Source organism: Desmodus rotundus, chromosome X, assembly GCF_022682495.2.
Source record: "Desmodus rotundus isolate HL8 chromosome X, HLdesRot8A.1, whole genome shotgun sequence".
Classification (NCBI taxonomy): domain Eukaryota; kingdom Metazoa; phylum Chordata; class Mammalia; order Chiroptera; family Phyllostomidae; genus Desmodus; species Desmodus rotundus.
Window position 1 is genome coordinate 52,821,112 of NC_071400.1, and position 144,179 is coordinate 52,965,290.

The window sequence follows — 144,179 nt, forward strand, 5'->3', positions numbered from 1 at the left end:
TATGGAAGTTCCTCAGAATACTAAAAATGGAAGTGCCCTTTGACCCAGCAATTCCGCTGCTGGGATTATACCCTAAGAACCCTGAAACACCAATCCAAAAGAACCTGTGCACCCCAATGGTCATAGCAGCACTATTTACAATAGCCAAGTACCGGAAGCAACCTAAGTGCCCATCAGCAAACGAGTGGATCCAAAAACTATGGTATATTTACACAATGGAATTCTACACAGCAGAGAGATAGAAGGAGCTTATCCCCTTTGCAACAGCATGGATGGAACTGGAGAGCATTATGCTAAGTGAAATAAGCCAGACGGTGAGGGACAAATACCATATGATCTCACCTTTAACTGGAATATAATAAATAGAAAAAAAAAGGAAACCAAATATAACCAGAGACATTGAAGTTAAGAACAATCTAACAATGGACAGGGGGGAGTGGGGAGGGGACAGTGAGGAGAGGGGATTACAGGAACTACTATAAAGGACACATGGACAAAATCAAGGGGGAGGGTGGAGGTGGGGGAGGGGGGATTTGGCTGGGATGCGTTGGAGGGATGGGGAGAAAAGGCACACAACTGTAATTGAATAACAATAAAAAATTTTTAAAAACAAAGATTCACTTCTAGCCTAGCTCAGTAATTTGGAGCTCAGTAGGTAAAGGTCTACCACAGCAAGTTTTCAAATGGCCTTCTTTGGGGACTCACAGGGCAGGGTATTCCACAAATTTGCAAACTATGACACACTTTGCCAAAATATTTAAACTGCATGAGGAATTGGTTCATCACTTCTGTCTATTTTAAACATTAAGGTTTAGAGAGATATAGTTGGAAAAAGTGTTATGTTGCTAAACACACACACACACACACCACCCAAGCCATTCACTGAACACACTATTATTTAAACTCATTTGTGCTCTTGCATGTAATACTTCTGCCTAGTTTAACCACAGCTCTTCTCAGTAGATTGTCACCCAACAATTTCAGACAAAAAAATTTGCTTTCTTTTCTAAATAGTATTTTTGTATTTACCGTTATTATAATGCTTCTGATGTTATATCATTACTATATTATTACTTGTACTGGCAATTCAACTTTTGAAATTTCACTTGAGTATGTCTTCTCCATTCTCTCTACCAATACTTTATTTCAGTTTGCCATCATCTCTCATGTGAATGATTGTTCCTTTTTTACCCTTTTCTATCTACTTTTCCATACTGCCACCAAGGTGACCCATCTAAGATGCTATTGCCCTAAGTGATAATATTGTCCCTATTTTATTCCTCAGGCTTCTTTGATCTTGCCCCTACGTTGAGTCACAAACTTTTCTGATAGCTTCTCAGGTATAATCCACAACCAGTCCCCATAGCTGAGGGTAAGGAGACACTGAAGAAAAAAGCAGACCACTCCAGACTGGTACATGGCAGGTTTAATAAGTAAGGGAACTTAGGAGGTTTGTCTTGGACAGACGCAAGATGAGCAGTTTTTTTCGTTCGCTGGCCAAATTTTAAAAGTGTATGTATTTGTATATTGGGTTGGCCAAAAAGTACGCTTGTTTTTTTTCTGTATGATGGCTCTAGTAGTGCTTAGTTGTCTTTAGCTTTATTCAAAACAATTTTGCTAGATTGTATTGTGACAGGTGTCATATCAGCATGCATTCAAAAAACTTACCAAATTAGTGAATTTTTGTGCAGCTATTTTAATATTGAAGAAACTACACAACATTTTTGGCATATTATTCTTTATTATTTCAAGAAAGGTAAAAATGCAGCTGAAATGCATGAAAAGACTTGTGCAGTGTATGGAGAGGGCGTGTGACTGATCAAATGTGTCAAAAGTACTTTGTGAAGTTTCTTGGTACTATTGACACTTTGGCCAAATAATTCTTTGCTGTGAGGCTGTCTTATGCACTGACAGATGTTTAGCAGCACCCCTGGCCTCTACCCACTAGAAGCCAATAGCAGGAGATAGCTAACATACTCAAAATATCCAAATCAATAAAGTTATTTGTGAAAGTGAAAAATGTGTCTTTATTTTATGGAAAAAACTAAATAGGCTTTGTGGATTAAAAAGTCTATATATATTATATTAATATATAATGTTATAATATATATTAATATATAATATTATAATATATAATATTATAATATATAATATGTGTTAATATATTATATATAATAAATAGCATTATATATAATGATATATATAATATTATATATATAATATTTGAGAGAGAGAGAGAGAAGGAAAACATGACACAGACCTTAACTGGGGTCAATCATGTACCCAGGACAACAGTCTCATCACAAAATTTCTATCTCTAGCACAAGAACTGCAAGCTGAGCACACATTCCAAGTATAGGAGGGGGTGGGGAGCCTGCAATTGCTCGGGTCCAGTGGAGGGCCAAACCAGTGGTCGTGTTTTCTTGATGACCTTTCCCACACCCTCACCCTGCCTTTGAATCCTGTATTCCAGTTGTGAGCAATTATTGATTATTCACCTAATAAGCCATGTTATCTCAAGATTTTGTGCCTTGTAAATGCTGCTTCCTCTACCTGAGACAGCTGTTCTTTAGTATTTAGTGAAGTTAGGTTAATTCCTGCAGCACTTTTAGACCTTCACTTAGATGTCACTTCCTCCTGATAGATTTCCTGGCATGAAAGTTCTTTGATTTTTCCAGCTTACCATCTATAGTTCTCCATTTTTATTTACCATATTTCTTAGTAATTGCGTGTTTGTTTCTTCTCTACCATAAGACTCTTTAGGTCTTAAGGGAAGGGATTATGTCTTAATTATCTCTGTATCTCAATTTCAAGTACAATCCCTTATACAAAGTTATTGTTCAGTAAATATGTTTTTGAATGAATGAGGGATGAATATTTGGGAGGAGGACATATGTCTGGCTTAGGGAAGGCTTAGGGTATGTACTTTACTCTGAGCTCTTAGGTCATTCCCAAATAAGAGGCCATGGCACTTCAGAGCATGACATAGGGAGCCAGGGTGTTTCCAGACTATGCTGAGAGTTAGCTTGGTATAATCTACACAAACTTATAGTTATTTGTACTAAAACTAGATTAAATAGAGCTTCAGAGTCTAATAGCTACTGCAATGTACAGTGCAGCAAAATCAGTAGCAGTAAAACAAAGACATTAGGAAAATGAGATTGCTGAAAGGCTAAGGGAAAAGGGAATCTGGGAACTATAGAGACTAAACAGTAGCCACAGCTGTTGACTCTAGGAGACAACAGAACAAGAGGAGGATAAAAAGAGCAATAAAAGGCCATTGAAAGCACACCTGTTACTGTAGGAGACAGGCCTTGGACAGTATCTGGTTACATGCCTAGAACAATTTGCCTTATTTATTTTAAGCTCTGAGCAATCAAGGGATAAAACTGTACTAAGATGGGTCATTGTTCTAATATTTCCTATTGGCAATATCCTTTCTGTATTACAGGGCAAATAAATATATTTATAAATGTATATTTAAATATTTTAATAAATATATATACATTTAAAACAAAAGCAAAGGCAATTTATCTTTAAATATATATACATAAAATATAAATAATAAGAAAAAGAAAATTATTGAGCTACTAATCATCTGACTCAAATGTAATCTCACTGTTAACTTTTTCTAATATCCTATCTTGCCACTAATTATAATTTTGAGAAATCTTATCATCCACATGTTATTATTAAAATATTTTATTTTTAACTTCCCAGATGGCTTATATCCACAGAAATCTAGTTTGATAACCTAAGTACCATATTTTAAAGATTTATGAAAATAAGTAGACCACTTAATAAAGCAGATAATGTGGACAGGCAGCCACAAATATTGATAAAAATGGAAACATTTAGTAAAATATCTGGATTTATTTCTACATGATGATAATAAAATTTCTATTTTTCATGCGAACTTTTCATCATAACCATGTGGACACTGCAAAAACACTTTTTAGTTATTCATTTCTCAGTATAGATGAGATTGTTGCTGTACCAACAAGAATAACAAGCAAAGTTTGATTTATATTAATTCATACTAAGGTAGGCAGTCTTGGCAGGAAGAAGTTTCTTTAAAACTTCTACATTTTTCTCTTTGGTGTGTTTGCTATTAGGTAAACCAAATAATTTTGTAACTGCCACCATCCATAGTTTCCATAGTGTCAGTTCTAGTGGAATTCATTCTTTTATTCATTAATTTGAAAATTAAACTAGGAGTGGAGGGAAATGGTCCTGAAGGATATTCCAAGTAGAATGGCCTGTGCAGAGGATTTGAGGTGGTAAGGAACCTTCATGTTGGAGGATATAATAGAAGGTCAGAATAGTACAAGGACAGTGAGTAAGGACAAGCATTTGGAGTTTACCCTAAGAGCCACAGGAAATCACTGAAAGGTTTTCATGTTCACAAGTGACACAGTCTGATTTATGTGTTTAAAAGGTCACTAGGTGTACAGTGTGCAAAATGGACTGGAGAGTGAGGCAAGGCTAGACCTAGAGGCAGTGAAACCTGTTGGTTTGCCCTAGAGTCCTGGCAATGGAGATGGAGAGAAGTGGACAGACTTGAGGAAGATACCAGAAGTAAAATCAATAGGATTTAGTGATTAATTGATGACAGAAGAGAGTGTAATGTTGACGTTGACTCCTGTTTTTCTGACTTGAGTAATTGGGTGGATTGTGGTGTCCCTAACTGAAATGCAAAGCACTGAAGCACAACAGGAATTTGGGAAAGGTGGTGTAAATATTGAATATACTTTTGTATTGTTGAATTTTTGGTGCCTACTAGATACTACTGTAGACAGATTTAACTTCAGTATAAAAATCTAGAATGGTGTCACTGGCACATAACTGAAACACTGGGAATGAATAAAGTCATCCAAGATGAAAAGACCATACACTGAAGAACTCCAACAAGTTTGGTCAAAAATGGAGGAACCAACAATGATACCACAGGATTGATTAGATAAAAGGAAGAAAAGTGGAAGAGAATGGTGTCACAAAAATCAAGGGGACACTGTTTCAAGAAAAAGGGTGTGACATGCTAAGATGAAGACTGAAAGAATGCCACATGGAAGAGTCTTTCTATTCAGGGTCCCATCATGCCCTCACTCTTCTATTTAAATTGTATATATGGTATAAATACACTGGTAAGGAGGGTCCACTCAATCTACAGGACTAGGGCATATGGCAACAAATTATTCTCCTCTTGAAACAAATATAGCTGATGGATAAATGTCCTCGGTATTTTTCCATGGGCAGTATAATAAACTGTCTTCCTTTCTTAGGAGAATTAGTCTTCCTATTTATGATTTATTAGCACACATATGTGCCAAACACACTTGAACTTAACAAAAAGCACTAGATTTTTTTTCTAAAGGAGAAAAAAAGTACAATGTCAAGGGGAAACAGATAGTATGTCTATAAACATACTATCAAGCAGTCACAGGAGAAAGATCAAAGAGCAGAAAACACTGAAAAATGGTTATGAGATAAAGCTTCCTAAACTTTGTGTATTTCTGGGACTATGAAGCCCTTTGAATGAAGAGTACAAGCTGTACACAAAATTTGAGTTCAATTAGGATCAAATACCAAAGATGATCTTGCTTACTTCAAATGATTTCACTGAATATTGGTTGAAACAGCTTAAACTAAAAAAGAACTAGAAATGTGACTAAGATTCTGACAGATGTGAATGACAGGAAGAACTATGACAATACAGAAGGAAAAAAATTAAAAGAGGCTGAATAGATACAAACTGCTGATCACTTTGACTGAATTTCACCCCAATTATTAATTCAAATAGTAGAGGTATCATTTCAGGAAAACAAATCTCTTTTAATAAAGAAAAATTATACACTGTTTATTTTCTAAGTCCATGCTATTAATAAAAGCTTTTGGAGAGAGAAAGATGGTGGGGGAGGAAAGAAGAGAGAGAGAGAGAGAGAGAGAGAGAGAGAGAGAGAGAGAGAGAGAGAGATTGATACTGAGAAGTTGACTCTGTCTGCCTAATAGTCATTAGATAGAAGAATCAAAAAGGAAACATTGGCAAGACATCAGGCCTCCTGGAATCCATTAAATACAAAGAAGGAAAAAAATATCTAAATGTTGGTTGCAGATCAGCATGCCATATCCAAAGATTTGAAAAGAACTGTTTAAGGGTGAGCAGATCCAGCAATAAAATTTCACAATCAGCACTCATAAAACTAACAAGAACAGAAGTTTGCTAGGTTAGAGAGCAACAGCTGTTACTACATATGTTGAATCCCATTCATTGGTCTTAATCAGAAACAAAGACCTTGGTGGACCATTTATTCCTCATTTCTGATTTTGCCTCAGCATAAGCGTCTTTCTGCAATGCCTCTACTGGTTAGTCACTAGTCACAATTACACAGTTTTGGAAGGTGTGCTCAAAATAAAGAATAGTCTTCCAATCAACTTAACCACAGACTTAGAATAGAAATAAGGGCTAATCTAGGCTGAAAGATAGTCATACTGATAGTCATGTCCCACTCACAGACTTCCTTTGATGGATAAATTCAATAGACAAGAGTTGTGTGTAGAATGATTTGACTTCAAAGTGTAGCCTGCTTTTATGAGAAGTATCAGAGAGGAATTAGAGATCAGATAGGCAAGATGCCAAGGGCAGGGAAGTCAGCTAACACAGAACAGAACAAGTTGGTACAGGAGGCGTAAACAGACAAAAACATTAACTTCTGACCTTTTAGAAAATGAAGACTAGTCATTATTAATAAGACAATAAGCTTTTGAAAAATAAAAAATAATTGTTTATTCTGTAAAAATTTTACAAAATAATTATAAACAAAAAGAAGAAAATAAAAAAATACACAATACTGCCACCAGGGATAGTGACAATTACCTCCTTGGTGTATATCCCATGAGGAGATCCTGTTTTATGCACATACAGTTAAATATATATGCAATTGCTGCACTTTAATCAGTTTTTAATTTTCATATAATGATTTTTATGAACAACTTTTCATTACAATAAATATTTACCCAAAATACTATTTTAATTTCTACATAATAATACATTATAAGGGTGTATCACAATTTATTTTACTAATCTATTATTGAACATGTATACTGTTTTTAGTTTTTAGCTGCAATGAAGAATACTACAGTGAATATTAGTGAACACATTATTTCTTTAAGAATACCAGATTATTAAAAATTACAATGGAGTCATTCATTTAGAAGACTTTCTTCTTAGTTACCAAAATGTTAAATTAATAATACATTCATATATTTTGTATAATTAATAATGCAACTGAAATATACAAAAAAAATACCTTTCTGAGGCAAATACCGTATGATCTCACCTGTAAGTGGAACTTAAAAAAAACAAGCAAGCAAGCAAAATATAACCAGAGACATTGAAATTAAGAACAAAGTGACAGTAACCAGAGGGGAAGTGGGAGGGAATAATGGGAGAAAAGGGGGAAAAGGGAGAAGGGTTTTCAGGAACATATATAAAGGACACATGGACAAAACCAAAGGGGGGTAGGATCAAGGGTGGGGACTGGGGATGGCTGGGATGGAGGGAAGTGGTGGGGGGGAAATGGAGACAACTTTACTTGAACAACAATAAAAAAATGTGAAAAAAAAGAATACCTTTCTGTTGAATACCAAACTATAAAGCCAGAAACCTGAACTTTCCAATATATAGCCACTAGTCACATGTGGCTTGCAATGTGGCCAGTCCAAACTAAGATGTAATATATGTATAAAATACATTGAATAAAAAAATATAATTTAAAATATCTCATTAACAATCTTATATTGATTTTATGCTGAAATAATACTATTCTGGGTATACTGAGTTAAATAAAATGTATTATTAAAGTAAAAAAGAATCCCTTTTTAATATCAAACATGTAAAATGAAACAGCTGCATATCCACATGCAAAAGATTGATGTAACCCTACTTCACACTAGATACTAAAATTCACTCTAAATGGATCAAAGACCTAAATATAAGAGCTAGAACTATTAGAAGCATTTAGAAAAAAACATAGGGATAAAACTTCCTGATCTTGGATTTGGTAATGGTTTCTTAGCTATGACACCAGGAGATCAATGAAAAAAATAAAACCAAAAAGAAATAAAATGGACTTCATCAAAATTAAAAACTTTTCTGTATGAAAGAACAGGATCAAAAGAGTGAAAGTGCAATCCACAGAGGGAAGAAAGTATTTGCAAATCACATATCTGATTAGAATCTATTATCCTGAATATACAAAGACCTCCTATAATACAACAAAAAAAGAAAAACAACATGACTAAAATATGGGCATAGGACTTAAGCCATATGTCTAAAAAAGATATATAAAAGTCCAATAAGTCATGAAAATATGCTTGACATCAGTAACCTTTAGGGAAATGAAAATCAAAACACAACGATATACTACTTCATATCCATTAGGATGGCTACTATAAAACAAAAACAGAAAATAATAAGTGTTGGTGAGGATGTAGAAAAATTGGGACTGTGGTTCATTCTTGGTGGGAACATTAAATGGTGCAGCCACTATGGAAAACAGTTTGGCAGTTTCCCAATGAGGTAAACATAAAATTACCATATAACCCAGAAATCCTGGACCTAGATAAATACCCAGAAGAATTGAGAGCAGGTGTTCAAACAAAAACATGTACGCCTATGTTCATAGAGGCCCTGTTCTCAAAAACCAAAACGTAGATGCAACCCAAACATCAGTGGATGAATGGGCAAACAAAAGTTGTATATCCATACAATGGACTATCATTCAGCCATGAAAAGGAGTGAAGTGCTAATGCACACAGCAATATGTATGAACCTTGAAAATGTTATGCTAAGTGAAAGAAGCCAATCACAAAAGGACGTATATTACATAATTAAATTTAAATAAAATATCAAGAATAAGAAAATCCAAAGAGATAGAACACAGACTGGTGATAGCTAGGGTAGAAGCCATCACCTTGAAGAAGAGGGTATTGTGGAATGACCGCTTAATGAGTAAGGTGTTTCCTTTTTGGGTGATGAAAAATTTCTGGAACTAGATGGTTTTCATGGTTGTACTACTTTGTGAGTATACTTAATGCCACTGAATTGTACATTTTAAAATGGTTTAAATAGTAAATTTTATGGTTTTTATTACAATAAATTTTTAAAAACATAGTTGTAAATATACACAGCAGTATTACTTTTAATATCTGTCATTTAAGACATTTTATCATAACAGAGCTACTATGACTTTAGTAATACTTTATAAGTTAACATCCTATTAAACACCTTATATAGATGTGTTTGAAAAAATAATAAATGTATATGCAAGATAAAGGTATATGATATAACACCAGGCTTGTTCCATATAAGTGTTAGGAACTGCCCTGCCTGGTTTCAGAAGCTGTAATCCCCCATGGCTAAGGTTGAGTGAGAGACTTTGGGACCCCAAGCCACTACGGAGATAAAGCTTATCTCCCTGGCAGGGGGCACCACCTCTGCCCCCTTTACTTCACCCTGCTTGGCCCTGAGCAGATGGCCAGTTAGCCAATGACAGGTAAGATTCCTCAAAGGAGGGATGACCTAAGACAGGCATGGTCAGGATAGGGCCCTCAGGGAAGGACTTGGGGGGCTATAGAAAAAGGGGGTGATGGACCCCCAGCCCTCGGCTTTGACATGGCCTGAGTCCTCATTCTGTCTCGAAGAAGTCTCCTAATCTCTTGGCTGCCTTACTTCCCCTGCCTGACTTAAGCCTGAAACAATGCCTTAAGCCTGAAACAATGCCAGAGGTGGGTGCAGCCCTGTTCTGGAAAGGATGGGTTCCCCAGGGTGATCAGGCCTAAGAAAGAACGCATAAAATCCTATGAAACCTACTTTGCTAATACCCTCAATTTATATGATAAGGGTCCAAGCAGGAAATGAGTTTGTTTCCCCAAAGTTTCATGGCCCTTTGGCTATCTGACCCTGACTCAGAATAAGCCCTCATAGTTCTTTGAATGTTATCTATTGTTTCATCATTTCTGCCTGTCAATGATTGATGAGCATTACATATAAGCCCTGTACTCCTATGGAAATTAAACCAAATAAAAGCCCATGGAGGAACAGGTTCCTGGCCATTCTCCTTTGAGAGATTGGCCACCTTTCCTCCCCAAGCAGATCCTGTCTTGGTAGACTTATTTTCATCCGTGGTGGATGGGGAGCTCTGCGGGCAAAGCTCCCCTACATATAAGGATCTGAGGACTCCTTGTAATAATTTTGCTGGCTCCTGGAAATTTAAGTCCCACAGTTTATGGCTTATTGAGCAAAGGAATGAGTTCACAGAAATTAGAAAGGCAGTGTATTAGTTTGTGTGGCAGTTGTAACAAATTACCACAAATTGGATGCCTTCAAACAATAGGAATTTATCACCTTACAGTTCTGGACAGCAGAAGTCCAAACTCAAGGTGTTAGTAGGGTTGCTCTCTCTATAGGTTCTAAGGGAGGATTCATTTCTTGCCTCTTCCAGCTTGTGGTGATTCCAGAAGTTTTGTGCCTTGTGACCACTAATGTAGCTTCTGTCTCTATGGATTTACCTATTCTGGACATTTCATACAAATGCAATCATACAATCTGTGGTATTATGTGAGTGGCTTCTTTTATTTAGCTATTTTCAAGGTCAGTCCACGTTATAGCATGTATTAGTAATTCATTTCTTTTCATGGACAAATCTCTGCCTCAGTGGTCGCACTGCCTTGTCTTCTGTCTCAAAACTCCCATGTCTCTATCTTATCAAGATAAGGGTGATTGATTGCCTGTAGGGCCCACCAAAATAATCCAGAATAAACTTCTCTCAAAATCCTTAACTTAATCATATTTTCTGCCATATAATATTAATATCCACTGGCCATATAAGGTAATACTCATAGGTTCTTGGGATTAGAACAAGGACATATCTTTTGGGGAGACATTATGGTCTTCCTTTTGGCCCTTCGAAATTCACATCAAACTCAGAGATTAAGGACTGAACACTGGAGGAATATCTATAGTCAGGAGTGGGAAAGAAAGAAGAGCCACCAAACAGGGGAGAGGAGGAGAAGTGGGAAAGGAAGGAGGTGTTTCAAGGCAAAATACTTCCATTTAACTGCCTGTCAAAAATGATCAGACTTTGGATGATGTCTCACTATCATCCAAAACTGTTTTGTGTGAACACAGTTAACATTAGACATCCATGCTTTCAATCAAATAGAATGTCATTTAGTATACTGTTATTGTATTAATGATAAATAATCCTCTGATCACTTAAAGTTGTTCACTACATTTAACAAATTTTCCAATTAAGATCCACATTACCTCATAATTTACTGAAAATGCATGCTGGTTAATATATAGTTATGTATGATTTTTTTTTACTTTCCATCAAAACATATATTGACTTGAGGTGGTGAGCACACAACACAATATACAGATGATATATTATAGAATTGCACAACTGAAAACTATATAAGTTTATTAACCAATGTGACCCCAGTAAATTATATTTATTTATTTATTTATTTATATACACATGAGGCCCGTCTGGAAAAAGTGCAGTCATTGTTAATATAATTAGAACAGTTTGCACAACATTGCTGTAACCTGGCAGCCAAGGAGAGTGGACTGGAATGGACATGTGCAAACAATGATGACTTCACTGTACTAATCAGTGGGGTCGATAGATGCCATTGAGTGAGCATGGGTCTGTGTGGCCGTCACCTTCAGAATGACTAAGTGTATACAGCAACGAATGTGCACCAAATTTTGCATTAAATTTGAACAGCCTTCTGCACAAACTATTCCGATGATTCAGAAGGCTGTAGCTATGGGCACCTGGTGACTAGCAGCTTTATCAGACAATGCACCTGCTCATGAATCACGTCTCATGCAGAGTTTTTTGGTGAAGCATCAACTCACTCAGGTAACTCAGTCCGCCTATAGCCCAGATTTGGTGACCTGTGACTTCTGGCTTTTCCCAAAATGAAAATCACCTTTGAAAAGGAAGAGATTGACTTTAGGAGAAGATGGCCGCGAGTTAGGTGGCAGCGGAGTCCACTTCCTCTCAACACCAGTGAAATACCTAGCTGATCTGAGGAACAGAGCGAACAGACAACGGTATTCCAGCATACATGAAGATCGGAGACCAAAGATTCAGGACATTGAAGGACCTGACGGTAAGAAGAGTGCTTAAGGACAATAAGGTCCCCACACCTGCGCGGGGACCAGGGCAGCTGAAGCCCCGGCCTGGGCGCAGGGTCTGCTGCAGGATTCTTGGGAGAGAGCCAGGCTGAGCTGTGTGAGCAGCAAGGTACATGTTTGGACCAGGGGGGCTTGAATAGGAAAAATTTCCAAAAAGAAAAAGAAAATAAGAGGCACCCAGTGGATAATTAGAGAACTCTCCACAGAAGCCGCGGACTCTGGCACGCCTCCCCCATCATCCCCTGGACAGTGAACGCGGGAAAAGCACCCCAGCGCTAACCTGAAGCCCGGTTGCCCGCACCCAGATTAGCAGAGTGGAAGCCCACACCTGAAACCCCAGCTGCCACCCACACCTGAAACCTCGGGTGGATGTGCACCTGGAGCAGGGGCTAGCTGCCCCATCCACAGGCCCAAATCAGAGGACGCGAGGGCCGCGCGACTCAGGCCCAAAGCGCCTGGATCGGCCGGCCTCGCGATTCAGGCCAGAGCTAGGGACCAGAGAGCCGCGAGCAACCCAGGCCCAAAGCAGCAGATCTGCTGATCAACCCCCTGGTTGCCTGCAAGGGACCACAACTAGAACTCCTACCTAACCGCTGCGCACAGAGCCCTGCAGGGCCTCCTGGCTCCCTAGGACGAAGGCAGAAGACCCAGCAGAGGGGAGCTACGGGGCTAGGGGAGCCTGAATTCCCCGGAAAGACTCGACCCAGTATGGGGCTGAACTACCGCATAGCAGCACCAAGAGCCCCTAGCATCTAAGACAGCAAAGAGCAAGAAGGTGGAGTGTGAGTTGCCCCTAATTGGTGCAACTCAAGGACAGCACAACTGGTGAACTAAAGGCCTAGTGGGGAGCAGAAGGACACTGAGGAACTGGACTGGAGGCTGACCAACAGCGAAGAATGTGGCTCAGGAAGGGAGAAAAGTGAAACCAATCCTTCCAACTACCACCTCCCATTCAACAGATAGGAAGACCAGCAGAACTAACCTGAATGGTTTAAAGCCAGCAGAAGACTTTTTTTTTTTTCTTTCCTCCTTTCCCCCTGAATTCTTTCTTCCTTTCTGTACTTCTTCCTTTTTTTATTCCTTCTTCCATCCATACTTTACCTTTTTTATTCCTTCTTCCTGCCTTCTTTTATTTATTCTTTTGCTTTAATCTTTGTTAAAATTCCTACTTATCTTGCCTCGGATCTTTCTTTATTCCTTCTTCCTTCCTTCCTTTCCTTTTCTATTCCCTTTTGCCCTCCTTCCCTTCTGTTTTTTTTTTCTCTGCCCCCCTTTTTCTCTTTTTCCCACAGGAGAGACAACAAAACCTGGAGTGCTCAAAAGACCAGAGTTACACCGTGTTGCATCCATAAACATCAGCTCCAGACCAGTGAGCACAAGAGATTAAGGAGACACCACCACTGAATCCCACTGACATTCTAACATAGCAGTTCATACCATAAACCCACAGAGTCAAGATTAGATCAACTTAAGAAGCAGAGGTTAACAAGAAGAGACTCACAAACAACGGGAAGACAAAGAAACAATCCCGAAATGAAAGGAAAGGAGGAAGCCTCAGAAAGAATGCTAACTGAAAAAGAGGCAAGTCAACTATCAGATATTAACTTCAAAGCAATGGTTATCAGGAAGCTCACTGAGCTCACTGAGCTCACAGAGAACTACCAGAAACTACAGGGAAACTACAATGAACTCACTGCAAACTATATCAACATGAAAAAGGAAATAGAAATTATCAACAAGGGCCAAGAGGAAATGAAGAATACAATATCTGAATTGAAGATCACAGTAGAAGGAATGAAAAGCAGACTTGATGAAGCAGAGGATCGGATCAGCGAGCTGGAGGACAAAGTAGAAAAAACACGCAGAAAGACCAAAAAAAGGAAAAGAGGCTCAGAAAGAATGAAGAGGCAATAAGGGAAATGCAGGACAACATGAAACGTTATAATGTCCATATAATACGGATACCAAAAGGAGAAGAAGAACAAAGGGGTAGAAAACCTGTTTGAAAAAGTAATGATGGAAAATTTCCCTAAACTGAAGAGAAAAACAGTCGTCCAAATCCAGGAATCACAGACAATCCCAAGCAAGAGGAACTCAAACAGGTACACTACAAGACACATCATAATTACAATGGCAAAATTCCAAGACAAAGAAAGGATCTTAAAGGCAGCAAGGGAGAAAAAGGAAGTAACATACAAGGGAGCCCCAATAAGGTTAGCAACTGACTTCTCAATGGAAATGCTCCAAGCAAGAAGAGAATCACAAAAAATATTCCAAGAAATGAGAACCAGGGGACTGGAACCAAGACTACTTTACCCAGTAAGGCTCTCAATCAAGATAGAAGGCCAAATAAAGAGTTTCCCAGACAAAAGAAGCCTAAAAGAATACACTTCCACCAAACAAGTTCTGCAAGAGATGCTAAAAGGACTGCTTTAAGGAAAGGAAGGAAAAGAGAGAAAGAGAGAGGAACAAAGGTAGGAAAAAATAGCAATGAATAACTACCTATTGATAATAACCTTAAATGTAAATGGATTAAATGCTTAAATCAAAAGACATAGAATAGCTGAATGGATAAGAAATCATGACTCACACAAATGCAGCCTACAAGAGACCGGTCTCAGGACAAAAGACTTACACATACTGAAAGTGAACGGCTAGAAACAAATTTTCCAAGCAAAGGGACAGGAAAGAAAAGCAGGGGTAGCAATACTCATATCAGACAAAAATAGACTTCCAAAGAAGGGCCATAAAGAGAGACCCAGAAGGTCACTTCATAATACTCAAAGGAAGAATCCACCCAGAAGACATAAACATTGTAAATACATATGCACCCAACATAGGAGCACCCAAAAACATAAGGAAAATCTTGCAGGACTTCAAAAAAGATATTGACAGCAACACAATTATAGTAGGGGACTTTAACACCCCACTGTCAAAAATGGACAGGTCTTCCAAACAGAATATCAAGAAGGATATTGTGTCACGTAACACTACCCTAGATGAAATGGACTTAACTGACATATGTAGAGCTTTTCATCCCAAAGAAGCAAAATACACATTCTTTTCAAGTGTACATGGAACTTTTTCAAAGATATACCACATGATAGGACATAAAGCAAGCCTCAACAAATTCAAGAAAATTGAAATCATACCAACCATTCTCTCTGACCACAAGGGACTGAAACTAGAAACCAACCCCAAAGGAAAAAACCCAAAACACTCAAAACCATGGAGACTGAATTGCATGCTATTAAACTATGAATGGGTCAAGAACAAGATTAGGGAAAAAATCAAAAACTTTCTGGAAACAAATGAAAATGAACTCAGAACCACCCAAAACCTATGAGACACAGCAAAGGCAGTCCTGAGAAGGAAGTTCATAGCAATACAGGCCTACCTTAAAAAGATAGAAGCATTTCAAACAAACAACCTAACCCTATGCCTACAAGAACTCCAGGAACAACAACAAAGACAGCCCAGAGCAAGCAGAAGGAAGGAAATAACCAAGATAAGAGCAGAGTTATATGACATAGAGACTAAAAGCAGAATTCTAAGGATCAATGAATCCAGGAGCTGGTTCGTTGAAAAGACAAACAAAATCAACAAGCCTTTAAGTAGGCTCATCAAGAAACAAAAGAGAGAGGATCCAAATAAACACAATTAGAAATGAAGGAAGAGAGATTACAACTGATAGCACAGAAATACAAAGGATTGTAAGAAATTACTACGAAGAACTGTATGCCAAGAAATTTGAAATCCTAGCTGAACTGGACACATTTCTAGAAAAATATAATCTATGAAAACTGAACGAAGAAGAAGCGGAAAACCTGAACAGACCAAAAACAGCAGATGAAATAGAAGCAATCATCAAAAAACTACCAAGACACAAAAGCCATGGACCACATGGTTTCACAGGAGAATTCTACAAAGCATTTAAGGAAGAGCTAACCCCTATCCTTCACAGACTATTCGAAAAAATCCAAAATGATGGAAGACTCCCCAACTCTTTTTATGAAGCCAGCATCATCCTAATCCCAAAACCAGATAAAGACACAACGAAGAAAGAAAACTTCAGGCCAATATCACTGATGAACATAGATGCTAAAATTCTCAACAAAATATTGGCAAACCACATCCAGATATACATTAAATAGATCACCCACCATGACCAGGTGGTATTCATCCCAGGGATGCAAGGATGGTACAATATTCGCAAATCAATAAACATAATACATCACATGAATAACTGCAAAGACAAAAATCACATGATCATATCAATAGATGTGGAAAAAGCATTTGATAAGATACAGCACCCATTCCTGATAAAAACACTGAGCAAAGTGGGAATAAAGGGAGCATTCCTCAACATAATAAAGGCCATATATGAGAGACCTAGAGCCAACCTCACACTCAATGGACAAAAATTTAGAGCATTTCCACTAAGATCAGGAACAGGACAAGGATGCCCTCTCTCACCACTCCTATTCAACCTAGTATTGGAAGTCCTAGCTGCAGCAATCAGACAAGAAAAAGCAATAACAGGCATCAAAATTGGAAAGGAGGAAATGAAACTGTCACTGTTTGCAGATGACATGATGCTGTACATGGAAAATCCTATACACTCCACCAAAACACTACTCCACATAATAAAGTAATTTGGCAAAACAGCCGGATATAAAGTCAATACTCAGAAATCAAAGGCATTCCTGTATACTAACAACGAAACTGCAGAAACAGAAATCGGAAAAAAAAAATCCCATTTGATATAGCAACAAGAAAAATAAAGTACCTAGGAATAAACCTGACCAAGGAAGTAAAAGACCTGTCCTCAGAAAACTACACAACACTGAAGAAAGAAATTAAGGAAGACACAAAAAAATGGAAGCATGTACCATGCTCATGGATTGGAAGAATTAACATCATCAAAATAGCCATACTACCCCAAGCAATTTATAGATTCAATGCAGTCCCTATTAGACTACCCATGACATATTTCACAGATATAGAATGAATATTTCAGAAATTTATATGGAACCATAAACGAACCCTAATACCTGCAGCAATTGTGAGAAAGGAGAACAAAGCAGGAGGGATCACAATACCTGATATCAAACTGTATTACAAGGCCACTATAATGAAAACAGCCTGGTACTGACAAAAAAACAGACACATAGACCAACGCAACAGAACAGTGAGCCCAGAAATAAACTCAAGTCTATACGGTCAATTAATATTCACAAAGGCGGCAGGAGAATAAAATGGAGCAAAAACAGCCTCTTCAACAGATGGTGTTGGGAGATCTGGACAGCTACGTGCAAAAAAATGAAACTCGATCACAACTTACGCCATACATGAAAATAAATTCAAGATGGATAAAAGACTTAAATATAAGTTGTAACACCATAAATGTCCTTGAGGAAAACATTGGCAGGAACATCTCAGACATTCCACGCAGCAACATCCTCACAGACATGTCCCCTAAAGCAAGGGACATAACGGAAATAATAAACAAATGGGACCTAACCAAAATAAAAAGCTTCTGCATGGGTAAAGAAAACAGCACCAAATTACAAAGAGAACCAACAGTATGGGAAAACATATTTGCTAATGATACCTCAGACAAGCGCCTGATCTCTAATATATATAAAGAACTCACACGACTGCACTCCAGGAAGACAAACAACCCAATTAAAAAATGGGCAAAGGACTTGAATAGACACTTCTCCAAGCAAGACATCCAGAGGGCCCATAGACATGTAAAAAGATGGTCAGCATCATAAGCCATCAGAGAGTTGCAAATTAAAACCACAATGAGTTACCATCTCACACCAGTCAGAGTGGCCAGCATAAACAAATCCACGAACAAATGTTGGAGAGGATGCGGAGAAAAGGGAACCCTAGTGCACTGTTGGTGGGAATGCAGACTGGTGAGGCCACTGTGGAAAAGAGTATGGAAGTTCCTCAGAATACTAAAAATGGAACTGCCCTTTGACCCAGCAATTCTGCTGCTGGGATTATACCCTAAGAACCCTGAAACACCAATCCAAAAGAACTTGTGCACCCCAATGTTCATAGCAGCACAATTTACAATAGCCAACTGCTGGAAGCAACCTAAGTGCCCATCAGCAAATGAGTGGATCCAAAAACAATGGTATATTTACACAAAGGAATTCTACGCAGCAGAGAGTAAGAAGGAGCTTATACCCTTTGCAACAGCATGGATGGAACTAGAGAGCATTATGCTAACTGAAATAAGCCAGGCGGTGAGGGACAAATACCATATGATCTCACCTTTAACTGGACCATAATCAAAAGAAGAAAAAAGGAAACAAATATAACCGGAGACATTGAAGTTAAGAACAATCTAACAATAGCTGGGGGGGGAGGGGACAGCGGTAAGAGGGGATTACAGGGAACTACTATGCACAAAGGACACATGCACAAAATCAAGGGGGAGGGTGGAGGTGGGGGAGGGAGGTGGGTTCAGCTGGGGTGGGGTGGAGGAATGGGGAGGAAAGGCATACGACTCTAATTTCATAACAATAAAAAAATTTTTTTAAAAGATAAAAAACCAAAAGAAAATGTTCCATGTACACTTGAAAAGAATGTGTATTTTGCTTCTTTGGGATGAAAAGCTCTATATATGTCAGTTAAGTCCATTTCATCTAGGGTATTGTTAAATGACACAATATCCTTGTTGATATTTTCTTTGGAATATCTGTCCATTTTAGACAGTGGGATGTTAAAGTCCCCTACTATAATTGTGTTGAGGTCCATATCTTTCTTGAAATAATCCAAGATTTTCTTTATGTATTTGGGTGCTCCTATGTTGGGTGCATATATATTTACAATGTTTATGTCTTCTTGGTGGATTCTTCCTTTGAGTATTATGAAGTGACCTTCTGGGTTGCTCTTTATGGCCCTTCTTTGGAAGTCTATTTTGTCAGATATGAGTATTGCTACCCCTGCTTATTTTTCCTGTCCTTTTGCTTGGAAGATTTGTTTCCAGCCCTTCACTTTCAGTCTGTGTTGGTCTTTTGTCCTCAGATGGTTGTCTTGCAGGCAGCATATGTGTGGGTTTTCTTATCCATTCAGCCATTCTATGTCTTTTGATTGGAGCATTTATTCCATTTACATTAAGGTTATTATCGATAGGTAGTTATTCATTGCCATTTTTTCTTGCCTGTGTTCCTCTCTCTTTCTCTTTTCCTTCCTTTCCTTAAAGCAGTCCCTTTAGAATATCTTGCAGAGTTGGTTTGGTGGTGTATTCTTTTATACTTCTTTTGCCTGGGAAGGTCTTTATTTGGCCTTCTGTCTTGATTGAGAGCCTTGCTGGGTAAAGTAGCCTTGGTTGCTGGCCTGTGGTTCTCATTATTTGGAATATTTTTTGCCATTCTCTTCTTGCTTGCAGCGTTTCCATTGAGAAGTCAATTGCTAACCTTATTGGGGCTCCCTTGTATGTTCCTTCCTGTTTCTGCCTTGCTGCCTTTTAGATCCTCTCTTTGTCTTGTAATTTTGTCATTTTAATTATGATGTGTCTTGCAGTGGGCCTCTTTGAGTTCCTCTTGCTTGGGACTCTCTGTGTTTCCTGGATTTGTGTGACTTTTTCTGTCATCAGAATAGGGATATTTTCCATCATTACTTTTTCAAACAGGTTTTCTATCCCTTGCTCTTCTTCTCCTTTTGGTATCCGTATTATATGGACATTATAACGTTTCATGTTGTCCTGCATTTCCCTTAACACCTCTTCATTCTTTCTGAGCTTCTTTTCCTTTTCTTGCTCTTTCTGGGTGTTTTTTTCTACTTTGTCCTCCAGCTCGCTGATCTGATCCTCTGCTTCATCAAGTCTGCTTTTCATTCCTCCTACTGTGCTCTTCAATTCAGAAATTGCATTCTTCATTTCTTCTTGGCCCTTGTTGATAGTTTCTATTTTATTTTTTATGTTGATATAGTTTGCAGTGAGTTCATTGTAGTTTCTCTAAAGTATCTGGTAGTTCCCTGTGAGCTCAGTGAGCTTCCTGATAACCATTGCTTTGAAGTTAATATCTGATAGTTGACTTGCCTCTTTTTCAGTTAGCATTCTTTCTGAGGCTTCCTCCTTTCCTTTCATTTGTGGATTGTTTCTTTGTCTTCCGAATATTTGTGAGATTCTTCTTGTTAGCTTCTGTCTGCGATTGATCTATTCTGACTCCCTGGGTCTATGGTATGAACTTCTACGGTAGAATGCCAATGGGATTCAGTGGTGCTGTCTCCTTAATTTCCTGTGGTCACTGGTCTTGAGCTGACGTTTATGCGTGTAACAAGGTCTAACTCTGGTCTTTTCAGCACTCCAGGTTTTCTTATCTCACCTGTGGCAAAAAGAGGAAGGGGAAGGTTCCACGTATAGGTGAGATCATATGGTATTTGTCCCTCACCACCTGGCCTACTTCAGTTAGCATAATGCTCTCCAATTCCATCCATGCTGTCGCAAAGGGCAGGAGCTCCTTCTTTCTTTCTGCTGCATAGTATTCTATTGTGTAAACATACCATAGATTTTTTTTATCCACACATTTACTGATGGGCACTTTGGTTGCTTCCAGGACTTAGCTATTGTAAATCATGCTGCTATGAACATTAGGGTACATAGGTTCTTTTGAATTGGTGTTTCAGGATTCTTAGGGTATAATCCCAGGAGTGGTATCTCTGGGTCAAAAGGCAGTTCCATTTTTAGTTTTTTGAGGAAATTTCATACTGTTTTTCACGGTGGCTACACCAGTCTGCATCCCAACAGCAGTGCACTAGGGTTCCCTTTTTTCTACATCCTGTCCAACACTTGTTGTTTGTTGATTTGTTTATGGTGGCCATTCTCACCGGTGTGAAGTGGTATCTCATTGTGGTTTTAATTATCATCTCTCTGATGGCTAGTGATGCTGAGCTCCCTTTCATATCTCTGGGCCCTCTGTATGTCCTCCTTGGAGGAGTGTCTGTTCAAGTCCTTTGCCCATTTTTTAATTGGGTTGTTTGTCTTCCTGGAGTGGAGTTCTTTGAGTTCCTTATATATTTTGGAGATCAAACAAACACCTCAAAAATTCATGTGGAACCATAAATGACCCAAAATAGCTGCAGCAATTTTGAGAAGGAAGAACAAAGTGGGAGGGATCACAATACTTGACATAAAACTGTATATACAACGCCACTGTAACCAAAACAGTCTGGTACTCGTTTGCTGATGGGCACTTAGGTTGCTTCCAATACCTGGTATTGTAAATTGTGCTGCTATGAACGTTGGGGTGCATAGGTTCTTTTGGATTGGTGTTTCAGGGTTCCTAGGGTATAATCCCAGCAGTGGAATTGCTGGGTCAAAGGGCAGTTCCATTTTTAGTTTTCTGAGGAAATCCATACTGTTTTCCACAGTGGCTTCACCAGTCTGCATTCCCACCAACAATGTACTAGGTTTCCCTTTTCTCCACATCCTCTCACATTTACACAATGGAATTATACACAGCAGAGGGAAAGAAGGAGCTTAACCCTTTGCAACAGCATGGATGGAACTGGAGAGCATTATGCTAAGTGAGAAAGCCAGGCAGTGAGGGACAAATACCATATGATCTCACCTTTAACTGGAACATAATCAACAAAAGAAAAAAGCAAACAAAATATAACCAGAGACACTGAAATTAAGAACAATGTAACAATAGCCAGAGAGGAGTGGGGAGGGGATAGTGCGGAGAGGGGTTTACAGGAGCTACTATAAAGGACACAAGGACAAAATCAAGAGTGAAGGTAGAGGTGGGGGAGGGAGTTGGGATTGGCTGGGGTGGGGTGGAGGGATGGGGAGAAAATGCAGACAGTTGTAATTGAATAACAATTAAAAAATAAGTCTGGTACTGGCATAAAAACAGACACAGGCCAATGGAATGGAACAGAGAGCCCAGAAGTAAACTCAAGTCTTTATGTCAATTCATATTTGACTAATGTAATCAGGAGCATGAAATGGAGCAAAAACAGCCTCTTCAACAGATGGTGTTGGGATATCTGGACAGCTACATGCAAAAAAAAAAAAAATGAAACCCAATCACCAACTTACACCATACACAAAAATAAATTCAAGGTGGATAAAAGACTTAAATATAAGTCATGACACCATAAAAGTCATAGAGTAGAACACAGGCAGGAAAATCTCAGGTATTCCACACAGCAATATTTTCACTGTAATGTCCCCTAGAGCAAGGAACGTAAAGGAAAAAAAATAAACAAATGGAACCTCATCAAAAAAATACCTGACCTTTTTTATCTGTCTTCTTTCACTGAATGTTTTCAAGGTTCATCCATGTTGTGGCATGTATCAGTACTTCATTTCATTTTTATGACTGAAACATATTGCACTGCATGTATTTGTATTTTAAATTTTTCTATCAATAAATATTTGGGCTGTTGCCACCTTCTGGCTACTGAGTTTGACTCCTAACAGTTCAATGAAGAATGAAAGACAAATATCATATGATCTCACCTTTAATAGGAACCTAATCAACAAAACAAACAAGCAAGCAAAATATAACCAAAGACACTGAAATTGAGAAAAGGCCGACCGTGACCAGAGGGGAGAGAGGAGGGAATTTCAGGTGAACAGGGTGAAGGGTTTATAACACATGGACAATAGCAGGGGGTGGGGTGGGTGGTGGAAATGGGAGGGAGGTGGAGAGGGCTGGGGATTAGGATGGGGTGGGGGGGAAAGGCAGAGAACTGTACTTGAATAACAATAAAATTAGAGGGGGAAAAAATCCAACTCTTACAAAGCTTAATTAAAACTAACTACAGATGATGTGTGGTAGAACTATGTACCTGAAACCTGCATGATTTTGTTAACCAATGTCAGCCCAGTAAATTCAATTAAAAAATCTTACAAAAACTATTCTTATATTAAAAAAAAATCAAAACTCCTGTATATCTTCATCACTTCCACGTTGTAAGCTTAACTGCCCTAAAAAAGGATTTTATCCACTTCATATATCTTGTAGCACTTGGTTCTCTTTCTCGAATTGTGCAGTCTCTCTCTATTTGAAAGCTCAAAGGATAATCTCTCATTTACTCACCTCCACAACAGAAAAATTAATCATTTCCCACAGAATAACTGCGCCTTCACTTTTTCACCCTCCCTGCTGACCAGTTCTTGCCTAAATAGTGTGCCTTTCAATCTGTGCTTTTGCTTTCTTTTTGCTTTTTGCTATTTTCCATCTGTACTTTGCCACCCATGCACTTAACCTTCTGTGAGTGACCTGACACATCCCCTAAAATAGTTTGATATTATAAAATTCAGCTACACCTAAGCATAACTTAAAAACACACAGACACAGTTAAACAGAATTGAATACTAACAATGTTTCAGCTTTGCCCTCCTCTTATCCCCATCTCTGCTCCATCAGAGTTGGCCAGTCTTATGTTCAGCTTTCTGTTTGGTGGTGAAAGAGTACAGTTTATTTATATAAACCAATTCCTATAGATGTTATTTTTCTGACATAACAGAGTACCTTAATCTAAGTAAGCTGTTCATTTTTCCTTAAGAAGAACCAACAGGATTGAGTCATGCTGAGCAACTCAAGTTTGTAGGATCAGATTTCCCCAAAGTGCCCCTCAAATGGCACTACATATGTCAGCAGATGGCTACCCCAGATCTGAGAAGACCTATACTGGTAGCCAATATAAGAGCTGCATCGTTCACATTTCTACTAAAGACAAATTTATTTTTTGATGTTCCTCAGGCATAGATTGCACTAAAGAAATATTGTTGCTAGGGTTCTAAAATTAGAGGAGGTAATGTCGATTATCTCCTTTCACAGTGCTGTTTTACTCTGAGCACATGCTTGCAAACCTGGGTGCAAACTTTTGGGGGAGCAGAAGACCTTGGTCTTTATTATTTTACACAAAACATCAAGATAAGTCATGGTAAAAATAGACTGTCTTATAGTATTGCATACTTAGTTGATATTACATCATCATTTTTTTTTAGTTATCATACAATAAAATTGACTTTTTTGGTGTAAAGTTCTAAGAATTGTAGTATATCTTTTAAATTACAAATAATATACAAAGTGGGGTCTCTGTGTCTTTTCAAGACTTAGTGTCTCTAAAGGGCTTCTTTCAGCCCTGTACACCAGAGATTGAGAGGTTACAAATAAACATGGAAGGTAGAGAAAACTCAAGACATATCTCTACCATTCTTATTATTACATTTAAAAAGTTGCAAATCAATTATTTATCTGTGAGATTCTTTATTTTTGCATCAATTATTTTTAATGCAGATTGATACAACTGCCGACAGAATACAACCTAACAATTGTTTTTTCTAAATTTTATTGTTATTAAATTACAGTTGTATGCCTTTTCTCCCCATCCCTCCACCCAGCCCAGCTGAACCCACCACCCTCCCCCACCTCCACCCTCCCCCTTCATTTTGTCCATATGTCCTTTATAATAGTTCCTGTAATGCCCTCTTCCCTCTGTCCCCAACCCACTCCCCACTGCCCATTGTTAGATTGTTCTTAACTTCAATGTCTCTAGTTGTATTTTGTTTCTTTTTTTCTTCTATTTATTATGTTCCAGTTAAAGGTCAGATCATATGGTATTTGCCCCTCACTGTCTGGATTATTTCACTTATTATTATGCTCTCCAGTTCCATCCATGCTGTTGCAAAGGGGATAAGCTCCTTCTTTCTCTCTGCTGCGTAGAATTCCATTGTGTAATTATACCATAGTTTTTGGATCCACTCATTTCCTGATGGGCACTTAGGTTGCTTCCAGCACTTGGCTATTCTAAATTGCGCTGCTATGAACATTGGGGTGCACAGGTTCTTTTCCATTGGTGTTTCAGGGTTCTTAGGGTATAATCCCAACAGCGGAATTGCTGGGTCAAAGGGCAGTTCCATTTTTAGTATTCTGAGGAACTTCCATACTGTTTTCCACAGTGGCCTCACCAGTCTGCATTCCCACCAACAGTGCACTAGCGTTCCCTTTTCTCCATATCCTCTCCAACATTTGTTTGTGGATTTGTATAGGTTGGACACTCTGACTGGCTTGAGATGATACCTCATTGTGGTTTTAATTTGCATCGTTCTGATGGCTAGTGATGCTGAGCATCTTTTCATATGTCTCTGGGCCCTCTGTATGTCTTCCTTGGAGAAGTGTCTGTTCAAGTCCTTTGCCCATTTTGCAGTTGGGTTGTTTGTCTTCCTGGAGTTCAGTATGTGATTTCTTCATATATTTTGGAGATCAGGCCCTTGTCTGAGGTATCATTGGCAAATATGTTTTCCCATACTGTTGGTTCTCTTTGTAATTTGGTGCCGTTATCTTCAGCCATGCAGAAGCTTTTTATTTTGATGAGGTCCCATTTGTTTATTCTTTCCTTTATGTCCCTTGCTTTAGGGGACATGTCTGTGAGGATGTTGCTGGGTAGAATGTCTGAGATTTTCCTGCCAATGTTTTCCTCTAGGACTTTTATGGTGTTATGACTTCTATTTAAGTCTTTTATCCATCTTGAGTTTATTTTTGTGTATGGCATAAGTTGTGATCAAGTTTCATTTTTTTGCATGTAGCTGTCCAGATCTCCCAACACTATCTGTTGAAGAGGCTGTTTTTGCTCCATTTTTGGCTCCTGTCTCCTTTGTCAAATATTAATTGACCGTAAAGACTTGAGTTTATTTCTGGGCTCTCAGTTCTGTTCCATTGGTCTATGTGCCTCTTTTCATGCCAACAACAGGCTGTTTTGATTACAGTGGCCTTGTGATACAGTTTGATATCAGGTATTATGATCCCTCCTGCTTTGTCCTTCTTTGTCAATATTTCTGCAGCAATTTGGGGTCATTTATGGTTCCATATAAATTTCTGAAATGTTTGTTTTATATCTGTGAAGTATGTCATGGGTACTGTAAAAGGGATTGCATTGAATCCATAGATTGCTTGGGCTAGTATGGCCATTTTGATGATGTTAATTCTTCCAATCCATGAGCACGGTACATGCTTCCATTTGTTTGTGTCTTCCTTAATTTCTTTCTTCAGTGTTGTGTACTTTTCTGAGTACAGGTCTTTTAACACCTTGGTTAGGTTGATTCCTAGGTACTTTATTTTTCTTGTTGCTATATCAAATGGGATTTTTTTCCTGATGTCTGTTTCTGCAGTTTCGTTGTTGGTGTACAGGAATGCCTTTGATTTCTGAGTATTGACTTTGTATCCAGCTGTTTTGCCAAATTCATTTATTAGGTGGAGTAGTTTTTTGGTGGAGTCTATAGGATTTTCCATGTACACTATCATGTCATCTGCAAACACTGACAGTTTCATTTCCTTCTTTCCAATTTGGATGCCTTTTATTGCTTTTTCTTGTCTGATTGCTGTGGCTAGGACTTCCAATACTATGTTGAAAAGGAGTGGTGAGAGAGGGCATCCTTGTCTTCTTCCTGATCTTAGTGGAAAAGCTCTAAGTTTTTGTCCATTTAGCATGATGTTTTCTGCATGTCTCTCATATATGGCCTTTATTATGTTGAGGAATGTTCCCTCTATTCCCATTTGCTGAGTGTTTTTATCAGAAATAGGTGCTGTATCTTATCAAATGCTTTTTCCGCATCAATTGATATGATCATGTGATTTTGGTCTTTGCTGTTGCTGATGTGATGTATTATGTTTATTGATTTGCGAATATTGTACCATCCTTGCATCCCTGGGATGAATCCCACTTGGTCATGGTGGATGATCTTTTTAATGTATTGCTGGATGTGGTTTGCCAATATTTGGTTGAGAATTTTAGCGTCTATGTTCATCAGCGATATTGGCCTGAAGTTTTCTTCTTCATTGTATCTTTATCTGGTTTTGGGATTAGGATGATGGTGGCTTCATAAAACGAGTTTGGGAGTCTTCCCTCAGTTTGGATTTTTTCGAATAGTCTGTGAAGGATAGGGGTTATCTCTTCCTTAAATGCTTTGTAGAATTCTCCTGTGAAACCACCTGGTCCAGGGCTTTTGTGTGTTGGGAATTTTTTGATGACTGTTTCAATTTCGTCTGCTGTTATTGGTCTGTTCAGGTTTTCTGTTTCTTCTTCATACAGTTTTGGAAGATTATATTTTTCTAGAAATGTGTCCATTTCACCTAGTTTTTCAAATTTCTTGGCATACAGTTGTTCGTCGTAATATCTTACAATCCTTTGTATTTCTGTGGTATCAGTTGTAATCTCTCCTCTTTCATTTCTAATTGTGTTTATTTGGGTCCTCTCTCTTTGTTTCTTGATGAGCCTACTTAAAGGCTTGTCGATTTTGTTTAGATTTTCCAAGAACCATCTCCAGAATTCAATTGATCCTTTGAATTGTGCTTTTAGTCTCTAAGTCATTTAACTCTGCTCTGATCTTGGTTATTTCCTTCCTTCTGCTTGCTCTGGGCTGTCTTTGTTGTTGTTCCTCCAGTTCTGGTAGGGTTATGGTTAGGTTGTTTGTTTGAAATGTTTCTATCTTTTTAAGGTAGGCCTGTATTCCTATGAACTTCCCTCTCAGGACTGCCTTTGCTGTGTCCCATAGGTTTTGGGGTGTTTTGAGTTCATTTTCATTTCTTTCCAGAAAGGTTTCGCTTCTTTCCCTAATCACGTTCTTGACCCATTCATTGTTTAATAGCATACTCTTCAGTCTCCATGGTTTTGAGTGTTTTCGGCTTTTTCCTTTGGGGTTGGTTTCTAGTTTCAGTCCCTTGTGGTCAGAGAAATGCTTGGTATGATTTCAATTTTCTTGAATTTGTTGAGGCTTGCTTTATGTCCTATGAAGTGGTATATCTTTGAAACGGTTCCAGGTACACTTGAAAAGAATGTGTATTTTGCTTCTTTGGGATGAAAAGCTCTGTATATATCAGTTAAGTCCATTTCTTCTAGGGTATTGTTAAGTAACACAATATCCTTGTTGATATTTTGTTTGGAAGACCTGTCCATTTTTGACAGTGGGGTGTTGAAGTCCCCGACAATCATTGTGTTACTGTCAATATCTTTCTTGAAGTCCTCCAAGATTTTCTTTATATATTTGGGTGTTCCTATGTTGGGTGCATATGTATTTACAATGTTTATGTCTTCTTGGTGGATTCTTCCTTTGAGTATTATGAACTGACCTTCTGGGTCTCTCTTTATGGCCCTTCTTTGGAAGTCTATTTTGTCTGATATGAGTATTGCTACCCTTGCTTTTTTTTCCTGTCCGTTTGCTTGGAAAATTTGTTTCCAGCCCTTCACTTTCAGTCTGTGTAAGTCTTTTGTCCTGAGATGGGTCTCTTGTAGGCAGCATATGTGTGGGGGTCATGTTTTCTTATCCATTCAGCTATTCTATGTCTTTTGATTGGAGCATTTAATCCATTTACATTTAAGGTTATTATCGATAGGTAGTTATTCATTTCCATTTTTTCCTTCCTGTGTTCCTCTCTCTTTCCCTTTTCCTTCCTTTCCTTAAAGCAGTCTGTTTAGCATCTCTTGCAGAGCTGGTTTGGTGGAAGTTTATTCTTTTAGACTTCTTTTGCCTGGGAAACTCTTTATTTGGCCTTCTATCTTGATTGAGAGCCTTGCTCGGTAAAGTAGTCTTGGTTGCAGGCCTGTGTTTCTCATTACTTGGAATATTTTTTGTGATTCTCTTCTTGCTTGGAGCATTTCCATTGAGAAGTCAGTTGCTAACCTTATTGTGGCTCCCTTGTATGTTACTTCCTGTGTCTCCCTTGCTGCTTTTAAGATTCTCTCTTTGTTCTGGAATTTTCCCATTTTAATTTTGATGTGTCTTGCAGTGGGCCTCTTTGGGTTCCTCTTGCTTGGGACTCTCTGTGTTTCCTGGATTTGGGTGACTTTTTCTCTCTTGAGATTAGGATAATTTTCCCTCATTTCTTTTTCAGACAGGTTTTCTGTCCCTTGCTCTTCTTCTTCTCCTTCTGGTATTCCTATTATACGGATATTGTTACATTTCATGTTGTCCTGCATTTCCCTTAATCCCTCTTCATTCTTTCTGAGCCTCTTTTCCTTTTCTTGCTTTTTCTGGGTGTTTTTTCTACTTTGTCCTCCAGCTCGCTGATCCGATCCTCTGCTTCATCCAGTCTGCTTTTCATTCCTTCTATTGTGTTCTTCAATTCAGAAATTGTATTCTTCATTTCCTCTTGGCCCTTGTTGATAGTTTCTATTTTATTTTTCATGTTGATATAGTTTGCAGTGAGTTCATTGTAGTTTCTGGTCGTTCTCTTTGAGCTCAGGGAGCTCAGTGAGCTTCCTGATAACCATTGCTTTGAACTCAGTGTCTGATAATTGACTTGCCACTTTTGCAGTTAGCATTCTTTCTGAGGCTTCCTCCTGTCCTTTTATTTGGGGATTGTTTCTTTGTCTTTCCATTGTTTGTGAGACTCTTCTTGTTAGCCTCTGCTTCTTAAATTGATCTATTCTGACTCCCTGGGTTTATGGTATGAACTTCTATGGCAGAATGCCAGTGGGATTCAGTGGTGCTGTCTCCTTAATCTCCTGTGTTCACTGGTCTTGAGCTGACATTTATGTGTGTAACACGGTCTAACTCTGGTCTCTTCAGCACTCCAGGTTTTCTTGTCTCACCTGTGGGAAAAAGAGAAAGGGGTCGAAAGAGATAAAAAAAAAGAATAAGGGAAGGAGGGAAAAAGGGAATAGAAAATGATAAGAAGGAAGGAAGAAGGAATAAAGAAAAATCGGAGGCAAGATAAGGAATTTTAACAAAAATTAAAACAAAAGAATAAATAAAAGAAGGCAGGAAGAAGGAATAAAAAAGGTAAAGGATGGATGGAAGAAGGAATAAAAAAAGACAGAAGGACAGAAAGGAAGAAGTAATTCAGGAGGAAAGGAGGAAGGAAAAAAAAAAGTGTTCTGTTGGCTTTATACCGGTCAGGTTAGTTCTACTGGTCTTCCTTTCTGTCGAATGGGAGGGGGTGTTTGGAAGGACTGGTTTCACTTTTCTCCCTTCCTGAGCCACACTCTTCGCTGTTGTTCAGCCTCCCGTCCAGTTCCTCAGTGTCCTTCTGCTCCCCACTAGGCCTTTAGTTCACCAGTTGTGCTGTCCTTGAGTTACCCCAATTAGGTGCAACTCACACTCCACCTTGTTACTCTTTGCTGTCTTAGATGCTAGGGGCTCTATGTGGTGCTATGGGGTGGTTCAGCTCCCTACTGGTTGAGTCTTTCTGGGGAATGCAGTCTCTCCTTGCCCTGCAGCTCCCCTCTGCTGAGTGTTCTGCCTTCGTCCTAGAGAGCCAGTAGGCCCTGCGGGGCTCTGTGCACAGGGGCTAGGTAGTAGTTGTAGGTGTGTTCCCTTGCAGGCAGCCAGGCCCTTGATGAGTTGATCTGCTGCTTTGGACCTGAGTCGCGAGGAGCCAGCGGGTCCTGTTTGGACTGAGTCGGGCGTGGCCGGCAGGGCCAGCCTCTTTGGGCCTGTGGGTGGGGCAGCTAGCCTCTGCTCCCATTGCGCACCCACCAGAGGTTTCAGGTGTGGGCGCCCAGCCGGGGTTTCAGGTGTGGGCCCCAGTCCGCTGATCTGGGTGGGAGCAACCCCGCTTCAGGTGAGCGCCCGGGCTGCTTCTACCTCGTTCACAGTCCAGGGGCTGAGGGGGGAGGGGCACCAGAGTCCTCAGCTGCTTCGGAGAGTTCTCTAATTAGCCGCTGAGTGTCTCTATTTTCTTTGTCTTTTTGAGAAAGTCTTCCTATTCAAGCCCCCCTGGTCCAAACAAGTACCTGGCTGCTCACACAGCTCAGCCTGGCTCTCTCCCAAGAATCCTGCAGCAGACCCTGTGCCCAGGCCGGGGCTTCAGCCGCCCTGGTTCCCGCGCACTTCCCGGGCACCTTATTGTCCTTAAGCACTCATCTTACGGTCAGATCTTTCAATGTCCTCTATCTTTGGTCTCCGATCTTCATATATTCTGGAATACCATTGGCTGTTCGCTCTGCTCCTCAGATCAGCTAGGTGTTTCACTGGTGTTGAGGGGAAGTGGACTCTGCTTCCACTTATCTCGCCGCCATCTTCCTGGAAAAATCGACAATCATATACTTTACAGAGTGATTCCACCTGATAATTCTAGGACCCACCTGGCACTATGCACAGTTATTACAATATTGTTGACTATATTCCTTATGCTGTACTTTATATCCCCATGACTATTTTGTGACTACCAGTTTGTACTTCTTTTTTGATTAGGAAATGTTTATTAATTTAATATTAAGTATTTGAAAGCAAAACATTAAAAGTAAAAATAAATGAATTTATAACAAAATTCATTTTATCCTTATTACAGATGAAAAGAAACCTATATTGATAGTACTAAACTATCCCTGTGTTCATAAATAGTTTAAGAATTGGAAATGATCCTGCTAATTATTCTCATTATAAAGCTTTAGTATTTGTTCACATTTATGTGTGTGTATGTACATACATACATATATATATGTAAAGATTTTATTTATTTATTTTTAGAGAGGAAAAGGGAGGGAGAAAGAGAGGAAGAGAAACATCAGTGTGTGAGAGATACATTGATCGGTTTCCTCTCGCACACCCCAACAGGGGACCTGGCTCACAACCAAGTCATGTGCCCTGACAGGGAATCAAATCAGCAACCTTTCATTTCACAGGCTGGCACTCAATCCACTGAGCCATACCTACCAGGGCATATTTATGTATATTTTTGAAGTTTTATTTTCATGTTTGAATCACAATTGACATTCAATGTTATTTTGCATTAGTTGCAGGTGTACAGCATAGTGGTTAGCCAATCATATATTTTACAAAGTGTTTCCCCTGATATTTAAAGTACCCACATGGCACCATACATAGTTATTACAATATTACTGAGTATATCCCCTATGCTGTACTTTACATCGCCATGACTATTTTGTAACCACCAATCTGTACTTCTCAATCCTTTCACATTTTTTACCCTACCCCCCAACCTCCTCTGCCATTGGGCAACCCTCAGTTTGTTCTCTGTATCAGTGAGACTATTTCTGTTTTGTTTGTTCACTTATTGTGTTCTTTATTTTTTCAATTTCATTTTGTTTTTTATTGTTATTCTATTACAGTTGTCTCAATTTTTTCCCCTTAGCCTTCCTCCATCCAGTCTACCCATCACATCCACAGTCAATCCCCACACCATTGTCCAAGTCCATGGTTCATTCATACATTCATACACTTCTTTGTGTGGTCCCATATAAATTTTGGGTCATTTGTTCCAGTTTTGTGAAGTACTGGTATCTTGAAAGGAATTCTGTTGAACTTACAGATTGATTTGAGTAGTGTGGACATTTTAATGATGTTAATTCTTCCTGTCCATGAACACAGTATGTGCTTCCATTTATTTCTATCCTCTTCAATTTCTTTCTTCAGTATCTCATAATTTTCCAAGTACAAATCTTTTATATCCTTGGTTAAATTTGTTACTAATTATTTTCATGATGCAATTGTAAATTGGATTATTTTCTTAGTTTCCCTTTTGGATAGTTCATTATTGGTATATATAAAAATGCTACTGATTTTTGGATATTTATTTTGTATCCTGCCACTTTACTGAGTTCATTTATCAGTTCTAGTAGGTTTTTTGGTAATATCTTTAGGGTCCTTTATATAAAATATCATATCATCTGCAAGTAATGACAGTTTTATTTCTTCCTTTCCAATTTAGATGCCTTTTATTCCTTCTCCTTTTCTGCTTTTTGTTGCTAAGAATTGCACTACTATTTTAAATAAAATTAGTTAAAGTGGACAAATGTTCTTGTTCCTGATCTAAAAGAAAATGCTTTTAGTTTTTCCCCATTGAGTAAGATGTTAGTTCTGGGTTTGTAATATCTGTTCTTTATTATGTTGAGGCATATTCCTTCACTTCCCACTTTGCTGATAGTTTTTATCATAAGTGGATGCTGTGCTTTCTCAAATGCATTTTATGCATCTTTTATGTAATTGTATGACTATTATCCTTTACTTGGCTTATATGGTGAATCGTGTTAATTGATTTCCTGATATTGAACCAACTTGCAATGCTGGAAGAAATTTCACTTGATCATGGCATATGATAGTTTTAATGTTTGCTAAATTTTGTTTGCTAATTTTTTGTGAGGATTTTTGCATCTATGTTTATCGGGGATATTTCCCTATAACTCTTTTTTGTAGGGTCCTTATTTGGTTTTGAAATAAGGGTAATTCTGCCTTTGTAACTGAGCTTGGGAGTGTTCCCTCCTCTTGAATTTTTTGGAAGAGTTGAGAAGGATAGGTGTTAATTCCCTTTTTTATTTATTTTTTAAAGATTCTATTTATTTGTTTTTAGAGAGATAGGAATAGACAGAGAAAGAGAGAGAGAGAGAGACATCAATGCATGAGAGATACATTGACTGGTTGCCTCTCACACTCCCCTAACTGGGGACCTGGCCCATAACCCAGGCATATGCCCTGACTGGGAATTGAACTGGCAACCCTTTAGTTCACATGCTGGCACTCAATCCACTGAGCCACACCAGCCAGGACATAATTCCCTTTTTTAAATAATATAATTTTTGTAATTTTTCTATTACATCTCTGCCACTAATACCCCTTCCCTCCACAGTCACCACACTTTTGCCCTTGTCCATGAATCTTTTTTCCTTTTTGCTGAATCCCTCTACCACCTAACCTCTCCCCCTCTTAGTTGCCATCCCGCTCTCTATCTATGAGTGTGTCTATTTTGCTTGTTATTTCAGTTTGTTCATTAGATTCTACATATGGGTGAAATCATATGGCATTTATCTTTGACTGGCTTATTTCACTTAGCATAATGTTCTCTCAGTCCACCCATGCTGTCGCAAAGGATAAAATTTTCTTCTTTGTTACACAGCCGAGCAGTATTCCATTCTGTAAATGTCCCATAGATGTTTTATCCACTCATTTACTAATGGACCCTTGGGCTGCTTTCATATCTTGGTGAGTGTAAATAACACTGCAATGAAAATAGGGGTGCTTATGTTCTCTTTAATTAGTGTTTTGAGTTCCTTTGGACAAATTCCCAGAAGTGGAATCACTGGGCCATAAGGCAGTTCCATTTTTAATTTTTTGAGCTATCTCTGTGCTGCTTTCCACAGTGGCTGCACCAATCTGCAGTCCCACCAACAGTGCAAAATGGTTCCCTTTTCTCCATATCTTCGTCAGCACTTGTTATTTGATGATAGCCATTCTGACCCATGCGAGGTGATATCTTATTGTGGTTTTAACTTGCATTTCTCTGATGATTAGTGAAATTGAACATCTTTTCATGTGACTATTGGCCATCTCTATGTCCTCATTGGGGAAGTGTCTATTCAGATTCCTTGCCCAATTTTTGACTATAATGCTTGTTTTTTTAGTGTTGAGTTTGGTAAGTTCTTTACAAATTTTGGATATGAACCCCTTATCAAATGTATCAGCAAATATGTTCTCCCATTCTGTGGGTGTTTTTTTGTTGTTGTTGTTGATGAATTCCTGTGCTGTGCAAAAACTTTTTAGTTTGACGTTCTCTCATTTGTTTATTTTTCTTTTGCTTCCCTTGCCTGAGGAGGTACATCAGATAAAATATTGTTATAAGCAATGCCTGAGATTTTACTGTTTATATTTTCTTCAAAACCTCTTATGGTTTTGGGTCTACCATTTAAGTCTTTAATCCATTTTTAATTTATTGTGCTGGATTTTATCAAATGCATCTATTGATATGGTCATATGGTTTTTATTCTTCATTTTGTTTATGTTGTGTATCACATTTTTGATATGCAAATGTACCAACCTTGCATTCCTGGAATAAATCCTACTTGATCATGATGTATGATCTATTTAATGTATTGTTATAATTCATTTACAAATATTTTGTTGAGGATTTTAGTGTCTATGTTCTTCAGTGATATTGACCTATAATTCTTTTTTTGTAGTGTCTTTATGGGGTTTTGGAATTAGGATTATACTGGCCTCATAAAATGAGCTTGGGAGCCTTCCTTCCTCTTGATATTTTTAAAATATTTTGAGAGGTGTTAATTCTTCTCTGAATGTTTAGTAAAATTCACCTGTGAAGCTGTCTGGTCCAGGGATTTTATTTGTCGGGATTTTTTTATTACTGTTTCAATTTCTGTAGGTGTGATCTGTTTATTGAGATTCTCTGATGAGTCTGGTTAAAAATTCGTCAATCTTGTTTATCTTTTCAAAGAACCAATCTTCAATTCATTAACCATTTTTTTAGACTCTATTTTGTTTTTTCCACTCTAATATTTATTATTTCCTTCTTTTTTACTTACTTTGTTTGTTGTTCTTTTTCAAGTACCTGTAAGTGTGCAGTTAGATTGTTTATTTGAGCTTTATCTTGTTTTCTGAGACAGGCCTGTAATGCTATGAATTTCCCTCTTAGGACTGCTTTCCCTGTGCCCCACAAATTTTGGATTGTTTTGTCCTCATTTTCATTTGTTTCTAGGTATATTTTGATTGCTTCCTTTTTCTCACTTTTGACCCATTCGTTAATAACCTGTTATTTCATTTCCATGTCTTTACGTAATTTTCAGTTTTCTCCTTGTGATTGATTTCTATTTTCATAACATTGTGGTCAGAGAAGATGCTTGACATGATTTCAATCTTCTTAAAGTAATTGAGACTTGTTTTGTGACCTAACATGTGGTCTCTCCTGGAAAACGTTCCACGTGCACTTGAAAAGTGTGTATATTCTGCTGCTTTGGGGTGAAATGGTCTGAAGATATCAATTAAGTCCATTTTATCTAGTGTGCAGTTTAAGGGGGCTGTCTTTGTTGATTTTCTGTCTGGAAGATCTATGCGTTGAAATCAATAGGGTGTTAATATCCCCTACTAAGACTGTATTTCTGTTGATCTGTCCCTTTATGTCAATAAAGAGTTGCTTTACATATTTCGGTGCTCCTATGTTGGATGTGTAAATGTTTACTAGGGTTATATCTTCTGTTTGGATTATTCCTTTTATCATTATGTAGTGTCCTTCTTTGTCTCTAACTATAGCCTTCAGTTTAAAGTCTATTTTGTCAAATCTAAGTATTGCTACCTCAGGTTTTTTTCCTTTCCATTTGCATGAAATATCTTCTTCCACCCCTTTACTTTTAGTCTGTGTGTATGTTTCAATCTGAGGTGGGTCTCTTGGAGGCAGCATATGCATGGGTCTTGTTTTCTTATCCATTCAGCTACCCTCTGTCTTTTGGTTGTAGCATTTAAGCCATTTATATTTGAGGTGATTATTGATAGGTACATATTTATTGCTGTTTTAATTTTTATCTATTTTCCTCTTGCTTTTTCTTTCTTTTTTCCCTTCTTCTTAAAGCAAGCTCTTTAACATTTGTTGAAGTACTGGCTTGGTGTTAGCTGTTTCTTGTGAAAGCTCCTTATTTCTCTTTTTATTTTAAATGATAGCTTTGCTGAGTGAAGTAACCTTGGTTGTACGTCATTGCTTCTCATCACCTTGAATATTTCATGCCAATTCCTTCTGGCCTGAAATGTATTGTTGAGAATTCAGTTGACAGTCTAATGGGAGCTCCCTTGTAGGTAGCTAACTGCATTTCTCTTTCAGCTTTTACCATTCCCTCCTTGTCTTTAAGTTTTGCCACTGTAATTATTGTGTGTCCTGTGTAGGCTTCTTTGGGTTCATCTTGCTTGGGACTCTGCATTCCTGGACTTGTGTGTCTTTTCCTTCACCATACTAGGGAAGTTTTTGGTCATCATTTCTTCAAAAAGGTTCTCAATCCCTTGCTCACTCTCTTCTTGTTCTGGTATTCCCATGAGGTGGATGTTGCTATACTTCATGTTGTTCCAAAAGTTTCTTAAGCTCTCCTTATTTTTTTAAATTCTTTTTTCTTTAAGGGTGTTTTTTTCTACCTTTTTTTTTTTTTTTTTTTTGCAAATCACTGATTCAGTCATCTGTTTATCTAACCAACTCCTTTTTTTCTTCCAGTGCATTATTTATTTCAGATATTGCAATCTTTATATCTGACTCATCCTTTTTATGGTTCCTATATCTTTTTTCATGCTGTTGAGCATCCATATAATCATTGCTCTAAAATCTATATCTGATAAATTGCTTGCCTTCATTTCATCTAGTTCTTCATCTAGAGAATTCTCTTGCTCTTTCGCTTGGGGGCTGTTCCTTTGTCTTCTTATTTTGGCTGCCTCTTTGTATTTGTTTCTGTGTATCCAGTAGATCTGCAAAGACTTGTGTTAGTGTAGGTCAGATGCTGCCTGTGACTTGCCTGGGCAACCTGTCTGAAACTATCAGAGATCCACATCTTGTGGCTCCCTCTGCTGGGCCTGAGTGTGTGCAGAAAGAACCAGGTTGCACACCAAGGCTGGCTTTTACCAGCAACAGACCCAGGGGAGGGCCAACTAAAGTCTCAGAGCTCCCAGACATCAACCTTCACTGTAAGGCTTAATCACCAAGAGAGCCTCCAGTTGTACTCAGCTGCCTGAGTTAAGCTCCAGAGGGTGGGGTGAGAGAGGTTCCTGCAGGTTAGAGCTATTGCTTCCCCTGAGGTGCATGCTTCTAGGAGGGGAGTGTTCTGCCCAAGAAAGATGTCTTCTGCAGTATGGGTAATGTCTCATCACAGGGATCCTTTCCGATGACCCTTCAGCTTTCTCCCCAGAGCCACCAACCCTTGAGTCTCCTCAAGAGTTTCTGTTCCACTCTTCCCTTCCTCTGCTGGAGACCAGGGTAAGTGGATACAAACAAAATATAGTGTGTTGGCCCTTTAAGGAGCTCTCTGCGTCTCTAGGCATCTCTCCCTGGTGAACAGAAACCCTAGTGCTTTTCACAGCTGGTTGTTATTTGGGTTCCATTTCTGGTTCTGGTGCTCTATTCTGGGGAGCCCAGCTTGGGGTTTACACCCTACACTTCCCGGGGGGGACCCCCCAGCTGCTGAAATATTCCTCTGGAACTTCAACTGCCACCTGTGGGAGCCCAGCCAGCTCTCTTGCTCCTCTGCACTTCCTGCCAATCTTGATGTGCTGATATAGTTTCTTCTGTAAGTCCTTGGTTATAAGGCTTCTCTCCAGCTAGCCTTTAGTTGGTTATTCAGGATAACTTTTTGAAATTTAGTTGTAATTCCAGTTTGGTCCTGGGAGGACTTTAGTAGCCTCCACTTACTCCTCTACCATCGTGGGTCTCTGGTAGTTCTTTTTTCAATGTTTGGTACAATTCATCTGTAAAGTTATCTTGTCCAGGACCTCTGTTTGTTGGTTTTTTATAAATTACTGCTTCAATTTCATTGGTTGTAATCAGTCTGTGCAGATTTCGTGGGGTTTCTTTTTTGATTCGGTATTGGAAGAGTGTATGTTTCTAGAAATTTATCCATTTCTTCCGTACTGTCCAATTTTTGCATATAATGTTTTGCAGTGTTTTCTTACAATCATAGTGTTTCTGTGGTGTCAGTTTTCACTTCTCTTTCATTTTTAATTTTATTTATTTGGATCCTCTCTCTCTTTTTCTTAATAAATTTGGTTAAAGATTTATCAATCTTGTTTATCTTTTGATATAGCCAGCTCTTGGTTTCATTGATCATTTGTATTGTTATTTTAAAGTCTATTTCATTTATTTCCACTCTGATCTTTATTATTTCCTTCCTTCCACTCACTTTCAGCTATGTTTGTTGTTTTTACAAGTTTCTTTTGGTGTAAGGTTAGATTGCTTATTTGAGATTTTTTGTTGTTGTTGTTGTTGTTGTTGTTTGAGGCAGGCCTGCATTGTTTTAAATTTCCCTCTTAGGACTGCATTTGGTGTGTCCCATAGATTTTGGTCATTTTGTTTTCATTTTCATTTGTTTCAAGGTATTTTTTTATCTCTTCCTTGATCCTATTGTTTACCCATTTATTTTTTTCACAACATGTTACTTAGCCTCCATGTGTTTCTGTGTTTTTAAGGGTTTTTTTTCCCCATGATTTATTTCTAGTTTCATACCATTGTGGTCAGAGAAGATGCTTAATATGATAATCAATATTCTTAAAGTTATTGAGGCCTTTTCATGTCCTATATGTGATCTATCCTAGAAAATATTTCATGTGCTCTTAAAAAGAATGTATATTGTGATGCATTGGGTGAAATGCTCTAAAAATAACAACTAAATCCATCTGGTTAGTGTGTCTTTTAGGGGAAAGATCTATCCATTGATGTCTTTGGGGTGTTAAAATCACCTACTAGGACTCTAATACTATCAATCTCTCCCTTTCTGACCATCAAGGTTTACTTTATATGTTTAGGTGCTCCTATGTTCAGTACATAAATATTTACAAGGGTTATGTCCTATTTTTGGAATGATCCCTTTATCATTATATAGTGTTCTTCCTTGTGTCTTACTTTAGCCTTTGTTTTAAAGTCTATTTTGTCTCATTTTTGTATTGCTACTACTGCTTTTTTTAAAATTTCCATTTGCATGAAATATCTTTTTCCATCCTTTTACTTTTACTATGCATGTGTCTTTCATTCTGAGGTGTAGATTGCATATATATGGGTCTTATTTCATTATTCATTCAACTATCTTATGTCTTCTGATTGGAGTATTTAAGCCATTTACACTTAAGGTGATTATTCATAGGTATGTATTTATTGCAATTTTCTTCTTTATAACTATGTTCCTTTTTCTCTTTCTTCTTAAATAAGACCCTTTAACATTTCTTGTACTACTTGTTTGATGGTAATGAACTTGTTTAGCTTTTTTATTGTCTGGGAAGCTCTTTATTTCTCCTTTAATTTTAAATTATTGCTTTGCTGTGTAGAGTAGTCTTGGTTGTGGGTTTTCGCTTTTCACCACTTTGCATATTTTGTGCCAACCCATTCTGTCCTGAAATGTTTCTGTTGAGAAATCATCTGACAGTTTTATGGGATCTTCCTCTAGGTAACTCTCTTCCTCTTGCTGTTTTTAAGATTATCTCTTTGTCTTTAAGCTTTGCTATTTTAATTATGATGTGTCTTGGTTTAGGCTTCTTTGGGTTCATCTTGTTTGCCATTGTCTGTGCTTCTTGGAATTAAGTGTCTTTTTCCTTTACGAGGTTAAGGAAGTTTTCAGTCATTATTTCGTCAAATAGGTTTTTAATCCCTATTTGAAGAAATAATGACTCTTCCTCTCCTGGTATGCTTATGATGCAAATGTTGTTATGTTTCATGTTGTCCCAAAGGTCTCTTAAACTGTTCTCATATTTAAAAAAATTTTTTTTTTTTTTTTGCTTCTCTGATTGGGTATTTTCTGCTACATTGCCTTCCAAATTACTGATTCAAACCTCTGCTTCATCTAATGTAATCTTGATTCTATCCAGTGTATTCTTTTTTAATATATTTTTTAAAGATTTTATTGATTTTATTTTTAGACAGAGGGGAAGGAAGGGAGAAAGAGAGGGAGAGAAACATCAATGTGTGGTTACCTCTCACATGCCCCCTACTGGGGACCTGGCCTGCAACACAAGCATGTGCCCTGACTGAGAATCAAACCAGTGATCCTTTGGTTCACAGGCCTGTATTCAATCCACTGAGCCACTCTAGCCAAGGGTCCAGTGTACTCTTTATATAAGATGTTATATTCTTCATTTCTGACTGGTTCTTTTTAATGGTTTCTATTTCTATGCCCTCTTTTATAGATGTAATCTCTTTGTTGAATTTCTCACTGAGTTTGTTCATTTTTCCCCTAAATTCATTGGACATCTTTTTTTTAAAGATTTTATTTATTTTTAGAGACAGGGGAATGGAGGGAGATGGAGAGGGAGAGAGACATCAATGTGCGGTTGCCTCTTGCACACCCCCTACTGGGGACCTGACCTGCAACCCAGGCATGTTCCCTGACTGGGAATTAAACTGGTGATCCTTTGGTTCGTAGGCTGGTGCTCAATTCACTGAGCCACACCAGCCAGGGCTCATTGAATATCTTTGTAACTATTATTTTGAAATTTGTAGCTTGTAGATGCTTACATCCATTTCATTTAGGTTTTTTTCCTTGATATTTCTTGTATTCTTTCATTTAGGGTATGTTTCTTTGTCTGCCCATTTTGCCTGCCTTCTGTGTTTGTTTCTATGTAATAGGTAGATCTGCTATGTCTCCTAGTCTTGATACCTATGCGTCTGGCACCCACAGAGCTTGACAGAATTCCTCACAAGTTTTTCAAGAAAGACTTCAAATTGGGCCTAGGATGGTTGCTGCTGAAAGAACCTTGGGCTATCCGCAAGTTGGGTATTATTGTCTCAGGGAGTCATTACAGTGGAGCTAGTGGAGTTTACCAGGCTCATGAAGAATTATGTTTGGCTGTGTATGGGGAGTACTCAGCATAGGAAAGGTGTCACTTGTTGGCTATGTGGGAGGAGGACTCAACACAGTGACAATGGTGGCTGTCCCTCCAGGCCTCTACCTGAAGTCACACAACTCAGTTTCTCCATGTATGTCTCTGGCACATCCTGACCTTAGCTGGAATTCCTTGAGATTAAAAAAAAAACTTTTAAATATATTTTTGAATTATGGTTTACATATAAGTATCCTGGAGAGTTTGTAAATGAAAACTGCAAGTCAGGCCTAAGTTGATTGGTGCTGAGAGTCTTGGACCATGTGCAAGCTGGGTAAGTCAGGGTCTCAGAGAGTCATCATGGTGGAGCTACTCAAGTTCACCAGGCTAATGGAAAATCAGATTTGGCCCTGCTAGAGGACAACTCAACCAAAAGACAATGGCAGATAGGAGTAAAGTAGAATGAGTAGAACTAATTTCAATGCATATCATTCCAGTTCATAATTTTGCACTTGGGCACACAATACTTTACATTGTTTTGCTCTTTTCAAAGCCCTCTATAATTCATCTAAATAGCTCTTGCACATATTAAGACATGTATTTATTTATTACTTTATATCATAAAAATCACATACAACTATTCTGCTTTTCCATTGAGACCTGAGGGGGAATATTCTACAATGAGTACTTTCACATATGTTTTCCCATTTTATATAATTTAATTATTTTTACAGATGAATCATAGAGAAGATAAAGTTACTTGCCCAAGGTAACCCAACTAGTTAAGAGTGCAGCCAAGCTTCAAAAACAGGTCTGTGCAATTCTGAGGCTATGCTTCTTTTCCATTACCTCACAATGCCTACAGGAAGCTACTTGTAGTTCTTGGCAGGCTTTGTCTTTTTTTTAAACCCAAGCTGTTTCCAAGTAAATCATAGAAGAGTTGAGTAGCATGGTATTCAATTCTTTCTATATATTTTGGAAGTACAAATTTTCAAAAAGAGTTATGGTGGACGCTTTTGTTTAAAAAACATGGTTCTATGATGAGAGTATTTCCAAATAAGGGTGCCTTCCAAAAATTATTTGCTTTCCTAGCAGTCTCCACAAATTCTTTGTGAATGCAGCTACATTTCCCATCTTCCTTGTTTAGCAAAGAATCACACATTAGTAACATTTTTTGAAAGGTGCGGCTTGGTGATATTTTTTTTTTCAGATTTGAAATAGCTAGATTTCCTGGCATCATAATGTCAAATTGTGGTGAAGTCAGCTGGTAATAAGTTGAGCATTTTGAAATTGACTTTTATTGGGTATAGCTTGTGTAACCTTGAATGTAGATATGAGTTAAAGGTAAAAGTTAATGCTTAAATTTTAAGACACAGATATTTAAGCCTTTTCATAAGTATGAGACAAATTCCTTTCTGTCAGAATGTGTTTTATTCCTTGAGCAGAGCAGAAAACATCATAGTGAATCACTGCATTGCGTGATAAAAAAAAAAAAAAGTGTAGTTAGGAGAGTTGACTCTTTAAATTTTTTTATTGACTCTATTGAGATGATATTGGTTAATAAAATTACAAAATTATTTACATTTCAGGTGTACAGTTCTATAACATTATCTGTATATTGTATTGTGGGTTTACCACCCCAAGAAAGGTCTCCTTTCCTCAACATTTATCTCCCCTACTCCCCTTCCCTCTGGCAAGGTGAAGGGATTAAGAGACCCTTAAAATTTTTATAGCATATATAACTCTCAGACCTCAAGCACTGTTGTTCAAAAATATAACTATTTTCTATAACATCTATATTTCAGACTTTGAGCCCCAAGAGTTCATTGATGGAAGACTGGGGGGAAAAGGGTAAATTCAGTCCTTTGTTGGGACTGCCATGCCTGGTTTCAGAAGCTATAACCCTCCATGGCTAAGGCTGAGAAAGAGACCTTGGGATCATAAGCTACTAAGGAGACAAAGCTTATCTTCCTGGCAGGGGCTCCACCTCTGCCCCTTTTTACTTTACCCTGCTTGGCCCTGGGGGGATGACTGGTTAGCCAATGATGGGTAAGATTCCTCAAGGGAAGGACTACCTAAGACTGGCATGGTCAGGAAGGGGCCCTCGGGGAAGGATTTGGGAGGCTATGGAAAAAGGGTGTGATAGACCCTTGACCCTCAGCTTTGACATAGCCTGAGTTCTCATTCTGTCTGCAAGAAGTCTCCCAATCTCTTGGCTGCCTTACTTTCCCTGCCTGACTTAAGCCTGAAACAATGCTGGAAGGGGGTGCAGCCCTGGGCAGGAACAGGCAAGTTCCCTGGGGCAATCAGGCCTAAGAAAGAATGCATGAAATCCTGTGAAACCTGCTTTGCTAAGAATGCCTTCAACTTTCTGATAAGGGTCCAAGCATGAAATGAGTTTGTTTCCCAAAGTTTTATGTCCCCTTAGCTAACTGACCTTGACTCAGAACAAGCCCTCATAGTTCTTTGTATGTTATCTACTGTTTGATTCTTACTGCCTGACAATGATGAGCTTTACCTGTATTCCTGTGCAAATTGAACCCAATAAAAGCCCATTGAGGAACAGGCTCCTGGCCCTTCTCCTTTGAGAGATTGGCCACCTTTCATCCCCAAGCAGATCATGTCTTGATAGATTTATTTCCGTCCATGGCAGCTGGGGGGCCTCTGTGGGTGGAGCCCCTCCACAGTCCTCCTTAGGATCTTCACCTCAAGGTGATCAACAATATTCCTATATATTATGTGGTGCCAAGGTGTTGGGCGGTACTGGCGTGTATAACAGTGATAAGATGACAGGCATATAATTATTAATTGGAGGTCAATATAGATGATTGTTGAGAGGTCCACTCTCCTGGCTGACTTGATCCCTTCAAATCAGAACTCTCAGGTTACTTTTCCACTGCTATTGGGGCTCAAGAATCTTTGCCAAAATCTGCATACAGATCTGCCTGCCAGGGAGCACCTCAGAACTATTGCTTTCTAAGGTCTTGATGTGTCCCTGCTATAACTGCTATGAAATGAAGTAAAACATCCCTGATACTCTTCAGAAATCTCATGTTTTGGCTCCACCCCTCTCCCTCAGTTTGGAAGAATTCACTTCTAGTGTGAGGAAAAGCCTTCTCTCTTTCTATATTTTAAAAGTTCTCTATCCCTGTGGAATTTCTTCTTCTATGCGCTTTGGCTTTTTGAATCACTGAATTTTCAAGCTACTTCTGTGTTTTGCTGAGGGAGTCTACCTTTCTTCATACCCAAGGCAATGAGAACAGAGTCAGCTACCCACTTGAATGGAGGGGAGAGGAAGGGAGAAATATACTGAGAATAAGTTAATTAAAACCTCAAATTATTATCCAGCCATCTTATTCATTAGAGCCACTAAATTGCTTTTCTGTAAACTTTTCTCATGAGTTAATGAACTTTGATTTAAGCAGGGATGTCCAAACTTTTGGTGTTTCTGGGCCACACTGGAAGAAGAAGAGTTGTCTTTGGCCACATGTTATACACATTGCAACATGTAATAACAAAAACATCTAGTAATATTTTAAACAAATTTATGATTTTGTGTTGGGCCACATTCACAACCATCCTAGGTTGCATGCAGCCTGCAGGTTGCAGGTAGGACACCCCTGATTTAGAGCATGCAAATAACTGATATAGTGACTTTCATAAAAATCAGTTTAACCCTATAAAAGCCAAGTTATTAAAAGCCCCACAATGAGAAGTGGGGTCATGATGCTGAAGAAAAGGATGCTCATGTGAGAATTTCACTTTTTCTCATTGTAAAGCAACTTCATGGAAGCTGCCTCTGTTCATCAACCTCAGCAACTGGGCTGTCCTCTGTCTTGACTCTCCTCAAGCTCCCTCTTCCTATTACTCCCTCCTGACAGTTCTGCAGCTCTAGGGAGCAACCAGGCCTCCTGAGCTAGCTGTTTGCTTGAGGTCTACAGTGATACTAAGGGCCATGTCTACAGGGAGCTACAGAATTAACCATTTTCTGATGGACTTGGGGTATTCTAATTATCATTGATACTGAGTACAGAACAGTTAATTGGATCAAAATATAATAAATAATTTTCAGATACAAAATAAGTGCAATGTACTTATGTCCTGGACATGTACATGGCCAGACATGTACTGGATAGAGTGTGGCTCAGAAGTAGACTCAGGAAGGTTAAAGGGCTTGTCTCAGTTTATACGATAAGTCAGTGAATGAAAGAATGTGATTAAAATCCAACTCTGTGGGCTATTTTAAGTGCAGAGTTGTGATGATATTCAAATACATTGCAAAAGACTCATTAGCTGCATGGTAACTCTAATAAAACAGTAGCATTGATTGATAAGACAGTAGAGTATCATAATTTTCAACATGGGCTCTAAAGCCAGACTGCCTGAATTCCTAAGCTAGTTCCAGTTCCATCACTTATAAATTGTGAACCTTGGGCCTTGTTACTTTTCTTCTCTGTGTCTCAGTTTTCTCTTCTATAAGATGGGATGATAATAGCATCTACCTCATGTGGTTGTTATGAAGCTTGAATGAACTAATAATTTATGTAAGGCACTTAGGATAGTGCTTGGCTCCTAGTAGATATGATATGTTAATTGTTATTATGAAATTATCATTACTTTGGGGAAATAGCTCTGTGACATATTCAGAGAGGATAAATGTGGAGATTAATGGACATCAAAACAAAGTCTGTATTACCTAGGAGCTGAGGCAATGACTTATTCACTTGTTAACAAGCCAGGGAAACCATGGATTCATTAAACACTGTAACTAATTTTAATAGTAGTGTGTTTGAAAGATGTAATGTGGTTAAAAAACTTCATTTTTAATAATATGTTATTATAATTTGGGGGCTTATCACTTTATAATGTGATAAGAAGAGATTAAAATGAGGGAAACATAAAATACTCAACATAACTAGCAACTGAAAAATAAAAATTAAATCAACAATAAAATACCATTATTCCTCTATTGTCAATGACTAAAAAACATCTACTGGTTCATGAATGTGTTTTGAAATGTTATTCTAATATATTGCTGCTGTTTGGAGAGTTAACTTGAAAACATAGCCCAGAAAAAACGTATTTATTAAAATGTTGAAAACTTGTTTTCCTTTTTGATGATATCTTAAGAAAAAAAGATATAATAAAAATTAATAAGGGTTCATATAGATTCTATTATATATTTAAATTAAAAATTGGAAGTAACCTAAAATTTCAACAATTGAATGGTGAAATAATGATATTCCTATACAAAGACATATTATGCAATCATTAAAAGTCATGCTTTCACACAAAAAATACCCCAATCCAATTAAAAAATTGTCAGAGGACCTGAATAGACATTTCTCCAAAGAGGACATACAGAAGGCCAACAGAATTATGAAAAGATACTCGACACCACTAAGCATCAGATAAATACAAATTAAAGCTACAGTGAACTATCACCTCACACATGTCAGAATGGCTATCGTCAGCAAATTCACAAATAAGTGTAGGTGAGGATGTGGAGAAAACTGAACTCTTGTGCACTATTGGTGGGATTGTAAATTGGTGCAGCCACTATGGAAAACAGTATGGAGATTCCTCAAAAATTAAAAATAGAATTACTATATGACCCTGCAATCTTACTTTTGGATATTTATCTAAAGAAATCCAAATAGTAATTTGAAAAGATATATGTACCCTTATGTTCATTGTAGCATTTTTTACAATAGTCAAGATCTGGAGGCAACCCACGTGTCCATCAATAGATGAATGGATAAAGACATGGTACAGGTGGCCTAGCCAATGTGGAGGCATAGGTTGATATGCTTTGCTTCCTCACACAACCAAAAGGAAGAATAATAACCAATTTAAAAACAAAACGCAACCAGAACTGTCAGAAAATCAAACTGTATGGAAGTCCGAAAACCAAAGAGTTAAACAAACATTCACGCAGACTGGTAGGAGGGGCAGAGACAGGCTGCCGGGGTGACAAGGACTCTGTCTGGCAGACCAGAGTGGGTGAGGTGGTGGCTGGTGGACCAGGGTATCCCACATTCACCTGTAGACAAGCCGAGAGGAACAACTGAGGAGTGAGACAGACCATGCAACTCAGGGTTTTAGCACAAGGAAATAAAGCCTCAAAACCTCTGACTGTAAATCCTGTGGGGGTTGTTGTGATGGAAGAAATCCTCAATCTTGCAGGAGAGTCTGTTGGAATGCTCCATGGGATCCTACAAGGTACACCACCCACCTACTAGGGAATCAGCACCTGAAAGGGCACAGTCCACTTGTGGGAAACAAGGGAAGTAACTGAAAGTGGGGTGAGAGCCACACATGTGGCATTGTTCCCTCACTGATCCCTCCCCCACAGACAGCCCCACAACGCAGTGAAGTGGGTTGCCCCACACTGGTGTATACCTAAGGCTCTGCCCCTTACAATGTAACAGCTGCTCTGAGACAAAGAAATATATCCCAAATGAAAGAAGAGATTAAAAACTCCAGAAAAAGAACTAAGTGATGAGGAGCTAGCCAACCTATCAGATGCAGAGTTCAAAACACTGCTCACAGAAATGATTGAGAATGGTCACAAAATAGAGGAAGAAGTGAAGGCTATGAAAAGTGAAATAAAGAAAAATATACAGGGAACCAACAGTGAAGGGAAGGAAACCGGGACTCAATCAAAGATTTGAAACAGAAGGAAGAAATAAACATTCAACTAGAACAATATGAAGAAACAAGAATTAAAAAATATGAGGAGAGGCTTAGGAATCCTCTGGGACAACTTTAAAAGTTCCAAAATCCGAATCCTAGGGGTGCCAGAAGAAGAGGAAGACCAAGAAACTGATAACTTATTTGAAAACATAATGAAGGAAAACTTCCCCAATCTGTGAAGGAACTAGACATGCAAGTCTAAGAAGCTCAGAGAGTCCTAAAGAAATTGAACCCGTTTGGGTCCCAGACAGAAGCCTCCCCAGGAGACAGTCTGAAAATCTCAGTTCTGTGTGTCACCTGCCTTACTGCCAAACCAAGCAGGACAGGGCCCAAACTTTTATCCCTATGCTGCACTTCTACCTCTCCACATGGCTGGTCTCCTCAGGGCAGGATCGAAATTTCCAGCTTGGTGCAGCACAAAACCAAATACAGCAGGACAGCCCAAAATTCCCATCCTTGCATATCTCCCCTGTGCCTGCAAACTCAGCAGCAGGAGTGGTTCAACAGGTGGAAGGCAGGCCACTGACTGTGTGCTTGAGATGGAGGAGACTGGTCCTCTTTCCCAAGCCACTCAATTGTCACTATATGAGTCTCTGCTTAAATACTCCCCAGAAAACAGAAGACCCCTTAACGTCACTGCTTGCTTTAGCCAGTAGAGCACTCTGAAGGACCCAAGTGCAGCAGCATGGCCTTTTCAGCAGTTGAAGCCTGTATTGTGAACTCTCCAGGCTGATGCTGTAACAATAGGAGTGCTCTACACTGGGAAGGTACACTCTGAGTGTCCTAGGTGCAATGAATCCTCGCTATGCCCATTTCCAGATGCAACACAGACTCTTCTTCCCATCTCTGTTGCTGCGGGTTGGGGATGCCTCTTGTGAGGTTAAGACCCCTCACTCCTAGTGGTAGGAGTTTTGCAGCCATGGTATCTAGAGTTTCTCAGCTGTTGTCACACCTGCATGTGGGGCTTTCCCACTTTGCATCTCAACCCCTCTTACCAGTCTCTATGTGGCATCTTCTGTATGCCTTGGTTATAATATTTCATATCATGTAGGTTTCAGTTGATTGTACAGGTTGATTGCTTGGCAATTCAGCTGTAAAACCAGTTTGGGGATAGGAGCAAATGGATGCAGCTTCCATATACTTTGCAGCCATCTTGGAATCAATATCTTTATTAAATTTATTAGGGTGACATTGGTTAATATGATCATATAAATGTACTCTTGAGACCTATATAATTGACTATTAAAACTATATATTTTAAAGTTATTTTCTAATGATTGCTCTTAGGCAGTCATTACAATATCCATCCTATTAGAATGTACTTCAGATGTGTACGAATGTAATTCCACAATTGGGGAGAGCCTTTAATTTGCTTACATGTTTGAAAGATAGCTCTTCTGCATACAAAATATTTTGTTGGCTTGCTGGCTTTCAGCACTTTAAATATATTGTCACACTGCCTTCTAAACTTTACTATTTCTTTTTTTATTTTTAAATATTTTTTATTATTTTATTATTTTATTTTTAATTTTGTATTGTCATTCAATTACAGTTGTGTGCCTTTTCTCCCCATCCCTCCACCCCACCCCAGCTGAACCGCCCTCCCGCCCCCACCTCCACCCTCCCCCTTGATTTTGTCCATGTGTCCTTTATAGTAGTTCCTGTAATGCCTTAGCCTCACTGTCCCCTCCCCACTCCCACCTGACCATTGTTAGATTGTACTTAACTTCAATGTCTCTGCTTATATTTTGTTTGCTTTTTTCTATTATTGGTTATGTTCCAGTTAAAGGTGAGATGATATGATATTTCTCCCTCAATGCCTGACTTATTTCACTTAGCATAATGCTCTCCAGTTCCATCCATGCCATTGCAAAGGGTATAAGCTCCTTCTTTCTCTCTACTGCATAGAATTCCATTGTGTAAATGTACAATTGCTTTTTGATCCACTCATTTGCTCATGGGCACTTAGGTTGCTTCCAGTATTTGGCTATTGTAAACTGTGCTGCTATGAACATTGGGGTGCATACGTCCTTTTGGATTGCTGATTCAGGGTTATTAGAGTATAATCCTAGCAGTCGAATTGCTGGGTCAAAAGGCAGTTCCATTTTTAGTTCTCTAAGGAAATTCCATACTGTTTTCCACAGTGGCCTCACCAGTCTGCATTCCCACCAACAGTGCACTAGGGTTCCCTTTTCTCCTCATCCTCTCCAACATTTGTTTGTTGATTTGTTTATGTTGGCCACTCTGACTGGTGTGAGATGCTATCTCATTGTGGTTTTAATTTGCATCTCTCTGATGGCTAGTGATGCTGAGCATCTTTTCATATGTCTCTGGGCCCTCTGTATGTCTTCCTTGGAGAAGTGTCTGTTCAAGTCCTCTGCCCATTTTTTCATTGGGTTGTTTGTCTTCCTGAAATGGAGTCGTGTGAGTTCTTTATATATTTTGGAGATCAGTCCCTTGTCTGAGGTATCATTGGCAAATATGTTTTCCCATACTGTTGGTTCTCTTTTCATTTTAATGCTGTTTTCTTTAGCCATACAGAAGATTTTTATTTTGATGAGGTCCCACTTGTTTATTCCTTCCATTATGTCCCTTGCTTTAGGGGACATGTCTGTGAGGATGTTGGTGTGTGGAATGTCTGAGATTTTCCTGCCAATGTTTTCCACTAGAACTTCTATGGTGCTACAACTTATATTTAAGTTTTTTATCCACCTTAAATTAATTTTTGTGTATGGCATAAGTTGATGATCGAGTTATATTTTTTTGAGTGTAGCTGTCCAGATCTCCCAACACCATTTGTTGCAGAGGCTATTTTTGCTCCATTTTATGGTCCTGCAACCATTGTCAAATATTAATTGACCATGCAGACTTGAGTTTATTTCTGGGCTGTCTGTTCTGGTCCATTGGTCTATATGCCTGTTTTTATGCCAGTACCAGGCTGTTTTGATGACAGTGGCCTTGTAATACAGTTTGATATCAGGTATTGTGATGCCTCCTGCTTTGTTCTTCTTTCTCAAAATTGCAGCAGCTATTCAGGGTCATTTATGGTTCCATATAAATTTCTAAAATATTTGTTCTATATCTGGGAAATATGTCATGGGTACTCTGATAGGGATGGCATTGTATCTATAAATTGCTTTGGGTAATATGGCCATTTTGATGATGTTAATTCATCCAGTCCATGAGCATGGTACATGCTTCCATTTGTTTGTGTCTTCCTTAATTTCTTTCTTTCGTGTTGTGTAGTTTTCTGAGTACAGGTCTTTTACCTCCTTGGTTAGGTTTATTCCTAGGTACTTTATTTTTCTTGTTCCCATATCAAATGGGATTTTTTTCCTGATTTCTTTTTCTGCTGTTTCATTGTTGGTGTATAGGAATGCCTTAGATTTCTGTGTATTGACTTTGTATCCAGCTGTTTTGCCAAATTCATTAATCAGGTCAAGTAGTTTTTTGGTGGAGACTATAGGATTTTCCATGTACACTATCATGTCATCTGCAAACAGTGACAGTTTCATTTCCTCCTTTCCAATTTGGATGCCTTTTATAGCTTTTTCTTGTTTGATTATTGTCGCTAGGACTTCCAGTACTATGTTGAATAGGAGTGGTGAGAAAGGGCATCTTTGTCTTCTTCCGGATCTTAGTGGGAAAGCTCTAAGTTTTTGTTCATTGAGTATGATGTTGGCTGTAGGTCACTCATATATGGCCTTTATTATGTTGAGGAATGCTCCCTCTATTCCCACTTTGCTGTGTGTTTTTATCATAAATGGGTGCTGTACCTTATGAAATGCTTTTCTGGCGTCTATTGATATGATCATGTGATTTTTCTCTTTGCTTTTGTTTATGTGGTGTATTATGTTTATTGATTTGCGAATATTGTACCATCCTTGCATCCTGGGGATGAATCCCACTCCATCACGGTGTATGATCTTTTTAATTCATTGCTGGATACGGTTTGCCAATATTTTGTTGAGGATTTTAGCGTCTATGTTTATCAGCGATATTGACCTGAAGTTTTCTTTCTTTGTTATGTTGTTATCTGGTTTTGGGATTGGGATTATGTTGGCTTCATAAAACGAGTTTGGGAGTCTTCCATCTTATTCAATTTTTTGGAATAATCTGTGGAAAATGGGGGTTAGCTCTCCCTTAAATGCTCTGTAGAATTCCCCTGGGAAACCATCTGGTCCAGGGCTTTTTTGTTTCGGAAGCTTTTGATTACTGTTTCAATTTCGTCTGCTGTTATTGGTCTGTTCAGGTTTTCTGCTTCTTCCTCATTGAGTTTTGGAAGGTTATATTTTTCCAGAAATTTGTCCATTTCATCTACATTTTCACATTTCTTGGCATACAGTTCTTCGAAGTAATTTCTTACAATCCTTTGTATTTCTGTGGTATGAGTTCTAATGTCTCCTTTTTTGTTTCTGATTGTGTTTATTTGCATCCTCTCTCGTTTTTACTTGATGAGCCTGCTTAAAGGCTTGTCGATTTTGTTTAGATTTTCAAAGAACCACTTCCTGGATTCATTGATCCTTACAATTGTGCTTTTAGAATCTATGAAATTTAATTCTGCTCTGATCTTGGTTATGTCCTTCCTTGTACTTGTTCTGATTGTCTTTCTTGCTGTTCCTCTAATTCTTCTAGTTGTAGGGTTAGGTTGTTTATTTGAGATGTTTCTATTCTTTTTCTGTAGGTCTGTATCGCTATGAACTTCCACCTCAGGAATGCCTTTGCTGTGTCTCATTGGTTTGGGATTGCTTTGAGTTCATTTTTGTTTGTTTCCAAAAACTTTTTGATTCTGTCCCTAACCTCATTCTTCACCCATTCATTGTTTAATAGCATGCTATTCAATCTCCATGTTCTGTGGTGTTGTGGAGTTTTTTCCTTGAGATTCGTTTGTAGTTTCAGTCCCTTGTAGTTTGAGAAAATGCTTGATATGATTTTAATTTTGTTGAACTTGTTGACGCTTTTTTCATGTCCTATCCTGTGGTCTATGTTTGAAAATGTTCCCTGTGCATTTGAAAAGAATGTGTATTTTGCTTCTTTGGGATGAAAGGCTCTATATATACAATTAAGTCCATTTCATCTAGGGCATTGTTAAGTGACATGATATATTTGTTGATATTTTGTTTGCAAGATCTGTTCATCTTTGACAATGGGCTATTAAAATCCCTTAGTAAAATTGTGTTGCTGTCAATATCTCTGTTGAAGTCCTCCAAGATTTTCTTTATGTATTTGGGAACTCCTATGTTGGGTGCATATATATTTACAATGTTTATGTCTTCTTCCTTTGTGTAATATGAAGTGACCTTCTGGGTATGTCTTTATGGCCCTTCTTTTGAACTCTCTTTTCTCCAATATGACTATTGCTACCCCTGCTTTTTTTTTTTTACCTGTCCATTTTCTTGGAAAATTTGTTTCCAGCACTTCACTTTCAGTCTGTGTAGGTCTTTCATCCTGAGTTAGGTCTCTTGTAGTCAGCATATGTGTGGGTCATGCTTTCTTATCCATTCAGCTATTCTATGTCTTTGGATTGGAATTTTTATTCCATTTACATTTAAGGTTATTCTTGATAGGTAGTAATTAATTGCTGATTTTTTTGTACCTATGTTCCTCTCTTTATCTCTCTTTTCCTTCCTTTCCATAAAGCAGTCCCTTTAGCATTTCTTGCAGAGCTGGTTTGATGGAGGTGTATTCTTTTAGACTTCTCTGTCTGTGAAACTTCTTATTTGGTCTATGTTAATTGAGAACCTTGCTGGGTAAAGTAGCCTTGGTTGCAGTCCTCTGGTTCTCATTACTTGGAATATTTTTTGCAATTCTCTTCTGGCTTGGAGCGTTTCCATTGAGAAGTCAGTTGCTAACCTTATTGGGGCTACCTTGTATGTTACTTCCTATTTCTCCCTTACTGCCTTTAAGATCCTTTCTTTGTCCTGGAATTTTGCCATTTTAATTATGATGTGTCTTGCAGTGGGCCTCTTTAGGTTCCTCTTGATAGGGACTCTCTGTGTTTCCTGGATTTGTGTGACTTTTTCTCTCATCAAATTAGGGAAGTTTTTTTAAAATATATTTATTGATTATGCTATTACAGTTGTCCCCTTTCCCCTCCCTCACTCCACTCCATCCTTCCCCCCCCCTCCCTCCCACATTCCCCCCCTATAGTTCATGTCCATGGGTCATACTTATAAGTTCTTTGGCTTCTACATTTCCTACACTATTCTTACCTTCCCCCTGTCTATTTCCACCTATCATCTATGCTACTTATTCTCTGTACCTTTCCCCCCCTCTTCCCCTCCCACTCCCCTATTGAAAACCCTCCATGTGATCTCCATCTCTATGGTTCTGTTCCTGTTCTAGTTGTTTACCTAGTTTGCTCTTGTTTTTGTTTTAGGTGTGGTCGTTAATAACTGTGAGTTTGCTGTCATTTTTACTGTTCCTATTTTTGATCTTCTTTTTCTTAGGTAAGTCCCTTTAACATTTCATATAATAAGGGCTTGGTGATGATGGACATCTTTAACTTGACCTTATCTGAGAAGCACTTTATCTGCCCTTCCATTCTAAGTGATAGCTTTGCTGGATACAGTAATCTTGGATGTAGGTCCTTGCATTTAATCTTGGGTAATGTAATTATGATGTGCCTTGGTGTGTTCCTCCTTGGGTCCAGCTTCTTTGGGACTCTCTGAGCTTCCTGGACTTCCTGGAAGTCTAGTTCCTTTGCCAGATCAGGGAAGTTCTCCTTCATTATTTGTTCAAGTAAGTTTTCAATTTTTTGTTCTTCCTCTTCTCCTTCTGCCACCCTTATAATTCGGATGTTGGAATGTTTCAAGATGTCCTGGAGGTTCCTAAGCCTCCTCTCACTTTTCCGAATTCTTGTTTCTCCATCCTTTTCTGGTTGGATGTTTGTTTCTTCCTTCTGGTCCACACCATTGATTTGAGTCCCAGTTTCCTTCGCATCACTATTGGTTCCCTGTACATTTTCCTTTGTTTCTCTTAGCATAAGCTTCATTTTTTCATCTGGTTTTCAAACAAATTCAACCAATTCTGTGAGCGTCTTGATAACCAGTGTTTTAAACTGTGCATCCGATAGGTTGGTATCTCTTCCTCACTTACTTGTATTTTTTCTGGAGCTTTGAAGTGTTCTGTAATTTGGGCCATTTTTTTTTTTTTTTTGTCTTGGTGCGTCTGTTACTTAAAGGGGTGGAGCCTCAGGTGTTCACCGGGGCGGGGGTAACACTGTTTTTGCTGCACTGTGACACTGTACGTGGGGGAGGGGCCGAGAGGGAACAATGGCGCCTGCTCCTCTCTCCACTGGATTTCAGTCTTTCACTCCGCTACCCACAATCAAACTGGGCTCCTCTGGTGCTGGTTCCCGAGTGGGTGGGCTTGTGCCCGCCCTAGGCCCCTGTGGGTCTCTCCAAGGACCTCTCCTGTGAGGCTGGGATTCTCTCCTACTGCCGCCCAAACCCCCACGGGCATTTTCAATCACAGTTTTGAGGCTTTATTCCCCTGCGCTGGAGCCCTGGGTTGCATGGTCTGCTTTGCTCCCCGCCGTTTGTCTGGTTTATCTGTGCGCGAATGTGGGGCCCCGAGGTGCTACCCGCCTCTCTGCCTGCCCCGTTCTCCGCCACTCTTAGTCTGGCCCTCTGGGTTTATCTGCGTGAATGTGGGGCCGCAGGGTCTGCCAGTGGTCAGACTGCCTGCCCCGTTCGTCCCACACTCTGCCAGTCTCAGTCCCGCCAAGGCAATGCGAGTCCTGTCCGCCCCGGCTGCCCGTCTCCGCCCCTCCTACGGGTCTGGATGAATGTTTATTTTTTATTTCCTTGGTGTGGGACTTCCTTACCGTTCAATTTTCTGTCAGTTCTGGTTGTGCAAGGAGGCGCAGTGTGTCTACCTACGCTGCCATCTTGGTTCTCCCCAAGGAAGTTGTCCATCATTACTTTCTCAAACATGTTTTCTCTCCCTTGCTCTTCTTTTTCTCCTTCTGGTATCCCTATTATACGGATATTATTTCGTTGCATGTTGTCCTGTATTTCCCTTAACCCCTCTTCATTCATTCTGAGACTCTTCATTCTCTTGCTCCTTCTTGGTGTTTTTTTCTACTTTGTGTTATAGTTCGCTGATAGGATCCTCTGCTTCATCAAGTCTGCTTTTGATTCCTTCTACTGTGTTCTTCAGTAGAAATTGTATTCTTCATCTCCTCTTGGCCCTTGTTGATAGTTTCTATTTTCTTTTTCATATTGATATAGTTTTCAGTCAGTTCATTGTAGTTTCCCTGTAGTTTTTGATAATTCTGTGTGAGCTCATTATGTTTCCTTATAAACAATTCTTTGAACTCAATATGTGATAGTTGACTTGCCTCTTTTTCAGTTAGGATTGTTTGTGAGACTTCCCCCTTTCCTTTCATTTGAGGATCACATCTTTGTCTTCCCATTGTTTGTGAGACTCTTCCTTTTAGCCTCTTCTTCTTAAGTTGCTCTCTTCTGTCCCCCTGGGTTTATAGTGTGAACTGCTGTGGTAGAATACCTGTGAGATTCAGTGGTACAGTCTCCTTGATCTCCCGATCTTACTGATCTTGGGCTGTGGTTTATGTTGGCTCCCTGTATGTGTTTAGTTTTTGGTTCTTGTTGAGACTTTCTTTGGTTGGTCTTTCCCACCAGCTGGTTATCTGCGGTCAGTCAGTTCCCCACATCTTGTTTTCTGTTTTGCAAGTGTGGGCAGGTTGTGTTGGAGCTTGTTCTTCTGTATGTGCAAGGTTTTGAGACTTCTGTCTTGCTCTTGTTCAGTTGTTTGTTCTTATTATTTTCTTCACTATTTAGTTGTATTTCCAGATAGGTCCTAGGTTGAGTTAGTGTGAAAAATATAGAATGCTTCATGAATGTACGTGTCATCCTTGTGTAGCGGCCTTGCTAATCTTCTCTGTATCATTCCAATTTTAGTATATGTGCTGCCGAAGCGAGCACCCTTTACTATTTCTGCTGACCAGTCAGTTGTTAATGTTTTTGTGGTTCTGTTGCATGTGATGAATCATTTTTCCACTGCTTTTTTTAAAGATTTTTTTTTTTAATTTTTGGTTCTTTTCATTGTGACTATGTTGTCTCTGGGTGTACATTTCTGCATTTATCCTGCTTAGAGTTCCTTAAACATATTGGATGGCTAAATTAGTGGTTTTCAGCAGATTTGATACTTTTTTCAGCTATTATTCTTTTGAGTAATTTTTGATTCAAGTATAAACCTACCTTCACTACCTCATAATCAGGTCTTAATATTGATTGTTGTGTTTTTTTACTGACAAGATAGAAACAGAGTCATGGATACATGGAACAGACTGACAGCTGTCAGTGGGAGGTGGAATAAGGACTAATTGAAAGAAGGTAAATGGATTTTCCAAAGAACATATGAATCCTCTGCATGACCCATAGACACAGACAACAGTTGTGGTGGCCAGAAGGAAGGTGGTATGGGGGCTAGGTAAAGGTGGGCAAAGGCCTAGGGAGAGTGATGGGCATGTCTGCAATAGTGTCAGCAATAACAATAAAGCTGAAAAACACAACCAAAAAAATTGGACCCAAGAGGAACACACCAAGACACATCATAATTAAGTTATCCAAGATTAAAGATAAGGAGAGGATCTTAAAAGCAGCAAGAGAAGAGGACAGTTACCTACAAAGGAGTTCCCATAAGACTATTAACAGAATCTCAAAAGAAACCTTTCAGGCAAAAAAGGGCTTGAAAGAAGTATTTGAAGTCATGAAAGGCAAGGACCTACATCCAAGATTACTCTATCCAGAAAAGCTATCCTTTAGAATGGAAGGGCAGATAAAGTGCTTCCCAGATAAGGTCAATTTGAAGGAGTTCATCATCACCAAGCCTTATATGAAAGGTTAAAGGGACTTAGCTAAGAAAAGAAGAAGATAAAAACTATGAACAGTAAAATGACAACAAAATCAGAACTATAAACAACTGAACCTCAAAAAAACAAAAACAGGAAGAAAATGGAAGTGAGATAGGTGGGAGTGGAGTCCACTTCCCCTCGGCACCAGTGAAACTTCTAGCTGATCTGAGGAACAGAGTGAACAGCCAATGGTATTCCAGCATATATGAAGATCAGAGAGCAAAGATAGAGGACATTGAAAGATCAGACAGTAAGAAGAGTATTTAAGGACAATAAGGTCCCTGGGACCAGCACAGGGACCAGGGCAGCTGAAAAAACCTGGCTGGGGCACAGGTCTTCTGCAGGATTCTTGAGAGAGAGCCAGGCTGGGCTGTGTGAGAGGCCAGGTGCTTGTCTGGACCAGAGGGGCTTGAATAGGAGGAATTTCGTGAAAAGAAAAAGATAAAATAGAGGCACTCAGCGGCTGTTTAGAGAATTCTCCACAGCAGCCATGGCCTCTTTCACCCCTACCCCCTCAGCCCCTGGACTATGAACACTGGATAAGCAACCCCAGCACACACCTGAATCCCAGTTGGCGCATGTTGGGAACTGCCCTGCCTGTTTTCAAAAGCTGTAACCCCCCATGGTTAAGGCTTAGTCAGAGTTGGGAACATAAGCCACTAAGGAGACAAAGCTTATCTCCCTGGCAGGTGTGCCATCTCTGCCCACTTCACCCTGCTTGGCCCTGAGCTTGACCAGTTAGCCAAATATGGGTAAGATTCCTCAAGGGAGGAGCAACCTAAGACTGGCTCTGGTCACCAGGAATAAGCTCGCAGGGAAGGACTCGAGGTACTATAGAAAAAGGGGGTGATGGACCCTCACCCCTAGGCTTCGAAATAGCCTGAGTCCTCATTCTGTCTGCAAGAAGTCTCCTAATCTCTTGTCTGCCTTACTCCCTTGCCTGACTTAAGCCTGAAACAATGACAGAGGGCAGTGCAGTCCTGTGCTGGGAGGGGCGGATTCCCTGGGGAATCAGACCTAAGAGCAAATACATACATTCCTGTGAAACCTACTTAATTAGTACCCTCAGCTTAAAAGATAAGATTCCAGACCTGAGATGAGTCTGGCACCTAAAGTTTTATAGCCCTCTAACTAAATGTCTGTAACTCAGAATAAACCCTCAAATTTCTCTGTAAATTATGTATTGTTTAACCCTTACTGGCTGACAATGATTGATGAGCTTTATCTGTATTCCTGTGTGAATGAACCTAATAAAAGCCCATGGGAAAAAAGGCTCAGGGCCCTTCTCCTTTGAGAGATTGGCCACCTCTCCTCCCCAAGAAGATCATGTCTTAGTAGACTTATTCTTCATCCATGGCGGACAGGGGCTGCAATAATGCGCCCCGACAGGTGCACACATGGATCAGAGGCCTGGGTGCACAAACTGAAACCCCGGGTGGGTATGCACACTGATCAGCACCCTGGGCACCCACACCTGAAACTCCGGGTTGGTGCGCACTCTGATCAGCAGCCCAGCTGCCCAGGCACACGGGCCCAACGCCTGGGATTAGTGGGGACGAAGATCAGCGACCTGGACGCCTGGGCACACAGGCACAAAACCACCGGGTGGGTGCATACCCTGATCACTGGCCTGGGTGCCCACACCTGAAGCCCAGGCAGTGCGAACCCTGATCAGTGCCCTGGGTGCACACACCTGAAACCTCTGGTGAGTGTGAACGCTGATCAACGGCCTGGCTGCCCACGGGCGACCATGCCTGAAGCACCAGGGGCAGAACACCTCTGACCTAGCCCATGCACACAGAGCCCTGCAGGCCCTACTCGCTCTCTAGGAGGAAGGCAGAATGCTCAGCAGACGGGAGCTGTAGGGCTAGGGGAGACTGCACTCCCTGAAAAGACTTAACCCAGTAAGGGGCTAAAATACCCTCAAGGAACACCAGGAGCCCCTAGCATCTAGGACAGCAAAGAGCAAGAAGGTGGAGTGTGAGTTGCCCCTAATTGGTGCACATCAAGGACAGCACAACTGGTGGACTACAGGCCTAGGGGGGAGTAAAAAGACCCTGAGGAACTGGACTGGAGGGTGGACAACAGCAGAGAGAGTGTAGCTGAGAAAGGGAGAAAAGTGAAACCAATCCCTCCACATACCCCCTCCCGTTTCACAGAAAGGAAGACAAGCAGAACTGACCTCACCAGTTTAAAGCCAGGAGAAGACTTTCCTTTTCCCTTTTTTTTTCTCTTTTTTTTCTTTCTATTTTCAAACAGGTGAGACAATAAAACCTGAAGCTCTGAAAAGACCAGTGTTAGACCTTGTTATACGCATAAACGACAGTCCAAGAACAGTGAGCTCAGGAGATTAAGGAGAGAGCACCACTGAATCCCACTGACATTCTACAATAAAAGTCATACTATAAACCCAAGGAGGCAAAACAGATCAATTTAAGAAGCAGAAGCTAACAAGAAGAGTCTCACAAACAATGGGAAGACAAAGAAACAATCCCCAAATGAAAGGAAAGGAGGAAGCCTCAGAAAGAATGCTAACTGAAAAAGAGGAGAGTCAGCTATCAGATATTGAGTTCAAAGAATTGGTTGTCAGGAAACTCACTGAGCTCACAGAGAACTACCAGAAACTAAAGGGAAACTACAGTGAACTCACTGCGAACTGTATCAACATGAAAAAGGAAATAGAAACTGTCAAGAAGGGCCAAGAGGAAATGAAGAATACAATTTCTGAATTGAAGAACACAGTAGAAGGGATCAAAAGCAGACTTCATGAAGCAGAGGATCAGATCAGCGAGCTGGAGGACAAAGTAGAAAAAAACACCCAGAATGAGCAAGAAAAGGAAAAGAGGCTCAGAAAGAATGAAGAGGGATTAAGGGAAATGCGGGACAACATGAAAGGAAATAATATCTATATAATAGGGATACCAGGGGGAAGAAGAAGAGCAGGGGAGAGAAAACCTGTTTGAAAAAGAAATGAGGGAAAATTATCCTAATCGCGTGAGAGAAAAAGTCACCCAAATCCAGGATACACAGAGAGTCCCAAACACGAGGATCACAAAAAGGCCCACTGCAAGACAAGTCATAATTAAAATGGCAAAATTCCAGGACAAAGAAAGGATCTTAAAGGCAGCAAGGGAGAAAAGGGAAGTAACATACAAGGGAGCCCCAATAAGGATAGCAACTGACTTCTCAAAGGAAACGCTCAGAGCCACAAGAGAATGGCAAAAAATATTCCAAGTAATGAGAACCAGAGGACTGCAACCAAGGCTACTTTACCCAGCAAGGCTCTCAATCAAGATAGAAGGCCAAATAAAGAGCTTCCCAGAAAAAAGAAGTCTAAAAGAATACACCTCCACCAAACCAGCTCTGCAAGAGATCTGAAAGGGACTGCTTTAAGGAAAGGAAGGAAAACAGAGAGAGGAACACAGGTAGGAAAAAATGGAAATGAATAACTACCTATCAAGAATAACCTGAAATGTAAATGGATTACATGCTCCAATCAAAAGACATAGAAAAGCTGAATGGATAAGAAAATATGAACCACACATATGCTGCCTACAACAGACCCACCTCAGGACAAAAGACCAACACAGACTGAAAGTGAAGTGCTGGAAACAAATTTTCCAAGCAAATGGACAGGGAAAAAAAAAAAAAGCAGGGGTAGCAATATTCATATCAGACAAATTAGACTTCAAAAAAAGGGCCATAAAGAGAGACCCAGAAGGTCACTTCATAATACCCAAAGGCAGAATCCACCAAGAAGACATAAACATTGTAAATAAATATGCACCCAACATAGGAACACCCAAATGCATAAAGAAAATTTGGAGGACTTCAAGAAAGATATTGACAGCAACACAATTATAATAGGGGACTTTAACACCCCACTGTCAAAAATGGTCAGGTCTTCCAAACAAAATATCAAAAAGGATATTGTGTCACTGAATAATACCCTAGATGAAATGAACTTAACTAATATATAGAGAGCTTTTCACCCTCAAAAAGCAAAATACACATTCTTTCCAAGTGTACATAGAACATTTTTAAAGATAGGCCACATGATAGGACACAAAGCAAGCCTCAACAAATTCAAGAAAATGGAAATCATACCAAGCATTCTCTCAGACTACTAGGGACTGAAACTAAAAACCAACCCCAAAGGAGAAATCCCAAAACACTAAAAATCATGGAGATTGAATAGCATTCTTTCAAACATTGAATGGGTCAAGAACGACATTAGGGAAGAAATCAAAAACTTTCTGGAAACAAATGAAAACGAACTCACAACAACGCAATACTAATGGGACACAGCTAAGGCAGTCCTGAGAGGGAAGTTCATAGCAATACAGGCCTACCTTAAAAAGATAGAAACATTTCAAACAAACAAACTAACCCTTCACCTACAAGAACTAGAAGAACAACAACAAAGACAGCCCAGAGAAAGTAGAAGGGAGGAAATAACCAAGATCAGAGCAGAGTTAAATGACATAGAGACTAAAAGCACAATCCTAAGGATCAATGAATCCAGGAGCTGGTTCTTTGAAAAGATAAACAAAATAGACAAGCCTTTAAGTAGGCTCATCAAGAAAAACAGAGAATATTCAAATCAACACAATTAGAAATGAACTAATAGAGATTACAACTGATACCACAGAAATACAAAGGATCGTAAGATATTACGACGAACAACTGTATGCCAAGAAATTTGAAAACCTAGGTGAAATGGACACATTTCCAGAAAAATATAATCTTCCAAAACTGAATGAAGAAGAAGCAGAAAACCTGAACAGACCAATCAGAGCAAACGAAATTGAAGCAGTCATCAAAAAACTCCCAACACACAAAAGCCCTGGACCAGATGATTTCCCAAGAGAGTTCTACAAAGCATTTAAGGAAGAGCTAACCCTTATCCTTCACAGACTATTCGAAAAAATCCAAACTGATGGAAGACTCCCCAACAATTTTTATGAAACCAGCATCATCCTAATCCCAAAACCAGATAAAGACACAATGAAAAAGAAAACTTCGGGCCAATATCGCTAATGAACATAGACCCTAAAATTCTCAAAAAAAATATTGGCAAATCACATCCAGCAATACATTAAAAATTTCATACACCATGACCAAGTGGGATTCATCGCAGGGATGCAAGGATGGTACAATATTCGCAAATCAATAAACATAACACATCACCTCAACAACAGCAAATACAAAAATCACATGATCATATCAATAGATGCGGGAAAAGCATTTGATAAGATACAGCAACCATTTCTGATAAAAACAGTCAGCAGAGTGGGAATAGAGGGAGCATTCCTCAACATAATAAAGGCCATATATGAGAGACCTACAGCAAACATCATACTCAATGGACAAAAACTTAGAGCTTTTCCACTATGATCAGGAACAAGACTAGGATGCCCTCTCTCACCACTCCTATTTAACATAGTATAGGAAGACCTAGCTACAGCAATCAGACAAGAAAAAGAAATAAAAGTTATCCAAATTGGAAAGGAGGAAATGAAACTGTCACTGTTTGCAGATGACATGATACTGCACATGGAAAATCCTGTAGACTCCACCAAAAATCTACTCGACCTAATAAAAGAATTTGGCAAAACACCTGGATACAAAGTGAATACACAGAAATCTAAGGCATTCCTGTACACCAACAATGAAACAGCAGAAACAGAAATCAGGGAAAAAATCCCAGTTAATATAGCAACAAGAAAAATAAAGTACCTAGGAATAAACCTAACCACGGAGGTAGAAGACCTGTACTCAGAAAACTACACAACACTGAAGAAAGAAATTAAAGAAGACACAAACAAATGGAAGCATGTACCATGCTTATGGATTGGAAGAATTAACATCATCAAAATGGCCATACTGCCCAAAGCGATTTATAGATTCAGTGCAATCCCTACTAAAGTACCCATGACATACTCCACAGATATAGAACAAATATTTCATACATTCATGTGGAACCATCAATGACCCCGAATAGCTGCAGCAATTTTGAGAAAGAAGAACAAAGCAGGAGGGATCACAATACCTGTCATGAAACTGTAATACAAGGCCACTGTAATCAAAACAGCCTGGTACTGGCATAAAAACAGGCACATAGACCAATGGAACAGAATAGAGAGCCCAGAAATAAACCCAAGTCTTTACGGTCAATGAATATTTGACAAATGGGACACCAGCATTAAATGGAGCAAAAACAGCCTCTTCAACAGATGGTGTGGGGAGATCTGGACAGCTACGTGCAAAAAAATGAAACTCGATCACCAACTTACACCATACACAAAAATAAATTCGAGGTGGGTAAAAGACTTAAATGTAAGTGTAGCACCATAGAAGTCCTAGAGGAAAACATTGGCAGGAAAATCTCAGACATTCCCCGCAGCAACATCCTCACAGACACGTCCCCTAAAGCAAGAGACACAGAAGACAGAATAAACTAATGGGACCTCATCAAAATAAAAAGCTTCTGCATGGCTAAAGAAAACAGCATTAAAATACAAAGAGAACCAGCAATATGGGAAAACATATTTGCCAATGATACACCAAACAAGGGCCTGATCTCCAAAATATATAAAGAACTCACACGACTCCACTCCCGGAAGTCAAACACCCAGTGAAAAAATGGGCAAAGGACTTAAACAGATACTTCTCCAAGGAAGACATACAGAGGGCCCATAGACATATGAAAAGATACTCAGCATCACTAGCCGTCAGAGAGATGCAAATTAAAACCAGAATGAGGTACCACCTCACACCAGTCAGAGTGGCCAACATAAACAAATCCACAAACAAATGTTGGAGAGGATGCAGAGAAAAGGGAACCCTAGTGCACTGTTGGTGGGATAGCAGACTGGTGAGGCCACTGTGGAAAACAGTATGGATTTTCCTCAGAAAACTAAAAATGGAACTGCCCTTTGACTCAGAAATTGCGCTGCTGGATTTACACCCTAAGAACCCTGAAATACCAATCCAAAAGAGCCTATGCACCCCAATGTTCATAGCAGCACAATTTACAATAGCCAAGTACTGGAAGCAACCTAAGTGCTCATCAGCAAATGAGTGGATCCAATAACTTTGGTGCATTTACACAATGGAATTCTATGCAGCAGAGAGAAAGAAGGAGCTTATACCCTTTGCAACAGCATGGATGGAACTAGAGAATATTATGCTAAGTACAATAAGCCAAGCGGTGAGGGACAAATACTATATGATCTCACCCTTAACTGGAACATTATCATAGAAGAAAAATGGAAACAAAATACACCCAGAGACATTGAAGTTAAGAACAATCTAACAATAGCCAGGGGGGAGTGGGGTGGGGACAGTGGGAAGAGGGGATTACAGGAACTACTCTATAAAGGACACATGGACAAAATCAAGGGGTAGGGTGGAGGTCGGGGAGGGAGGTGGGTTCAGCTGCGGTGGGGTGGAAGGATGGGGAGAAAAGGCATACAGCTGTATTTGAATAACAATAAAAATTAATTAAAAAAGAAAACTAAGCAAACCATAGTACAGGAACAGAATCACTGATGTGGACATCACATGGAGGATTGTGAGTGGGCAGGGGGTCGGGGAGAAAGGGAGGAAAGTACAGGGAATTAGAAGAATAAATGATAAGTGCAAAATAGGCAGAGGGAGGTTAAGAATACTGTTTGAAGTGGAGAAGCCAAAGAACATATATGCATTACCCCTGGACATAAAGTAAGTGGCGGGGAATGCTGGAGGTTGCAGGGCAGAGGGGGATAAAGGGGAGACAAAAATGAAACTATTATAGCATAGTCAATATAATATACTTAAAGGTAATAAAAAGAAATTGTATATATATATATATATATATATATATATATACAATGGAATATTAGTCATAAAAATGAATGGAATCTTGCCATGTGTGAAAACATGAATGGACCTGGAAGGTATTATGCTAAGTAAGTCAGACAGAGAAAGACATATACCATATGAAGAAAGAAAACAGAATCAAACTCATAGAAGCAGAGAACCTATTGATGGTTGCCTAATGGGAGGGGATTAGGGAGTGGCAGAAAAAGGGGAAGGGATTAAGATATGTAAATTGCTAGTTATAAAAACAATCACAGAAGTGTAAACTACAGCAGAAGAAATATGGTGAAATATTGTAATAACTACCATGTCCTGTATTCAGCCTCATATGCATGCTCCAGGCCAGAGAAAGGTAAAGGAAACAGCAAGAGGAACCTGGAACTGTGTATAGTAAGAAAGCAAATATTGCCTGAAACCTTTCCCAAACTTTCTTTACATCTCATTCATCATGAACTACATCACATGGTTATCCCTAACTTCAAGGAACATTAGAAAACATTGCTTTTTCTTGGAACATTGTTATGTGGACAGAATTGAATTTCTTTAGTAAAGAAGATGGGGAGAATGCATATTAGACTAACAGGACTTGTTACATCAGGTGCTACATTAATATAGTGAAAAAAAAAGTATAAAACCAAGCAGTCACTCACTCATAATCTTGCTCAGACAGAAGACTAAAGCACTATATACCAAAATGTTAGCAATGTTTACATTTTAGGGGTAGGATTCAGGTGTCTTAATCTTATTTATAATATTCTATATTCTCCAAGTTCTTTTTACAATGAACATATACTACTCTCATGATTAGGTAAGTATGTTTTTTAAACAAAAGTGTACAGATATTTCATTTCTGCTGTGGTTATAACAGAAAGCATTGGAAGACAACCTATATCTTCATCGACAGAGATCTGATTAAATAAGTTATGGTATATTTATACAATGTGATTTATAAACACTTTTAAAAATGAAACACATCTAAAGGTACTGTCATAGGTAATGTTTAAGTTATATAAAGTGAAAAAAGTTTCAGAATAGTATGATCCCATTTATTCTTTTAAAATATAGACAATTTTGAACATAGGTAGATATCCTTACATGCATTGAAGGTGGTAGGCAAGATTATCCCCTAAGTGTTAACTGTTTTCTTGGGGGAGCAGTATTGAAGGAGGGAGAATGTATTCTTTATTTTTTAAAAAATGAACACAATTGTTATTATTTGAACTGTTTTTACAACAAGAATACAATGTTTATCATTCAATCTAAAGATATTAAAAATAAACAAAAATTCAAATTATTTCAATAAAGGGTTGTGGACTCTAAAGGCTTAAAGTTCTGGTTTGAAGACAGTAACTTTTGTTCCTTTTGGGTACAGTGGAGCATTTGCAAGTGTGGGATCTTGCACTCCACAACTTCAGAAATGTGCTGTTAAATAAATGAACGGACATAGCACATGGATATCAGTGAGGAAAGGGACCACATACTAACAGAGTAGGGAGGGTGGTTGCAGATCAAAAGGTGTATTGCATTAAAAAAGGTGATTCCAAACTTTAAACACCATAAAGACTATACTTCAGGAGTTAGCAGTCAAATCCTTTTCCTTGCTAGTCTTGGTGGATATCACCTTAATATTTGCTTTAACTCTTGATAGCCAGAAAAGCTCCTATTGTGGTTCTGCAAGCTATTTGCAACCTTTCACAGGCTCTTTCTTTCCTGGGAGATAGAGACAGATGACATGATGAAGGAAAATGCACAGTCCCTATTCTCTTTCTGCAGTCAGAAGGGCCAAGATTAGCCCTCAGAAACAACTGCAGTGTTAATATACATGACATGAAAAAGGCTCCTGACAAGGGGAAATGAGATCATGATTTCAAAATGATCTTTCCCCATTTCTCTGGTTTAAATATGCCTAAGATGCTGAAGAGTGTTAGACAACATTTTATGCATAAAACCTACTCTTGCAGTGGTCCTGGGAAAATATTTCAATTAAAAACACTGAACTTTTAGCATTTCTGCCAAAGTAGCCTTATTTGTGTGTGTGTGTGTGTGTGTGTGCCTTTTGCCTTTTGTAAGGCAACAGAATAAAACAAGCAGCTTCTACCCCCAAGACTACACATTCTTTTTTTGGCAGCTCTATTTACGCATCTGATTTATATGGTTTGTTTAATTGAAAGTATAAAGAATTTTCCTTTCAAATTCTTTCCTACATTCTGATTCCTGATATCCAGGCCTCAAGGATATCTTCATCTGCTTCTTTTAATCTCCCAGAGAAATCTGGAAGAGGCTCCCTTAACTTGTTTCCCTCTAATGTTAACCCACAATGGGAATGATAAGTCTGTTATTTCAGTTTCTGTTTTCTTCTCTGGCCACTTCAGAATCAGATATGAAAATTAATGAATATGTTTGCATAGTGCTTGGGAAGTCATTAAAGATATGGGAAATGAAGTATAAATTCTTATATTATATCTGTACATATTCTTTTGGAAATCATCTTGGGGATTCTGGAGCTCTAGTTAATACTGAAATGGCTTCCCTCTAGATTCACTAGTAGGAACAAAAAATTCACAGCTTGACATGGAAATGCCAGCAACAGTCAATACTTCTCTTTCCCTCTTGCAGGGTGTGCGATAGGACCCACTGTTCTTATATCCCCACCTCAGAAAGATTAGTGGGGTCCTCTGTGTGGAGTTTCTCTAGTACCATCATCAGCACACAGCCACAGATTCTGTTCTTCAGTCCACCATCTAGACTCAGCATGCCCACTTTCTGGAAGAAAAGGCCCTACCACCCTTTCTTTCTGGGCAACCTTTACCATCTTCAACTTGGCCAAGGCTGTGTGGCTGCTGGCCTGGAAACCACCCACTGGGGCAAAGTTGTTACATTTTGCGACATTGATGAGAACAAGATTTAGAATGGCATCTACTGCTAGGGGACTCTCAGAAAAGGCCCATGCCTGGGGTTCCGATCCTGCACTTCTGAGCTACCCATTTGCCCTTTGTCATCTTTGCAAAGCTGAATCTTTGGGGGTTGGGGGTAGCCATTGAGGGGAACCTGAGGCTTCTGCACCTACAAGAGGGTGAGGACTTCATTCACTTCCTCTGGAAGAGGCTCACAGAAGTTTCCTCCAGGCAAGGATTCAGACACTGCTCTGCAGTGTGACCATTTCACCTCCTTGCTGTCTCACTGGAACTTCTTTGAACTCCCCTTGTGATGTGTCCCTCCACAACATGCACCTTTTGAAGGAAGTGCTCCCTGGACCTGGCAGATAAGACAATGTAATTGTTGCATGTGCAGCCCCTCAGGAGAGGAGCCTTTCTCACCAGGGTGGCTGTGGAGGTCAGAGGTGTCACTGGAGGCCCAGGCCTGGTTCTCTTGGACCCCAGACCTTGGCTGCATGACTTTGCCAGTCTTTTTCACCTAAAATTTGAAACTTCTCATTTATTTCAGGAGGAAGGCAGTTTTAAGGCTTGAATGAAATGAAAGTTAATCTACAAAGTTTTTAAGAACTAAAAAATACTAATGTATTTAGTAAAATTTGCTTCTCAAGATTTTTTTATTAAATATATTTTGTGTACCTTTCCCCCCCTTGAAAATCAGCAATCTCCTTTTATGTTTCCTGAAAGAACAGCTCTGTGAATGTTTTCATGGGTTGTCAAACAAATATAATGAGACCGGTCTATGGCAGCATTCGGGAAACAGAGCAGCCAAGTCATGAAATTGTACCCTGTGCCATTTGTTGGTGTGCCTTACTTGCTGAACCAAGCTGCACAAATGTTTTGTTAAGCTCTCTACTGTATTGGCTTTTGAATAACCATTTCCCTCCATGTTCTATGTTGATTTGTGATGTCTTTAAACACTTACCATTTTCAGAGTTTTGGACAAAGGGGAATAATGCTTTGGTTCCAATATCAGTTCTCTTTATAGCACTGAACATGTAATCACAACTAAAATCTTGGTTTTTCTTTTCTCCTTGAGGATATAGGTATTGAAAAGAGCATTGGCTCAATCTTGTTGGTCTTATCCATCTGATATATGGTTGCTAATATGATATGATTAATAAGACAATTTGGCTATGATATTGTGGCAGTGTGGCCACAGAATATTGATTTAATCCACAGGCCCTTTTTCTCTTCTATTACTTTCCCCCACTTAGGTCCATTTTTCTTTAGTTTACAGTTATATATGACACCACCACATTTAAAAACTTTTGTTCAATTTTAATTTTTGACTGTCATAAAGTCCAAGCTTTAATGCACTGATATGCATAATTTCAAGTTGCTTTCCTCCCTACAACAACATAACAGCCAGATCTACAAGTTCCCAGTCTGGTTATTAATGTAATTCAACCAGCCAGTCAGATATCCAGTGCATTGCTCAGCCATAAACCGCAACAAAAAGCTAATTTGGTCAGTTATAGCAATTTTGTCTAAAGGTTTATAATTTGAGTAATGCTCTTTTAACAGACTAGTTTTTCCAGCATCCATTTTGGAAAGTGTATCTGGAAAATGGAGATACTATGGAAAATAGAGAAATAAAAGTAGAGAAAAGGGATATCATCTTTAGATGCATTTACCATATTTGCCTCCAGTTCTGTTTTTAGCATTTGACTGCATACTCTGTTCAAACCCAGATAAATTATTGCTTCCCACAGGTCATCATCATTCTTTCCACTCATCTCAAAGCCATTCATCATCATCTCCAAAGTGTGTTTTGACTTATGCTAAACTTTGAAAGGATACACTCAAAGTTGGAGTTGAAATATTATGAGACTAGATGCAGAAATTAAATGTTTGCCTTTGTTCATGGATGTTCCCCAAATTCAATTATGTACATTGACGCTTCTGCCACATGCCATTCTGTTCCTTTTGTATAAAAACACCCCTTGATTTCCTTGAACAACTGGTTAATTCTTCAAAATCCTTTGACATTCAAATTGTCAGTTTCTAAAATGTCTTCCCTGACTTCTTCCCATAGGTAATAAATAATTCAACAGTAGCTCTCCATTAGACAGAAAATGTATTTTGTTAAAGTCATTATCTTTCCTGGCTATCCCTAAGTCATTATTTAATCCTCACAACTATATCAAGAGGTAGATAATAATCCAATCAACCACAGAAGAAACTGCTCCTTAAAGAGATTAAGTAATTTTCTTAAGGCTACACAGCTAGTACATGGGAGAGGCAAGATTGGAACCCAAGTTCCATGGTCTATATACTAGGCTCCTATAGCATTGTTTCCCAAAAAGTGGCACATAAACCACTGCGGCTATGATACATGAATTCAGATAATGCATGAACATCTTTACACGAATTATTTTCTATCTATTCATTTTTGTGAAATACACAGAGAATAAGATAACAAATCAGTTATCACCATTTTACTAAATTTGCTTCATATTTTTATTTGGAAGGAATAAAACATTATACATAGCTGAAGACCTCTTTGCTGCACTCCCAGATCTCATTCCTCTCCAACCTTCGTCAGAAGTAACCACAATCCTAAATTTAGCAATTATCATTTCTTGTAAGCTTTTAAACTGCTATGTATGTATTTATTAATATACAAACATTGTTTTGCTTCTATTCAACCTTTTCATAAATAGGACACCGTATATGTTACTTTGAAGCTTGTTTTTTATGCTTCATTTTATTATTAATACCTATTTATTTGATACACATGGCCTTTGTTCCATCATGGTAGGTGCTGTAAACCGTTTGATTGTATCCATATGTCACATTTATTTATACATTCTCCCCTTTACAAACATATAAATTACTTCCAATGTTTCATATTACAAATAATGCTGCACTTAGCATTCCTGTGCATGTCTCTTTGTGTACATGTGTTATATTTTTCTCTAGGATACAAACCACAAAGCAGAATGACTAAGACATAGGTTATTCAAGGACTGTCTGGAAAGTATATAGATATGCACTATGAAAAATAGAGACATTTATTGAAGAAGATATACAAAATGCAAGAAACATTGTACATAGGACAATGACACCTCAGTCCCCTACAAAGTAGGTACATTGAGATCTCACATAGTCCTCCCAATTTCCATCAGCTACCCCATCATATTTTCCAAAATCTCACTGAGAGTCCAAAATCTCTTCCCTTTCAAAGGTGGTATTAGTTTTGGGAAAACCAGAAGTCACAGAGTGCCAAATCTGGGATTTGGAGGGGCTGAGTCACCTCGATGATTGGATGGTTCACAAAAAACTTCCATAAAAGACGTGATGTGTGAGTGGGCACACTGTTGTGAGAAAGCTGCCAGTCATCAGTTGCCCATAGCTGCCACCTGCTTAATCACCTGAATAGTTTCCGTGGAGGAATGTTCAAGATTAAGGCAAAATATTTTTCTTTTTCTTTTTGATTTCTTTAAATTACTTTATTGTTGTTCAATTACAGTTGTCTCCATTTTTTCCCACCACACCCCGCCCACCCCAGCCAAACTCACCTCCCTCCCTTGCTTCCATCCTCACCCTAGGTTTTCTGAAAGTGTCCCTTATAGTAGTTTCTGAAAATCCTTCTCGTGACAGTCCCCGCCACCCTCCCCTCTGGCTATTGTTACACTGTTCTTAATTTCAATGTATCTGGTTATACATTATTTGCTTTTTCTTGTTGTTGATTATGTTCCAGTTAAAGGTGAGATCATATGGTATTGGTCTCTCATGACCTGGCTTATTTCACTTAGCATAATGCTCTCCAGTTCCATCCATGCTGTCACAAAGGGTATAAGCTCCTTATTCCTCTCTGCTGTGTAGAATTCCACTGTGTAAATGAACGATACCTTTTTTTAATTTTTATTGTTATTCAAATACAGTTGTATGCCTTTTCTCCCCATCCCTCCACCCCACACCAGCTGAACCCACCTCCCTCCCCGACCTCCACCCTCCTCCTTGATTTTGTCCATGTGTTCCTGTAATCCCCTCTTCCCACTGACCCCACCCCACTCCCCCCTGGCTATTGATAGATTGCTCTTAACTTCAATGTCTCTGGTTATATTTTGTTTCCTTTTTTCTTCTATTGATTATGTTCCAGTTAAGGGTGAGATCATACAGTATTTCTCCCCCACCGCCTGGCTTATTGTACTTAGCATAATATTCCCCAGTTCCCTCCATGCTGTTGCAAAGGGTATAAGCTCCTTCTTTCTCTCTGCTGCGTAGAATTCCATTGTGTAAATATACCATAGTTTCTGGATCCACTCATTTGCTGATGGGCACTTAGGTTGCTTCCAGTACTTGGCTATTGTAAATTGTACTGCTCTGAACATTGGGATGCACAGGTTCTTTTGGATTGCTATTTCAGGGTTCTTATGGTATAATCCCAGCAGCGCAATTTTTGAGTCAAAGGGCAGTTCCATTTTTAGTTTTCTGAGGAAATTCCATACTCTTTTCCACAGTGGCCTCACCAGTCTGCATTCCCACCAAGAGTGCACTAGGGTTCCCTTCTCTCCGCATCCTCTCCAACATTTGTTTGTGGATTTGTTTATTTGGCCATTCTGACTGGTGTGAGATGGTACCTCATTCTGGTTTTAATTTGCATCTCTCTGATGGCTAGTAATGCTGAGCATCTTTTCATATGTCTCTGGGCCCTCTGTATGTCTACCTTGGAGAAGTATCTGTTCAAGTCCTTTGCCCATTTTTTCATTGGGTTGTTTGTCTTCCTGGAGTGGAGTCGTGTGAGTTCTTTATATATTTTGGAGATCAGGCCCTTGTCTGAGGTATCATTAGCAAATATGTTTTCCCATACCGTTGGTTCTCTTTTTATTTTAATGCTGTTTTCTTCAGCTATGCAGAAGCTTTTTATTTTGACAAGGTCGCATTTGTTTATTCTTTCCTTTATGGCCCTTGCTTTAGGGGACATGTCTGTGAGGATGTTGCTGCGTGGAATGTCTGAGATTTTCCTGGCAATGTTTTCCTCTAGGACTTTTGTGGTGTTACAACTTATATTTAAGTCTTTTACCCATCTCGAATTTATTTTTGTGTATGGTGTAAGTTGGTGATCGAGTTTCATTTTTTTGCACGTAGCTGTCCAGATCTCCCCACACCATCTGTTGAAGAGGCTGTTTTTGCTCCATTTAATGCTGGTGTCCCATTTGTCAAATATTCATTGACCGTAAAGACTTGGGTTTATTTCTGGGCTCTCTATTCTGTTCCATTGGTCTATGTGCCTGTTTTTATGCCAGTACCAGGCTGTTTTGATTACAGTGGCCTTGTATTACAGTTTCATGACAGGTATTGTGATCCCTCCTGCTTTGTTCTTCTTTCTCAAAATTGCTGCAGCTATTCGGGGTCATTGATGGTTCCATATGAATGTATGAAATATTTGTTCTATATCTGTGGAGTATGTCATGGGTACTTTAGTAGGGATTGCACTGAATCTATAAATCGCTTTGGGCAGTATGGCCATTTTGATGATGTTAATTCTTCCAATCCATAAGCATGGTACATGCTTCCATTTGTTTGTGTCTTCCTTAATTTCTTTCTTCAGTGTTGTGTAGTTTTCTGAGTACAGGTCTTCTACCTCCGTGGTTAGGTTTATTCCTAGGTACTTTATTTTTCTTGTTGCTATATCAAATGGGACTTTTTTCCTGATTTCTCTTTCTGCAGATTCATTGTTGGTGTACAGGAATGCCTTTGATTTGTGAGTATTGACTTTGTATCCAGCTGTTTTGCCAAATTCTTTTATTAGGTAGAGTAGTTTTTTGGTGGAGTCTACAGGATTTTCCATGTGCAGTATCATGTCATCTGCAAACAGTGACAGTTTCATTTCCTCCTTTCCAATTTGAATAATTTTATTTCTTTTTCTTGTCTGATTGCTGTAGCTAGGTCTTCCTATACTATGTTAAATAGGAGTGGTGAGAGAGGGCATCCTAGTCTTGCTCCTGATCATAGTGGGAAAGCTCTAAGTTTTTGTCCATTGAGTGTGAGGTTGGCTGTAGGTCTCTCATATATGGCCTTTATTATGTTGAGGAATGCTCCCTCTATTCCCACTCGGATGACTGTTTTTATTAGAAATGGGTGCTGTATCTTATCAAATGCTTTTCTCACATCTATGGATATGATCATGTGATTTTTTTATTTGCTGTTGTTGAGGTGATGTGTTATGTTTATTGATTTGCGAATATTGTACCATCTTGCATCCCTGGGATGAATCCCACTTAGTCATGGTGAATGATCTTTTTAATGTATTGCTGGATGCGGTTTGCCAATATTTTTTTGAGAATATTAGGGTCTATGTTCATCAGCGATATTGGCCTGAAGTTTCATTTTTCGTTGTGTCTTTATCTGCTTTTGGGATTAGGATGATGCTGACTTCATAAAAAGAGTTTGGGAGTCTTCCCTCAGTTTGGATTTTTTCGAATAGTCTGTGAAGGATAGGGGTTAGCTCTTCCTTAAATGCTTTGTAGAATTCTCCTGGGAAACCATCTGGTCCAGGGCTTTTGTGTGTTGGGAGTTTTTTGATGACTGCTTCAATTTCGTTTGCTCTGATTGGTCTGTTCAGGTTTTCTGCTTCTTCTTCATTCAGTTTTGGAAGATTATATTTTTCTACAAATGTGTCCATTTCACCTAGGTTTTCCAATTTCTTGGCATACATTTCTTCATAGCAATTTCTTACAATCCTTTGTATTTCTGTGGTATCAGTGGTAATCTCTCCTCTTTCATTTCTTATTGTGTTTCTTTGGATCCTGTCTCTTTTTTTCTTGATGAGCCTACTTAAAGGCTTGTTGATTTTGTTTAGATTTTCAAAGAACCAGCTGCTGGATTCATTCATCCTTAGAATTGTGCTTTTAGTCTCTATGTCATTTAACTCTGCTCTGATCTTGGTTATTTCCTTCCTTCTGCTTGCTCTGGGCTGTCTTTGTTTTTGTTCCTCCAGTTCTTGTAGGCATAGGTTTAGTTTGTTTGTTTGAACTGTTTCTGTCTTTTTAAGGTAGGCCCGTATTGCTATGAACTTCCTTCTCAGGACTGCCTTTGCTGTGTCCCATTGGTTTTGGGTGGTTGTGAGTTCATTTTCATTTGTTTCCAGAAAGTTTTTGATTTCTTCCCTAATCTCGTTCTTGATCCATTCATTGTTTAAAACATGCTACTCAGTCTCCAAGGTTTTGAGTGTTTTGGGTTTTTTCCTTTAAGGTTCGTTTCTAGTTTCAGTCCCTTGTGGTCAGAGAAAATGCTTGGTATGACGTCAATTTTCTTGACTTTGTTGAGGCTTGCTTTGTGTCCTATCATGTGGTCTATATTTGAAAAAGTTCCATGGACACTTGAAAAGAATGTGTATTTTGCTTCTTTGGGATGAAAAGCTCTGTATATATCAGTTAAGTCCATTTCCTCTAGGGTATTGTTAAGTGACACAATATCCTTGTTGATATTTTGTTTGGAAGACCTGTCCATTTTTGACCGTGGGGTGTTAAAGTCCCCTACTATAATTGTGTTGCTGTCAATATCTTTCTTGAAATCCTCCAAGATTTTCTTTATGTATTTGGGTGTTCCTATGTTGGGTGCATATATATTTGCAATGTTTATATCTTCTTGGTGGATTCTTCCTGTGAGTATTATGAAGTGACTTTCTGGGTCTCTCTTTATGGCCCTTCTTTGGAAGTCTATTTTGCTTGATATGAGTATTGCTAGTGTTGCTTTTTTTTCCTGTCCGTTTGCTTGGAAAATTTGTTTCCAGCCCTTCACTTTCAGTCTGTGTAAGTCTTTTGTCCTGAGATGGGTCTCATGTAGGCAGCGTATGTGTGGGTCATGTTTTCTTACCCATTCAGCTATTCTATGTCCTTTGATTGGAGCATTTAATCCATTTATGTTTAAGGATATTATTGATAGGTAGTTATTCATTGCCATTTTTTCCTACCTGTGTTCCTCTGTCTTTCTTTTTTCCTTCCTTTCCTTAAAGCAGTCCCTTTCACATCTCTTGCAGAGCTGGTTTGGTGGAGGTGTATTCTTTTAGACTTCTTTTGTCTGGGAAACTATTTGGCCTTCTATCTTGATTGAGAGCCTTGCTGGGTAAAGTAGTCTTGGTTTCAGGCCTCTGGTTGTCATTACTTGGAATATTTTTTGCCATTCTCTTCTGGCTTGGAGGATTTCCTTTGAGAAGTCAGTTGCTATCCTTATTGGGGCTCCCTTGTAGTTTACTCCCTTTCCTCCCTTGCTGCCTTTAAGATCCTGTCTATTTCTTGGCATTTTTCCATTTTAATTTTGATGTGTCTTGGAGTGGGCCTCTTTGGGTTCCTCTTGCTTGGGACTCTCTGTGTTTCCTGGATTTGGGTGACTTTTTCTCTCTTGAGATTAGGATAATTTTCCCTCATTTCTTTTTCAGACAGGTTTTCTGTCCCTTGCTCTTCTTCTTCTCCTTCTGGTATTCCTATTATACGGATATTGTTACATTTCATGTTGTCCTGCATTTCCCTTAATCCCTCTTCATTCTTTCTGAGCCTCTTTTCCTTTTCTTGCTTTTTCTGGGTGTTTTTTCTACTTTGTCCTCCAGCTCGCTGATCCGATCCTCTGCTTCATCCAGTCTGCTTTTCATTCCTTCTATTGTGTTCTTCAATTCAGAAATTGTATTCTTCATTTCCTCTTGGCCCTTGTTGATAGTTTCTATTTTATTTTTCATGTTGATATAGTTTGCAGTGAGTTCATTGTAGTTTCTCTGAAATTTCTGGTAGTTCTCTGTGAGCTCAGAGAGCTCAGTGAGCTTCCTGATAACCATTGCTTTGAACTCAGTATCTGATAGTTGACTTGCCTCTTTTTTAGTTAGCATTCTTTCTGAGGCTTCCTCCTGTCCTTTTATTTGGGGATTGTTTCTTTGTCTTCCCATTGTTTATGAGACTCTTCTTGTTAGCCTCTGCTTCTTAAATTCATCTATTCTGACTCCCTGGGTTTATGGTATGAACTTCTATGGTAGAATGCCAATGGGATTCAGTGGTGCTGTCTCCTTCATCTCCTGTGCCTACTGGTCTTGAGCTGACATTTATGTGTGTAACACGGTCTAACTCTGGTCTTTTCAGCACTCCAGGTTTTGTTGTTTGTCCTGTGGGATGAAGAGAAAGTGGGGGGGGCGGAGAAAAAAAAGAAGGGAAGGAGGGAAAAAGGGAATAGAAAAGGAAAGGAAGGAAGGAAGAAGGAATAAAGAAAGATCAGAGGCAAGATAAGAAGGAATTTTAACAAAAATTAAAACAAAGGAATAAATAAAAGAAGGCAGGAAGAAGGAATAAATAAAGAAAGAAGGACAGAAAGGAAGAAGGAATTCAGGGGGAAAGGAGGAAAGAAAAAAAAAAAAAAGTCTTCTCCTGGCTTTAAACCAGTCAGGTTATTTCTGCTTGTGTTCGTGTCTGTGGAACGGGAGGGGGGGTGTTGGAAGGATTGGTTTCACTTTTCTCCCTTCCTGAGCCACACTCTTCGCTGTAGTTCAGCCTCCAGTCCAGTTCCTCCGGGTCCTTCTGCTCCCCACTAGGCCTTTAGTTCACCAGCTGTGGTGTCCTTGAGTTACACCAACTAGGGGCAACTCACATTCCACCTTCTTGCTCTTTGCTGTCTTAGATGCTAGGGGCTCTCGGTGCTGCTATGTGGTAGTTCAGCCCCCTACTGCGTCGAGTCATTCCGGGGAATGCAGTCTCCCCCAGCCCTGCAGCTCCCCTCCGCTGGGCATTCTGCCTTCCTCCTAGAGAGCCAGTAGGCCCTGCAGGGTTCTGTGCACAGGGGCTAGGTAGGAGTTTTTCAGAAGTGGTGCTTTTGGCTGTGGTCGCCTGCAGGCAGCCAGGCTGTTGGTGGAGTTGTGTGGCCCATCTGGGTTTTGGGCCTGGGTTGGCTGCCGATCCCCCGCTTTGGTGTGTGCGTGGGGACAGCCAGCCACTGATCCTGTTGTGCACCCACCCGAGGTTTTAGGTGTGCGCGCCCACCCAGGCGCTTTTTGTCTTTGCGCCCAGGCAGCTGGGCCACTTATTAGGGCGGGCGCCCACCCGGGGTTTCAGGTGTGGGCCCCAGGCCACTGATTGGGGTACGCGCCCACTGGGGCACTTTGGGTCTGGCGCCCAGGCAGCCGGGCCACTTATCAGGGCGTGCGCTCACCTAGAGTTTCAGTTGTGGGCCCCCAGTCCGCTAATCTGGGTGCACGCCAGCTGGGTTTCAGGTGAGTGCTTGGTTTGCTTTTCTGCTTTCACAGTCCATGGGCTGAGGGGGGAGGGGCGCCAGAGGCCAGGGCTGCTGTGGAGAGTTCTCTAACTAGCTGCTGAGTGCCTCTGTTTTCTTTTCCTTTTTGAGAAATTCTTCCTATTCAAGCCCCCCTGGTCCAAACAAACACCTGGCTGCTCACACAGCCCAGCCTGGCTCCCTCCCAAGAATCCTGCAGCAGACCCTGCACCCCGGCCGGGGCTTCAGCCGCCCTAGTCCCGGCGCTGGTCCAAGGGACCTGATTGTCCTTAAGCACTCTTCTTACCGTCTGATCTTTCAATGTCCTCTATCTTTGGTCTCCGATCTTCATATATGCTGGAATACTGTTGGCTCTTTGCTCTGCTCCTCAGATCAGCTAGGTATTTCACAGGCGTTGTGGGGAAGTGGACTCTGCTCCCTCCTATCTCACCGCCATCTTCCCAGTTTCTCATAAATGCATATTTATATATAGAATAGTTATACTGTATTTACACATAAAATGACCTGTTGTTTATGTAGAATTCAAATGTAACTGGGTATCCTATATTTTATCTGGCAATTCTGTGGAAGGCTCATTTAAATTCATCAAGGTTCATTGACTATCCATCATGAGCAGTTCTGAAAGTGCACTCCTTAGCCCAGTAGCATCAGCATTACCTGGGAACTTCTTATGAATGCAAATTCTCAGGTTCATGTCAGACAGACCGAATGAATCAGAAACTCTGGACTTAGGGCCAAGCAATCTATTTCAACAAGTCCACCACGTACACCAACCTTTGGAAATGACTGACGCACACAGACCTGCCAGTGTCCAGCCCAGGTCTTGCCAGTTCACCCATGGTGCAGCTGCTAGAGAGTTGGCTCCTGCAGCCTCACAGTTGTCCCCCTTTCTCTGGGGAATTGCCCTCAGCTGTCAAAGCTGCCTTTCCTGGGCAGTTGTGTCCCACATTGGGGGAAGCCCCAAAAGTCTGAACCACTGATAGAGGTACGAAAGGCAGACTTCATGACGAAAATGGGGACAGCACTGCAGTGTGGTTTCTGCTCCAGAGCCCTAACTTTATGGATCCGACCAGGGCTAGACTTTATCTGAGATGTCTTTTCCTGGTTCTTTTTCCTTCCCTCTCACTCACTTTCAGGTGTTTCTTAAAGAGCATTCCCTTAACACCTCATTTGCAACTAATCCCTGCTCCTGCAGACTCTGACACAAGACAGATAGAGCTAATAATGTTTGTAAAATATTCTAAACACAGACAATTCAGCAAGATGATGGCAGAACAAGACTAAAATGGAAGACATAACCACTGATACTCTTTGAACACAAGGAAAAAGGGTTGCAATATTTTAAATATCAGGTGTTTAAAATTTTTTTAAATTATTTTATTGTTGTTCAATTACAGTTCTCAGCATTTTCTCCCCACCCCTCCCCCCAACCCCAGCCAAACCCACCTCCCTCCCTTGCTTCCACCCTCTCCCTTGGTTTTGTCCATGTATCCTTTATAGTAGTTCCTGAAAACCCTTCTCCCCACTGTCCCCTCCCCACTCCCCTGTGGCTATCGTTAGATTGTTCTTAAGTTCAATGTCTCTGGTTATATTTTGTTTGCTTTTTCCTTCTGTTGATTATGTCCCAATTAAAGGTGAGATCATATGGCATTTGTCTTCCACCACCTGACTTATTTCACTTAGCATAATCCTCTGCAGTTTCATCCATGCTGCCGCCAAAGTTAGGAGCTCCTTCTTTCTTTCTGCTACGTAGTATTCCATCGTTTAAATGTACCATAGTTTTTTGATCCATTCATTTACTGATGGGCACTTAGATTGCTTCTAGCACTTGGCTATTGTAAATTCTGCTGCTATGAATGTTGGGATTCATAGGTTCTTTCAAATTGGTGTTTCAGGATTTTTCGGGTATACTCCCAGCAGTGGAATCACTGGATCAAAATGTACTTCCTTTTTCAGTTTTTTGAGGAAGTTCAATACTGTTTTCCACAGTGGCTACACCAGTCTGCATGTCCACCAACAATGCACTAGGGTTCCCTTTTCTCTACAACTTGCCAGCACTTATTTTTTTGATTTATTGATGATAGCCATTCTGACAGGTGTGTTTAATGTGTGTTTAATTGTGGTTTAATTTGCTTTTCTATACTCAAACTCACCATTAGAAAGGATTTGATGCCCTGGCTGGTGTGGCTCAGTGGATTGAGCACCAGCCTATGAACCAAAGTGTCGCCAGTTAATTTCCCTGTCAGAGCACATGCCTGGGTTGCGGGCCAGGTCCCCAGTTGGGGACATGCGAGAGACAACCACACATCAATGTTTCTCTCCCTCTCTTTCTCCCTCCTTTCTCTTCTCTCTAAAAGTAAAGTCTTTTCAAAAATTGGATTATTACTTAGCCATAAAAAATGAAATCTTACCATTTACAACAACATGGATTGACGTAGATGGTATTATGCTATGTGAAATAAGTCAGTCATAGAAAGACAATTACCATATGATTTTACCATATGATGTGGAATCTGAAGAACAATATAAAAGAACAAACAGAACAGAAACAAACTCCTAGATACAAAGAACAGACTGATAGTTGCTAGTGGGAGGGGGATTGGTGGACGGGGTGAAAAAGAAAAAGGGATGAAAAAGTACACATTGGTAGTTACAAAACAGTCATGGGAAAGTAAAGTACAGCATGGGAAATATAATCAACAATATTGTAATAATTATGTATGGTGCCAGGTGAGTACTGGCAATATTGGGGAGAGCACTTTGTAAAGTATATGATTATCTACTCACTGTGCTGTATACCTGAAACTAATACAAAATAATATTGAATGTAAACTGTAATTCAAAAATAATTTTTAAAAGGAAACCTGGCCATAAAGAAAATTAAAATAATATATACACATAAAAGCAGTTAAGAAGACAAACTTAGGCCTGGCTCCAGGCCTGTCTAGGCAACTATCATTTTCCTGGGTAAATTTGGAACCTGGGATTTTTTTTTTGAAGATTTTATGTATTTCTTTTAAACAGAGAGGAAGGGTGGGAGAAAAACACCAATGTGTGGGTGCTTCTTATGTGCCACCTACTGGGGATCTGGCCCGCAACCTACATATGTTCTCTAGCATGGGAATCGAACCAGTTACCCTTTGCTTCACAGGCCAATGCTCAATCCACTGAGCCACACCAGCCAGGGCATGGAAGCTGGGATTTTTCAGTGTTGCTATCCATGCATTCTTCATGGTGGGGTGTAAAGGTCACTTCTGACAAGGGTTATTGACAACCAGAAAAAGAAAACCTTTACCTTCTGAGGAATAGTGATGAAAAACTGATGATAAAAAATGGGGAATATTCTGTCACTTGAATAGTCCTGATATTTTTGGACAAGGAAAGTACATTAAAATAGAAGTCTCACCCTTCTATGAACATCTTCTAACTCTCTGCTCTTCAATATTGTGATATGAAGTAGTATGAAGGGAATAAAAAAGGAGGATTAAAATAAATTTACTATGCAAAGAAGAGTTTCTTGAAGTAGTCAAAGTTCACCCTTAAGAACAACATTTTTTCCCTTTCTTATGTTAGCTGCTAATAGCCAACAATACATTTTTTTTTCTCAAATGATGTTTTTTTTAGTGAACCTCAGAGAGATAAGCAAGTATAGCCAATTACTGTTAACAAGCTCAAGGGGACAAAAAGACTGAGTTACTATGGTGTGCAAGGGAATATTAGTGAAATACTCAAACAATGTATTCACCAAGTTATTTGGTGTGTGCTCAAATCCATATTCTATCATTGTATTGAATACTTCTTGCTTGTCATATAGTCATGTTCTCTACTAGCACAATTTTTTATAAGTAAAGGCAGTAGATACAGTAGTTAAGATCATGAACTTTGAAGTCCAGGGTGCAAATCTGGTTTCTGTAACTTTCTGGTTGTGTGACATCGGGCAAATCTCTGAGAATCTCTGAGCTTCCATCTTCACAAAGGACATATTGAACAGGGTTATAGTGAGAGGAGAATAAGGTCATGCTGTGCATGGATTAGCAGGGTGCTGTAGTAAGTGCGCTCCAAATGGCAGGTGCTGTGATACTGCTATCATTTCACTCTTCTCATTATTAAGTGATGGAATCAAATGAAAAAATATCATTTGTTAAAGCCCTGAGAAGAGCACCATTACTCCCAAGAATACTCTGACACCTGAGCAAACTTGAGAAAGATTCCCCTAGTATAGCATATCTGTGTCTGAGCCCAGGAAATTACACCTTAGAAGAAAATTAGGCTAAAGCTGAACCTTTGGTTAAACCAAAGACATGAGAAGGAGCCTTTGGGGAGGAAAACCACACAATAATAGGTACCACTGGGAGAAAAAAATCCACATCCAAAGGTCAAAAGATTATGAAATTCAGTATCTTCAGGAAAAATAAATATTACTGTATTATACATGGCTTTCCATGGTCACACTGGCTTTGTGTGAAAGGGAAGAATCACAAGTCAGTGTTTTTCTGGCTTCACTCCCATGCACTTTCTAGGAATTTCACTCCTCATCTCAGACCCACACATTCTTATATGTTCTCTCCCCTGCCACACCCCTACTCCCTGCTGAAAACAGGAAAAAAACCTCTGGAAAACCAAGAAGATACCTTACAAGTTCTCTGGGACCTGGGGCTCATGGCCACCACATGTCTCCAATTCCTCTTCTTTTTGTGTAGGGCTTGCCTTGGTCAATGGCCATCAGAAGCATGATGTCTACCAGTACTGCCAAAGGTCTGACTGGGGGCCAGAAGTACCCATGCACAGGCCGTCAGTGGTCAGCAAGAAGGTGCTGTCTTCCAACGCTGCTGAAGCCAGGGGTGTGATCTCCCAAGGTGCTGCCAAAGCTGTTGGCACTGAGATTGCTGACATATTGCAATCAAGTTCTTTTCATTTTCACTTGTTCTCTTTATTAAAGATCCCTGTTGTAAAGTTCAGACACGGGTTCATTTCGGGCCCGGGCTAGACAATTTCTGTGACATATACTGCTGGGCTCATAATCTAGCCAACTGCTTACACTGGCCCTACTACCCTTGAATCAAGTTCTGTGCCACACTTTTTACTTTGGATGATTTATTTCAGGAGACTTCTTGATGCTTATGCCTCATCAAATTTCCTGAGGTGCTCAGCCCATTCTGCCTGGCTTTTAGTGTAAACAGCACCTAAGTTGATGCTGGGGTTCTTTATTGTGATGAGATGGTCAGAAGAAAGGAACAGGGACAGGGAAGTGAGTTTCACTGTAGTTCAGTTTATCAGAACTTACTGAATACCCACTGGATGCTCCATAACAATCTTGCATGACCGCCATGAGTATACTCAGTTTACTAGTATTGTACTCTATTTTCTTCATACCCAGTCAGTTAAAGCAACAGGATCAAGGTCGCACAGACAATAGATGACAGAATTAAAATTTGGAGCCAAGTCTTCCAATTGTCCCTACCTGCAGTACTATTCTGTGCTTTTATCACTAAGAGGAGAGGTGTATAAGAGGATACAAGCCATATGTTGGATTCTGTAGCATTCTATCATTATGACAGACTGTGGCCACTCTCTAATCTGGAGGTCAGCAAACTATCACCTTGTGGCCCACAACCTGGTTTTGTAAATAAAGTTTTATAGGAACAGAGCCATGCTCTCATTCACTTACATATGCTCTACAACTGCAGATATTAGTAGTTGTCCCTGAGGCCACATATCTGAAAGCCAAAAATATTTATTTTATGACCCTTTAAGAAGAAGTTTGACAACCCCTGCTAACCTATGAAAATGTCCCATTGGGTTCAAGAGATGCCTCTGTTACCAAATTATATTCCCCGACACTACCCCTTCTATAACCTTAAGGGTCCTGAAGAAAACCTAGTCCTGTGTCTCAACAAGGCAAGTTGTCAACCAAAAGTAGATTCAGAGCCCTAGGTCATAAAGAATAGCACCACAGTGCATGGACTGGTATGCATTTACATAAGTTTATTTTTCTTGGGAGAGGACCCCATAGCTTTTATTATCTCGAACATAATTAGGAATCACTGATTTCATTACTATCAGACAGACATAGATATATGTCACATCTCAGGCACTGACCAGCCCTGTGATTTTATCCAAGTAGTTCAAGACTGGGAGATTCTATTTTCTTATGTGTAAAAATGATATACAAGGTCTGTCCAGAAAGTATCAAATCATGTACTATGACAAATGGACATGTTTATTTCTTCTTTTTTTGGAATTTTAAAAAATATATTTTATTGATTATGCTATTACAGTTGCCCCATTTTTTCTCCATTTTATTCCCCTCCACTCTGTAATCCCCCTCCAACCATCATTCCCCCACCTTAGTTCATGTCCATGGGTCATACATATAAGTACTTTGGCTTCTCCATTTCCCATACTATTCTTAACCTCCCCCTGTCTATTTTGTACCTTACATTTATGCTTCTTATTCCCTGTACCTTTTCCCCCATTCTCCACCCCTCCCCACTGATAACCCTCCATGTGACCTCCATTTCTGTGAATCTATTCCTGTTCTAGTTCTCTGCTTAGTTTGTTTTTGTTTTTTAGGTTCAGTTGTTGATAGTTGTGAGTTTGCTGTCATTTTACTGTTCATGTTTTTGATCTTCTTTTTCTTAGATAAGTCCCTTTAATATTTCATATTATAAGGGCTTAGTGATGATGAATTCCTTTAACTTGACCTTATCTGGGGAAGCACTTTTTCTGCTCTTCCATTCTAAATGATAGCTTTGCTGAATAGAGTAATCTTGGATGTAGGTCCTTGCCTTTCATGACTTTGAATACTTTTTTCCAGCCCTTCTTGCCTGCAAGGATTGTTTTGAGAAATCCGCTGATAGTCTTATGGGAACTCCTTTGTAGGTAACTCTCTCCTTTTCTCTTTCTGCTTCTAAGATTCTCTCCTTATCTTTAATCTTCGCTAATGTGATTATGATGTGCCTTGGTGTGTGCTTCCCTGGGTCCAACTTCTTTGGGACTCTGAGCTTCCTGGACTTCCTGGAAGTCTCTTTCCTTCACCAGATTAGGGAAGTTCTCCTTCATTATTTGTTCAAATAAGTTTTCAATTTCTTGTTCTTCCTCTTCCCTTTCTGGCACCCCTATGATTTGAATGTTGGAATGTGTAAAGTTGCCCCAGAGGTTCCTGAGACTCTCCTCATTTTTTTGAATTCTTGTTTCTTCATTCTGTTCTGGTTGAATGTTTATTTCTTCCTTCTACTCCAAATTGTTGATTTGAGTCCCAGTTTCCTTCCCTTCGCTGTTGGTTTCCTTTACTTCACATTCATAGCCTTCACTTTTTCCTCTCTTTTGTGACCATACTCAACCATTTCTGTGAGCATCCTTATTAACAGTGTTTTGAACTCTGCATTTGATAGGTTGGCTATCTCTTTATCACTTAGTTGTATTTTTTCTGGATCCTTGATCTCTTCTTTCATTTGGGCCATATTTTTTGTCTTGGCGTGCCTGTGATGTAGTAAGGGGTGGAGCCTTAGGTATTCTCCAGGGTGGGGCAACCCAGTTGAGTGCATTGTGGTGCTGTATGAGGGGGAAGAGTCCAAGAGGGAATGCTGCTTGCTCAGCTCTTGGCTGGCTTTCAGTCACTTCCTCCACTACCCACAAGCAAATTGGGCCCCTCTGGTGCTGATTCCTGGGTCCGTGGTTTTGAGTACGTTCTACGATCCTGTGGGTCTCTCCAATGAACTCTCCTATGAGGCTGGTAGTTTCTCTCGCCACCTTAATCCCCACAGGTTTTTTCAAGTAGAGGTTTTGAGGCTTTATTTTCCTGGGCTGGAACCCGGGGTTGCGTGGTCTGTCTCACTCCTCAGTTGTTCCCCCCAGTTTATCCACACACAAATGTGGGAATGCCCGCTGCTTCCTGGCCCACCCCAGTCCTCCAGCTGCTGCCTTGCTGAGTGTCCTCTCTGCCCGGCTGCCCATCTCAGCCCCTCTTACCTGTCTGGATGAATGTTTCTTCTTTACCTTCTTGGTTGTCGTACTTCTATACAGTTCAATTTTCTGGTAGTTCTGGTTATTTTTTGCTTTTAAATTTGTTGTTGCCCTTCTTTTGGTTGTGCAAGGAGGCAAAGTATATCTACCTACGCATCCATCTTGGCCAGAAGTCAAAAAATGGAGACACTAATTGAAGAAGATACAAGAAACATTGTACATAGGACAATGGTGCCTCAGTCCCCTTCAAAGTAGGCACTTTGGGACCTCACACAATTCTCCCAATCACCATCCGCTGTCCTCTTGCATTTTCCTGAATTTCATCACCGGTCTGAAATCTCTTCCATTTCATAGGTAATTTTACTTTTGGGAAAAGCCAGAAGTCACAGGGCACCAAATCTGGGCTCTAGGAGAGCTGAGTCACCTGGGTGATTTGATGTTTCACCAAAACTCTTCATGAGAAGTGATACATGAGGAGGCACATTGTTGTGATGAAGCTGCCAATTACCAGTTGCCTATAGCTACGGCCTTCTAAATCATCCAAATAGTTAATGCGGAGAAATGTTCGAACTTAACACAAAATTTGATGCAGATTCGTTGCTCTACTCGCTCAGTCATTTTGAATGTGGTAGCCGCACAGTACACATGCTCACACAATGGCATCAACCGCCCCTCTGACTAGTCCAGCAAAGTCATCATTGATCACACATGTGCATTCCAGTCCACTCTCCTTGGCTGCCAGGTTACATCAATGTCATGCAAATAGTTCTTGTTATATTAACAATGGCTGGACTTTTTCTGGACAGACCTCATATATGGATCATCTGCTAGGATCAAGCCATCCTGCAGACAAGTGAGTCAATTTATAACTTCCAATTACTGAGAGGTTCCTAGCCTCTGTTTTCTCCCTCTTCTCTTAAACTAAATGTGAGCGCTACTCATATTCTTAAACTGCATTTGTGCCTGGACTCTCTCATCAGCAGATAAAACAAGCTGTGATGCATCCATACAATGAAATACTACTCATCAATAAAAAGGAACTATTTATCTGTGTAACATTGTGGATATATCTCAAAGGATTTCTACTGAGTAAAAAAAAAAAAAAAGGCCAGACTCATAAACTACAGGATTACAAACTGTATGATTCTATTTACATGACAGTCTGGAAAAAACAAAACTGTAGGGACAGAATTCAAATCAGAAGTTCCCAGAAGCTAGAATGGAGTGAATGAATTGATACAAAAGGTGTGGGAAGCAGAATTTTGACCCCTATTACATCAACCCTGGTCTTATGCCCATGAATATGTTATATTATGGCAAAGCGAGTCTGCTGATGTAATTAAGGTTATTAATCAGTTAACCTAAATGTAACTAGATAAATCTGCATTATCTGAGTAGGTCCAATGTAATCACAGGAGCTCTTAAAAGCAGAAGAGGGAGGTATAGAGTTTTGAAATACAAGAAGGATCCAACTTGCTGTTACTGCTTTGAAGATGGGGGTGAGGCCAAGTGTCAAAAAAGGGAGACCTCAGTACTAGAACTGCATGTATTGAACTATGCCAACTGCCTAATTAAGCTTGAAAATACGTTTTGGGTTTTTTTTTTAATTTATTGTTGTTCAGTTACAGTTGTCCCGCCTTTTACCCCATTGCTCACACCAACCCCATTCCCCACCACTCCCACATTCAATCACTCCCATTGTCCATGCCTATGAGTCCTCTATTCCTTTGTTTGTCCCTTCCCCTTCCCCCTCCCCTCTTGTCACTGTCAGTCTGTTCCATGTTTCCATGCCTCTAGTTCTATTTTGTTCATTAGTTAATTTTGTTCATTAGATTCCACTTATAGGTGAGATCATATGGTATTTGTCTTTCACCACCTGGCTTATTTCACTTAGCATAATATTCTCCAGTTCCATCCATGCTATTGCAAAATGTAGGAACTTCTTCTTTCTTTCTGCTGTGTAGGATTCCATTGTGTAAATGTACCAGTTTTTTGATCCATTCATTTACTAATGGAAACTTAGGCTGTTTCCAGCACTTGGTTATTGTAAGTAATGCGGCTATGAACACTGGGGTGCATATGTTCTTTTGAATTGGTGATTCAGGGCTCTTTGGGTATAGTCACAGCAGTGGGATCACTGGATCGAATGAAAGTTCCATCTTTAGTTTTTTGGGGAAATTCCATACTGTTTTCCACAGTGGCTGCAGCAGTCTGCATTCCCAACAGTGTACTAGGGTTCCCTTTCCTCCACAACCTCTCTGGTGCTTGTTGTCTGTTGATTTGTTTATAATGGCCATTCTGACTGGTGTAAACTGGTTATCTCATTGTAGTTTAAATTTGCATCTCTCTGATGGCTAGTGATGGTGAGCCATTTTTTCATGTGTCTATGGGCCCTCTGTATGTCCTCCCTGGATAAGTGTCTGTTCAGATCCTTTGCCCATTTTTTAATTGGATTGTTTGTCTTCCTGGTGTGGAGTTGTGTGCGTTCTTTATATATTTTGGAGATCAAACCCTTGTCCGAGGTATCAATGACAAATATGTTTTGCCATATGGTTGGTTACCCTTCCATTTTGTGGATGGTTTCTTTGACCATGCAGAAGCTTTTTAATTTGATGCTGTCCCATTTGTTTATTCTTTACTTTATATCACTTGCCCTAGGGGACACATCAGTGAAAATATTACTGTATGGGATATCTGAAATTTTCCTGCCTATGTTTTCCTCTAGGATTTTTATGGTGTCATGCCTTATATTTAAATCTTTTATCCATCCTGGGTTTATTTTTGTGTATGGTGTAAGGTGGTGGTCTGGTTTCATTTTTTTGCATGTATTTGTCCAGATATCCCAACACCATTTATCGAAGAGGGTATTTTTACTCCATTTTATATTACTGCCCCCTTTGTCAAATATTAATGGACCATATTGACATGGGTTCATTTCTGGGTTCTCTGTTCTGTTCCATTGGTCTATGTGTCTGTTTTTATGCCAGTACCAGACTGTTTTGATTACAGTGGCTTGTGATATAGTTTGTTATCAGGTATTGTGATCCCTCCAACTTTGTTCTTCTTTCTCAATATTGCTGAGGCTATTTGTACTCATTTATGGTTCCACATAAATTTTTGAAATGTTTGTTCTATGTGTGTGAGATAAGTCATTGGTATTTTGATAGGGATTGTGCTGAATCTGTAGCTTTTGGTACTGTCGCCATTTTGATGATGTTAATTCTTCCAATCCATGAGCATGGTACACGCTTCCATTTGTTTGTGTCTTCCTTAATTTCTTTCTTCAGTGTTGTGTAGTTTTCTGAGTACAGGTTTTTTACCTCCTTGGTTAAGTTTACTCATAAGTATTTTCTTTTTCTTGTTGCTATAGTAAATGGGATTTTCCCCCTAATTTTTGTTTCTGCTATTTCATTGTTTGTGTACAAAAATGCCTTCAGTTTCTGAATGTTGACTTTGTATCCTGCCGTTTTGCCAAATTCTCTTGTTAGGTCAAGTAGTTGAAAATAGGTTTTTATTGAGACCTCCAAATAGGAATTTGATCTGGGCAACATTTTGATTTCAGCCTTGTGAGACCTTGAGCAAAGAGCCCAGCCATACCCTCCTGGACTTCTGACATACAGAAGTGTGAGATAATTAATAGATGTTGTTTTAAACCACTAAGTCTGTGTTAATTTGTTTGGGCAGCAGTAGAAAAGTAATACAAAAGGGCCATAAGGAACTCTTTTGGGTAGAGGAAATAGTCTATTTTTTAAAGACATTTTATTTTCCCAGCTTTATTGAGATATTATTAGCATAAAACATCATGTAAGTTTAAGGTGTACAATGTGATGATTTGATATACGTATAGATTGCAAAATGATTTTCACGTTACCTGATGATTAGTGCTATGGAGAAAAATTAAAGCAAGGAAGGAAAAATAAGAAATGTGGGTGGGAAAAACTTAAAATAGAGTACTCAGGGAATATCTCAGTGAGAAAGTGACATTTCAGCAGAGACCTTTAATATTTGAGCAATACATAGATATACTTCTATCTGGTATGAAAGTATTCCAATAAAGAAAACATCTGTGCAAAAGCCTAGTTTTGTCTAGGAAAATCAAGGAACTCAATGTTGCTGAAGCTCAGTCGATCTAGTAGGAGAGGAAGTAATGGGGAGGGAGAGGCAAATCCTTCCTATGATGCCTTATATGGTAATGTAAGGTCTTTGTCTTTTATTATCAGTGCTAGTCATAAGAGGTTTTTTTTTTTTTTTGGTAAAAGAATGACTTTTTAAAAGGGTCACTCTAGCTGCCATGTAGAGGATAGAATGTAAGGGAGCAAGGACAGATATAACATGAACAGTTTTAAGACCAAATAAAGAGACTGATGTTTCCTTCTTTGAATTATGGCTAAAATTGGTGAAAATAAGTTTTTACTAAACAGTAACATGACCATGGGGTGCTATTCTTTTCTTTTCTTTCATTTAAGCAGGAAATCATTTTATATAGCAGAGTCCCCATGAAACAATCAGCTAGATGCTGAAGAAGTATGATAATTGCATTGCATCACAAGGGTATTGCAAGCTAATAGTCTATAGATTATATAACTTGTCTAGGCCCACATTTTACATTAACCTCTGCCTATCCCAATCTTCCTACTTCTTTAGGACAGGCTAGAAGTCTCTAGTCCTTAGATAGAAAATTCCTGTCACACCTAGTGCCATTCTCCCAAATGAGGCAAATTATCACTACTTACAATATGTTGAATACTTTATCTATTCAGCCTGAAAAGCCTCAGATTGCTTTTCAACACCAAGCTTCTTAGACAGCCATTACTGATTCATTAGAAAAATCACCAGAAATTAAACATATTTAGCATCACTAGTCTCACAACTGCCACATTACTCACTGCACCAGGGCATCTGCATAAGAGAATGAAATGGGGCTGATATCCAACCCATGTTCTGCTCTTCATGGGCTGTGTCTGTGTTCTAAGAGTGTCTTTTTCTAAATTAAATGAAAGCACTGTATAGACTGGAAACATCTCTGTCCTAGGGGAATAAGCAGGAGGTCACTAGGTATAACTGATGCAAGGAGAGGGGTGAGAGAGGGAGGAGGGAGAGAGAGAGAGATGAGTGAATGGAACTGTTCATCTTTGAAGAATAGCTAGGATTTTATGTTTGTCTTCCTATTTTAAATAGGAAATGATTGGTATGGTGACAAAGTTAGTATAAAAGTGGTCTAGCCAAGCTAGATGTTGTAAGTACAGAGCTGTAGAAACAGGATTATAAAGAATGAAATTTGGCTTTGCCTAATGGAGCTGTTTATGTAAGTGGTTATTTGCCTCTGCCTCTTGTCAACTAACTAAAGTCAACCTTGACTTCTGATCAGGTTCAACATTGCATGCCTTTTTGTTTGATAAATTTACATGTAACCTAAAACCAAAAAAGCAGTTCTCTATTTACTGATGCATTTTTACTTTGTTTAGTTATATTCTGTATTAAAGAAACACACATATAACATTCTGACATTGTACAATAGATAATAAGTACTAAATGACTCATAGTGCCACAGTTCCCCAGGTGATTCTGATGTACATAAATTGGTTAGGTATATGGAGCCTAAAGAGTAGGTCAGCTGGCCTGGAGGGGAAACCAAACCAGAACTATCATGAACTAGCTTCCGAGTTCAATAAATAAGACTGTTCAGCTGCCCCTCACCAGTGTATAAGGACATCCCAGCATTCCCATACTGAAATGAGAAGTTCCTGATAAATGAGGATATGTAGGAGTACAGAAGTTTCAGATGAATGTAGAGAAAATGGAAGGGCAAAACTTTAGCCCCAAAGCTGAGGCCATTCAGAGGAGAAACTTTAGCATGTATGCTCTGGCAAAAATACCAGTAACGAAGGCTGCTGGTTTCAAAGCTCTCTGATGAGGCTTACTCTTAGCCAGTTTCATTTTAAAAAATGTCATTTGATGTAGAGTCTTGTCCCCCACCACTTGCCTTGCTTTCTATAATCCTTCTGAGTTGTGTTTCTCTATGTGTTCTCCAACTCTATTATTCCTGTCTTATACTGGGACCAGAAAAACAATAACACAGCCCAGGTGCAGACAGCTAAGGGATTTATGGAAAAGTAGGATGACCTCTTACTAATTTTTTTCTCCTATGTTTAAGATATTCAAGATTTTCCTGAATATTTTAGCCAAAGAAGCACTTGGTCAGCTGTCCTCAGGGAATAGTCTATAAGGACTTTTGACTCCTTTTCCTTGGATATAACAGCTCAGAACACACAATTTTAAAACATATTTGAGGAAGTGAGGAAATTGAAGAGGTGGAAATATAGATATGATTTGAAAGACAAATTTGAATAGAGACAAGTTGTTGAGAACATTCATTTGGGTGGCTATTTGGAGAAAACACTTCATATATACATAATGCTTGATGGTTTAACAGGCTCTTTCACGTATATTTACACCTAACCCTCACAATAACTCTGATGAGAAAGGTGAGTGGACTTTTCCAATACTACACAGTAATTATGTGATAAAGGGGGTATTATAATAGAAGTCTGGATCCTTATTTCATGCAAGACCACTTTATTATTTGTTAGGATCACCTGGGAAATCTTGACATCCTAAAACAAATTGTACACTTTAGATAGGATTTATTTGAAAGAAAAATATCTAAAACTTTGAATGGTAAATTTATAAAAAATTTTATGAGACTTAAGGCAACCAATAGAGTAGGCATGATAGAATACCCATCTGCTCAAATCTGAAGAAATATAGGGCTCTCTTTGTGACTGCCCATATTGTGAATTTAATCATTTCAGGCTCTAGAACCTCAGTGGTCAAAAATACTACAAGGGACCCAAGAAGAAATTTATTTCATTAAGCTTTGCAACTGTCAAAAACAGCTACAAATGGAGAACTTTTATAATTCTACTTTATCTGTGGTCAAAGATATTTTCATTTCATGATGGTACCTGTTCTGTCTCCATCAGTCGGATTACTTTATGAGGATTTGTTTTGCAAGTAGGTATTTTTTCTCTTTTAATGGAATGCATATTACAAGGTTAAGGCTCATTATCAAACTGAAATGCAGAAACACTAGCCCATAATTCGAATTTGTCACTGTAGACACTGTAAAGCAAATATATATATATATATATATATAATACATATTTAGAAGTTTACTACCCACTGAAAAACTCTGAAAAGACAATGACTCATTCAAGACTATCAATTTTTTAAAAGTATATTTTATTGATTATGTTATTACAGTTGTCCCATTTTTTTCTTCCCTTTATCCCCCTCCCCCCTGTACCCCTCCTCCTACCAGCATTTCCCCCTCCACTTATTTCATGTCCATGGGTCATACATATACGTTCTTTGGCTTTTACATTTCCTATACTATTTTTAACCTACCCCTGTCTATTTTGTACCTAAGATTTATGTTTCTTATTTTTCATAAATTACTTTATTGTTGTTCAATTACACTTGTCTGCATTTTCTCCCCAACACTCCCACCCACCCCATTCAAACCCACCTCCCTCCCTTGCTTCCACCCTCCCCCTTGATTTTGACTATGTCCTTTATAGTAGTTCCTTAAAACCCTTCTCCCCACAGTCCCCTCCCCCCTCCCCTCTGGCTACTGTTCAATTGTTCTTAATTTCAATGTCTAATTCTATTTTGTTTGTTTTTTTCTTTTGTTGATTATGTTCCAGGTAAAGGTGAGATCATATGGTATTTCTCTTTCACCACCTGGCTTATTTTACTTAGTGTCATGCAGTTCCATCATTGTTGTCGCAAAGGGTATAAGCTCCTTCTTTCTCCTGCTATGTAGAATTCCATTGTGTAAATGTATCATTGTTCTTTGATCCATTCATTTGCTCATGGGCACTTAGGTTGCTTCCAGCACTTGGCTATTATAAATTGTGCTTCTATGAAAATTGGGGTGCATAGGTTCTTTTGGATTGGTGTTTCAGGGCTCTTCAGTTATAATACCAGCAGTGGAATTGCTGGGTCAAAAGGCAGTTCCATTTTTACTTTTCTGAGGAAATTCCATACTGTTTTCCACAGCGGCTGCATCAGTCTGTATTCCCACCAACAGTGCACTAGGTTTCCCTTTTCTCTGAATCCTCTCCAACACTTGTTTATTGATTTGTTTATGATGGCTATTCTGACCCGTATGAGGTGATATCTCATTGTGGTTTTAATTTGCATCTCTCTGGTGGCTAGTGATGCTGAGCAACTTTTCATATTTCTCTGGGCCCTCTGTATGTCTTCCTTGGAGAAGTGTCTGTTCAAGTCCTTTGCCCATTTTTTAATTGGGTTGTTTGTCTTCCTGGAGTGGAGTCATGTGAGTTCCTTATTTATTTTGGAGATCAGGCCCTTGTCTGAGGTATCATTAGCAAATATGTTTTCCCATACTGTTGCTTCTCTTTGTAATTTGGTGCTATTTTCTTTAGCCTTGCAGAAGCTTTTTATTTTGATGAGGTCCCATTTGTTTATTCTTTCCTTTATGTCCCTTGCTTTAGGGGACATGTCTGTGAGGATATTGCTGCGTGGAATGTCTGAGATTTTTACTGCCAATGTTTTCCTCGAGGACTTTTATGGTGTTACAACTTATATTTAAGTCTTTTATCCATCTTGAGTTTATTTTTGTGTATGGCGTAAGTTGGGGATCAAGTTTCATTTTTTTGCACGTATTAACCACCTAATTTCATAAGTGAGGAACTCAAGCCCAGAGATGTGAAATGACTTGCCTGATATTGCAAAACTAAGTGCTGGCACAATTGGAATACAACTAAGTCTCCAGTTTTTTAGTCTAGTGTTTGACTTCAAGAGACTATCTCAATTTTTAATTGGTTAGTGCCCAAAGTATATTACTTCTGTTTTATTACAATTTCTGGCTTTAAAGTGAATGCCTGGTAAGTAGGTGTCCCCTCTCTGTGCTAGCTACCTTACATTATTTGGGAGAATTGACATCATAGCAATATCAAATCTTCCAACCAATGAATAAAATATATTTTTCTATTTATTTTTTTGGACAATATTTGGCTTCTTCTGCCAGCTAAGAAAAATCAATTCTCTCTGATTATACTTTTTTTCTTGGCCTCAAATTATTGTAGTTTTGCAGAACAGTTGCTAGGCCATTCTGCTCTCATTTTTTAAAAAGATTAAATGATAATCAGTAAAATTCAGGGAAAGTACAATGTGTTCATTTAGGGGAGGTCTGTTATTCAGCTCCAAACTAACATAGAAATGCCAACCAGACAATTACATGACATTCACTATTAAAGCTTTTCAAGAAAAATATTGTAAGCTGATATTTAATTTTTAACAGCTTTATTAGAATATAATTTGACATCCAATAAACTGAGTACATTTAAACTGTAAAATTTCATAAGTTTTGACATATGCATAATATCATTGCCACAATCAACATAGTGAACCATATTCACTACCACCCAGAAAAGTTCCTGGTGCCCCTCTGTAATTCTTTCCTCAAGTTCAATCCCTGCCTACCACATTCACAAGCAACCACTGATCTGCTTTCAGTCACTATATATTAGTTTTCATGTGTTAATATTATATATACATGGAATCACACAATCTGAACTCTTTTGGCTAGCTTATGTCATTCAGCATAATTATTTTGAGATACATCCAAATTTTTGCATGTAACAGGAGTTCATTTTTCAGTAGTGAGAAGTATTCCATTGTATAGATATATCACAATTTGTTTATACTTTCATCTGTTGATGGATATTTAGGATGTTTCCTGTTTTGGGATGTTTTACAAATAAAGATGCTATGAACATTTGTGTACAAGTATTTGTATGAACATATGCTTTAATTTTCTTGAATAATTACTTAGGAGTTGAATGAGTATATCATATGCTATGTGTGTCTTTAACACGTTAAGAAGCTGCTAAACTGGTTTGATGTGGATCCTGGCCTGCAGGATCCTGTGTTGTGGTGACAATAGATAAATACACACAGACTACAGAAATCCTGCGGAGAAAAAGGGACGGCATGGCCACTCTCTAAGTGAGAGAGGGCGAGAAAGAGAGAGAGAGAGACAGAGACAGACCCAACCCTTGCCTAGACAAGCTTTTATTGTTTTTCTAGGCACCTTACATGAAGGATGGTCCTCATTTACTATGCATAGGTTAGTTTTGTGTGGTTATCTTTTGCAGACAACAAAGGAGAGGGTGTCTCTAAATACATCAAAGAAGGATATTTGCAATATAAAGGGAGAAGTGGTCGAAACTGGTTATGCTCCACACTTGGGTGGTTTAGCACAGATTTTAGGAAGTTAAAGATACTCAGTAAACATTTGCTGCCTCAATTCAGGGTAAGGGAGTTTTAGCAAAAGCAAGTCTCATAGCAGCCTAGGTATAATGCAGGCCTGATTCCCCATGGGAGAACCTATTTGTGGGTGTGGGTCCTGCCCACCAACCTCGCTCCTCTCTGGCTTCTACAAGTGGGGGCTGGGCCACATTTCCCATGCTTGGAACAGTTCCCCATACTCGTTTCCAAAGTGATTGCATCATTTTACATTTCCACAAGCAATATATGAATGTTCCAGTCCCTTCACATTCTTGTCAACACTTGGTATGGTCAATCATTTTCATTTTTCAATTCTAATAGATTATTGAAGTTTTATTTTTCAGTTCTTCAATGGCTAATGATGAGCATCTTTTCCATGCATCTATTTGCCATTCACATATTTTCTTTAGTGAAGTCTATTCAGATCTTGCCCATATTAAATTGGGTTATTTGTTTTCTTATAATTCAGTTTTGAGATTTCTTTAGGTAATCTGCATGCAAATCTTTATCATCTATATGCAAAATTTTATCTCAGTCAGTGGCTTGCCTTTACATTCTTTTAACAGTGTCTTTTGAAGAGCAGAATTTAAAAATTTTGATGATCTATTTCATCAATTTTTGATTTTATGGATTGTACCCTTGGTGTCACATATAAGAAATCTTGGCTAATCCAAGGATGCAAAAATTTTCTCCTAGATTCTCTTTTAGAAATGTTATATATTCAAGTTTTACATTTAGGTCTATGATCCATTTTGAGTTAACCTTCATATATGATAAAAGGTATAGACCCCTGATCCATTGTTGAAAATCAACTGTGCAAATATTTGTTGGCTTATTTCTGAACTCTCTATTCTGTTCCACTGATCTATATGTTTATAAACATAAACAAGTGTAAAGAAAATAGTACTATAAAGTTTTGATTAGTGTAGGCTCATGAGATCATATAATGAGTTTTAAAAACAGATAATCCTCCAACTTTGTACTGTTTTCAAAGTTGTTTTAGCTATTCTAGATCCTTTGTATTTCCATATGAATTTGAATAAATATGGATCCATACATCAATTTGGAGGAATTTGACAAAATGACAAAAATGACTCTTCTGATCTATGAACACCACGTATCTCTCTATTTATAAGTTCTTTAACTTCTTTCAGTAGTATTTTGTAGTTTTCAGTATACTGCTCTTAAACATCTGTTAAATTGACACCTACCCATTTCATGTTTTTTTATGCTATTGTCAATTGTATTGTTTAATTTAAATACAATTTCCAATTGTTAGTTGATAGTATATAGAAAGAACATGGATAATTTTATTTTTATCTTGTATCCTGCAACCTTATTAAACTCACTTATGTCTAGTAGTTTTCATAGATTTAAGATCTTCTATATAACCTTGACTGGTGTGACTCAGTGGGTTGGGCATCATCCTGCAAGCTGAATGGTTGCCGGTTCAATTTCTAGTCAGCACATGTGACTGGGTTGCAGGCCAGATCCCCAGTTGGGGACTTGTGAGAGGCAAGCAATGTTTCTCTCACACATCAATGTTTCTCTCCCTCTCTTTCTCCCTTCCTTCCCCTCTCTCTAAAAAATAAATAAATAAAATCTTTTAAAAAAATTTAAAGACCTATATAAGTGATCACATCATTTGTGAATAAAACAATCTTATTTCTTTCATTCCAATCTGAATGCCTTTTATTTGTTGCCTTAATACACTTGCTAGAACTTCCTGTACAATGTTCAATAGAAGTGGAAAGAACAGACCTTCTCATCTTGGTTCCTGATCTTAAGAGCAAAGCATTCAGTTGTTTTCCATTGTGTGATGCTATCTATCTACAGCACAGGAGGCAAACACAAGGCCTGTGGGCTGAATCCAGCCCTCCACCTTGTTTTATCCAGCCGGCACCTTGTTTCTACCTGGTGGCAGGACTGAACTCCTTGCCCGTAGTTAAGGAATTACATTTATACACTTTTAAAATTACATTTGGCCCTTTGAATGTAATTTCAAATGAGGCTCATGTAGCCCCCGGTGAAAATGAGTTTGACACCCCTGATCTACAGGAATTTTGTAGATGCCTTTTGTCAAATTGAGAGAGTTTCTTTCTAGCAGGGACTTCAATAGCTCAGCTAGCAGAGAAAAAAAACTGTAGTGGATGAGAAAGTTTCTTTCTATTTATAGTATTCTGAGAGATTTACAATGAAACTTTTTTGTTGAGTTGTAAGAGTTCTAAAAATTTCCTTTTTGGAGTGTTCATAGCTAGTGTATAGAAATACAATTAATTTTGGCATATTGATCTTATATCCTGTACATTTGCTGAATTCATTTACTAGCTATAACTTTTTTATAGATTTAGGATTTTGTGAATTTAGGATTTTCTACACATACACTCTAATAAGCATATACAGAAAGCTTTACTCTACCATCCCCCTTTCCCTCTGGCTGTCACCACACTGTTATCTGTCTATGTGTTTTATATATGTAAACATATATGTATATGTTTTTTAATCCCTTCACCTTCTTTCATCCAGCACCCCAACCTCCCTCACCTCTGACAGCTTTGCTCTGGAAAAGGTTAAAAAAGAAGGGGACTAATCTTTTGAGATAAGATGTAATCAATCCTGGAAGCAGACATCAAGGTATTCAAATGTAAAGATGAAGTTTCCTGGTAAAACTGGTTAAGAACTAAATGCAGAATCATCAACTTTTCGGACATTTTTTAACACTATGATGAAAATATAAATTGAATGTTCACTGAAATTATCAGAAGAGGTAAAGTGTCTAAGTTATATTTGGGGAGGTGAGATTCTTTAATTAAAGGAAAATCCCATATGAGGTCTACATTTTGGATCACTATATATTAGTTTTGGGTGCTCTCCAAATTCTCATTTTAAATATTTCTACTTTTTGAACTCAGTTCCTAGAGTCCCCCCACTCCCACCCCACCCAACTGCATTCTGCCTGAGGCTTCATAACAAGAACAGTAGAGGACTGAGGCACTTTATAGTTGAGATATTTGTCTGAATGACTCAACCCACATCAGCAAGTGAAGAGCAATTGGGACAGGACAAAGGGGGACTAAAAGGAGGCTTTTTGTTCATTTCCTTTTTTTTCTATTTTGCAGAAGGGTGTTGGTATCTAAAATAATTCATTTATGAAATGAATGGTCTTCTTCACAGATCTTTGCTTTCATTCAAAGAAATCTTGTGTGCTGAGGAGACATATAGAAATGGGAAAAGATGAAAAACCAGGGACTAAAAGCAAGCCTGCCTCCTAAAATTTAACCAGCCCAATGGAATATATAATAATCAAGCAATGCTCTCTAAGGTTAGGATGGCAGACATTGCATGGGTCATACTTCCACTAAAAAATTATTTGTTTTTTATCTTGAATTTGAATTCAACTAGGCATCCTGTAATTTTATTTGCTATATCTGGCAAGCCTATTAAGGTGTTACTCCATCACATCTGTGCTATTTAAAATTCAGAGCCAGGTTTTATAATCTAACATTCTTTAAAGAACAGTCAGAAATTTTATACTGCTCTGTGGAGAAAAACGTAACTTTTTTCTCAACTGTGAACAAATTGAAATCTAACTGTTGCATTACTTTTCAAAAGATTTAGGATGGCAATAATTTCATCAACAGAATGTAGAGTCTAAGTTCCCATGCAGTATCAATACCAATGTAAGAGTAAGTTAAAGGTTGATAAGTTTGGATTCTCTGCCTTCTCAACCAGAGTTCTATACCTATTACTACCACACTTTCTGTTTCAGTGATCTTGGGGTAAAGGAGTAAATTCAGAAAACACCCTTTTGCTAATAGTCCTGACACAGTGAGCACAGCACTTGCTGAGCCATGGAGGGTTAAAATCTTTTTAAATGTTGCCACTCAAATTGCTGTTTACCATGTAAAGTACAAGGTACAGAGCAAGGAGAAAGGCCACAGGGTCATTATGCTTTCGTGGCAAAAGGCCTATCATTATTTTCATTATATTCAGTGCCAGCAAACTGTTTGTTAAAAGACAAAATTGGAAATTCTCCACTTCGCTCTTTTTGAGGACTGCTTTATTTTATTTCCACAACCTGAGGAAAAGAAAGAAAGCTTTACAGATGGAGCACTGCAATTGTCAAGGTCTTTTGGTGCCCACAGGCTGCCCTTATCCAATGACAATATTCTTATTGGTGAGACAATTGAATTTCATGTTTCCTTATATTGAGTTAAAATCTTGAACAAATATTGTTGCTGAAGCTTGCTTCATATGACTGACATATTATTTGGTCAGTCACTGAGGGAAACTAATCTCATGAGGTTTTTTGGTCTGAGGAATCTCTCCCTTCTCTGAAGATACATTCTTTCATTTGTACCACTCACATGACATTTATCCCTTTATGCTGTGTGGTGTATTTGTTTGTGGCTTATCTCTCTTATTCAATGATAAACCCTGTGAGATCTCTGCAGGGTCCCTGTTTACTCATCTTAATCCCCTCATCCATAACTTTACATAGTTTACATACTTCTTGATAACTATTTGTTAAATAAATGAGTATGTGAACTGTTTTCATTCTGTACTAACTATAACACCATCATACCCAGATGTGTGAGGCTTCCACGCAAATATCTCAGAAAGGAGTTTGTTCCCTTTTGTTAACTCTAAATAAAACACTGCAGTTCAGTTATTCAGAACTACTTGAATGCAGAAAGAAAGAAGAGAAAGATATTGCCATTTCCCCATTGTCAAAGTCCAAAAAGTAAGTAATACAGCAAATAGAATAACTTCTTGAGCCCTTTGCGTAAAGAGAGGTTTAGCTGAAGTGAGTATTGACTATAAATGCAGTGTATTCTAGAGTCTTCAAAGAACTCTTACGTCATATTCTCAAAGCCAGATGCTGAACTACAGCTTGGTTGAGACATCATTAGTTGGATTTTAGCTCAGTGTGTTTTTGATTACCTGTGAGGAGACCTGAATGTGACCACAGGAGGATGATAAACACTGAAGAGCAAGACAAGTTATTCTGAAATAAGGGGAGGGGATTTCTTTTTTTAAAAAAAAACTTTATACAATAGCAGGATAAATTATGCAAAATAAAGTGTTAAAAGGGGCCACAAACAAGTGGGAGACTATTCCTCTGAGTAGACCAGGAGAACACATTCAGTATTCAGGAGGCTAAGGACAAAATATTTTATCTAGAGAGAATTGGTCCTACATTCCAGAACAAATGAACCTCATTTTCTTAGAAATAAAGGTGAGAGGGAGGGAGAAAACATGAAGAGAAAGAGAACCACAGAGATAGGTCAAGCAAAAAAATGTTAAAACTAAGGGAGGAAGAAATATAGATCTCATAGGATCAGAGCTAAAGTAAAGAGCTTAGGCACAATATTAGAAAATCAGGTAAGAACAATTGAAATTTGACTAATCAATTTTAAAAGGATACCAAGCACTTACTATGTACCAGTCACTGTACCAGGTTGCTTTTACTATTTTATCTCATTTACTGCTCAAATAACTAAAAATTTTAATCTCCACTTTCCAGATTTAAAAAATGGTGGGTCATAAATATCAGGTTCAAGATCACACAGATACTATCTGAAAAGGAATCCTTTTTTATCATTATAATCAATTTAATATATTTTTAAATCAAGACCACATTGATCTTGTAATCTTGGGTAAGGAGAGTTTGATTAAAAAGCTTTTACAATTGAACTCTCAGGAAGAGATCAGCTCTACAATTTTTGAAAATGAAAAAATATTTTTTATGGAAATCTATTAAACATTTTCGAACCTTCATAGAAGGCAACTCGATGTAACTGTTGTTAATTGTGCTGCTTCTTTGTACACAGGATTCATCGAATAAGTGGTGGTTTCCATAAAAACCCAGTAAGTAAGGAAGCCCGGAACTTATGTGGAAAATGAAAATATTTTCCAAGTGAAAAGATGGCAGTGGGCCCTATGCAGAACTTAGTTAGGGAAAGATCACCAACTATCTCCCTCTTTTATTATTTTATTTTTATTGTTATTCAATTATAGTTGTCTACATTTTCCCCACATCACTCCACCGAAACTCAGCCAAGCCCACCTTCCTCCCACACCTCTACCCTACCCATTGATTTTCTCCACGTGTCATTTATACTAGTTCCTGTTAACTCCTCTCACCACTATCTCCTCCCCACTACCCTCTGGCTATTGTTAGATTGTTCTTAACTTCAATGTCTCTGGTTATATTTTGTTAGCTTTTTTCTTTTGTTGATTATGTTCCAGTTAAAGATGAGATCACATGGTATTTGTCCCTCACCACCTGGATTATTTCACTTAGCATAATGCTCTCCAGTTCCATCCATGCTATTGCACAGCACATAAGCTCCTTCTTTCTCTCAGCTGCATAGAATTTCATTGTGTAAAAGTACCATAGTTTTTTGATCCACTCATTTGCTGATGGACACTTAGGTTGCTTCCAGTACTTGGCTATTGTAAATTGTGCTGCTATGGACATTGGGGTGCACAGGTTCTTTTGGATTGGTGTTTCAGGATTCTTAGGGTATAATCCCAGCAGCGGAATTGCTGGGTCAAAGGGCAGTTCAATTTGTAGTTTTCTGAGGAAAATCCATACTGTTTTCCACAGTGGCCTCACCAGTCTGCATTTCTACCAACAGTGCACAAGGGTTCCCTTTTCTCCGCATCCTCTCCAACATTTGTTTGTTGATTTGTTTATGTTGGCCACTCTGACTGGTGTGAGATGGTACCTCATTGTAGTTTTAATTTGCATCTCTCTGATGGCTAGTAATGCTGAGCACCTTTTCATATGTCTCTGAGCCCTCTGTATGTCTTCCTTGGAGAAGTGTCTGTTCAAGTCCTTTGCCCATTTTTTTATTGGGTTGTTTGTCCTCCTGGAGTGGAGTCGTGTGAGTTCTTTATGTATTTTGGAGATCAGGCCCTTGTCTGAGGTATCATTAGCAAATATGCTTTTCCATACTGTTGGTCCTCTTTTTATTTTAATGCCGTTTTCTTTAGGTATGCAGAAGCTTTTTATTTGGTGAGGTCCCACTTGTTTATTCTTTCCTATTTGTCCCTCGCTTTAAGTGACGTGTCTGAGAGGAAGTTGCTGCGTGGAATGTCTGAGATTTTACTGCCAATTTTTCCTCTAGGACTCTTACGGTGTTACCACTTATATTTAAGTATACTATCCACCTTGAATTTATTTTTGTGTATGGCGTAAGTTGGTGATCGAGTTATATTTTTTGCACGTAGCTCTCCAGATCTCCCAACACCATTTGTTGAAGAGGCTATTTTTGCTCCATTTGATGCTCCTGCCTCCTTTGTCAATTATTAATTGACTGTACAGACTTGGGTTTATTTCTGGGCTCTCTGTTCTGTTCCATTGGTCTATGTGCCTGTTTTTATGCCAGTACCAGGCTGTTTTGATTACAGTGGCCTTGTAATACATTTGATATCAGGCATTGTGATCCCTCCTGCTTTGTTCTTCTTTCTGAAAATTGCTGCAGCTATTCGGGGTCATTCATGGTTCCAAATAAATTTCTGAAATATTTGTTCTATATCTGTGAAATATGTCATGGGTGCTCTAATAGGGATTGCATTGAATCTATAAATCGTTTTGGGTAGTATGGCCATTTTGATGATGTTACTTCTTCCAATCCATGAGCATGGTAAATGCTTCCATTTGTTTGTGTCTTCCTTCATTTCTTTCTTCAATGTTGTGTAGTTTTCTGCGTACAGGTCATTTACCTCCTTCGTTAGGTTGATTCCTAGGTACTTTTTTTTCTTGTTGCTATATCAAATGGGATTTTTTTTCCTGATTTCTGTTTCTGCAATTTAATTGTTGGTATACAGGAATGCCTTTGATTTGTGAGTATTGACTTTGTATCCAGCTGTTTGCGAAATTCATTTATTAGGTCAAGTAGTTTCCTGTAGAGTCTATAAGATTTTCCATGTACACTATCATGTCATCTGCAAACAGTGACAGTTTCATTTCCTCCTTTCCAATTTGGATGCCTTTTATTGCTTTTTCTTGTCTGATTGCTGTGGCTAGGGCTTCCAATACTATGTTGAATAGAAGTGGTGAAAGAGGGCATCCTTGTCTTCTTCCTGATCTTAGTGGGAAAGCTCTAAGTTTTTGTCCATTGAGTATGATGTTGGCTGTAGGTCTCTCATATATGGCCTTTATTATGTTGAGAAATGCTCCCTTTATTCCCACTTTGCTGAGTGTTTTTATCAGAAATGGGTGCTGTATCTTATCAAATGCTTTTTCCGCATCTATTGATATGATCATGTGATTTTTGTCTTTGCTGTTGTTGATGTGATGTGTTATGCTTATTGACATGCGAATATTGTACCATCCTTGAATCCCTGGGATGAATCCCACTTGATCATGATGTATGATCTTTTTAATGTATTGCTGGATGCAGTTTCCAATTTTGTTGAGGATTTTAGCATGTATGTCAATCAGTGATGTTGGCCTGATGTTTTCTTTCTTTGTTATGTCTTTATCTGGTTTTGGGATTAGGATGATGTTGGCTTCATAAAACGAGTTTGGGAGTCTTCCATCTTCTTGAATTTTTTGAAATACTCTGTGGAGGATGGGTTTTAGCTCTCCCTTAAATGCTCTGTAGAATTCTCCTGTGAAACTGTCTGGTCCAGGGCTTTCGTTTGTTGGAATCTTTTTGATTACTGTTTCAATTTCACCATGTGTTATTGGTCTGTTCAGGCTTTCTGCTTCATCTTCATTCAGTTCTGGAAGGTTATATTTTCCAAGAAATTTGCCATTTCATCTAGGTTTTCACATTTTTTGACATATATTTCTGGAAGCAATTTCTTACAATACTTTGTATTTTGGTGGTATCAGTTGTAGTCTCTCCTCTTTCATTTCTGGTTGTCTTTATTTCGGTCCTCGCTCTTCTTTTTTTATGAGCCTGCTTAAGGGCTTGTCGATTTGGTTTATCCTTTCAAAGAACCAGCTCCTGGATTCATTGATCCTTACAGTTGTCCTTTCAGTCTCTATGTCATTTAACTCTGCTCTGATCTTGGTTATTTCCTTCCTTCTACTTGTTCCGGGCTGTCTTTGTTGTTGTTCCTCGAGATCTTGTAAGTGTAGGGTTAGGTTTTTTATTTGAGATATTTCTACTCCTTTTAGGCAGGCTTGTATCGCTATGAACTTCCCTCTCAGCACTGCCTTTGCTGTGTCCCATAGGATTTGGATTGTTGTGCATTGATTTTTATTTGTTTCCAGAAACTTTTTGATTTTTTCCCTAATCTCATCTTATCCTATTCATTGTTTAATACCATGCTATTGACTCTCCATGTTTTTGAGTGTTTGGGGTTTTTTCCTTAAGATTTGTTTCTAGTTTTAGTCCATTAATTTCAGAGAAAATGCTTGATATAATTTCAATTTTCTTGAACTTGTTGAGGGTTTTTTTGTGTCCTATCATGTGGTCTCTCTTTGAAAATATTCCGTGTACCTTTGTAAAGAATGTGTATTTTGCTGCTTTGGGATGAAAGTCTCTATATATATCAGTTAAGTCCATTTCTTCTAGGGTATTCTTCAGTGACACAATATCTTTTTGGATATTTTGTTTGGAAGACCTGTCCATTTTTGACAGTGGGGTGTTAAAGTCCCCTATCATAATTGTGTTGCTGTCAATATCTTTCTTGAAGTCCTCCAAGATTTTCTTTATGTATTTGGGTGCGCCTATGTTGGGTGCATATTTATTTACAATGTTTATGTCTTCTTGGTGGATTCTGCCTTTGGGTATTATGAAGTGACCTTCTGGGTCTCTCTTTATGACCCTTCTTTGGAAGTCTATTTTGTCTGATATGAGTATTGCTACCCCTGCTTTTTTTTTTTTTCCCTGTCCATTTGCTTGGAAAATTTATTTCCAGCCCTTCACTTTCAGTCTTTGTATGTCTTCTGTCCTGAGGTGGGTCTCTTGTAGTCAGCATATGCATGGGTCATGCTTTCTTATCCATTCAGCTATTCTATGTCTTTTGATTGGAGCATTTAATCCATTTACGTTTAAGGTTATTGTTGATAACCTATTCATTGCCAATTTTTTGGACCTGTGTTCTTCTCTCTGTTTTCCTTCCTTTCCTTACAGCAACCCCTTTAGCATTTCTTGCAGAGCTGGTTTGGTGGAGGTGTATTCTTTTAGACTTCTTTTGTCTGGGAAAATCCTTATTTGGCCTTCTATCTTGATTGAGAGCCCTGCTGGGTAAAGTAGTCTTGTTTGCAGGCCTCTCGTTCTCGTTTCTTGGAATATTTTTTGCCATTCTCTTCTGGCCTGGATCGTTTCCATTGAGAAGTCAGTTGCTAACCTTATCAGGGCTCCCTTGTATGTTACTTCCTGTTTCTCCCTTGCTGCCTTTAAGATTCTTTCTTTCTCTCAGAATTTTGCCATTTTAATTATGATGTGTCTTGCAGTGGGCCTCTTTGGGTTCCTTTTGCTTGGGACTCTGTGTTTCCTGGATTTGTATGACTTTTTCTCTCCTCAGATTAGGGAAATTTTCCATCATTACTTTTTCAAACACGTTTTCTATCCCTTGCTCTTCCTCTTTTCTTTCTGGTATCCCTATTATATGGATATTATTATCTTTCATGTTGTCCTGCATTTCCTATAGTCCTCTTAATTCTTTTTGAGCCTCTTTTCCTTTTCTTGCTTCTTCTGGGTGTTTTTTTTCTACCTTGTCCTCCAGCTGGCTGATCCGATCCTCTGCTTCATCAAGTCTGCTTTTCATTCCTTCTACTGTGTTCTTCAGTTCCGAAATTGTATTCTTCATTTCTTCCTGGCCCTTGTTGATAGTTTCTATTTCCTTTTTCATGTTGATAGTGTTTGCAGTGGGTTCATTGTAGTTTCCCTGTTGTTTCTGTTAATTCTGTGTGAGCTCATGAAGCTTCCTTATAACCAATGCTTTGAACTCAATAGCTGATATTTGACTTGCCTCTTTTTCATTTAGCATTGTTTCTGAGACTTCCCCCTTTCCTTTCATTTGGGATTGTTTCTTTGTCTTCCCATTGTTTGTGAGACTCTACTTGTTATCCTCTTCTTCTTAAGTTGCTCTATTCTGACACCCTGGATTTTTGGTTTAAACTTCTGTGGTAGAATACCTGTGAGATTTAGTGGTACAGTCTCCTTGATCTCCCAATCTTACTGATCTTGGTCTGTGGTTTATGTTGGCTCTGTGTATGTCTTTGGTTTTGGGGTCTTTTTGGATCTTTCTTTGGTTGGTCTTTCCCATCAGCTGGTTTTCTGCGGGTCAGTCTGTCCCCCACCTCTTGTTTTCTGTTGTGCAGGTGTGGGCAGGTAGTGTTGGAGCTGGCTCTTCCATATGTACAAGGTTTTGAGGCTTTTCTCTTGCTCTTGTTCAGTTTTTGTTCTTAGTAATTTCTTCACTGTTTATTTGTCTTTTCGGATAGGTCCTGGGTTGACTTAGTGTGACTTCCACTCCCTCCTTCACCTTCTTCTGTGCTTATCTGTTGGCGTTTCCTTTGTTGGTGGGTTTCCTCTTCCAGGAGGTATCCCCTTGTTCCCGGCTTCTACCCACTCTTTTTTATGGCAGACCTCCTCCAAGTTATGGTTGTGCATGCGGAGCCTTCCTTGATTCGCACTCTCCTTGGTGCCTGTGGTCTCGGTTCCCTCCGAGATGAGGTGCAGACACTCCCTGGTGGGTGCTTACAGACTCCAGTGGGTGCGCACACACCCGGGTGGATGCGTACACTCCCCGGATGGGCGGATGGCCGGGTGGAGGGGGTACTGGAGCTGTTGCAGCAAGGGAATTCCCCAACATGCGCCCGAGGGTCTTTCTTTTTGGGAAATCCTCCTGCTTAATCCTGAGGCTCCCTCCATACAAGGAAGGGCTTTTCCTCTCACACAGCCCACCTCTCCAGCTAGACCAGGGACTGTCCAGGTCAGGGTCCCACATGGCCCAACTCTCAACTCTCACCAGCCAGCGCCCAGTGTCTCCTTGGGCTTAGCACTTCGTCTTTATTGCCCTCCCTGTAACTTCAAGCAACCAGGTATCTCAGGGTGTTGCTCCAGTCTTTTTTGGCAGGGGTGGGAGCCGTTAATCCTGCTATCTCCCAAGAGTCCTGAGGCAGGCCCAGCAGCGGTGGGCCTGGGGCTGATGCTGCCCTGGTCCCCACTCTGGTCCCAGGGATGTTTTGTCCTGAAGCAATCCCCTTACCTTCTGTTTTTTCAGTGTCCTCTATAGTTTTTGGTCTCCTGTCTTCAAAAATGCAGGGGTCCTGTTGGCTGTTAGCCCCATTCCTCAGTAGATGGGTAGGTGTTTCACCCAGATGCAGAAGGAAGTTGACTCCGCTCCCACCGATTTCGCCTGTGAAAAGGAATTCTTTTTTATTTTTTAATTTTTATTCATATTCAATTAGAGTTGTATGCCTTTTCTCCCCATCCCTCCGCCCCACCCCAGCTGAAACCACCTCCCTCCCCCACCTCCACCCTCCCCCTTGATTTTGTCCATGTGTCCTTTATAGTAGTTCCTGTAATGCCCTAGCCTCACTGTCCCCTCCCCACTCCCTCCCTTGCTATTCTTAGATTGTGCTTAACTTCAATGTCTCTGGTTATATTTTCTTTGCTTTTTCCTTCTCTTCATTATGTTACAGTTAAAGGTGAGATCATATGGTCTTTGTCCCTCAACGTTTGGCTTATTTCACTTAGCATAATGCTCTCCAGTTCCATACATGCTGTTGCAAACGGTATAAGCTCCTTCTCTCTCTCTGCTGCATAGAATTCCATTGTGTAAATATACCATGGTTTTTGGATCCACTCGTTTGCTGATGGGCACTTAGGTTGCTTCCAGTACTTGGCTATTGTAAATTGTGCTGCTATGGACATTGGGGTGCACAGGTTCTTTTGGATTGGTGTTTAACGATTCTTAGGGTATAATCCCAGCAGCAGAATTGCTGGGTCAAAGGGCAGTTCCATTTTTAGTTTTCTGAGGAAATTCCATACTGTTTTCCACAGAGGCCTCATCAGTCTACATTCCCACCAACAGTACACTAGGGTTCCCTTTTCTCCGCATCCTCTCCAACATTTGTCTGTTGATTTGTTTATGTTGGCCACTCTAACTGGTGTGAGATGGTACCTCATTGTAGTTCTAATTTTAATCTCTCTGATGGCTAGTGATGCTAAGCATCTTTTCATATGTCTCTGGGCCCTCTGTATGTCTTCCTTGGAGAAGTGTCTGTTCAAGTCCTTTGCCCATTTTTAATTGGGTTGTTTGTCTTCCTGGAGTAGAGTCCTGTGAGTTCATATATATTTTGGAGATCAGGCCCTTGTCTGAGGTATCATTGGCAAATATGTTTTCCCATATGGTTGGTTCTCTTTGTATTTTAATGCTGTTTTCTTAAGCCATGCAGAAGCTTTTTATTTTGATAAGGTCCCGTTTTTTTATTCTTTCCTTTATGTCCCTTGCTTTAGGGGATGTGTCTGTGAGTATGTTGCTGCGTGGAATGGCTGAGATTTTCCTGCCAATGTTTTCCTCAAGGACTTTTATGGTGTTACGACATATATTTAAGTCTTTTATCCATCTTGAATTTATTTTTGTGTAGGGCATAAGTTTGGTGATTGAGTTTCATTTTCTTGCATGTAGCTGTCCAGATCTCCCAACACCATCTGTTGAAGAGGCTGTTTTTGCTCCTTTTTATGCTCCTGCCTACTTTGTCAAATATTAACTGACTGTAAAGACTTGGGTTTATTTCTGGGCTTTCTGTTCTGTTCCATTGGTCTGTGTACCTCTTTTCATGCCAGCACCAGGCTGTTTTGATTATACTGGCCTTGTAATACAGTTTGATATCAGGTATTGTGATCCCTCCTGCTTTGTTCTTCTTTTTCAAAATTGATGCAGCTATTCAGGTTCATTTATGGTTCCAAATGAATTTTGGAAATGTTTGTTCTATATCTGTGAAATATGTCATGGGTACTCTAATAGGGATTGCATTGAATCTATAAATCGTTTTGGGTAGTATGGCCATTTTGATGATGTTAATTCTTCCAATCCATGAGCATGGTAAATGCTTCCATTTGTTTGTGTCTTCCTTCATTTCTTTCTTCAATGTTGTGTAGTTTTCTGCGTACAGGTCTTTTACCTCCTTCGTTAGGTTTATTCCTAGGTACTTCATTTTTCGTGTTGCTATATCAAATGGGATTGTCCCCTGATTTCTGTTTCTGCAATTTCGTTGTTGGCATAAAGGAATGACTTTGATTTCTGAGTATTGACTTTGCATCCAGCTGTTTTGCCAAGTTCATTTATTAGGTCAAGTAGTTTCTTTGTAGAGTCTATAAGATTTTCCATGTACACTATCATGTCATCTGCAAACAGTGACATTTTCATTTCCTCCTTTCCAATTTGGATGCATTTTATTTCTTTTTGTTGTCTGATTGCTGTGGCTAGGACTTCCAATACTATGTTGAATAGGAGTGGTGAGAGAGGGCATCCTTGTCTTGTTCCTGATCTTAGTGGGAAAGCTCTAAGTTTTTGTCCATTGAGTATGATGTTGGCTGTAGGTCTCTCATATATGGCCTTTATTATGTTGAGGAATGCTCTCTCTATTCCCACTTTGCTGACTATTTTTATCAGAAATGGTTGTTGTATCTTACCAAATGCTTTTTCTGCATGTATTGATATGATCTTGTGATTTTTGTCTTTGCTGTTGTTTATGTGATGTATTATGTTTATGGATTTGCTAATATTGTACCATTCTTGCATCCCTGGGATGAATCCCACTTGATCATGATGTATGATGTTTTAATGTATTTCTGGATGCGGTTCGCCAATATTTTGTTGAGAATTTTAGCATCTATGTTCATCAGCGATATTGGCCTGAAGTTTTCTTTCTTCATTATGCCTTTATCTGGTTTTGGGATTACGATGATGCTGGCTTCATAAAATGAGTTTGGGAGTCTTCCATCAGTTTGGATTTTTTCGAATAGTCTGTGAAGGATAGGGGTTAGCTCTTCCTTTAATGCTTTGTAGAATTCTCCTGGGAAACCATCTGGTCCAGGGCTTTTGTGTGTTGGGAGTTCTTTGATGACTGCTTCAATTTCGTCTGCTCTGATTGGTCTGTTCAGGTTTTCTGCTTCTTCTTCATTCAGTTTTGGAAGATTATATTTTTCTAGAAATGTGTCCATTTCACCTAGGTTTTCAAATTTCTGGCATAGAGTTCTTCGTAGTAATGTCTTACAATCCTTTGTATTTCTGTGGTATCAGTTGTAATTTCTCCTCTTTCATTTCTAATTGTGTTTATTTGGATCCTCTCTCTTTTTTTCTTGGTGAACCTACTTAAAGGCTTGTTGATTTTTTTTATTATTTGACAGAACCAGCTCCTGGATTCATTGATCCTTAGAATTGTGCTTTTCGTCTCTTTGTCATTTAACTCTGCTCTGATCTTGGTTATTTCCTTCCTTTTACTTGCTCTGGGCTGTCTTTGTTGTTGTTCCTCCAGTTCTTTTAGGCATAGCGTTAGGTTGTTTGTTCGAAATGTTTCTGTCTTTTTAAGGTAGGCCTGTATTGCTATGAACATCCCTCTCAGGACTGCCTTTCCTGTGTCCCATAGGTTTGGGGATGTTTTGAGTTCGTTTTCATTTGTTTCCGGAAAGGTTTCGCTTCTTTCTCTAATCACGTTCTTGACCCATTCATTGTTTAATAGCATGCTATTCAGTCTCCATGATTTTGAGTGTTTTGGGTTTTTTCCTTTAAGGTTGGTTTCTAGTTTCAGTCTCTTGTGTTCAGAATAAATGCTGGGTATGATTTCAATTTTCTTGAATTTGCTGAGGATTGCTTTGTGTCCTATCATGTGGTCCATCTTTGAAAATGTTCCATGTACACTTGAAAAGAATGTGTATTTTGCTTCTTTGCGATGAAAAGCTCTCTATATATCAGTTAAGTCCATTTCCTCTAGGGTATTGTTAAGTGACACAATATCCTTGTTGATATTTTGTTTGGGAGACCTGTCCTTTTTTGACAGTGGGGTGTTAAAATCCCCTACTATAATTGTGTTGCTGTCAATATCTTTCTTGAAGTCCTCCAAGATTTTCTTTATGTATTTGGGTGCTCCTATGTTGTGTGCATATGTATTTACAATGTTTATGTCTTCTTGGTGGATTCTTTCTTTGAGTATTATGAAGTGACCTTCTGGGTCTGTCGTTATGGCCCCTCTTTGGAAGTCTATTTTGTCTGATATGAGTATTGCTACCCCTGCTTTTTTTTTCCTGTCCGTTTTCTTGGAAAATTTGTTTCCAGCCATTCACTTTCAGTCTGTGTAGGTCTTTTGTCCTGAGATATGTCTCATGTAGGCAGCATATGTGTGGGTCATGCTTTCATATCGATTCAGCTATTCTATGTCTTTTGACTGGAGCATTTAATCCATTTATGTTTAAGGTTATTATCGATAGGTAGTTATTCATTGCCATTTTTTCCTACCTGTGTTCCTCTGTCTTTCTTTTTTCCTCCCTTTCCTTAACGCAGTCCCTTTAGCATCTCTTGCAGAGCTAGTTTGGTTGGAGTGTATTCTTTTAGACTTCTTTTGTCTGGGAAACTCATTCTTTCGCTTTCTCTCTTGATTGAGACCCTTGCTTGGTAAAGTAGTTTGGTTGCACGCCTCTGGTTCTCATTACTTGGAATATTTCTTGCCATTCTCCTCTTGCTTGGAGCGTTTCCTTTAAGAAGTCAGTTCCTAACCTTATTGGGGCTCCCTTGTATGTTACTCCCTTTCCTCCCTTGCAGCCTTTAAGAATCTGTCTATTTCTTGGAATTTTGCCATTTTACTTAATGGTGTGTCTTGCAGTGGGCTTCTTTGGGTTCCTCTTGCTTCGTACTCTCTGTTTCTCCTGGATTTGTGTGACTTTTTTTGTCATCAGATTAGGGAAAGTTTCCTTCATTACTTTTTCAAACAGGTTTTCTATCGCCTGCTCTTATTCTTCTCCTTCTGGGATCCCTATTGTATGGATATTATTAAGTTTCATGTTGTCCTGCATTTCCCTTAATCCCTCTTCATTCTTTCTGAGCCTATTTTCCTTCTCTTGCTCTTTCTGGGTGTTTTTTTCTAATTTGTCTTCCAGCTCACTGATGTGATCCTCTGCTTCATCGATTCTGCTTTTGATTCCTTCTACTGTGTTCTTCAGTTCAGAAATTTTATTCTTCATTTCCTCTTTGCCGTTGTTGATAGTTTCTATTTCCTTTTGCATGTTGATATGGTTTCAGGGAGTTCATTGTAGTTTCCCTGTAGTTTCTGGTAGTTCTCTGTGAACTCAGTGAGCTTCCTGATAACCATTGCTTTGAACTCAATATCTGATAGTTGACTTGCCTCTTTTTCAGTTAGCATTCTTTCTGATTCTTCCCCCTTTCTTTTCATTTGGGGATTGTTTCTTTGTCTTTCCATTGTTTGTGAGAGTCTTCTTGTTAGCCTATGCTTAAATTGATCTGTTCTGACTCCTAGGTTTATGGTATGAACTTCTATGGTAGAATTCCAATGGGATTCAGTGGTGCCATCTCCTTAATGTCCTGAGCTCACTGGTCTTTTGCTGATGTTAATGGGTCTAACCGTGTCTAACTGTGGTGTTTTCATTGCTCCAGGTTTTATTATCTCACCTATGGGAAAGGGAGAAAGAATAAAAAAAGAAAAGGAGGAAGGATGGAGGGAAAAACAGAATAGAAAAGGAATGGAAAAAAGGAAGGAAGAAGGAATAAAAAAAGATAGAAAGACAGAAAGGAACATGGAATTTAGGGGAAAGGAGGAAAAAAAAATCTTCTGCTGGCTTTAAACTGGTCAACTGAGTTCTGCTGGTCTTCCTGTCTGTGAAAAGTGAGGGGGTGTTTGGAGGGATTGGTTTCACTTTTCTCCCTTCCTGGGCCACACTCTTCGCTGTTGTTCAGCCTGCAGTTCAGTTCCTCAGGGTCCTTCTTCTCCCCACTAGGCCTTTAATTCACCAGTTGTGCTGTCCTTGAGTTGCACCAATTAGGGGCAACTCACACTCCCCCTTCTTGCTCTTTGCTCTCTTAGACGCTAGGGGCTCTTGGTACTCCTTCAGGGTAGTTCAGCCCCCTACTGGGTCAAGTCTTTCCAGGGAATGCAGTCTTCCCTAAACCTGCAGCTCCCCTCTTCTGGGCGTTCTCTCCTTCCTCCTGGAGAGCCAGTAGGCCCTGCAGGGCTCTATGCACAGAGGCTAGGTGGTAGTTGTTCAGAATTGGTGCTTTTGGGTGTGGTCGCCGGAGGGCAGCCAGGCTGTTGATTGGGTTGCGGGGTGGATCCCCGCTTTGGACCTGTCCTCGGGGCAGCCAGCCACTGATCGGGTGCGCACCCACCCGAGTTTCAGGTGTGGGCGCCCATTCGAGGTTTCAGGTATGGGCGCCCAGGCCAGTGTTCAGGTGCGCGCTGACCCAGGCGCTTTGGTTCTGTGCGCCCTGGCACCTGGGCCGCTTATCAGGGTGCGCGCCACCTGGGGTTTCTTTTGTGGGCGCCCAGTCTGCTGAGCTGGGTGCGCGCCAACTGGGCTTCAGGTGTGTGCTGAGGCTGCTTATCCTGTGTTCACAGTCCAGGGGCTGAGGACGGAGGGGCGCCAGAGGTGGAGGCTGCTGGGGAGAGTTCTCTAACTAGCTGCTGAGTGCCTCTATTTCCTCCTTTACTTTTCAAGAAATTCTTCCTATTCAACCCCCCCTGGTCCAAACAAGCACCTGGCCTCTCACACAGCCCAGCCTGGCTCTCTTGCAAGAATCCTGCAGCACACCTTGAGCCTGGGCCGGGGGCTTCAGCCGCCCTGGTGCCCTTGTTGGTCCCAGGGACCTTATTGTCCTTAAGCACTCTTCTTACCATCAGATCTTTCAATGTCCTCTATCTTTGGTCTCCAATCTTCATATATGCTGGAATACCGTTGGCTGTTCACTCTATTCCTCCAATCATCTAGGTGTTTCACTGGTGCCGAGGGGAAGTGGACTCTGCTCCCACTTATCTCACCGCCATCTTCCCCATCCAGGGCAGTACAAACTTAAAAAATAATTTAAAAGTTAATATGATAATTTTTTTAAAAAACCACACTCTTTTTTTTTTTTTTTTTTTTTTTTAAATTTTTTTTATTGTTATGCAATTACAGTTGTATGCCTTTTCTCCCCATCCCTCTACCCCACCCCAGGTGAACCCACCTCCCTCCCCCCTCTCCACCCTCCCCCTTGGTTTTGTCCATGTGTCCTTTATAGTAGTTCCTGTAATACCCTCTTCCCACTATCCCCGCCCCCACCCCCCACCCCCGCCCTGGCTATTGTTAGATTGTTCTTAATTTCAATGTCTCTGGTTATATTTTGTTTGCCTTTTTCTTTTGTTGATTATGTTCCAGTTAAAGGTGAGATCACATGGTATTTGTCCCTCGCCACCTGGCTTATTTCACTTAGCATAATGCTCTCCAGTTCCATCCATGCTGTTGCAAAGGGTATAAGCTCCTTCTTTCTCTCTGCTGCGTAGAATTCCATTGTGTAAATATACCATAGTTTTTGGATCCACTCGTTTGCTGATGGGCACTTCGGTTGCTTCCAGTACTTGGCTATTGTAAATTGTGCTGCTATGAACATTGGGGTGCACAGATTCTTTTGGATTGGTGTTTCAGTGTTCTTAGGGTATAATCCCAGCAGCGGAATTACTGGGTCAAAGGGCAGTTCCATTTTTAGTTTTCTGAGGAAATTCCATATTGTTTTCCACAGTGGCCTCACCAGTCTGCATTCCCACCAACAGTGCACAAGGGTTCCCTTTTCTCCACATCCTCTCCAACATTTGTTTGTGGATTTGTTTATGTTGGCCATTCTGACTGGTGTGAGATGATACCTCATTGTGGTTTTAATTTGCATCTCTCTGATGGCTAGTGATGCTGAGCATCTTTTCATATGTCTCTGGGCCCTCTGTATGTCTTCCTTGGAGAAGTGTCTGTTCAAGTCCTTTGCCCATTTTTTAATTGGGTTGTTTGTCTTCCTGGAGTGGAGTCGAGTGAGTTCTTTATATATTTTGGAGATCAGGCCCTTGTCTGAGGTATCGTTGGCAAATATGTTTTCCCATACTGTTGGTACTCTTTGTAATTTGGTGCTGTTTTCTTTAGCCATGCAGAAGCTTTTTATTTTGATGAGGTCCCATTTGTTTATTCTTTCCTTTATGTCCCTTGCTTTAGGGGATGTGTCTGTGAGGATGTTGCTGCGTGGAATGTCTGAGATTTTTACTGCCAATGTTTTCCTCAAGGACTTTTATGGTGTTACGGCTTATATTTAAGTCTTTTATCCATCTTGAGTTTATTTTCGTGTATGGCGTAAGTTGGTGATCGAGTTTCATTTTTTTGCACGTAGCTGTCCAGATCTCCCAACACCATCTGTTGAAGAGGCTGTTTTTGCTCCATTTTATGCTCCTGCCTCCTTTGTCAAATATTAATTGATCGTATAGACTTGAGTTTATTTCTGGGCTCTCTATTCTGTTCCATTGGTCTATGTGCCTGTTTTTATGCCAGTACCAGGCTGTTTTGATTACAGTGGCCTTGTAATACAGTTTGATATCAGGTATTGTGATCCCTCCTGCTTTGTTTTTCTTTCTCAAAATTGCTGCAGCTATTCGAGGTCGTTTATGGTTCCATATGAATTTCTGCAATGTTTGTTCTATATCTGTGAAATATGTCATGGGTACTCTAATAGGGATTGCATTGAATCTATAAATTGCTTTGGGTAGTATGGCCATTTTGATAATGTTGATTCTTCCAATCCATGAACATGGTACATGCTTCCATTTGTTTGTATCTTCCTTAATTTCTTTCTTCAGTGTTGTGTAGTTTTCTGAGTACAGGTCTTTTACCTCCTTGGTTAGGTTTATTCCTAGGTACTTTATTTTTCTTGTTGCTATATCGAATGGGATTTTTTTCCTGATTTCTGTTTCTGCAGTTTCGTTGCTGGTGTACAGGAATGCCTTTGTTTTCTGGGTATTGACTCTGTATCCACCTGTTTTGCCAAATTCATTTATTAGGTCGAGTAGTTTTTGAGTGGAGTCTATAGGGTTTTCCATGTACACTATCATGTCGTCTGCAAACAGTGACAGTTTCATTTCCTCCTTTCCAATTTGGATGCCTTTTATTGCTTTTTCTTGTCTGATTGCTGTGCCTAGGACTTCCAATACTATGTTGAATAGGAGTGGTGAGAGAGGGCATCCTTGTCTAGTTCCTGATCTTAGTGGGAAAGCTCTAAGTTTTTGTCCATTGAGTGTGATGTTGGCTGTAGGTCTCTCATATATGGCCTTAATTATGTTGAGGACTGCTCCCTTTATTCCCACTTTGCTGAGTGTTTTTATCAGAAATGGGTGCTGTATCTTATCAAATGCTTTTTCCGCATCTATTGATATGATCATGTGATTTTTGTCTTTGCTGTTGTTGATGTGATGTATTATGTTTATTGATTTGCGAATATTGTACCATCCTTGCATCCCTGGGATGAATCCCACTTGGTCATGGTGGATGATCTTTTTAATATATTGCTGGATGCGGTTTGCTAATATTTTGTTGAGAATTTTAGCGTCTATGTTCATCAGCGATATTGGCCTGAAGTTTTCTTTCTTTGTTGTGTCTTTATCTGGTTTTGGGATTAGGATGATGTTGGCTTCATAAAAAGAGTTTGGGAGTCTTCCATCAGTTTGGATTTTTTCGAATAGTCTGTGAAGGATAGGGGTTAGTTCTTCCTTAAATGCTTTGTAGAAATCTCCTGTGAAACCATCTGGTCCAGGGCTTTTGTGTGATGGGAGTTTCTTGATGACTGCTTCAATTTCCTTTGCTGATATTGGTCTGTTCAGGTTTTCTGCTTCTTCTTCATTCAGTTTTGGAAGATTATATTTTTCTAGAAATGTGTCCATGTCATCTAGGTTTTCAAATTTCTTAGCATACAGGTCTTCATAGTAATTTCTTACGATCCTTTGTATTTCTGTGGTATCAGTTGTAATCTCTCCACTTTCATTTCTAATTCTGTTTATTTGGATCCTCTCTCTTTTCTTTTTGATGAGCCTACTTAAAGGCTTGTCAATTTTGTTTATCTTTTCAAAGAACCAGCTCCTGGATTCATTGATCCTTACAATTGTGCTTTTAGTCTCTATGTCATTTAGTTCTGCTCTGATCTTGGTTATTTCCTTCCTTCTGCTTGCTCTGGGCTGTTTTTGTTGTTGTTCCTCCAGTTCTTGTAGGCGTAGGGTTAGGTTGTTTGTTTGAACTGTTTCTAACTTCTTAAGGTAGGCCTGTATTGCTATGAACTTCCCTCTCAGGACTGCCTTTGCTGTGTCCCATAGGTTTTGGGTTGTTGTGAGTTCGTTTTCATTTGTTTCCAGGAAGTTTTTGATTTCTTCCCTAATCTCGTTCTTGACCCATTCATTGTTTAATAGCATGCTATTCAGTCTCCATGCTTTTGAGTGTTTTGGGTTTTTACCCTTGGCGTTGGTTTCTAGTTTCAGACCCTTGTGGTCAGAGAAGATGCTTGATATGATTTCAATTTTCTTGAATTTGTTGAGGCTTGCTTTGTGTCCTATCATGTGGTCTATCTTTGAAAAAGTTCCATGGACACTTGAAAAGAACGTGTATTTTGCTTCTTTGGGATGAAAAGCTCTGTATATATCAGTTAAGTCCATTTCCTCTAAGGTATTGTTAAGTGACACAATATCTTTGTTGATCTTTTGTTTGGAAGACCTGTCCATTTTTGATAGTGGGGTGTTAAAATCCCCTACTATAATTGTGTTGCTGTCAATATCTTTCTTGAAATCCTCCAATAATTTCTTTATGTATTTGGGTGCTCCTATGTTGGGTGCATATATATTTACAATGTTTATGTCTTCTTGGTGGATTCTTCCTTTGAGTATTATGAAGTGACCTTCTGGGTCTCTCTTTATGGCCCTCCTTTGGAAGTCTATTTTGTCTGATATGAGTATTGCTACCCCTGCTTTTTTTTCCTGTCCGTTTGCTTGGAAAATTTGTTTCCAGCCCTTCACTTTCAGTGTGTGTAAGTCTTTTGTCGTGAGATGGGTTTCTTGTAGGCAGCATATGTGTGGGTCATGTTTTCTTATCCATTCAGCTGTTCTATGTCTTTTGATTGGAGCATTTAATCCATTTACATTTAAGGTTATTATCGATAGGTAGTTATTCATTGCCATTATTTCCTACCTGTGTTCCTCTGTCTTTCTCTTTTCCTTCCTTTCCTTAAAGCAGTCCCTTTAGCATCTCTTGCAGAGCTGGTTTGGTGGAGCTGTATTCTTTTAGACTTCTTTTGTCTGGGAAGCTCTTTATTTGGTCTTCTATCTTGATTGAGAGCCTTGCTGGGTAAAGTAGTCTTGGTTGGAGGCCTCTGGTTCTCATTACTTGGAATATTTTTTGCCATTCTCTTCTGGCTTGGAGCGTTTCCATTGAGAAGTCAGTTGCTAACCTTATCGGGGCTCCCTTGTATGTTACTTCCTTTTTCTCCCTTACTGCCTTTAAGATCCTCTCTTTGTCTTGGAAATTTGCCATTTTAATTATGATGTGTCTTGCAGTGGGTCTCTTTGGGTTCCTCTTGCTTGGGACTCTCTGTGTTTCCTGGATTTGGGTGACTTTTTCTCTCCTCAGATTAGGGAAATTTTCCATCATTACTTTTTCAAACAGGTTTTCTATCCCTTGCTCTTCTTCTTCTCCTTCTGGTATTCCTATTATACGGATATTGTTACGTTTCATGTTGTCCTGCATTTCCCTTATTGCCTCTTCATTCTTTCTGAGCCTCTTTTCCTTTTCTTGCTCCTTCTGGGTGTTTTTTTCTACTTTATCCTCCAGCTCGCTGATCCGATCCTCTGCTTCATCAAGTCTGCTTTTAATTCCTTCTACTGTGTTCTTCAATTCAGAAATTGTATTCTTCATTTCCGCTTGGCTCTTGTTGATATTTTCTATTTCCTTTTTCATGTTGATATAGTTTGCAGTGAGTTCATTGCAGTTTCCTTGTAGTTTCTGGTAGTTCTCTTTGAGCTCAGAGAGCTCAGTGAGTTTCCTGATGACCATTGCTTTGAACTCAGTATCTGATAGTTGACTTGCCTCTTTTTCGGTTAGTATTCTTTCTGAGACTTCCTCCTTTCCTTTCATTTGGGAATTGTTTCTTTGTCTTCCCATTGTTTGTGAGGTTCTTCTTGTTGGCCTCTGCGTCTTAAATTGCTTTGTTCTGACTCCCTGGATTTATGATATGAACTTCTATGGTAGAATGCCAATGGGATTCGGTGGTGCTGTCTCCTTACTCTCCTGTGCTCACTGGTCTTGAGCTGACGTTTATGTGTTTAACACGGTCTATCTCTAGTCTTTTCAGCACTCCAGGTTTTGTTGTCTCACCTGTGGGAAAAAGAGAAAGGGGGGGCGAAAGAAAAGCAAAAAAAAAAAAAAACACACACACACACACACAGAAAACAAACCAAAAGAAAGATGGGAAGGAGGGAAAAAGGAAATAGGAAAGGAGGAAAGGAAGGAAGGAGGGAAGAATAAAGAAAGATCGGAGGCAAGATAAGAAGGAATTTTAGCAAAAATTAAAACATAGAAATAGATAAAAGAAGGCAGGAAGAAGACATAAAAATGGTAAAGGATGGGAGGAAGAAGGAATGAAAAAAAAGAAAAAAAGAGAGAGGAAGAAGGAATTCAGGGGGAAAGGAAAAAAAAAGAAAAAGGATAAAAAAAAGAAAACAAAAAAAAACAAACAAACAAAAAAAAACCTTCTGTTGGCTTTAAACCGGTCAGGTTATTTCTGCTGGTGTCCTGTCTGTGCAACGGGAGGGGGTGTTTGGAAGGATTGGTTTCACTTTTCTCTCTTCCTGGGTCACACTCTTCGCTGTTTTGTAAGTGTGGTCCCTGGCAGTCAATCAGTCCGTTGATCAGCCAATCCAGCCGCTGTGGCTCGTGACGCGTGCGCGCGCAGCAGGGGAATCCAGCCGCTTTGGGTCTGTGACGTTATTTTGTGCCCTGAGCGCGCAGCCGACGGACCAATAGAGCCGCCAGGGCTTGGAACGCTTGCGCGCAGGTGGCGGATTCAGCCGCCTTGGGGTTGGGACACTCGCCAGCAGCTTTGTATTTAGAAAACAGGCACCCAGCCGGCCCTGTGCTTGGTGAGCGCGCGCAGCCCGCTGAGCCACAGGCTCTGTGCTTGGGGGCCCGATCCAGCCGCCCTGGGCTTGAGTCTCTCGGGCGGGCGGGGCCGCCCTGGGACTGAATCACGCGGCACTCGGTTCCGAGGTTTTGGGCCTGTGGGTAGAGCAGCTAGACTCTGGTCCAAATTATCTCAGAGGTTTCAGGTGTGGGCGCCCCTCCGTGGTTTCAAGTGTGGGTCCCGTTCGCTAATCTGCTCGCGCGCGACCGGATCTCAGGTGAGCGTAGCAGTCCAGGGGTGGAGGGGGAGGGGCGCCAGGGGCCTCGGCTACTACCGAGAGTTCTCTAATTAGCCCCTGAGTGTCTCTATTTTCTTTTTCTTTTTGAGAAATTCCTCCTTTTCAAGCCCCCCTGGTCTAATCAAGCACCTGGCTGCTCACAGCGCAGCCTGGCCCTCTCCCAAGACTCCTGCCGCAGCCCCTGCGCCAGGGCTGGCGCTTCTGCCGCCCTTGTACCGCGCGGTCCTGGGTCCCGTGGACCTTATTGTCCTTGAGCACTCTTCTTACCGTCAGATCTTTCAGTGTCCTCTATCTTTGGTCTCTGATCTTCGTATATGCTGGAATACTGTTGGCTGTTCGCTCTGCTCCTCAGATCAGCTAGGTATTTCCCTGGCGTTGAGGGGAAGTGGACTCCGCTCCCACCTATGTTGCCGCCATCTTCCCCCTTCCCAGCCATTTATTTTCAAAACCACACTCTTATACACAGTTCCTCTGTAGGATTGTAGTGTAATGAAACAACCAGAATTTCAGACAAATTTTATGTACAAAATTACTTTTAAGATGGAAAAATTGGAATTAAAGTGAATTTCCAACATTAAGAGCATGCTATTTTTAATAAACAACCCATGGTATATTCATATGGCAAAATTTTATATAACACTTTAAAATCATGTTTTCAAGTACTTAATGGTACCTGAAAATGTTTCAGATGCAAAGACACTTTGAAAAGCTAAGATCTAGCATGTTATATATAATATGATCTCAATTTAAAAAATATATTATATGCACATTAAAACCTGTAAATAAATACATCAAAATGCTAACAGCCATTATTTCTAAGTGTTGAAAATTTTGTTCTTCTCTTAATACATTCCTGTACTCTCAATTCTCTACAATGACCGTATGTTCCTTGTATAATCAAAAAATGCAATAAATTGTATTTCAAAAGACCCTCTGAAAGCATAACAGAAAGAAGAATAATTAATTAATTTATAGTTTGCAAGTGACAGAGAACACTCACCACTTGTTTTTGTAGCAGCCACTGGAATCCATTTATGGAATGCCAGTGAACTTATATTCTCAAGGCAACTGCTTATCTGTTTCCCTAATTGAAAAAGAGCGATATGGAGTAAAGACAAGAGTCTCTGAGAACAGATGTCTGAAGGGAGATTGAACAAGTATCAGGATAAAATAAAATGAACATTTTACCAGCATTCCTTAGTCTAACTATATTCTAATTTAGGATTCTTAAACTATAATGTTTCTCCTTATACAACCCAATACATCAACTGATCAACATATCACCAATATTTTTTAATGTTTTCTTAACAGAAAAGACTTTCCTTCAAGAATTTTAAATTGTAATCATAAGAGAAATGCCTTGTTCCTTCCTTGACTATTGTTGGATGGTTGAGAAGGAGTTAATTTTGGTAATTAAAAGACTGAAAAGAAAGAAAACACATGCTGGGATATTTAATCCACACTATCCAAGACCAATTTGGCTTGAGAAAATACCAAATAATCTTAGGCATCCATATTAATTTTACATTGATCATGACTAATAGACTGATGAGACAGAGATAATTCTAGTACACTGCCTGCTAGCAAAATACGCAGTTAGAACTCAAATTTCTTCATATTAAAATCAGCATGGAAAATAGTCCCTTCTTAGTTGCTGGGCAAATGAAAACAAAGTGGGAGTCACTTCAAGTAATCTGGGAGGGAGGTAAAGCCAGGACTTTTTTCCCAGCTCCATAGGAAGTCATTACTTGAGCATTCCCAAACTCAAAGCAGGGATTTAGACTTGGTGAGTTTAATTCTCTGCATTTAAAAGGAAAGGTTCAAAACAGTGATTTCACAGGTTGATGAGCTGAATCTAAGTTGTCACACCAACTAACATACTGGGTGGCCACTGTATGCAATATAATTTAAAAGACATTTTAAGGATTATGCATCCAAATCTCCCCTCCCCATTCCTCTCACACAGGCTTCCATGACACCTGATAGACCAGTATTTGCCAGGACATTTATAATATTAAGAGGGATAGCAAAGAATTAGTAACTGATTAGCAGAGATGAGTTTATCTAATTCAAACCTATGCTTTGGTACTTAGCAAAAGAAAGCAGAGACTGAGAGTGAACATGGGAAAGCAGATATTGTAATGCTTCTTTGAAGTGGAGGAGGAGAGTTACTCAAATAAAAGAAAAGAATGGCCAAAAGAGTCCTAAAGACAGATTTTTGCCAACATGAATTCAACAGACATTTATTGAGCCAGGCACTGCATTGGCACTGCAAATATGAGGAAAAGGGACTTCCCTTAAAGATTTCATAATCAAATCCTACATTCTAGTAAAAACTCTGACAGACAGTCTCTTCTTCATCTTTCATCAAACATTAATTTACTCTATTTTACCTATTTCTAACTAAGTACTTGGGATTTAATTAGAAAAATAGGGAAACAATATCTTGTAAGGTGGAATCACTGCCCTTAAGGAGCTTGCTATATCTAGTTGGGGAAATGGACTCTTGTCATTATTGATTTGTCCATTTCCCCAACTAGATATAAGAAGCTTCTTAAGGGCAGTGATTCGACCTTACACAATGCTTTGAAAGCTAGGTGTGAGATATTATGAGGGGCTGGAAAAGTGATGTCCAAAGACCTGTCATTTGATGTGGGACTTGAAGGATAGTTAGGGATTTGTTAGGTTAGAAAGGAACATGAAAGCAGACCTCAGAGAGGAACCACAGAAAGGATAAATGATTAAGTATTATATATCAATACTATTATTTTTTTAGATATTAATTACTATTTATTTATTTATTTTTTTATTCAGTTACAATTGTCTGCATTTTCTCCCCATCCTCCACCCCACCCCAGCCAGTCCCACCTCCCTCCCCCACCTCTACCCTCCCCCTTGATTTTGTCCTTGTGTCCTTTATAGTAGCTCCTATAGACCCCTCTCCCCACTATCCCCTCCCCACTCCCCTCTGGTATATCAATACTATTATATATGCTATATTTAATCCTTCATTCAATCACACTTAATTTACTACATGCTTTATACCTAGCCTATGCTGAAGTGAGAATTCTCTGAATTTTCTAATGAGGATACCAATGCACACAAAGACTGTCCCAAAGCCACACAGATAGTAAGAGACATATTCAAACCAAGTCCTGACTCTCTACTAAATACATGTATTTTCCATTCCACCCTTCAAACTGGATTATATAGATATACAGGCATATTTGAGAAATGATGAAATATCTGGTTTGGCTACAATATAATGGAATGTGGGAGGGGGTGAGAAGTGGCAGCAGAAAATCTGTGGAATGTTTCACTAATTTGCATGTTAAGGTTTACATATCTGATCGTTTACATTCAATTTTAAGAAAGGAGAAATGATTTTTTTTCTGTGCCTTTCCAAGAAGGTGTTGGAACAGGTACAACAGTAACTTTCTGAAGTTTTTAGAAACTTATGACCCCGCAACATTGAGGGGGAAAAAACAAGAAATTAAAACTGATTCTCAATGCAACCATTTTTACTTGTAATTACTGCAAATCATGAATATGTATCAACTAGCTTTCCAGACCATAGCCACAACCCAAGCAATAATAAGAGAACAGTTGCCTGAAGCAAATATGGACAAGAGTACCAAATAAAACTGACAACCTTCATGTTGCATCTTAACAATATTGTGTTTATGTTAATTTCTCATTTTTGTATTCCAAAAAATATTGCCCAATCTACATATACCTTGAAAATGTATTTCTTATCAAATTAAATCTCATGAAATAATCTAAAATTATGTTTAGTTGTGTTATAAAAATAAAGGGTTTTACAATAAAAACTGAGATTTAAGCTACTGGCTTTAAGTTTGTAGATGTTCATGTTTAAGCAAATATTTAGTTTCCATGGAGCACCAAAGCATGATAATTAATGTAATGGCTTTTAACAGGAAAATGAAAAACAGAAACTAGCTCTGAGCATGGTACTTTCATTTTATATATTTAAAATAATTGAAGAAAACAACTAATGCTTATGCATTTTTTGAATTTGTATAATGCTTTATTCTTTCATACATATAAATTATGAATTCACTTCACTTTTAGAAACAGAATTGTACTTCTAATTATTTATAAAACACTGTGAGACATTTGGAAAACATTATAGTACTACTGATAAGCATTTAATTAGCCCCATTTTCTTACCTGCCTTTTAGAGGCTGAGCTGTTCCAAATCTTCAGAGGATTTTCTTTCCTCCACAAAAAAATTTGGGTCGATATAAATATTAATGAAAGTACTAATTTATTGTTTTATTTTTTAATATTTTAATAAAACAGAAATGAAAGGAAAATTCCCTAACCTGACAAAGATTAATCTCAGTTCAAAAGTAAACCGTATGCCTAGTGTGGAAAGAGTATCTACTAACTCCACGATTATTAGAATTTTTTTTACTGAGTTTATTAGGGTGATATTGGTTAATAAAATCATATAGGTTTCAAGTATGCAATTCTATATCACATTTATTCATTTTTGAAAAATTTATATTTAATTCAAAATGGAAAATAAGGTGTAGAAAAGACCTTAATATTCTGAATTATTTCTGGTAAAAAAAAAATGCTATGTCTTACTATTTTAAATGTTTCGAGACAAATTTTAAAGAAGGAAGAATGCTAGACAACTGGTGCTAGTTCTGCACATACATTCTGTGCAGCTGGGGAGCTCCAACACATAATCATATGTTGCTGGGAAGTAGGAGAGGCTGGTACTCATATTTGGGTTTAAAATAAGTACAGTCAATACTTTGAAATCTGTTATCTATGCCTCTCTCCTTGGTGCGTTTTCTGCTCTACTAAAGTATAACTTATACTGATCCAGAATTATTATGCCATTTTAATGAGCAGTACCTGCTTCAATCAAGATTTTAAAAATTGGAAAGGATAAAGCTAGAATCTTTCTCAGACTTGAAGAGAAAGGGCTTAATTAACCTTTAACAGAAGATAAATAATTTTGTAGACTCAATAATAAGGTAAGGAAGAAAGGAGAATTAAGGAAGCAAGCTAGATACATTCTTTCCATTGTGTGGCAGAATGACCTGACAAGTGACCTCTTTGCAGACACTGAATTGTTCCTAATGATGTGAATAATGTACACCACATTTCCAAGGAATAAGTAGTGACTTTTAAGCTTCTTATAATCTGAGTAAATGATCAGAGGACAGGCTCAAAGAGAAGTCTGAATAAGGGCTCTTTGCCTGGTGTGATCTGTTGGGAGGCACTGTCTCAAAACAAGCAAATCACTCCACTGAGTTTCAGGTTTCCCTTGCCTTCCTTTGTCTCCTTGTCAAGCCCTCATCTAGGATCAAGTCCTGAAAACTTGGACTTTACATTTCATTTGGTTAGCCGAGTTCCTGATCTTAGTCAGTCCAGGCCCTACTTTTGCTACACAGATGGGAGACTTTGGAGACCCATTACACCCTACCTACCATTTGAACACAGCAGGAAACTGACAGCTGGAAGGGATTCCACCCTACTATATGGCACAAGTTATGGCAATGTCACTGGAGCGTTATCTAACTTACTTGCAAATCCACACTTAAAATTGAATTACAGCTCTGCCTGGTGTGGCTCAGTGGATTGAGCACTGGCCTGTGAAACAAAGGGGCACTGGTTCACTTCCCAGTCAGGGCACATGCCTGGGTTGTGGGTCAGGTCCCTGATAGAGAGCACATGAGAGGCAACCACACATTGACGTTTCTCTCCCTTTCTTTCTCCCTCCCTTCCCCTCTCTCTAAAAATAAATAAATAAAATGATTTTTAAAAAATTGAATTACATAGAAAGAACATTATAATCCTCCAAATGCCAAATGATAAAATAAATTTATAAAAGGATTTTAAAAGAACCAAAACATTAGGGCAAGTCATTTTACTCCTGTAGGCCTCAGTTTTACTTATCTGTAATGTGAGGGAGATGGTCTATAATGTCCCTTCTAATACAAATCAAATTATTTTAGTTTTAAATTTGATGCTTCCAGAGACCTTATTATTATATAAAATTAAAATTTCAGCCATATGTTATGGATGTTTTTGTTATCAAAACATCTATTTTAGAATACATTTGCTTTGCTTAATTAAAACTATCCCCACACAATGATTTATGTGACCCATAATTCAGAGCTCATAGATAGGACAACTTGTGTTGTATTTTCTGGAAATTTTTATAAATTATGTCTCTGTCCACTATGTATATCCTGCCTAGAGGATAAACTGAAAATCTGTTGTTTTATATTTGTAATATAACTGATTTGACTAAACTTTTCACTGAAATTGTTACAGAGCAGAGGGAGGGGGTGGTTCCTTCACGATAAATTATTACAGAAAGGATTCCCCCTTTCTGTCTCTGGAGGTTCCTTCCCCCACGCCCACCTGCTAGGTTCGCAATGCCCGCCGCCAGAGGAAAGACGTCTCTCAATGCCAGAGACTGGTGAAAAGGAAAGGAATTGTTTATTTAAAAGTTACACAAACTTAAGAGTAATGACCTAATGTCTTCAATAAGATACTAAAGTCCTCTAGAACACCCACAGATGCACAGTCCTTCCCTCTCCCTGTGCCCAGTCCAGGGTATCGTGTCTCAGGAAAAGAAGTAGAAGTCCGTGATTCAGGCTCCCGGCACCATCAGCTGTGTGGCTGCTGCAATCTCCAGTTAATCCAAAGCCATGTGGCACCTTCTCATGGCCCACCAGCAAGAGTCCTCTCTCCCCTTTCTCTATGGCTGCAAAGTCTCTCCTGCTGCCTAAGCCGCGTGGCAAGAAGAAGCACTCCAAAACCTCGTGGTCCTCTTCCTTTCCCTCAGAACCACGTGGTCCTTTTCCCCACTTCAGAACCTCGTGGTTCTCCTCTTTTACTTCAGAACCACATGGACCTTTATCTATCTACTTGCTTCAGAACCTCGTGGTTCCCCCATTTACTTCAGAGCCGCGTGGTCTCCTCTCTCCCCCAAAACCTTGTGGTCCTCCCCATTTACTTTGGAGCCGCGTGGTCTCTTCTTCTCTATGGCTGCCGGGCCTATGTTTAAATCCCAGCACCCATCTTCCTTTGCAGCCCCATTTCTGACTCCTCCTACAGTCAGTTACACCTGCCAGCATCCCTGTATTCTTCCAGCTTTACTGGGCTGCCATAGTAAGTCTGGGCAGGTGTGGCCCCATGGCATGGAGCCAATCATCTCCACGCTCTCACGCAGGCCCTGTAACCAGGGGGAGTTACTTCCCAGTCCCATCCTGGGTGGAATTTGGTCCCATCCCCCTGGCTCAAAGCATGGCCACAGCTACTTAACACATCCATGAAACCAGTTAAAGGTTATAGATATGTTAAATGACTGTGCCAGGGGTTAGCTGCAAAGCTCTTGCTACCTAAAACAGCTCTGAATGGCCCTGTTCCATGTGTCCCATCCTCCTTGGCTCAGGCCCGTGGGGATAAGGACATCCTATATACATTTTTCTAATATTTCCTGGACACCCCGAGTCCTGGACCCCATTACAAATCCCTTCTTGGGGCCCTCCTCTTGGCTGCACCCTGCTTCAAAATTATTCCATAATTTAATATCCTGTAGAATAAAGCCTGGAGATAAAATACCCTACGATTCCAATCTTCACAGTGCTAAAATAACTGTTTTTAATCCTGCACATCACCTAAAAATATTACTAAAAAAAAGAGAATTATATTCTTCCTGCTGCCATTGGCATGAATTGCTATTACGTGGATCCATTGACTTTCCTTTCAGAGTTGACAGTGCCATTTGATTGAAAGAAAACACCATGTGCAGACTTATGAAAATAAATGCATGCTATTATACACAGCTAACATTAAGTTAGGCATAAGCATCATAAACATGCCTGCTTATCTGTGAGATTTATCACCAGTAGGGCTAAGCAATTTTCCATGGAAGTAAGAAATGTGAAATCATCAGCAGCTTTTCCCATGCTTTATTTCTTGGAATAAAATTATACTGAACTCTTCTTGTATGATCCTCTGGTTCTAACACCGGGCTGTACAGTCAGACATGAGATAGAATTCTCTCCACCCCAGTTCCCACGTTACAAGCTAAATGACATTGGGCAAAAATTACTTATAACTTAAGCCTTAGTTTTCTCATCTGAAAATGGGGATAATAATGCCTGCATTATTGGGATAGTTATTAGTATTAAATGAGATACTGTTTTTTAATTGTATTTTATTGATTATGCTATTACAGTTGTCCCAAATTTTCCCCCATTGTCACCCTCCACACAGCACCCCTTACTCCCTCAGACCACCACCACACTATTGTTCATGTCCATGGGTCCCATGTATAGGTTCTTTGGGTACTCCATTTCCTATACTGGACTTTCCATCCCCATGGCTGTTCTGTAGCTACCTATTTCTACTTCTTAATCCCCTCACCTCTTCACCCATTCCCCCACACACACCCCCATCTGGCAACCATCAAAATACTCTCCATATCCATGATTCTGTCTCTGTTCTGCTTGCTTGCTTGCTTAGTTTGTTTTTTGGATTAAATTGTTGATAGATATGTATTTATCTCCATTTCATTGTTCATAGTTTTGACCTTCCTCTTTTTCTTAAATAAGTCCCTTTAACATTTCATATAATAATGGTTTGGTGATGACGAACTCCTTCAGTTTTCTCTTGTCTGGGAAGCTCTTTACCTACCCTTCAATGGTAAATGATACCTATGCTGGCTAGAGCAATCTTGGCTGCAGGTCCTTGCTTTTCATGACTTTGAATATTTCTTGCCAATCCCTTCTAGCCTGAAAAGGTTTTCTTTTTTGTTTTTTTTTTTGTTTGTTTGTTTTGAGAAATCAGCTGACAATCTTATGGGAGTTCCCTGTAGGTAACTAAGTACTTTTCTCTCACTGCTCTGTGGACTGGGTTCTTGCACAGCTGATCCTCCACAGAGGGCAGAGGTTGTTGGTCAGTGATCACATCCAGTCCTTGAAGCTGACTGTCCTGGCTAAATCCCTCCCATTGACCTGCCAACAGCAATCAAGGCTCAACTACAAGAGAAGGGTGTTCTCAGCTCAATGAAGGGCACACCTCGAGTACCCAGCTTGGGTGATAGAGGAAGCTGTGCCAATGGAGCCTACAGGACACCTACTACATTAGGCCATGCTACCAAGACAGGGAATCATAGCAGTTCTACCTAATAATAGAAATAAACACAGGGGGGCTGCCAAAATGAAGGGACAAAGAAACATGACCCAAATGAAAAAACAGATCAAAACTCCAAGAAAAGAACTAAACAAAATGGAGATAAGCCACCTATCAAATGCAGAGTTCAAAACCTTGGTTCCATGGATGCTCAAGGAACTTAGTGAGGCCTTCAACAGCATAAAAAATATCAAGTCAGAAATGAAGGGTACACTAATTGAAATAAAGAACAATATAGATGGAATCAACAATACAGCTGATGAAGCTGAGAATCATATCAATGATTTGGAACATAAGAAGCAAAAGGCAACCAATCAACAGCAAAAAGAAAAAAGAATTTAAAAAATGAGGATACCATGAGGAGCCTCTGGGACAACTTCAAGCTTACCAATAGTTGCATCATAGTGGTGTCAGGAGGAGAGAAGAGGAAGAGCAAGAAATTGGAAATCTATTTGAAAAAGTAGTGAAAGAAAACTTCCCTAATTTGGTGGAGGAAATAGAAAGAGAGTCCCAAACAAGATGGATACAAAGAGGCCCACTCAAAGACACATCATAATTAAAATGCCAAAGTTTAAAGATAAAGAGAAAATCTTAAAAGCAGTGAGAGAAAAGTACTTAGTTGCCTACGGGGAATTCCCATAAGATTGTCAGCTGATTTGTCAAAAAAAAAAAAAAAAAAAAAAAACCTTTTCAGGCTAGAAGGGATTGGCAAGAAATATTCAAAGTCATGAAAAGCAAGGACCTGCAGCCAAGATTGCTCTAGCCAGCATAGGTATCATTTACCATTGAAGGGTAGGTAAAGAGCTCCCCAGACAAGAGAAAACTGAAGGAGTTCGTCATCACCAAACCATTATTATATGAAATGTTAAAGGGACTTATTTAAGAAAAAGAGGAAGGTCAAAACTATGAACAATGAAATGGAGATAAATACATATCTATCAACAATTTAATCCAAAAAACAAACTAAGCAAGCAAGCAAGCAGAACAGAGACAGAATCATGGATATGGAGAGTATTTTGATGGTTGCCAGATGGGGGTGTGTGTGGGGGAATGGGTGAAGAGGTGAGGGGATTAAGAAGTAGAAATAGGTAGCTACAGAACAGCCATGGGGATGGAAAGTCCAGTATAGGAAATGGAGTACCCAAAGAACCTATACATGGGACCCATGGACATGAACAATGATGCGCGGATTGTCTGAGGAAGTGAGGGATGATGGACGGAGGAAGGCAAAGGGGAAAAACTGGGACAAATCTAATAGTGTAATCAATACAATATTCATAAAAATAGGAACTGCTTGGGAATCCAGCAGTTTCTTCGACCAGCTCAATCCCCGCTGGTTTTTACAGACAGAAGTTGTGGGGACTTATCTTCCTGGCCCTGAAACTCTGAGCTGGGGGGCCTGGTTTAGGTTTGGGCTCCTCACTCCTGAGATATCTCTTCTAATCTTTATCTATCACATGTGGGTGTAGGACCAGCCCCTTCTGGGTCTCCACATCTTCACCCCTCCTACCAGTCTGGATGTTTCTTCTTTAATTCTGCAGTTGTTGGATTTCCATTCAACTCAATTTCTGACAGTTCTGAGTGGTGTTTGTTCTATAGTTTAGTTGTAATTTTGATTTGGTTTTGTGAGGAAGTGAGCCATTTTTACCTACGCCTTGATCTTGACCCTAAATGAGATACTATGTATAAATTTCCTAGTGTAAGTCTTGCCAGATAGGATGAGCTCATTAAGGGTTAGCTGTAGTTGTCATTTTATTTCCTTTGTTGAAATGTTGCCATTGTGACTGCATTCAAATTTTTGAAGTGAAAAAGAAATGAGGTAGAATAGAGCCACCTGTCAGCTGCTTGCTATTAAAGATTGTGATGACCTAAGATTGTAATGAGGGAAGGGTGCTAATTTTTAACTTAATCTATTTCACATCTTTAGTTGTGAACCAAGTCTTAAATACCCCTTTCAAAACAGAACTGCATCCAGATGCAAAGTCTATATTTGAGCAAGCACAGAAATCTAGACAGGGTCAGCAAACTGTGAGCTCCAGGCCCAATCTGTTGCTGCTTATTATTGTAAATAAAGTTTTATTGGCACACCATCATGCCCATTTGCTTACTTACTGCCCATGGCTGATGTTGAACTACAATAGCAGAGCTGAGTTTCACAACAGAAATTATATACCAAAAATATTTACTGTCTGGCTCTTTATAGAAAATGTTTGGTGACTCATAATTTAGAATATTCCTTAGGAGTCTGATTTCATTTCTTATGATGTCCTTTCCAGAGGACTCAAAAACATTTTTTAAAAAAAATCTTAGTTAAGCCTACCTAGTTATAGGCCTACTGCATTCCATCCACTAAATTAGATGTATTTTACCATAATGCTACCTAATGTTTGAAAGGGAGTGCATCTCTAAATGCACATCTTAACATCCATTACACCTTTGTTCAGGTGACTCTATGGCTCTGATAAAGAAACAAACCAGTGAGCACATTCTTGGTTTGAGTTATCAAAGAGATGTTTGTTAATTCAAAATGAAACTTCTTGTCCTCAACCCTTCCATGATACTTTACAAGGAACCTCTTGGTTATTTAGACAAAATGCCCTATTATCTTTCTTAATGCAATTAGTTATTCAAACCTAGCATGTTTCCATCCTTAAACCAATATAGTGACATGATTACTTAAACCTCTCTAAAAGTACCAAAGAAGAAATATATCATCTTTTACTATCCAGGTTGCATTTCTGGCTTCATTTGATTTGCTTAAAATGTTTTGTTTAAATCTCTTTTGTGGTGCATTGAAGCACTTTGCCCTTCTTACAACCAGAATGGCAAACAAGAGATAATGCTGATCAAAATGTACATTACTTTATCTTCCAAGGCTGTTTGACTTCTGAGTTTAGTTTGTCTCTTGCAATACAGATCCTTTCTATACGTGTTTTTTTGCCATCACATGTCAAATCCATATAAGTATGGTTTTCCTGTGCTAAACTGCTTAATTGTGTATATCTCTCTCTTTTTTAATACCAATTTTATTGAGATATAATTCACAATACCACACAATATACCTGCTTAAATGGTACAATTCAATAGTTTTTAATGTATTTACAGAATTGTGCAAACATCACCACGATCTATGTTAGAGCATTTTACGACCCCCAAGGGAACCCCATTACCAGTAACTCACCCTTTTCCTCCCAATTTTCCCCCTTCCTTGCCCCCAGTCCTAGGCAACAACTAATATACTTTCTGTCTCTATGCATTTCCTTTTTTTTATATTTCATAAAAATGGAATCATACACTATATAGTCTTTTGTTAAAGTTCATCCATGTTGTAACACTGTCAATGTCTTTTTAAAGTAACATTTTGGATATTTAGTAGACACAAACTCAAATATTTATAACATTTTAAAATTTGATCCTATATTCTCTCTCTTTTTCCCTCCCTGTCTTCTTCTTCTTCCCCCTCTCTCATTTTCTCTCTCACACACACATATGTGTGCACTTGCACTCACAAACAGATACTCTGAAATTCACCAAAATCTGGCCTAACATATTTGGGAATCAAACAAGCATAATAGGCTACACATGATGGCTTCTTTAGGGACTTCATTAGTGGTGTGGAAATTATCAAAAAAAAAATCTTTATGAATTCTGAAATATGCTCTAGATTTTATTCTGAAGGGTCTCCAGTATACCTTTAACAGCCCCTCCTCATAGAACACTATCAATATTTGAAATTGCATTCTGATGAAGGTTGAGGGTGAATATTTCCACCAAAAAAGGGTATTAAAACCCAGACACAAATAAAAATGAAGTCAACCCTGACTGGTGTGTTGGGCATCGTTCTGCAAATGAAAAAGTTGCCTGGCAGGGCACATGCCTTGGTTGCGGGTTCAGTCCACAAGTCAATGGGTATGTGAGAAGCAACTGAAAGATGTTTCTCTTCCTCTCTTTCTCCCTCACTTCCCCTCTCTCTAAATATAAATAAATAAAATTTAAAAAATGGATTGCACAGAGATACAACTTAAAGTGGAAACTGGAGCCTCCTATGACATCAGATGACTACAGGAAGAAGAAATGGTTTACAAAACGTTGTGATACTACTTTAAAATTATTACAAAGACAAATGGGATTGAAAATTGAAGATGGAAGGAAAGGATGAAATGTTTTAAGCTATTGATTCACAGGGTTTGTGACAGACCAATATACATAGCTTTTTTAAAAAACAAATATATGATATATTTTATTAATAAAAAGAAAAGACAATTCTGAGTGGTGGCATGTCAGAGATATAGGGGTTATTGTTATGGACGATTTGTATTTGCTCCTTGGTGCCTCTCTGTATTTTTCTAAAGTTCTACAATATCAATGTATTTCTTTTTTTTTTATTGTTGTTCAAGTACAGTTTTCTGCCTTTTCCCTCCACCCCAGCCCAACACTCCAACCCTCCCCACATCCCTCCCATTTCCACCCCACCAGGTTAATTGTCCATGTGTCCTTTATAATTGTTCCTACAAACCCTTCACCCTGTTCCCCTGCAATTCCCTCCACTCTCCCCTATGGTCACTGTCAGCCTGTTCTCAATTTCAGTGTCTTTGGTTATGTTTACTTATCTGTTTTCTTGATTATGTTCCTATTAAAGGCGAGATCATATGGTATTTGTCTTTCATTGCCTGCCTTATTTCACATAGCATACTGCTCTCCAGTTCCATCCACGCTGTCGCAAAGGGTAGGAGCTCCTTCTTTCTTTCTGCTGCATAGAATTCCATTGTGTAAATGTACCATAGTTTTTTGATCCATTCATTTATTGATGGGCACCTAGGTTGCTTCCAGTACTTGGCTATTGTAAATTGTGCAGCTATGAACATTGGGGTGCATAGGTTCTTTTGGATTGGTGTTTCAGGGTTCTTGGGTTTTATCCTAGCAATGGAATTGCCGGGTCAAAAGGCAATTCCATTTTTAGTTTTCTGAGGAAATTCCATACTGTTTTCCACAGTGGCTACACCAGTCTGCAATCCCACTAACTGTGCACTAGGGTTCCCTTTTAGCCACATTCTCTCCAACAACAGATGTTTGTTGCTTTGTTTACAATGGCCATTCTGACTGGTATGAGGTGGTATCTCATTGTGGTTTTAATGTGCATCTCTCTGATGCCTACACATACTGAGCATCTTTTTATATGTATCTGGACCCTCTGTATGTCCTCCTTGCATAAATGTCTGTTCAAGTCCATTGCCCATTTTTTAAAATATATTTATTGTTTATGCTCTTACAGTTGTCCCATTTCCCCCCCTCACTCCACTCCATCCTGCCCACCCCTCCCTCCCACATTCCCCCCTATAGTTCATGTCCATGGGTCATACTTATAAGTTCTTTGGCTTCTACATTTCCTACACTATTTTTACCCTCCCCCTGTCTATTTTCCACCTATCATCTATGCTACTTATTCTCTGTACCTTTCCCCCCCTCCCCCTCCCACTCCCTTAATGACAACCCTCATGTTCTAGTTGTTTGCCTAGTTTGCTCTCATTTTTGTTTTATGTGTGGCCGTTAATAACTGTGAGTTTGCTGTCATTTTTACTGTTCCTATTTTTGATCTTCTTTTTCTTAGGTAACTCCCTTTAACATTTCATATAATAAGGGCTTGGTGATGATGAACTCCTTTAACTTGACCTTATCTGAGAAGCACTTTATCTGCCCTTCCATTCTAAATGATAGCTTTGCTGGATAGAGTAATCTTGGATGTAGGCCCTTGCCTTTCATGACTTGGAATACTTCTTTCCAGCCCCTTCTTGTCTGTAAGGTCTCTTTTGAGAAATCAGCTGACAGTCTTATGGGAAGACCTTTGTAGGTAACTGTGTTCTTTTCTCTTGCTGCTTCTAAGAATCTCTCCTTCTCTTTAATCTTGGGGAATGTAATGATGATGTGCCTTGGTGTGTTCCTCCTTGGGTCCAGCTTCTTTGGGACTCTCTGAGCTTCCTGGACTTCCTGGAAGTCTATTTCCTTTGCCAGATGAGGGAAGTTCTCCTTCATTATTTGTTCAAATAAGTTTTCAATTTTTTTGTTCTTCCTCTTCTCCTTCTGGCACCCCTATAATTCAGATGTTGGAACGTTTCGAGATGTCCTGGAGGTTCCTAAGCCTCTCCTCATTTTTCTGAATTCTTGTTTCTTCATTCTTTTCTGGTTGGATGTTTTTTTCTTCCTTCTGGTCCACACCGTTAATTTGAGTCTTGGTTTCCTTCCCGTCACTGTTGGTTCCCTGTACATTTTCCTTTGTTTCTCTTGGCATATCCTTCGTTTTGTCATCTAGTTTTTGACCAAATTCAACCAATTCTGTGAGTGTCCTTATTACCAGCATTTTGACCTGTGCATCTGATAGGCTGGCTATCTGTTTGCTGCTTAGTTGAATTATTTCTGGAGCTTTGAAGTGTTCTGACATTTGGGCCATTTTTTTTTTTTTTGTCTTGGTACGCCTGTTACATAGTAAGGGGCAGAGCCTTAGGTGTTCACAGGGTGGGGTAACGCTGATCGCTGCACTGTGACGCTGTATGTGGGGGAGGGTCCGAGAGGGAGCAATGGTGCTTGCTCCACTCTCTACCGGATTTTAGTCACTCCCTCGGCTACCCACAATCAAATTGGGCCCCTCTGGTGCTGGTTCCTGGGTTGGTGGCCTTGTGCACACTCTAGGCCCCTGTGGATCTCTCCAATGAACTCTCCTGTGAGGCTGGGAGTTTCTCCTGCTGCAGCCCCAACCTCCACGGGTGTTTTCAATCAGAGGTTTGAGGTTTTCTTCCCCGAGCGAGAGACCTGGGTTGCGAGGTCTTCCTTGCTCCCCGCCGTTCGTCCCAGCTTATCTGTGCGCGAATGTGGGGCCACGGGTCTGCTACCCGCCACACTGCCTGCCATCTCCACCACTCTGAGTACGGCCCTCTCGGTTTATCTGTGCTCGACTGTAGGCCTCAGCGTCTGTTGGTGGTCAGACTGCCGGTCCCGTTCGTCCCGCAATCTGCAAGTCTCAGTCCCGCCACGGCAACACGAATCCTCTCCACCCCATCCGCCCGTCTCTGCTCCTCCTACCGGTCGGGATGAATGTTTATTTTTTATTTCCTTGGTGTCAGACTTCCTTGCAGTTCGATTTTCTGTCAGTTCTGGTTGTGCGAGGAGGCGCAGTGTGTCTACCTAAGCCTCCATCTTGGTTCTCTCCATTGCCCATTTTTTTAATTGGGTTGCTTGTCTCCTTAGAGTGGAGTCCTGTGAGTTCTTTATATTTTGCAGATCAGACACTTGTCTGAGGTATCATTGCCAAATATGTTTTCCCACATGGTTGTTTCTCTTTTTATTTTAATACTGTTTTTTTAGCCATGCAGAAGCTTTTTATTTTGATGAGATCCCATTTGTTTATTCTTCCCTTTATGTCCGTTGCTCTAGGGGACATATCAGTGAAAATACAGCTGCACGAAATATCTAAGACTTTCCTGCCTATGTTTTCCTCTAAGACTTTAACATTATCACAACATATATTTAAATCTTTTATCACCTTAAATTTTTTTTTTTGTGAATGGTGTAAGTTGGTGCTCAAGCTTCATTTATTTTGCATGCAGCTGTCCAGCTCTTCCAACAGCATTTATTGAAGAGGCTATTTTTACTCCCTTATATGCTGATTCCCTGTTTGTTGAAAATTAATTGACCATACAGACTCGGATTTATTACTTGGCTGTCTGTTCTGTTCCATTAGTCTATGTGCCTTTTTATGCCACTACCAGGCTGTTTTGATTATAGTGGCCTTGTAATACAGTTCGATATCAGGTATTGTGATCCATCCTACTTTCCTCTTCTTTCTCAAAATTTTAGCAGCTATTTGTGGTCATTTATGGTTCCATCTAAATTTCTGAAATGTTTGTTTTATATCTCTGAGATATATCGTGGGTACTCTAATAGGGATTGCATTGAATCTATAAATCGTAATGGGTAGTATGGCCATTGTGAACATGGTAATTCTTCCAATCCATGAGTATGGTACATGCTTCCATTTGTTTGTGTCTTCCTTAATTTCTTTCTTCAGTGTTGTGTAGTTTTCTGAGTATAGGTCTTTAACCTCCTTGGTTAGGTTGATTCCTAGGTACCTTATTTTTCTTGTTTCTACATCAAATGGGATTTTGTCCCTGATTTCTGTTTCTGCAGTTTCATTGTTGGCATACAGGAATGCCTTTGATTTCTCAGTATTGACTTTGTATCCAGCTGTTTTGCCAAATTAATTTATTAGGTCAAGTAGTTTTTTGGTGGAGTCTATCGGATTTTCCATGAACACTATCATGTCATCTGCAAACAGTGACAGTTTCATTTCCTCCTTTCCAATTTGGATGCCTTTTATTGCTTTTTCTTGTCTGATTGCTGTGGCTAGGATTTCCAGTACTATGTTGAATAGGAGTGGTGAGAGAGGGCATCCTTGTCTTGTTCCTGATCTTAGTGGGAAAGCTCTAAGTTTTTGTCCATTGAGTATGATGTTGGCTGTAGGTCTCTCATATATGGCCGTTATTATGTTGAGGAATGCTCCTTCTATTCCCACTTTGCTGAGTGATTTTATCATAAATGGGTGCTGTATCTTATCAAATGGTTTTTCTGCATGTATTGATATGATCATGTGATGTTTGTCTTTGCTGTTGTTTGTGATGTGTTATGTTTATTGACATGCGAATATTGTACCATCCCTGCATCTCTGGGATGAATCCCACTTGGTCATGGTGGATGATCTTTTTAATGTATTGCTGGGTGCGATTTGCCCATATTTTGTTGAGAATTTTAGCATCTGCGTTCATCAGCGATATTGTCCTGAAGTTTTCTTTCTTCATTGTGTCTTTATCTGGTTTTGGGATTAGGATGATGCTGGCTTTATAAAAAAAGTGTGGGAGTCTTCCATCATTTTGGATTTTTTGAATAATCTATGAAGGATAGGGGTTAGCTCTTCCTTATATGCTAGTGGAATTCTCCTGTGAAATCATCTGGCCCAGGGCTTTTGTGTGTTGGGGGTTTTTTGATGACTGCTTCAATTTCGTCTGCTGTTATTTGTCTGTTCAGGTTTTCTGCTTCTTCTTCATTCAGTTTTGAAAGATTACATTTTTCTAGAACTTTCTCCATTCCCCCCAGGTTTTCCAATTTCTTGGCATACAGTTCTTCATAGTAATTTCTTATAATCCTTTGTATTTCTGTGGTATCAGTTGTAATCTCTCCTCTTTCATTTCTAATTGTGTTTCTTTGGATCCTCTCTCTTTTTTTCTTGATGAGCCTACTTAAAGACTTGTTGATTTTGTTTATCTTTTCTTCTTTTTTTATTGTTGATTTTGTTTATCTTTTCAAAGAACCAGCTCCTGGATTCATTGATCCTTTGAATTGTGCTTTTAGTCTCTATGTCATTTAACTCTGCTCTGATCTTGGTTATTTCCTTCCTTTTACTTGCTATGGGCTGTCTTTGTTGTTGTTCCTCCAGTTCTTCTAGGGGTAGGGTTACGTTGTTTGTTTGAATTGTTTCTGTCTTTTTAAGGTAGGCCTGTATTGCTATGAACTCCTCTCAGGACTGCCTTTGCTATGTCCCGTAAGTTTTGGGTTGTTGTGAGTTTGTTTTCATTTGTTTCCAGAAACTTTTTGATTTCTTCCCTAATCTCGTTCTTAACCCAATTCATTGTTTGATAGCATGCTATTCAACCTCCATGATTTTGAATATTTTGGTTTTTTTCCTTTGGAGTTGGTTTCTAGTTTCAGTCCCTTGTGGTCAGAGAAAATGCTTGATATGATTTCCATTTTCTTGAATTTGTCGAGGCTTGCTTTGTGTCTTATCATGTGGTCTATCTTTGAAAATATTCCATGTACACTTGAAAAGAATGTGTATTTTGCTTCTTTGGGATGAAAAGCTCTCTATATATCAGTTAAGTCCATTTCCTCCAGGGCATTGTTCAGTGACACAATATCCTTGTTGATATTTTGTTTGGAAGACCTGTCCATTTTTGACAGTGTTAAAGTCCCCTACTATAATTGTGTTGCTGTCAATATCTTTCTTGAAGTCCTCCAAGATTTTCTTTATGTATTTGGGTGCTCCTATGTTGGGTGCATACGTATTTACAATGTTTATGTCTTCTTGGTGGATTCTGCCATTGAGTATTATGAAGTGACCTTCTGGGTCTCTCTTCATGGCCCTTCTTTGGAAGTCTATTTTGTCTGATATGAATATTGCTACCCCTGCTTTTTTTTCCTGTCTGTTTGCTTGGAAAATTTGTTTCCAGCCCTTCACTTTTAGTCTGTGTAGGTCTTTTGTCCTGAGATGGGTCTCTTGTAGGCAGCATATGTGTGGATCATGTTTTCTTATCCATTCAGCTATTCTATGTCTTTTGATTGGAAACTTTACTCCATTTACATTTAAAGTTATTATTGATAGGCACTTATTCATTGCCATTTTTCATACCTGTGTTCGTATCTATCTCTCTTCCTTTCCTTTCTTAAAGTATTCCCTTTAGCATCTCTTGCAGAGCTGGTTTGGTGGAATGTATTCTTTTAGATTTCTTTTGTCTGGGAAGCTCCTTATGTAGCCTTCTATGTTGATTAAGAATCTTGCTGGGTAAAGTAGCCTTAGTTGTAGGCCTCTGTTTCTCACTACTTGGAATATTTCTTGCCATCTTTTTTCTGTACTGGAGCGTTTACATTGAGAAGTTAGCTGCTAAACTAATCAGGGTTCCCTTGTGTGTTGCTTCCTGTTTGTCCCTTGCTGCATTTAAGATTCTCTCTTTGTTTGGGATTTTACCATTTTAATTATGATGTGTCCTGCAGTGGGCCTCTTTGGGTTCCTCTTGCTTGGGACTCTCTGTGTTTCTTGGATTTGGGTGACTTTTTCTCTCCTCAGATGAGGGAAATTTTCCATCATTACTTTTTCAAACAGGTTTTCCATCCCTTGCTCTCCTTCTCTTCTGGTATTCCTATTATATGGATATTTTTACGTTTCATGTTGTCCTGCATTTCCCTTAATCCCTCTTCATTCTTTCTGAGCCTCTTTTCCTTTTCTTGCTCTTTCTGGGTGTTTTTTCTACTTTGTCCTCCAGCTCGCTGATCTGATCCTTTGCTTCATCAAATCTGCTTTTCATTCCTTCTACTGTGTTCTTCAGTTCAGAAATTGTATTCTTCATTTCCTCTTGGCCCTTGTTAATACTTTCTTTTCTTTCTTTCATGTTGATATAGTTTGCAGTGAGTTTATGTTAGTTTCCCTGTAGTTTTTGGTAATTCTCTGTGAGTTCATTGAGCTTCCTTATAACCATTGCTTTGAACTCAATATCTGATAGTTGACTTGCCTCTACTTCATTTGGCATTCTTTCTCAGGCTTCCTTTTTTCCTTTCATTTGGGGATTTTTTGTCTTCCCATTGTTTGTTGGACTCTTCTTGTTAGCCTCTGCTTTTTAAATTGATCTGTTCTGACCCCCTGGGTTTCTGGTGTGAACTTCTATGGTAGAATATATGTGAGATTCAGTGGTGTAGTCCCCTTAATCTCCTGAGCTCGCTGGTCTTGGGTTGTCCTTTATGTTTGCTCTCTGTATGTCTTTGGGTTTTGATTATTTTGGGTCTTTCTTTGGTGGGTGCTACCCTCCAGCTGGTTAACTGAGGGTCACTCCATCCACCACATCTTATATTCTGCTGTGCAGGTGTGGTCAGGTTTTGTTGTTGTTGATTTTTCTGTGTGTACAAGGTTTTGAGGATTCTCTATTGCTCTTGTTCAGTTGTTTGTTGTGGGTAATTTCTCCACAATTTAGTTGTATTTCCAGATCTGTCCCGTATTGAGGTTAGTATGGCTTCTACTCTGTTCTTCTCCTTCTTCTGTTGTTATCTTTTGGTCCTTCCTTTGTTAGTGGGTTTCCTCTTCCAGCAGGTGTACTGGTGTTCACTGCTCCCACCTTGCACGTTCTCTGGAGTAGCAAAGTGAAATTTTTTTCACCATCTCAGTTATTGGGATGACCCCTCTTTGGGTGTAACTCTGGTCTTTCACAGCTGCATGTTTTATTGTCTCACCTGTGGGAAAAGAAGAAAGAAAAAGGGAAGGAAGAAGGAATTTAAAAAAAAAGAAGGAAAGAAAGGAAGGAGGAATTTAAAAAAAAGAAGGAAGGAAGAACGAATAAAAAAGGAAAGGAGCTCTTGCCGTTTGAGGGCAGCGCATTCCAACGTTGGCCTTGGGCGTGGACCCCTGTCGGCTGCCTACTGGCCCCGGGAGTGGGGCGAGGGCGCTCCCTACAGTGTGCACTGCTCACGTATGTCTGTGGGAGACTGAGCCCTCCAGT

The 144,179-nt window shown here is 39.3% G+C and overlaps 1 non-coding gene across 1 annotated transcript; it reads right to left on the reverse strand.

Annotated features, from left to right (window-relative positions):
• Positions 1-56,960: 56,960 nt before the first annotated feature.
• Positions 56,961-57,067, reverse strand: LOC112308260 (U6 spliceosomal RNA). The gene has a single exon (XR_002975157.1). It is a non-coding gene; the product is annotated as a U6 spliceosomal RNA (small nuclear RNA).
• Positions 57,068-144,179: the final 87,112 nt, after the last annotated feature.